The sequence below is a fragment of the Colletotrichum jinshuiense genome, chromosome 11 (genome assembly GCF_051148585.1).
Source record: "Colletotrichum jinshuiense chromosome 11, complete sequence".
In the NCBI taxonomy this organism is placed as follows: Eukaryota; Fungi; Ascomycota; class Sordariomycetes; order Glomerellales; family Glomerellaceae; genus Colletotrichum; species Colletotrichum jinshuiense.
The window spans coordinates 674,925-780,125 of NC_139304.1; the positions used below are offsets into that span (position 1 = coordinate 674,925).

The 105,201-nt window shown below is 47.4% G+C and overlaps 14 protein-coding genes across 14 annotated transcripts; 9 read left to right on the forward strand and 5 right to left on the reverse strand.

The window, feature by feature from the left end:
• Positions 1 to 5,917: 5,917 nt before the first annotated feature.
• Positions 5,918 to 6,502, forward strand: EsH8_XI_000120 (uncharacterized protein; the record flags this gene model as incomplete). The annotated part of the gene is made up of 1 exon (XM_083274028.1): positions 5,918 to 6,502. The coding sequence occupies one exon, from the start codon at positions 5,918 to 5,920 to the stop codon at positions 6,500 to 6,502; it is 585 nt and encodes a 194-aa protein (XP_083120364.1).
• An 8,070-nt stretch (positions 6,503 to 14,572) lies between these two features.
• On the forward strand, positions 14,573 to 16,882 carry EsH8_XI_000121 (uncharacterized protein; the record flags this gene model as incomplete). The annotated part of the gene is made up of 2 exons (XM_083274029.1): positions 14,573 to 15,197; positions 15,894 to 16,882. 2 exons carry the CDS (start codon positions 14,573 to 14,575, stop codon positions 16,880 to 16,882), a joined length of 1,614 nt encoding a protein of 537 aa, XP_083120365.1.
• Positions 16,883 to 17,714: 832 nt separating this feature from the next.
• EsH8_XI_000122 (HET domain-containing protein kinase) lies at positions 17,715 to 23,658 on the reverse strand (the record flags this gene model as incomplete). The annotated part of the gene is made up of 7 exons (XM_083274030.1): positions 17,715 to 18,441; positions 18,518 to 19,295; positions 19,350 to 19,707; positions 19,914 to 21,134; positions 21,204 to 22,599; positions 22,692 to 23,325; positions 23,391 to 23,658. The coding sequence occupies 7 exons, from the start codon at positions 23,656 to 23,658 to the stop codon at positions 17,715 to 17,717; spliced, it is 5,382 nt and encodes a 1,793-aa protein (XP_083120366.1).
• A 722-nt stretch (positions 23,659 to 24,380) lies between these two features.
• Positions 24,381 to 27,693, forward strand: EsH8_XI_000123 (S8/S53 family peptidase; the record flags this gene model as incomplete). Its single annotated transcript, XM_083274031.1, has 4 exons — positions 24,381 to 25,357; positions 25,412 to 26,425; positions 26,489 to 26,867; positions 26,992 to 27,693. The coding sequence occupies 4 exons, from the start codon at positions 24,381 to 24,383 to the stop codon at positions 27,691 to 27,693; spliced, it is 3,072 nt and encodes a 1,023-aa protein (XP_083120367.1).
• Positions 27,694 to 28,127: 434 nt separating this feature from the next.
• Positions 28,128 to 29,179, forward strand: EsH8_XI_000124 (uncharacterized protein; the record flags this gene model as incomplete). The annotated part of the gene is made up of 2 exons (XM_083274032.1): positions 28,128 to 28,161; positions 28,320 to 29,179. The coding sequence occupies 2 exons, from the start codon at positions 28,128 to 28,130 to the stop codon at positions 29,177 to 29,179; spliced, it is 894 nt and encodes a 297-aa protein (XP_083120368.1).
• Positions 29,180 to 31,962: 2,783 nt separating this feature from the next.
• On the forward strand, positions 31,963 to 32,922 carry EsH8_XI_000125 (uncharacterized protein; the record flags this gene model as incomplete). Its single annotated transcript, XM_083274033.1, has 2 exons — positions 31,963 to 32,083; positions 32,144 to 32,922. The coding sequence occupies 2 exons, from the start codon at positions 31,963 to 31,965 to the stop codon at positions 32,920 to 32,922; spliced, it is 900 nt and encodes a 299-aa protein (XP_083120369.1).
• Positions 32,923 to 34,517: 1,595 nt separating this feature from the next.
• On the forward strand, positions 34,518 to 37,854 carry EsH8_XI_000126 (WD40 repeat domain-containing protein; the record flags this gene model as incomplete). Its single annotated transcript, XM_083274034.1, has 2 exons — positions 34,518 to 37,550; positions 37,723 to 37,854. The coding sequence occupies 2 exons, from the start codon at positions 34,518 to 34,520 to the stop codon at positions 37,852 to 37,854; spliced, it is 3,165 nt and encodes a 1,054-aa protein (XP_083120370.1).
• Positions 37,855 to 49,251: 11,397 nt separating this feature from the next.
• EsH8_XI_000127 (type I polyketide synthase) lies at positions 49,252 to 57,104 on the reverse strand (the record flags this gene model as incomplete). Its single annotated transcript, XM_083274035.1, has 6 exons — positions 49,252 to 50,103; positions 50,204 to 56,084; positions 56,154 to 56,487; positions 56,588 to 56,645; positions 56,744 to 56,830; positions 56,904 to 57,104. 6 exons carry the CDS (start codon positions 57,102 to 57,104, stop codon positions 49,252 to 49,254), a joined length of 7,413 nt encoding a protein of 2,470 aa, XP_083120371.1.
• Positions 57,105 to 58,099: 995 nt separating this feature from the next.
• Positions 58,100 to 59,491, reverse strand: EsH8_XI_000128 (uncharacterized protein; the record flags this gene model as incomplete). The annotated part of the gene is made up of 1 exon (XM_083274036.1): positions 58,100 to 59,491. The coding sequence occupies one exon, from the start codon at positions 59,489 to 59,491 to the stop codon at positions 58,100 to 58,102; it is 1,392 nt and encodes a 463-aa protein (XP_083120372.1).
• Positions 59,492 to 61,877: 2,386 nt separating this feature from the next.
• Positions 61,878 to 63,632, forward strand: EsH8_XI_000129 (fungal specific transcription factor domain-containing protein; the record flags this gene model as incomplete). Its single annotated transcript, XM_083274037.1, has 4 exons — positions 61,878 to 62,041; positions 62,147 to 62,663; positions 62,760 to 63,269; positions 63,372 to 63,632. The coding sequence occupies 4 exons, from the start codon at positions 61,878 to 61,880 to the stop codon at positions 63,630 to 63,632; spliced, it is 1,452 nt and encodes a 483-aa protein (XP_083120373.1).
• A 2,046-nt stretch (positions 63,633 to 65,678) lies between these two features.
• On the forward strand, positions 65,679 to 73,865 carry EsH8_XI_000130 (uncharacterized protein; the record flags this gene model as incomplete). Its single annotated transcript, XM_083274038.1, has 2 exons — positions 65,679 to 71,735; positions 71,796 to 73,865. The coding sequence occupies 2 exons, from the start codon at positions 65,679 to 65,681 to the stop codon at positions 73,863 to 73,865; spliced, it is 8,127 nt and encodes a 2,708-aa protein (XP_083120374.1).
• A 4,187-nt stretch (positions 73,866 to 78,052) lies between these two features.
• On the reverse strand, positions 78,053 to 78,445 carry EsH8_XI_000131 (uncharacterized protein; the record flags this gene model as incomplete). Its single annotated transcript, XM_083274039.1, has 2 exons — positions 78,053 to 78,155; positions 78,309 to 78,445. 2 exons carry the CDS (start codon positions 78,443 to 78,445, stop codon positions 78,053 to 78,055), a joined length of 240 nt encoding a protein of 79 aa, XP_083120375.1.
• Positions 78,446 to 81,018: 2,573 nt separating this feature from the next.
• On the reverse strand, positions 81,019 to 82,038 carry EsH8_XI_000132 (uncharacterized protein; the record flags this gene model as incomplete). The annotated part of the gene is made up of 2 exons (XM_083274040.1): positions 81,019 to 81,691; positions 81,815 to 82,038. 2 exons carry the CDS (start codon positions 82,036 to 82,038, stop codon positions 81,019 to 81,021), a joined length of 897 nt encoding a protein of 298 aa, XP_083120376.1.
• Positions 82,039 to 99,081: 17,043 nt separating this feature from the next.
• EsH8_XI_000133 (RHS repeat-associated core domain-containing protein) lies at positions 99,082 to 104,853 on the forward strand (the record flags this gene model as incomplete). Its single annotated transcript, XM_083274041.1, has 6 exons — positions 99,082 to 99,203; positions 99,491 to 99,524; positions 99,840 to 100,303; positions 101,093 to 101,793; positions 102,202 to 103,375; positions 103,569 to 104,853. 6 exons carry the CDS (start codon positions 99,082 to 99,084, stop codon positions 104,851 to 104,853), a joined length of 3,780 nt encoding a protein of 1,259 aa, XP_083120377.1.
• Positions 104,854 to 105,201: the final 348 nt, after the last annotated feature.

The following is a 105,201-nucleotide window of genomic DNA, read 5'->3' on the forward strand; positions in this document are numbered from 1 at the left end:
GAAATATATCTATTTATATTAATATATTATTAGTGTAGTTTTATATCTTACTTGCTTATCTATCTTACTTACTTGTAATTTACGTTAGATTAATTAATTAATTAATTAATTAATAAAAGGGCTGCTATAGCTAATTAATCTAGCCTAATACAGCTGTTAGTATAGTAGTTAATAAGCTGGTTAAATAGATAAATAGTAGATAGGTAATAAAGCCTAAGTAAGTATAAAAATAAGATAATAGCCTATAATTATAGGTTTTTTCTCTAAATAAATAGTCTAACTAGTTAGATTAGCCTTAAAGAAAGATTAAATTAATCTTAGTTGTCTCTTTTAAACTAGTCCTTATATAGGCTGGTGCCTGCTAGGCCCTTTTAAATAAAGTAGAGTAGAATAGTTACTAGAAGACTATTATATATCTTACCTTTACTTAGCTTCTAAATAGTAACCCCTTAACAACCTTATTATTCTCTTTTTCTTTTACCTGTTTGCCTTTTCAGCCTAAAAATAGGTTGATATACAGCCTTTATATATAAAGGCTGTTTACTTCTAGATAGTAAAGCTATTATTTTCCTACCTTAAAGCTGTATTTAGCCTTATTATTAGCTGTTATTCTATTTATTAGGTTTATTTAGCAGCCTAGCTGCTACTATAAGGAGGCTGCTTATATATATATACGTCTCTTAAGCCCCTTTTAGGCCCTGCTTTATCTCCTATTATCTTAACACTAGCTAGGCTTAAGGCTAAAGGGGTATACCTTTTATAGCTATAAAACGCTTTAAAGCCTAACCCTCCTCTTATTAGCTTTAGATAGGCCTAGTGGGATCTAGTAGGGCTTAGTAGGGGTAGGGCTAGGTATAAGCTACTAGCTGCTCCACCTTTAAGACTAGGCTTTTTCTTTCCTCCTACCTTTTCTCCTTTTTTCTCTTTCTTTTACCCTCTCTTTAACCTATCTACTACTAGTTAACTAACTAACTAACTAGCTGCTAGCTTCTATAACTATAAAGAGGCCTACCTACAGCCAGCTGTCTACCGTCTAACTACAGCTGTTAGCTTCTATAACTATAAAGGGTCCCCTTAAGAGCTAGGCCTACTTATACCTTATATTTCTAACGTTTTAACAACCTATATTTTTACTAAACGGTTTAATCTCTTAACTTATACTTTATACCTTACTCTACCTTTAAACCTAACGTTTTAACTAGACGTCCTTACTAACACCTATCGCTAGGTATTATAGTAAGCTAGCTTTATACCTTACTACTACTAGTAACCTCTTCTTTTATACCTATAACCGCTAATATACCAGCCCTACTATAACGATAGGACTATAGCGATATAGATGTTCTAGCTGTAGCTACTAACTATTACGATATTAAGGGTATTATCTACTTAGTCTCTACCTTTAGTATTATCTTTTATACTACTTATACTACTGCTATTAACCTACAGCCTTACCTATTAGTAAACTACCTTTATAACTGCTTCCTTAATATTAATATCTCCCGCTTTATTAATATAATCTAGTATATATTTAACTATATCCCTATAGCTGCTGCTAACTATAAGAAGATACAGCTAGTATAGCTTATATTACAGCCTTCTACTTCTACCTACTTCACCCTACTACTCTTTCTATCTATATATTATAACGGCTTTAGCTGTTTTACTTACATCTATATAATGTAAAACGTAAAGACCTTTTATAAGTACCTCTATAAGAGGTATTCTACCTACATCTAGGCTATTACCAGCCTTACCGTTTAAAGCTTTCTAGTAGGTATTAGCTTCTACTAGTTTTATATTAAGGCTTTACCTGCTAGCAACCTAGACCTAAAGGCAGTTAGCAGCATGCCTACCCTTTATAATTATATAGGAGGCCTCCCTAACGCGCTACTTATACTTACTAACCTTTTATATAGCATCTACTATAACCTTTACAACTGCTTGCTAAACTAGACTATCTAGTTAGGCATACTAATAAAGTCTAACCTATTTATAGAGACTATAGGCTTTACTTACACCTTTAGCAGCTGCTATACTAGGGCTTAGGTTATTACTACCTTCCTTAAGGATAGGCTATACGCCGTTACGCCTTATATTAAAAGCCTATACTATATCGCTACTATATTATTATCCTACCTATAAGGCCTATACGGTTAGCTGCTACTTAAAAAGCTTAACTACTACTCTTAAAGCAAGGCGCTTAAATACCTATTTAACTACCAGCTAGAGGACTATACTATTACTAACTACGCTACTACCTAGTGTTACATCTTCCTCTTTATTATAAACTTCCTCCCCCTCTTTAAGGTAAGTAAGTATATCTTCTACCCCGCCAGCCTACCTGCCCCCTTTATAGTGCTGCCTGCTAACGTCGTTAACGCCTTTATATATATATTCTATTATAACCCTTTGCTGCCTGCTGTTAATCTAACGCCTGCTGCCGCCTTAACGCCGCTATTATTAACGCTATCTTCTTGCTTACCAACTAGGCCTTTATTAGTAGCCCCTTTAAGTTGCCTTTTATCTTAACTATAGCCTTTATATCTATCTATAGCAAGATCTAGTATTATACCTATAGTAAGTATAATAAGCATGTTAGTAGCGTTATTAAGATAGCCTTTATTACTATACTAGAGTATATATACTATAACTACTACCTAGCTATATAAAGCTATAGCCCTACTAACTAAAGCCTTACACCCGTCCTTATTAACTTGCTTATTACTATTATAGAGTAGACTATCTATACTAAGGAGCCCTACTACTTCCTAACGCCGCTTATATAGCTCTTTAATAGGTAGAGTAAGCTTATTAAGCTCTACCGTTAAAGTAACGCTACTAGTAAGGACTATATTATTTAGTTACACCACCTAGAGATATAGAAGCCTGTTATAACCTTCTATAATATACATCTAGAAGAGTTAGATATATATAACTTCGCTTTAGCCCTTATTAACGCTATAAAGCAGGCGTTAATTCTACTGCTTATACTTAACGACGTTGTTAGTATTAACAACCTGTCTACCCTTACCGTCCTCTCTAAGCTGCCGCCGCTTAATAACGTTACAGACAACCTTAGTAAGCTCCTTATTGGCTACAGCTTCCTTAACTATAAGGCTAACAAGCTGTAGGTCTTTATCGGTAAGGGCTTCGTTAAGATGTACTTTAAGGCGGCTGTAGGCCCCTTTAGCTACTTTGTTGTTACTAGCAGCCCTAACCTCTTGGGTATCTACTAGTACTAGTATGCTGCTAACGCCTTCCTACGCTTGAGTCTTGCTGCTATTTACGTTACCTACAGCCAGCCTATATACACCCTTAAGCTTATCTTCATCTGTATTAAGAATAGCCTCTATAGCGGCCTCTATAACGTCTTTATATACAGCAGGCTTATATCTATCTTTACTATCTACTATAAAGGCTATAGGCTAACTAAGGAGTATAAGCTTATCTACTACTTCCTGCTGTTACACCTTAGCTGCCTCTTCGCCTGGTACCTCTAGCTTCATGCTCTGTCTAGTTTTAATATAACTAAGCGGGCTAGAGTTAGTTATGTGTTGGCAAAGCCCAGCAGGTGATACCCCTACATGTCTTTCAGCTAGTGTTCAACCAGAACCAATATTTTAGAAAAAAGCCCCGCACTTTTCTAAATCAAGAGAGCAACCGTGGCTATGTTATATAGCAAAGGAAAGTGCAAGGAAAAGTATAAAAACATAACAAAAACGTACAACACCAGGTATTCGCTGGTCGTCACCGACCCAACTACTAATCCGGCCCTCACTGGCTTATCTATGGGAGAGCGGACGGGATCCCGAGTTCTCCAGTGGGTATGGTCGTACGTACCACACTGAGTCCATAAAGTTTCTTAAGAAGGGCTGATTGTGACCAGGCGCACTGAGGCAGACTTCCAACGCGAGATACATCGCTTTTTTGGCGACAACAGCATTTTACTCGACAAAGCGGCTATTGATGCCGACATATGTTCATGCGTCCCGACAGCACTTGGAATATTTTTCTTCGTGGCAGAAAACATCCCTCAAGGTGTCCTAGAACTAATCTGCAAGAGGATTGGGAATGGAGCCCGTGGAATGTAAGTTTTAGCTCAGGTATTAAATTGGAGACCAGCGCCTGTCTAACTGTCTCTCTAGGTTCTGCTGGGCAACATGCTAGCTTGCGTATCTTGCCGAATGTCCCCATCCCGAGGCCATCGAAGTAGTTCCGCAGAGTTTGCTACCAAACATGGATACAGCATCGCCGGGCGGGCAATGGGGCGGGCCAGTGGGCGGGCAAAGGGTCACTCTCTCTTGTTATTTCTCCATCGTCACCATGTGTGCCTTTTCCGCCGCCAACCGAGCTGTGACTGACGATGGCGGATTGAGAAAGTGACATGCTGAGCATGGAGGCTGCAGTTTGTTGCAATACTGTTCGGGAACAGGAGGGTGATCTCCATATTAGCTTTTGGGGGAAGGGAAGGGTCAGTCTTCAAAGTGCGTGAGACAAGACGAGACGAGTCTTCACGGTCCATGTAAGTTGATTGGTTGCGCTGGGCTGGCCCCATCCGTCACTCACCGGATTAGATAATCCACAAAGCAGGCAGCCTAAGTTTGGAGGGCCAGAGGACGTTACCTCCTTCATGTAACCGGCCAAGTGGTGTTGCTGACCCCCATTGGCCCCTTGGGTTTCTCTGACGCGTTTTTCACATACAAAAACTGGTCGGATCACGGGAAAATAGCCCTTCAGTACCTTGCAGCGGCTTGGGAACTCAACACCATCCGTTCCAGCTGGAGGTAGCGATTGTGCTGAACTGAGCCGGCCGTGTTCGAATTGCATCCATCATCCATCGAGGAGATTGATCTCGGTTGACAGACCGAGGCGCTTGATTGGTTTGTCCAAGTAATCAATCAACAACCCTAATTACGGAGCATAAATCCTGATAACCCCGTGTCCAAATGGTGATTGGGCAATGGAAACAGCAGACGCGATGATGCGATGATGCGATTGATGTATTGGGAGGTGAGATGACGGCCGACTGCAATTGACATGGCCAACAACTGGTTTATGCAAGGGCCGGTGCGCACTCGAAATTCCAAGCTTAAGCCGATGGAGTGGATGGTGGAATGATGATCCGGAATCTGGGGTATTGCTGAGTATGCTTGCATCACGTCATTAACCATGGATGAAGCTCCCGACCGTTGGACACCCCTCCACTGTGACTGCATAGCATGGCATGACAATTCTCCGGCTCTTCGCTAACCCAAACTAGACATTCACTTGACCAATCGGGTAATCACTCGAGTTACCCGAGAACGACTGCCATGCTCAACGTCCATGTCAGATCCTCTTGTGTAAACGGAAAGACCCTACGATCTCATTCTTTCCCTCCCCGTCTGCTATCTCCAAGGTACCTACGTACCTTTTGTTGCCCTGCCACGCCTTACCTTTGAAACCTGGATAAAGCCACCGATCAAGTGCTACGTAGGCACCCACCTTCCCTTGCCTTCAACTACCTTACCTACCTACTTTTCAACACCAACGCACATCCATCTCGGGCTCACGAATCCACAGGTACAAAGCCCTCCGTGATTTCGTCATCGAAGCACACTAACCACGAGTTTGTTCGCTAAAAATGGAATGCCTCGTGACAGAGTTGCTCTTCGAGGTGCTCTCGTACTTGTCCGTTGTCGACCTTGCCTCCGTCGCGCTGGTTAATCGCAAATGCCACGCCGCCGCAATGGCATCGCTGTTCCCTGGAGCTGTTCTCCAAGATGAAGCCCTACACACAAGCCCCGATCACTGGAATGTTTGCCTTCCCATCGACAAAAAGGCCCCTCTCCCGTATATCTTATGAGTTGTACAGTCCGGAAGACTCGACCATCTGCGCCGTCTCGTCGCGGCCGACGCCCATCTCGATCATTTCATGGTGCCCGCCTGTAAGCACACTGTCTGGGAAGGACTCGACTGCCTCGATCCCCGTCTTTCTTCGCTAAGTACTCCCCTCCATGCAGCCGCAGCCGCCGACGACATCCACATGGTCTGCTATCTCATTTCTCAGAACGCAGTCGCCGTTGACGCCATGGCCTTCATGGGCTGTCTCTGTCTTTCCCCCCACATCCGCATGCTCACCGAACCCATCTGCCACGGGCTTCGGTCCGCCTACGAGATGCCTTCTGCAACGCCTCTGCACGCTGCTCTCGCTCACGGTGCAAGCGACGACACCATACTCCTTCTCCTCAACAGCGGCGCCGTATGGGACCTTCCCCTAGCCCAGTGCTACGGCATCACGGCACTTCACATCATGGCTGCAAACGGCTGCACCAGCCTTCTTAGTAAAATGGTAGATCTCGGCTTTAAAGGATCTGACTGGCTGGACCACCAGGGCTACTGCGCACTGCACTATGTCGCATGCTTCCTTTCTACAGGAGATAACGAAGATACAGCGGCGGCCCTCGTTAAGGCGCTCCTCTATATAGGCGCTACACTAGACCGGCCTTCCTCCGGCTAGCAACATTACTATGCTCCGGCGCGGCGTCTGGTTCGCAATTTCGAGCGGAGCGCAGCTGCCAAGAGGGCAACTAAACCCCATTCTTGTTCAAGCGGTTTCGCTTCTAGTGCATGGCTGTCTACAGACTGGAAGTTGCCAAGTGGAGCATGTGTAGATATTGACAAGGAGGTGTTTGATGATATACCACCGCCACCGGAGCTCTGGGAGCACGCAGTTTTGATGAAAAAGGAGGCGCTGGCGAAGGCGCTATGGCCGCTCCGACCAGTGTGATTGTTCATTTTGGGAAGTGACAGAAGGACTGGCGCGCAACCCAATTGCAACCGGCTGATCGCTGTCACGATTGGATGACGACGGATTTCTGATGATAGTGTTAGGCATCTTCGTTGATCCTTTTGCGGGCAGTACCGCCGTCTGAACGAATGTGTGTGACTTCGGTTTCCTCCCGTGGCTTCACTATCAGAACCACTGGCACAGATTGAGCTGACCGTTTTCGATGCAGACAGGTTGGTGGCCAACTGGCCGAGGACTATCAGGGGATTAGCGTTTCAGTGGGTGTCATTTAGAGACGTTTAGTGCCGAAAGGCAGAAGAAATTAATCAAGATGCAAAAAATGAGGTTTCATCGGTTTTGTTTGTGGGATCCAGCTTTCATTAGTTTCTCACGATAGGTGGTCAAGGGCTTTTCTCAACCTTATTAGAAGCACTCGTCAGTTAGAACCCACCCCAAGAGTTTGGTCCAATAAGACACCATCTGATGAAAACAAACAGCACGGTGCTCGCAAGGCAACATGGTTGAATTATTACAACATCCGTGTCATAGTCGATCCGGGTCGTCCGTCAATACTTTGCGGGTGTCATGCCAACCTTGGGGATCCTTTCCGATTACAACATCAACGGCAAGACCACCATCCTCGAGTTTGAGTCGTCGCGTCAAGTCCAAGATCCAGGAAAAGAACGGCATCTTCCGTCCGTCCGTCGACTACGACCAGAAGAACAAGCTAGAGTACTGCGTCTACCCAACTTCAACCACATCGCCCGCCCCCAGCGGCAAACCGCCGCGAGGAGATTGCCCAGATTCAGCAAAGACTTGGTGGGTACATCAGATACTTGGGTCGAGGACTGCGTCACGTGTCGGCTGAAGAACTGGAGGAGATTTCTCGGCGTGCGCCTGGCTGGCTGGGGGCCCAGTCAGGGTTGGAAGAAGACGAGGAGGGTGACGAGTAAATTTGCGGCGTCGTGGTTTTGTCTGTTTTATATTCTTTAAACGATACCTGCTTGCTAGAGAGGGTGAAGTGGCTGCAATACGAATATGGCCGGGATCGGTCGGTTTGCCCCTGGATTCAACAATCACCTGGGCCGCCGCGTGTGTCACATTTCGGACCTGAGAAATGAATGTCATGGTTCTGCTGCCCCCCCCCCCGCACTCGGCGTTTGATTGCTGATAAACTGACCATTCCAAGGCTACTTCGTCGAGAATGACGCAAACGTCACAGTCATCCAAAGCCCGTGGGAGAGGGAGCATGATCTTCAAGCCCACTTACGCGTGGGACGACATGTTGGATCAAGATGTACCCTCGCGAAAGGGGATGAGAATCCGGCGGGGCGATGCGACGACACAAGTCGGAGGGAATGATATCGGTGGTGCGGAGGTGGTGATGGTAATAGAAATAGCAGAAGTGAAGATGTGAGGCGTCAAGTTGAAGTTGGGAGATGTGAAGTTGAAGGTTGGAGGTTGGAAGTACGAATACCTGTGGCAGTGAGTGCAGTGCAGGCGCCTAGCCAGGCCCGTGGCTGAAATAGTGTTATTCAATTGGGTGCGCACATTCCAACATCCACAGGAGGTTGGTAACGTAATTACTCCCTTGCCTTGGCCGCCCTTTCGACCGTGGCGCGCCACATGCCACCATCATTTGTGTGCAATTCTGCTACCGTGCCGACTGTCTCTAATCGAAGGGCATTGTCCATGTCCGATTCTTTCTTGATGCATCGCGAGCTATCTGTCGGGTGACTGCATGCATGCATGGGAAATCAACGAACGGGTCCCAATGGGTGGCGATTCCATCGCGGAACACGGCCCGGGTGCCGTATCGCAGACCTCGGTGAAACCGAGTTGGCATGTAGATAGCCAAGTCGACTATGATATGTTGAAGACAGCGGCGTACCTGGGTGATTCTACATCGCTAGTGCATAGGGCGGAGGATAAATGGCTGCAGCGCGGTAGTAAATCAGGTGTAAGGGCTGCTGATGATTCTCTTCTGGCCAGACGGATTTATTACAGTTGCCGGACGGAAAATCCTAAGGAGGCAACCATACTAGAATTGACCTGACCGGTCTGTCTGGCTGGGAGGTGTCGTCTGAGAGGGCCGCGCTATCATGTCAATATGGCAGAAGTGTGTCGTAAAGGTGCTGCCAGCTGCCATGTAGAGTTTGCATATAGCAAACTTTTACGTGACAGCTGTGAGACCCTGAGTGTAAATTGGCGGCCACGCAGGCATGTGCTGCGTACCGGCGCTACTACTGACTTAGTAGTATTAGTAGTACTGAGACGTCAAGAGGTGGCAGGTTCGCTTGCTTGCTGTTACTGGCAGTAATTGCAGGTTACTAGCCGCTGGAGGCTTTGTGTGTTTTGCGCCAGCTACAGTAGTGGGTCAAAAGTCTTGCACCACTTTTATCGTGCACGCGTCTCGACGCGTCTCCTACAAACACCAACTTTTCTTCCAACTACTACAACTTCAGCAAATGGAGGCCGATTTACGTACTTTTTGCTCTATACTTCTAGGGGATCGAAGCCCTGACGATGAGCTCACTGAGATGCAGCGGGTAGCTATCACAGCCCTCATGCTGGCTGGCAGAAGTCACCGCGAGGTTGTAGAGCTCTTTAACTGCTCCTATACTACGGTTACCCGAACACTTTAACGGTACCGTACCAACTACACTTTTAAGTTACAACCCCGAAAAGGAAGGCTAGAGAAACTGTTAAAGGTATAGAAACGGGCTATACTTCGTTCTACCCGAATTAATTACCGGTACACATACCAACAGCTCTTACAAGATATAGGGTCTCTTGTAAGCACTAGTACTCTCAAACAGACTTTAAGAAAGGCCAACTTCCGTAAGTGGCGTGCTATAAAAAGGCCGTTTATTACTAAGGAAGCTGTATTTACAAGGCTTGCTTTTACAAAAGAGTGGCTGCTAAAAGTTAAAGAATTAATAACGGTATCCTTATATTAAAACAGACTATTATATCAAGCCATACAACTAATTTCTTCTCTTATAGACCTAATTCTCTAACGAGTCTTTCTGCCAGAATAGTACCTCTTCACCTACTGCCTGGGTATTCCGATTACCTTACGAACGATAGGATAAGCAATTCATCAACTTATATAGCTACGTAAAGGTAAATATCTTGATTATGGTGTAGGGGATGGTGTAGAAGGAAGATTAAAGCAAGCTGGTGTTTCTTACAAGAGATAACACATCTACCCGGCAAGGTTATACCTCTAATAGCTATATTTCCTACTTGGAAGAAGGGTATCTCCCTACTCAAGATGATACACGGCATTTTATACATAACAACGCACCTATTCACTCGTCAAGCCGGACGGTTGACTAGATGCTTAATTAGGGAATTTCCTGGCTTAACTAGCCCCCTTACTCGCTAGATCTCAACCCAATTAAGCACTGCTGGCGTATAATGAAAGCCAACCTACAAAAGCTATACCCTAAGGCATTCAACTTAAAGAAGAATAAGTTAGATATCGAGAAGTTCAAAGAGCAGCTAACGTTAGCGTAGGAGGCTATCCCACAAGCTAAGATTCAGAGTCTAATTAAGTCTCTACCGCAGCGCCTTGAAGCAGTAATTCGTACACAGGGTTGGTATACACGATATTAAAGAGGGAACTCTAGGCTTTAATTTAATAGTACTTTTATCATACTATTCGAAAAATTGACAGTTTTGTGGTTAGTTGAAGTGATGCAGTGGAAATGCTGGTGGCTGGAAATTATGGGGTGGTGCAAGACTTTTGACCCCTCACTGTAGTCCACTTAGACAGCTCTGCACTCCAGCTGTGAGGTACTTGTGCCACCGCCTGAGGTACTACAGGTCGGCATGCAGCCCCATACGGCACTGCCGAACGACCGGGGAAACTTCGGCTAACCCCCTAAATGTCCCTTTCTCGAGAAATCTGTGCTGCCACAGAACCTAGGGCAATTTCCTGCGGGTAGAGTGACATGTAAGGTTGGCTATGGCTCATCGCAACTCAACCAGCGACACCATGTAAACATGTATATACTCCTTTATTCTTCCCGCTTTAAGGGTGTATAAAGCCTGGGATAATTCCTGACACAAGGCGGACGCAGCGGGTGGATCTCGGCTCCAAAGGCCGAGCTCTCCCCCGTAAGCCGCTTAAGAACGGCCCCACGGGGCTGGCCGCTGGAATCGCAATCAGCCCGCCCTACCCGCATTATATGCTTCACGTGATTGATAAATTAGACTTATTCAGTAGATGGACCTATTATGGCGATGGTGAAAACTATCGTCTTTTTGTCAGCGGGAAGGCAAAGCAGTAGAAACAAAAAAAAACCTCCCCACCCTCAATATCATATATGCCACACTAACAACCTAGTTGTGCATACGTATTCCCCTATTCCTTATGGCCCCGTAGCCAGTGAAAGGCTAAGATCATCTCTGTCATTTGGAAAATAGAATCAACTCGACATTGTAGCTTATTGATCTGGTCTCCTTCTACTGGAAACGTCATGTTGACTCAGTCCTCAAGGTTCGTTGCAATATATAAAGCAGTGCGAGAATGTGGAAAGATGGTCTTACTTGCCCAGCAATTATTCAATGGTTGTCGGGTAGCGTAGTTGCGGAGAGGACGAGGGAGGCAAAAAAAACATCAACATTGGCCAAGATCGTGAGTTGCCGTTAGTGGTAAACCCCATAGATATATCACCATTCCATTCTGCCACATCTTTACCTCGGCAATTCACTGGCGATACATGGCTGGGGGCCACTTAGAAAATCACCGATTGTGACAGAGAGTTCGTCAACCTCGCATCTATTATCGCTTGCAAGCCGGTCTCTGTTTCTATCTTTTAAGACGATTTACAACGAAATCTGCGCAACTAGCAAACGATAACGAGCAATGATACAATTCAAAATTTCCAACAGTTTCTCAAGAAGTCCGATATTATCAGCCAACAAATGGGATATCACAAAATGGTATAGACACAAAAGCACGATGGCCCAACTCCAGAATGCGGTCGGTTATCAGCCTACTTACTGCAGAGGCGCAGTCTTCCGGCCCACGGAAGAACACCCCCATTGGGAAACCCCGGAACGTCAGATAGATCATTATTTTTGTGCCTTTTAGGCTGTTGTTTTAAGATCAGTGCAGGGCTATATTATTAATGTTTAAAAGTATACCTCAAACAATTTCCCAGCACAGGAGTCGTTGCCTAATACAGTCAGTCTATGCCTAAATCCGTTGCAATCGACTCGGAATTTATTTGCCGGGGCAGCTACAGCCCTTCTTGGAAGAGATGGAACAGCAGTCAGCATTCTAAGTTGGATATTAGCAAAGACACTTCTGGCTACACTCGTTTGTAGGGGATTTCTTATACAGGAAGACTAAAGAACACTGTCATCAGGGTAGAGCTTGATGTAGGGGTAAGTAAGATAGTTTTTAAGGAAGTTAAATGCCTGCTAGGTGTAGGCACTACAGGTAGAAAGGCAGCAGTTGTTTAACGGAATACACTATTCATGTAAATTAGTTGTAAATAATTAAATTTAGGTTTACCTAAATCACCTACCTTATTAATAACACTACAAGCGGTAATCGCCTTAAGAGAAGTAGCTTTTAAGTTTAAATATCGTCAATTGGTCACTTGAGCTCACCAGGTGCATTGCCATACTATACCACGTCGGCTGATTGAAGTCGCAGTTGCCAGGTGTTGGCTCACAAATACTACCTTAGGACGGTGCGGCTGACTCGTTATTAGGTGAACTTCATTGAAACAGTCCTCCGGCCCCTACACAAGATCCTACGCTGCGCTGTACGGAACTCAACGTTGCCACCATCCTAGCAGTAGAACAGGAAAACCGCGATGATTCGCCTCCAAAGCAGTCAGGTGGTTGATTTGATCCAGGCAGCGACCCTCCTGCATGATATGAAGGGCGAGGTTGGCTACCCCGCATTTTACATCTGCCGCGCAGAGGCTGGTACGATTCGTATCCGCCAGACCTTCAGCTCCGATTGCTAGTCCTACACGCTAATTTTCACCTGTTGTTCCCTTGCCATGATGGCCACGACAGACAAGAGTCAGCTTCTTGAGCAATCAGTGATAAGCGAAGCGCGTTCGCGGCGGCAGTACGCACCGATTTTATCGTATCACCATCTTCAACGACGCTGGAGTGGCCTGAGACTTATCCACGAAGGTGTCTTCAATGACTTTGCCATCGAAAGCAACGGCCCGCGTTTCAGCCCTGGCTCTGACACCTTGCTCGTTGGGATTTGTCGGTCTTTTGCTGATCCGTCTGAAGCCTCGACATAGCAGGCCTGGCAGGACCAACAGCTCGGATGGATTATTGCAGGGACACGCCGGCGTTAACGAAAGGCTCGGCATCGGGATCAGTGATGGGATGAGTCGCTGTGTTGCTGCCGAGAATATTGATTGTGTCGCTGGCTGAGAGGTAGGTGGGTCCTGCAGGGCAGAAGCAGAGTCAAGACTCGTCGGCGTTGTGCTTTGGGCAGATGGCTTAGGGCAGGATCGGTTGGGGACAAAAAGGGTGTCTCTGGGTCTCCTTTTTGTGCCTGAGAGGGACGTGGACATGTGCGTGTGCCATCGCGATACAAGAGGCCTGTGGGAAGGGGAGGTGTTGGTGAAAAGGTCCGACGAGAGGGCCAGAAGCATTCAAGGCGAATAGAACTAGCAGGTGGGATCTTACCGGGTCACGAGCGCGGGCGCCACGGTGGGAGAGTCTTGTGTAAAGAGTGCGTCATGCAGCCTTCTCGTGGAAGGGGTGTAATTTTGAGCGACAGAGCGGTCTACCGCAGAAGCATCCTAGCCCTCTCGGTTGACTGAAGCTGGGATTGTGGAGGTGGTGATGGTGTGAGGCCGAAGATCGCGGCCACGATCGTCGACGCGCTCTCGGTCGCCTTGGCGCCACATTTTGGATGCAGCTTGGAGGCTGTCGTGTTTTGAGGAGAACTGCGAACAGGCCGAAGTGGAGGAAGCAAGAGATGTGGTGATGTAAAAAAGTAGGACGACGACTTCAGGGGAAACAAGCAATGATAGAAGCGGCTGAGACCAATCACGACCGACGCGATGAGTTGAAACGGAAAGTGCTGCGAATTCTTGCCGCAGCGCCATATCCACTCCACACGTCAGTCCGGGGGGTACCTAGGTACCTTAGATACCTGATGGCGGGGACGGGGCGGGCTGGGGAGGGGCGGAGCGGAGCGGCCCCTTCTTCATAAGGTGATGTAGTAGGTACCTTATACTTCACAAGTTCCAACAAGCTACTGACCAGAATACTTTTCTGGTCAGGCAAAGATTGATGCTTGGCCAGTTCCCGATACCCCCATGCCTTCCATTTGTGATTCCTGACTATATTGCCTCTTTCCTCCCTTAGCAAATAGACTTACTCCTTCACCCTCCGTTAACAACATCGTATCGTCATGATGCCTTTCCCTCGTTTTTGACAGGCGACAACTTTACTTTACTCGTTGATATCTTGCCGTTCACCTCCGAATTCGTTCCAATCCTCATGCCGACACCAGGGCCCCGGTCGCACTCAGATCCCCTAGTTTGCGCCACCAGCCGCCCTTCCAGACGCACACACGGCTGACATCAAACAACCTCGCGCTGGTGAGCGTCTTCTCTTCGGCCTTTTCGCTTGAACCCCCCCCCCCCCCCCCTTTTCTTTCGTTCGCTAACACTCTTCTCCAGCACAGCCACTTACTCTCGGACGTTGCTCCAATTATTCGACAATCACCTCTACCTATCCTCCAATGCGATGCAGTCAGTTTTGGGCCAATACGAACCGCAGACCGCCCCAAAAATCAACATGCAGCTTGTTGCCGATGGCTCGAAGTTTCGAAGCGTCAGAAAAGTCACGATGGTTGATCTAGTCCGCGAGCAGAGGCGCGCAGCCCACAAACTACGGGTCTCGGCGAGACGGAAACACCGTACTGAGGGCATATCAAAGTACCACGACGAGCTCGACAAGCTGTACGACGGCCGTGTCTGGCTCCCTGCTGGTGTTGACATCGATTCCATCTCATACGTGAACGTCCTTAACTTACGCAAGATCATCAACCATGTCAAAGCGGCCGGTCGCCATCCGTCTTCACTGTGGCAAGAGGGCGGGGAGCTCATAGGTGTACGGTACACTGACAAGTCGTTGGCCAACGCTTGCAGGCGGCTCTCAAAGCCGCTGGTAGCGCCAGAGGATGAACATCAGGGCGACGACATCCAGAATGAAATCCAGGTGAACGACCAGGCTAGCCAGTTTCAGGATCATCGTGGCAGCGCTTCGAGCAATAGTCCTTCCAGCGCACACGAAAACGTCGAGAATTTTGGCATCAGTAGCCCAGAGATACGAGGTTGGGCGAGAAGCCCTCTGTCTTTGTTAGCTTCAGATGCCAACCTGGGTCTCAATGGTGACACCTTAGATGGCGACATTGGCTTTGGTAACCTGGGAGACGACTAGGATGAGTCGCCCTCGCCTCCTGCCATTTCGCCCCTCACTCCGACGGAACACGTCGCGATCCGCACTTCGCCCGAATTTCAAAGCATGGAAACTCCACTGGCCTCGTCTAAGGCTCTAGCTCCTCCGTCCAAGATGGCTGCACCAGGTTCCGCGATGCGAACGTCATCGTCACTTCCACTCATCAACTGTCTAAAAGGCTCCAGCCGCCAACCCCGTGTCCGGGCTGAAGAGCAATCTCGTGCCACCGCCTCGACCAAACAACGCCCCAGCCCCAGTCCTGAGACCGACAACGCCGCCTCCAAGAAACCGGCTCCCTCAGCGATAACCATCTCACCGAGCCTTCATCGCGCTTCCCTTCTCCACGCTGCAGCAGTTGTTGAACCACCTCGGCATTTTGACACCGACACGCTCGCCGCCGACCGCTATGTTGACGATGGAGTCATTCTACACATGTTGTGATGCCGCAACCCATCCGGGCAGCCTTGCGCAGCCTGCCGTAGAGACCCACTTATCCGGGCCGACCAATACGCCCCACAGCGATGGTCCCAGGCGAAGTACAAATAGACCTTCGCCCCCAATCCATAGTTGATAAGACAAGCCGTCTATTTCACACTATTCTGCCGCGTAGTACAAGTAACCTCGGGCATGCGACAACACGTCTTGACTTTTCTCGCAGCCTTGTGCCCGCTGTCAATCCAAGTTGTCGACTCGCTTGATTTACAGGAGGAGAAGGAGCTTCCCAATAGGCTGCAGAACCGTCTTCAGGCGAACCCCAACGCGCTTATCCTGGCCCCAGTCAATCTTACGCGTGCTGGCAAGCACTGGGCCCTTGCTGTAGTTTCGGGCAAGACAGTTCATATCCTCAACTCCATCTCTGGTTACCCCACCAACGAGCTCAAGGCCCGGCTGCAAGGCATGGTGACGTTTCTAGAGCGGCGACCTGGCCGAGAACCCGGGTTTCGCCTCCAGTTCCGTCACAAGACCTGCCTGATTCAGGTTGACGGCGTCTCTAGCGGCGTGGCTGTCATGGTGAAGGCCTTTTACGTTGTTGCCGGTCGTGATCCCCCAGGCGTGGTGCACGACTACAATGTTTGGCTTCGCATACTCTCCGCCTTCGTAATCGGTGGTTCCCTCCCACCCGACGCGCTCTCAAACACTGCCAATGATATGATCATACCATCCACGAACATCGCAGCTACGGCGCCGTTCCCTCCACCCAACAATATCACCAAAGAGGCATTCAAGCCCTGGATGAAACGCTGCCACGAATACGAGACCGAGATTTTAAAGGCTGCGCGCAAAGAATCCGCTGCCAGGGCTCTTGTTAAGGAGACCGTCTTCGCCGCCGCCGAACTTTACAGGGACCTCCGTTTTGTTGGCAGACGTTCCTGGGCCCCGTTGTTGCAGAGTAGGCCCACATCCACCAACTCCATCAGGAATATTGAGGCCGACTATCCCAGCTACTCCTCCGCTCTATGCAGCATTCGAGCCACCAAGGTTGTGGATCTCGACGCCGTGAAGCTGCAGGAAAGGATGGATCAGCAGCGTATGTTGCAGGCTCGAGCAACGTTTGTCATGCAGAGCGTTGTGAAAATGGCAGAGTCTTTGAGAATCCACGTCGAGCAATGGCCGGAGGAGCATTTGCGGGAGTGGGATGATGAATAACCACGAGACAATGCATTAAGGGGAACTGAACTTGCGCAACCGCACACCAGAGCAGACATTTCATTAATTATATATAGATGCCCGTGTAGAGTTCCGCCGGGTTGCATATGCATAGGCCACATTTGCTAGTGCTTCATTCTGAGATTTGTGAAAATATAGGCGATGCGCGAAAGTCTTCGGTCGCACTCGGCTGCGTGTTGACGTAGCTCGGGTCTACCTAATGAATGCACCACGCCGCCAGCCACATCGCTAGCCACATTGAAGTTCAACAACAACGGCAAGCCGCGCATTCTTGGAAACTCGCCACCTAACGCAGGGGGGTGGGGGGTGCCAACACTCGCCATGGACTGCTTGGGGGCATGAGGCGAAGTTGAACTTGGGAAAACTGGTCTGAGGCCAAAGATATAGATAACAAGGGGGATGGTCTTGCTGTGGTGCAGCAGATGTATTATAGGCGAGAAATGGGGTTGGTCCAAGCTTTCCGGTCAGGTGGCTGGAGGAGCCCAGCTTAACCAGCTCTAGGGCGGTTAGTGTCAGATACCACCTCAATCACTCACTATGAAAAGCTCCGAAGGCTGGCTCAGCTCGAGAGATAGATCTTCATGTCGTCCAGGACGTCCTGAGCGCAAAAGCCCAGAGTTTCTACGCTTACTGCCATGCGCCCGGCCAGCCCAACCAGCTAAAAGTATCTACACTTGCTGCCGTGGGCCTGACCAAACGTGGATATCTATACTTACTCATGTAGCTTTGTTTAATAACTTTTACGAAAGTGATATTAAGCCAAGCCTCTACAGTTAAAGAGCTAACTGCCCGGCGTCTACTTAAAAAGTTTTTAACAGATCAAAATCAGCACCTTGTCATCAGATAGATGTAGTACATCGTTATCCTCGACAAGTCCAACTCCCAATCTCTTCCAATGCCTCTCATCTTCATTCTCGCCTATAACAAGTATATAAAGTGCTCGAGACTTTTCCGGTTTGATTGGGCCCTTGTTTGCGTCGGCACCTATGACAACGTATTTCAGTCGGCGGTGGAGTGATTTGGACTCGGCTTGATCCCAAATAATAGTTGTATTTTTCAGGTGCTCAATGTCGTTCTCGGGAAAGTCTTTCCCCCAAGCATACAATACTGTCTTTTTTCCATCTGCAGCGGATAGCCGGATGAGCTCTGGAGAGTTTTGAATGGATGGGAATGGTGACAGAAGAGGCTCCCAATTAATGCTTCCATATGGAAGATCCAAATACTGAATAGGTCCTGACCAAGCCATCCAGGACCAACTTGGTTCGCTCGTGTCCGGGATTGGTAAAAGAGTTTCGCCGATGCGTGGGCGCCAAAGCAAGCTACGGCCTAGGTAACGTTCCACAATACCGTGGCCTCCCATAGTTTTCATAGACCGAAGGAGTCGGGATTCCAGCGCCAAAATAGCTGGGCCGCGGTCTCTTGCATTGCTTAGCTCAAGCCGTGTGTACCTTTCGTACATGGACTGGAAGATTGGGGCCTTGTAACTGTTGAGAAAACGCGCGGGAAATTCTGGATCACCGATAATGTCTAGTCCAGGGCTGTACAACCTGATTAGTTTCACTCAACTTGGAAGACAATGGCAATCTATTCCAGTAGCATAGGGGAAAAACTCACCTGCTCATTTTGGTCAGAGTTTCGCAACGGACCCCGTCACCACAGTGGAAGTACATCTGAGTTGGTGTGAAGAAGATTGCTCGCCGCGATAAAGCCCGTTCTTGGAAATTCCAGCCCTGCGAGCAGAGGGGCGACTTTTCAACGTGGTTGTGGAAGTCGTCAATCATCTCGCAGACTGACATACGAGTTCCATCGGGTTGCGTCACATGTACCACGGCTCGCGGCGGTCTTTCGCCCAGAAATCCGCTGTCGACGGTGGCCGCATGGGTGGCTGCAATCATACAATAAGAATTCGCAAGTATTGTTTCCAAATTCGATATTTCGCTTGCTTTGTCTTCGGGGTTGTCCTGCAGGATGCAGAGGGCATCTATCCAGATATACTTCACGCCCAGGTTCTGTGTAACAATGACGGCGTCCTGGTAGCTCCGAGGAAGCTTGCGGAAGTCCACACCATCTGCAAAATACCCCTCGTTCTCAAGGCATAACTCTAATGCGCCAGAAATTTCCGACCCTCGAATGTATGAAAACGTCGTGTATGGGGTAAGCGGGTTCATCCGTATTGTATCCTGGATACTCACGGTTGGGGTGAGACCATTTTCAATAACCAGCAGTCTTTTGGGTAACCGTGGACTTGAGTTTGACGAGACACAGGTGTGTTCTTCGTCACAAAAGCCAAGCCATTCATTCAAAAGCACAAATGATGCCTTGCTTTTGAACGGCGGAAGAACCGCGCGGCTTGTGTAAAATTTAGATGGTCTTCCAAACGAACATTCGGAGTCTGGTTGCATTCATATTAGCAAAAGCCATTAGAACCCGGCCGGTTCAAACATACATGGATCCGTGCAGAGAGAAAGCAAAGGTGGGCCGCCAGCGTATGACCTAATTGTTGAATCTTCGCGCATCAACGTCATGGTTGAGCCCAAGACTGGATGTCTTGCATCCAATGGCAGGGTTGTCCTGTATAACAAGGGGCAAAGTTCGCAGCGACCGTCATTGATATTCTTTTGCAGGTATTGAATTTCATATCGGCAGAAAAACTCTCGGGACTGCATATCAGCTGTAGCCTGCCTACATATGTCACAGAGGAGCGCCAGTCTGGGATTTGGTGGAATTGGCACGCCCGAGGAGTTCTCAAGAGAATCAAGAACGCGCTGGGCAAACTTTTCATCCGACAAAAAGCGCCATAGATTCTGAAACCGATTAGAATATTTCGACCAAGACCAATTGAACACCGATGCCAGTAGCTATTGGGGGGAGAGAAGGTGAAACCAACAAGACGAGTGGCCTAGACACTTTCCCGATTTCGACGTGATATACTCAATTGTAACGGAAAGCATGGGGGAAGATGAATGGAAACACACTTCAGATAACAATGAAAAAACCGCGGGTAACGTACATCGATCCCTGTTGGTGCTGTGTATTCTAGGTCTTGTGCAGGATCCTGTGGCAGAGACTGGTTTCCTTTTTCAGTCTCACCAACCCCTGGGGTTTTTAGACTTTCGATGGCATATTCTTCTCTGGGTATTCGTACAGACTGCCGTATTTCTAGTGAATTCCTATCCGGTATTGTGTCAAGCCCTTTGGTGGGATATGTTTCCAGCCCGGCGCGTTCAGGAAATAGATAATTCGGGTCTTCTTCTGCCTTTACGCAAATTTCAGCAATACGACGTCTCATTGAATCAGAGTCTCCTCTCTCCTCTTCCAGGATATCGGAATTATCGTTGACTTTGATAATGGGCTGCTTTGTGTTAGCTGTGGTTGCCATGACCTGTGACGGCAAGGAGATAGTCTGTGGAGGCAAGGCGACAACAAGGAGCTTCTTCTGCACGAGGTCAGCCAAATCCCCGAGACAAGACTCATCTACCGGCCAAGCGACATCGCTCAAAAGGTTATCCAGCCAGCGTCGTACAACAGGATGAACAGTTGCTGTTTTATCGGTTCCCTGGCCGCCCCGAACACAATAGAACGCATCGGTGAAATTATCGTCGGCTTGGAGATCTTGATTGAATCTCCGTAGACCATCGGGGCCCATTCGTATCCAAATGAGAAACTCCAGAACAATACAGCCCATAGACCATACGTCATATCTCCTGGATCTTGGTCCGTATGAGGAAGTGAGTGTTTCAGGGGCTTCGTATCTCAGGGTGCCCATTCTGGTTTGTGTTCCTTTGTCACGAAGTTCTGTCGACTGCCTATGACGCTTGGCGAGACCCATGTCGGCAAGCTTTAGTATACCGATGGTGGAGTCGTTGTTCTTGAATCTGAGGATGTTTTCAGGCTTCAAGTCTCCATGTCTCCAATTTTCCTCGTGAAGCTCATAAAGAGCGAAAGAAAGATTCACTAGCTGTGTCAAAAATTCTCTGATCACAGACTCTGTCAACTGAACAGGATTGTCGTCCCAGAAGTCCCGCAGGTTTCCACCATCAGCCCAAGGAAATATGAAGAAGCGCTTTTCGCCACGCAAAATTGTCGCAGCTGCAGAGACTATGTGGTCGTTATTTAAAGCTCTAAGGTCTCCTAAAACCTTTGTTTCATGCTTGTAAATTTCTTCGACTTCAAAAATGTCGGTGTCCGCCCACATTTCTTTGAGGGCAACCCTGGGCTCTTCATTCCCGACCTGGGCATGCGGTCAACTAGTCAGCCCAGCTTCTTGGCCTGTCGCGCTGAATCGATGGGATATTCATACCTTGGGGAACATATTCTGATGGTCTGGGTGTATTTTTATCTCGTAGACGGTGCTGAAGAACCCTGTTCTGCGATCTTGACCAACAAAAGTGAATGGTAGAATTGTGCGAGGTGGTAGATCGAAGGCAAATCTGCTTGTTGTGAAATCGGGGGCCAGAAAAGCCCACTGCTCCTCATAAAATTGCCTCAGAGCAAAACGAGTCCAGGGTTTGTAGTGAAAGGCTTCTAGGGCCTTGTCATGCTTACATTCCCTCACAGAATCCGACAACCGGCAATGGTCTCGGCTAGACTCCCGGGAAATTGGCAAGAACTTATCCGAGAGACTAAACTTCTGCAAGCTTTGCAAACCGCCAATCATGTCGATATCGGCCAGTACCATAACGGCAAAAAATACCTTTGCTTCAGTACATATGAAGTTTATGGACTCGTCTGTTTTGATATCGTTTGGGGCATTCAACGAATTCAGAATAGTCCGTACCATTTTGGGGTTGATCAGCCGTTCGAGACTTTGACTGGGCATGAAACTATGCCCGCTGTCCAGTTGACTCGGACATAAATATGATAGCATCGCGTCTCTTAGCCGCTCAATAACATCTTCCTCGTCATAGTCAAAGTCTAGAGTGACCTCTGGCTGTTGTGCCGTGGTTGGTCTAGTTTCCTGATTTCCAGGAGCAAGATTAAGTTTGGAGCTTAGAGACTTGGGAGTGGTCGAGATCTGGGCCTCCAATGAGCCTTCTTGCATGGCAATTTGATCTTCGCTTTCGGTCTCTTCATCCTTGATGTGTGCGTGTTCCTCTTCTGGGCCTGTTTCCTCGTTGAAGTCGCGCACTGACAGTAGCGCCAAGCTCCTCAGGTGTTTAGCAATATGCATGGCGACAATCACCTTATCGCAGGCTCTTTCTGCCGAAAACCCCGAAATAGGCGCATCCTCCGCACCCTGAGTGATAGTAGAGTGCTTTTGATGGTTCTTATGGTTAAGTGGCTGCGGTGTCATATTCTTCTCCGTATGCTCTACTTCTTCCGCGGTCGCAGGAGCCAGCATACCGTGGTAGCAAAACGGACAAACGTCTTCCTCCACAGGCGCGATGGATACGTTGCTTTTAACCATGGAGCTCAACTGCGCTGCAGAAACCCTTTCGTGTACAATCCTAACATGTCGCTCAAGCTCAATAACGCTGGCAAACCTTTCTTGTTCGGCAACTTCGGCGGGATCTGTGCTTTCATGAGGAATGTCGCAATGCCAGAAAGTTAGGTGCTGTAGTTCCAGGGCCCAGTCATCTCCATGAACTGTTTCCATGTGTTCATGCCAGCTTTTGAATGTTGGAAATGACATTGGGTAGTCCGCAGAACAACCAGACAGGCAAAAGTACGGTTCGAAATCGATGAGGAGATGTTCTCTGATTCCAGTTAGCACAGGTTCTTATTAGAACTAGGCCAAAGAAAACAAAAGGCTGGGACGGCTCTGTGAGGGAATTTGTAGAAAACATACTGCCAAGCTTTTGCATCTTCGGTACCGTGTATAATTACTTTAGCAAAACACCAACGACAATGACAAGATGTTGTGGCTTCATTGATGTTCGGCGGCTGTATCAGCTTCTTCTCAAACTGATGAGGGGACCAGAAGTCCTCTCTCAATATCTCAGACAGGTAGTGGGGGTCATCTGCTTCTGCATTTCTGTCCTTAAGCGTGTTAGCTTGAGATACCTCCTCGGAATTCGAGTTACTGCGATTTTCCACTACTGCTTGTGGTTGGCCAAGCTCCTCTGCTTGAGACGCAAGTCTGCGAGACAGCAGTCGCTCTCTTCTATTCCTGAATGACATCTGGAGTCTAGCTCTAAGAGCATCCCCTAGTCTTGGGAAGCGACTCTTTAGAATACCCATGAGAAATAGCGAAATCGGACCATCCTCGAGTTCCCCATGCCTTGATGTGCGGGCGTTGCTGGGTACATCATGATTGACTGGCGAACGAATGGCGACGGCAAGAGCCAAATCCTGAAGCCTTTCTATCGAACCTTGGACAGAATTCAGCCGTGCCTCGGATAGTGGCTTAAGCGCAATATCGGGTAGCGATGACTGATTGGATTTGCTACTGCCTGTAATGACGGTTGACTCGGCATTTACGACTACTCTTTTTGTTAGAATTATGTTCATTGGATCTTGGAAGGAAAAGTGTTTCTCAAAGTCTCACCATGTTCTAGATTCGACTTGATGCTCCTTAGGAGTTGGGTGGACAGAATGCGAACCTTCTGCCCTTCTTTCTCCTTCTCGATGAGGGTATCCCGGGGATTATTGTCTGATTTTTCAAGGTGCCTAGACCAGGCATTGAATCGTTGAGAATTGTCCAAAAAGGCTGAATGATCACGACTGCGAAGTTTGAATAACTCTAACAGTCTTGAGAATAAATCCTTGCAGTCTCCTGCTAAGCGCGCAACCTCGTCTGCCTGCGCAGCATCCATAATCGCAGCTCAGCTTAGTGAAGTAGACTGCCTCGCCACGGCAAGAGCATGCGCATCTGTAAGGAAACACTTAATGCAGCGGAAACTGGGCAGGATTTCGTACCATCGGGCCTTATTTTCAGCGGCTTCTTAGGAGTATGGTATGTTCAATGAAATTTCCCGGCTTTTCTTTTTGTCGAGCGCTCTCACACATATTGTCGTGCATAAGACGCGTGGTGTCGGGGAGCAAACCAACCACCGAGGGGGTCGAGGTTGCATGCGCCTTTATGCAGCATTTTAATGGCCGACCAATCAGTTTCTGCCACAAAATCGACCTGCAAAATCATGTCTTGCACTGACATACACGATTCGTCAAATCCACATGATGGTGCGGGGGCATAGGATCAGTTATCAGCAAACGAGCAGGCTGCCGCTGAAGTTCAGGATAACCCGGAAGCTCCTTTCTCCCTTGGCATGCAAGTCAGCACGCCATTTGGCTGATCTGAGCCGCTTTGAGTCCACCGTGTCTGCCCAATTCCTCGTCTGCTCTGCCCCATCTTTCAGCCAGAACATGCATAGATTTTCATTCTCCGCGAACCACGCCCAATATTCCAGCCAGCGCCAGAGAGGTTTTCCAGTGCATGAGTGTTTCCATTGCTACCTCGGCCACATCTTTCTGCTTAGCATGAGTTCCAATACCCAGCAACGTCTTGGCTATTCCCATCGCATATTGAAGTCATTCAATGTCGGATATACTGGATCACGTCACAGAATGGCGCATTCTCGACAATATCCTTCCATTGTTTGTGCCGGAGTGTAAGGGAAATTGGCGTCTTCACAAAAATGACCATGAGCTTCTGAATGATGAGAGTGCCGAGGCCGCTTTCAAATTTGAAAGCGAAAGTGAAAAGTTTATGTTCGACATGCAACTCATTCATGAATCAAAGTCAGATAAAGGGCTTTCCAAACCCGCCATGGATTCTTGCTTAGAAGCGATGTCAAGTCTACTCGACTTTCTCGAAAAAACGGTGGTTCTGGACCGTATCCTGGATGTCGAAACCTCTCAATCTGAGCAGTCAATTCCTGGCGCAAGTTCCCCATCGAGGCTGGAAAACCAACAAGATACGACGACAGTCATCGATCTTGTGTATCGGTGGTTTGATACACCGGTAGGTCGGGTTATTGCAAACACGATCTTTCGGGGCTCGTTTTCCTTTGGATCGACGACCGATCACTCCCAGCCATCTGCGCAACCAGTAAAAGTTGTAGCGAGCAAGCCAACCGAGCCAAAAGATGCCTTCAGAAAAGTCATCGCTTTGGGGACACTCATTCAAAACACCAAAGCTTTCGGTTTCGACGCCATCCTGGAGGCATGCAAAGACGTAGTGGAGTGGGAACATGACCTCCAAAATATCCAAACAGCGGTCGATAAGGCGAATCACACCAAGAAGGTTTTCCTCTCGACACAAAACGTCCCGCAAAGGAGATCAATCCATGCAGCCAACTATGACTCGTCGCGACCATGGGAGATATCAAGCCATCTTTACCGCCTTCTTAGTCGCAAAACATGTCGTGGACACCAGGCTAAGCTCCAACTAAATGGGTTTTCAATCGACCCCGTTGACAGGTCGGAACAAGTCAAACTCAATGTTTTTATATCATCGTGCCCGCCCCCTGTCATCTCATATTGGCAGGAAGGTCATTTCAAGCTCGTTGAAAGGTAAGTCTCATCATGCGAGTCTTGATACCCGACCTAAACCAACATCATTCGCAGGACCGACCGCACTGAACTCCCTATTCCCGACCTTTGTGCGTACACCCGCAGAACGTCGGTCCAAAACACACCAAGGCGTCTGAAGGTTAATTTTAGCGAGACCGACATATACGAAACGCCGATAAATCTGAAATACTCGTATCGCTCCGCAGCACCTACCATGTCTTTTGCCAACCTTCTTGACCAAGGAGTCTTTCGCGATCCGACATCCAGAGGTGGGCTGTTTACAGCAAGCGACAAGAGTGTTCTGGCTCTTTCTCTGGGTCGTTGCTTACTTCACCTCTTTTACGGTTCTTGGATACAGCAAGAGTGGACTGCGGAGGCCATTCATTTTCTGCATGGGTCAACAAGCACGTCGGATGAGATTTTTGAGATCCACAAACCCTTTGTAACCTGCTCCCTCTTCAAAGACATGGATGCAGACCGATCGAGACTAGTTGGTGCAGATTACCATCCTTTTCTATGGTCTTTTGCGAAGCTACTCATCGAAATCAGCGCGGGCGACCGTTTCCCTGCGAACCCATCAGATAAAGCTTTTATTGACAAGGTGTACGATTGGATTGATGGGCACAACGGCGCAGGAAGCAGGTCGTACAACGAAGCCATTTCCGGGTGTCTCGAGGCGACAAAGGCACTCGAAAGGCGCCGAGTCACGTCAGGACAGGAGAGCAGGTGGGGACAGGTCTGCGTTGAAGAGCTTCAGCAGGTACGTTCGATAATATACAAGAAGGTTGTTGGCCCTTTGGAGGTATATGTCGACGGGTTTGAAAACATCCTTCAAGAACTCCAGTACAGAAGCCTTTCACTTCCCGCACTCCGCAAGGCCAGCACCGCGCCTCAAAGCTCTGCAAGCAGTCTGGTGTTTTCTCGCAACTCTAGAATCTCTGCAGCGTCTTGCGCTACTTCAATAAGTGCAGATGGCGTAACAATGGAGACACGAAGTCTTTATTTAGCCGAGCAACCCTCATCCGGCGTAATTATATTCGACGACGTGGGACACCCAGTGGAGAAAACGTGAGTCTTCCCCGAACTTTATCAATTCAGAACCTCCATTAAATCTTACGGATACCTGTTTAGAACAATATTCAATGCTACGGCTTTTTTTCGTTCCTTTGAAGAGTTCCAGAGAAGGTTCATTATGCCGAAAGGGGCGAACAAACGAGCCGGTCGTCCTCGAATTCGAATCGCCCTTCTAGACACTGGTGTAAACGAAAGCGACAACTATTTGCTGGGGAGTAAAACGACGGCAAAAGAGTATAGAAACAAGCAGGGCTTTCTATTCCAGGATGCACAACCTATCAAAGAATATTGGCCAAGTAGAAATGATGCCAGAGACACGTGCGGCCACGGTACTAATTTAGCATACCTTCTTCTCAAATTTGCACCCGAGGCGGACTTATATATCGCAAAGGTCTCTTCAGACACGCTCTCCGTCGATCCGGTGAATGTACTTGGTGTAAGTTGCAACTTGTTGGTGTTGGGAAATTGATGAGATTTTATTACATCACTTCACTTCCTTTGATCTATTCCACTTAGGATATATGATTGTGGGAATCGAACTAATTGCATGACTTTAATAGGCCGTCTCTTGGGCATTGGAAAAGAATGTTGACATTATTAGCATGTCATTCGGCTGCAACTATTACGACGGTGACATTGCAAAGGCCGTCAGTTTGTGCTTGAAACCAAGAGACATTCCCCCACCGCTTCTCTTTGCCGCGGCAGGAAATTACGGGCTGAACAATAGACGCGCCTTTCCCTCTAGTGAGAGAAATGTCATTTGTGTGTACGCGCTCGATGGCAAGGGCGGGCCAAATACGATCAATCCTCCTAGACATAACGAGCCCAACTTCGCTACTTTGGGTTGCGGCATCGAGTTGAACTGGGGAAGTTCGGCTACGCATAAATCAGGCACCTCGTACGCTACTCCAATTATGGCGGCTATCGTGGCCAATTACCTAGACTGGCTTGGCTTCTACAAGGGCAAAGAGGATGGGTTCAGCCTAGAGGAGTACGACCAATTGAGGTCGGAGGGTCAAGTGCGCCATGTACTCGAAAAGTACATGACCGCTTATGAGCCGGAAGACAAGTTGCATTTCATTGCTCCTTGGTGGCTCTTTGATCCTAAAGAAATTCATGAGACGATAAAACAAAAACGTGATGAGAAAGAGAAGGAAGTTGATAACAAGACAGACCGAGATATCATAGGAAAGATTCGGCCAAGGGGCGGTGCTAAGCCTGCAACAATTGCGATGCATAGCCAAAGACTAGGTAGCGATTAAACATCTCGTAATTTCTCGATTAGGCACTCATGGCGAACTAATAATACCATCTGTCATGTTTACTTACATTCAGTCTTCCGACGACGATGACTTGTATGCCATGTCCTGTGACACTCATGACGCCTTCTTCGCCCAAAATGATGCAGAAATCCTACGGATGTAACCAAGGAACCGTGATTTCAATTCGTTTGTTTCGAATCGAGGTGGACGAGTCGGATTCACCGGCATCCAACTGAGCACGAAACATATAGACCGAGTTTTCGGCAAGCGACTAAGAGCTGGGCATTCCCCTACATGAGTGGCTTGCTTATTGTTGATTTCTAAGTCGCATGCATAAGCTGTGCGCGGCTTGGGTGCGCCAATCCCCACTTCTGCAGTCATTAGGAACCGCCCATCTTGTGGAATTGTGTTGCAACGCTCTGCCATAAATAGCGATGGGCTATCCAAGGCACCTACAAGAATCCGTTCGTCACTAAAGTGTCCCAAAACAAACACACTCAGACTTCTACATCAATTTGACTGTGCGTTTGGGGACCCTCCAACACACCTTTAACGACACCTCGTCCCATAGCCTGCTATATACATCCTGGCCAACAACAATCTTGTACCTCGGCTCTGAATCATAGTCAAGACATACGTCATCGCCCCAAACTTCTCCATCGCCCCGCCCCCTCAGATCAAGGCTGATGTTTTGCCAACTCCTCTCCCCCGGGTGCAGCTCGGTGACATACTTGTCGACCCCTTCGGACCAGAGCTGGTGGCCATAAACCGGGACGCCCGCGTGGCACCGGAGACGAAGCACATTGAAGAGGTCGACCGGAAGGGTCGCTTCACCGCAACCCGCAAGAGCCTTCTCGAGGGCCGTTTTGGCGTCGTAGCCAGCTTATTGGCAGCCCTTGGCATCGGTGCAGTCGTGGACATTGACTTTTTTGTGCAGCGCAACTCGTCGGAAAAGCTGAGCATCGATTCACTGGAGACGCACGAGCTTCGCGTGACGGACGACTACGTCAAGAAGGTCCTGGCCTCTGTGCCCGTTAGCAACTATACCAAGCAATTCCCAAAGTCCCAGCTCTACATCGTCTCTGGTTTGAAGATTGCAAAAGGCGTCTCATCTCAGAGCGACGCCGAATTAGAGACCGGCGTAGACATCGGCGGCGGCGGGCCTTCCAAGGCCGCCAACATCAAGCTGCTAAAGTTCCTGTGGAAACGATCCCAGGGCCAGTCGTTCGAGACGTCGACGGATTTCGTTCTTGCCCTGCAGCTGAGGCGCATCAAGTACAAGGCGGGGGAATTGCAGCACGAGCTGAGCCTTGAAAAGGTGTCGCTTTCGGATGGCACAGCCGTTCCCGCCGAGGTTGTGCGACATTACGAGGGGACCGACGACGACATCTCCGCTGCAGAAGCCATCGCTGATGGAGAGATCCTGAAGATAGATGGTGAGGAGGGGTTGGAAGTTTTCGATCTTGTTGATCTTTTTATTGACTGAACAGGTCACGTATGTGAAATGGGCTTCTGGAAAGCCGGGTCTCTCATGTACTCCAATTGGGGTGATATTCAAGGCAATTCTTCTACACCAAACCTCACAAATTCACCTTATCCCTTGTATGACTCGTGGCTCTGGTTTTGATCAGTTTGATTTGTTCCTCGGAAGCGCTTTAGCATAGTTGCAGCAGCGGATTTCATGCCCAACTGCCCGATATTAATAGTACCGTAGCCATTCGAATTTACAGACCAGAACAGTTCTTTACAGCAATTCAAGATAAAGTACGCTGCCAGTTATATCAGTAGCGCGGCATCCCCCTTCTATCGTAAGGATATTCTCAATTCGACCAGGTATCTTTGAGAGTCAACGTCATGATACATGGTGGTGATGCGACGAGAGGATACGGGACTAGGATACGGGATTGCTGAGGTCCAGCCATCGGTGGTGCACCAAAACGACGTCCACCAAAGCCACGCTATCACGTGATTACGTGTCAGGGTTTAAACGCAATAAGATGAGCCATCAGCCATTAGCCCATCGTTCGTTCGCTCCTCCCTTTGCCATTGCGATGATGCGAGCGCAGCTCGTGGCCGCGACACCCAGCGAGGCCTCATACGGGCCCAGCCCGTTACAAAAAGACACTTATTAGGGAAGGTAGAGAGGCTTTATAATAATATTTTAGAGAATTAGTCCTTCTCCTTGTGTACTGACACTTATACTTCAAAATAGGATACTGACTAAAGTCCTGACCTTGGTATACAACAAATGATAATTATCTTGGTTTAATAGAACTACCCATGAAACACAACTACCCCATTTTGATGTCCCGTTCGTGTGAAGTTGCCATACATCCCCCAATTAATCCATCCACCGTCACATCTCGTGTGATCCACTGTGCCAGATTTGAAGATCCACACACCATAATTCAGTGTGAACCCACGTTTTGTCACTGACCACGTCCTATGAAATACTTGCCCCTCTAATGAGATGGTGGTGTGTTTCTCCTGCGCCATATTCAGGATGAGGATATTGTGATGCCCTTTGTATCTGGTTGATAACTCCCTGAATCTGTCCAGAGCGGCTTTCATAATAATTTCCGGGTGCTCAGGGAGGCTACTTAGTTGTTCTATGAGCTTATAGGATAATTTAGTTACGGGGAAATCGGGAAGGAAACTGGCGGAGATGCAAACCTGGCTAATCTCGGTGTCTGAAATCATTGTAGAAGTCGATATTCGTGAGTAGACTCGGTGCCAGATGGTTTAGAGAGGGAAAGTATAGAACCACTCGAATTATTACTGCTGGAGTGTGAAGTCCCTTTGCCTAAGGCACCTGAATCAGCTGAGTGTAAAGACAAGTGTTAAACCAATGTAATTATCCATACGGTAAATTATAAACAATCACCCATTCGAGGTCCATGAGCTAAATAGCTTTTAAAATGATACTAGTAGTAGACTAAAGGGAGTATTAGAAAACACGTCAGAAACTCAAGAACGAAGTGGCACAGAAGTGGCCCTGGCTAGTTCTGACCTTGGTCAGGAATCCTAGGGAGTTCCAGCCATTTCTAACCAATAGCAATACTTGGATTTCGCCATACTTTCACAATGAAACCCAAGGGAGTTCGTGTACTACGAACCTCCTCCCTTCTTACTTCGTTAAGTAACTGGGAATCAGACCATTTGACCCGATCGAGTATCCCTTATAATACCAATAGGTATGTAGTCTAATAATAGAGAATTTTGTCTCTAAATAGTTTATTAGTCTAGGCTAGATAGGCAGTAGTGTAGATAGGTCAAACAGCGCCTCAAACATTTTAATCCTTGTCTTAAACTAAAATATGTGGCTGGAGCTAGTATTTCAGCTGCCATTTCAGCTTTCACGTATATTAGCCTATTACACCTCAGCTTGAAATTTGAAATGAAAAATAAAGAGGATATTATGAAGGTGGCGCTGGAATGTGTCGTATTATCTAACAGATCAAGCATGGTCCGACTATAGTTTCACCAGTCATATAGTTAGTTCCGTAGGTAGTTAAGAAAATACTTTGTCTCAATAATTGATTCATCTGACTATACAGTTAGCGTAAATAGCTCGTATAATGCATTAAACATTTTAAGCCTTATTTTGACTTAGCCTTTGGCTGGAACTGGTATCTTAGCTGACCCACATATATCCCTCCACGTATACTGACCCCTTACAAGACTGGATTTGAAATGTTAAGCGAAACGCGAGATAGAGGTGACATGGGTGGCGCAGCCCTGTGTTTCTGACAGATGACGCTTAGAAAAGATGTTAGATGCAGTAGCAACTAGTCAGATTGAGCATGCCCCCTCCCCTAGCCCTACTAGTCTAGGTGTTTAAGTTCTGTTAGTGAAGTACGGTATGTATCTATGGACTTGTGTAGCTAGTCTCTGTCGCCTAGTAACACAGGGAGCTAATGAAAAGAGAAACACACCGGAATTGCGCATTTACGTCTCTTGAACCAATAATCAAATTCTCAGAAGCTCGAATGTTCTATTTTTTGATAATATTGTAGCCTTTTCACAGTTCTTAATGAGTGGAACATTCCTTGATACTTCGATTTGCTGGATCAACTTGGCTCCATACTTCGCGCATTACGGAATACATACAAATACTCGATACCCATTAATTCCTCGCACCGTCTTGAATAGAGATCTGTTGGTCACAAAATTAATACGTCTTTAGCTGTCGGAGCCAGCTATCCTTCACGCTAGACGGAGGCACAGACGACATTGTCCTCATAGAACTTCCCAGAAATGGAAACTTCAATGGCCGGAGGTCGACGAGCCCTTTGGGACCGCGCATACAAAACTCTCAAAGAAAGGGAAGAGCCTCTCGTCGTCGAGTACGAGGCTGTCTTACAGAAACAAGAACCGAATTGCTCCAACTGTATGTCACATGCGACCGCATTGAATTCTCAAGCTTGACTCCTTATAGCGACCCATTCAGATGGTAACGCAACCTACTGGACCCATGAGGATCTGAGCGAAATAATTAAGAAGGGCCTGGAGCAGCAACTGGTTGACAAGACAGAATATACTGTCTTTGGCCATAAATATTCCTTCAAGAATCAGTCTCAAGTCACAGTGGAATTCATTCAGCGTATCAAAACCCTGATTGATGACGCTGTCAAGGTGTCACCCGAAGCATCTTTGGCTTGGGCTGGAGTCTGTGTCGTTCTACCTATTCTCACCAATCACTTCGATGCCAAAAAGGACAACTCAACTGGCTTCGTCTACGTTACGTCTCGAATGTCGGTTTATGTGCAGCTGTGGGACGTACTTCAGACCAAAGACTTTGGCGGACTGAGAGAGACCCTCGAAGATCAGCTCATCACCATTTACTGGCATATCATCCGCTTTCTGCTTGCCACCGTAGTGAGAGTCTTTCAGAGTACATTGAAGAGACTCGCCAGAGACATATACAACGCCAGTTTCTGGAAAGATTCATTGTCTGAGATCAAACAACTTGAAGAGACCTTTGACCGTGACTTTCGAAATCTCGATGGTGGTTTCTTTGTCAGCAAAATCAAAGAACTTAAGGCGGCATCAGATGACGAGATCAAAGAGATTATATCTGCTCCAATTGTCGATTCTAGTGTAACCCAGAATCATTCTGGGTCCGGGGATAATTACAACATCAATGGAGACTATAACCGTGCTGAACATGGTGGTGCTATCTTGCACGGCGCAGAGTTTAAAGGCCAGGTCACCTTTGGAAGCAAGTAGTTAATGTAGTGTTGACTTAATGTTATTTTCTGTAGGATTTGCGCAGTAAGTTATCAATCATCAGCTGTTAGTTTACTTAACGCAACGTACTTCAAGAACCTTGAAGTTGGCTTAAAAGCTCACATGCGGTAACTATGGATGTCACTTTGAATGATAATTAGGTGTCTTGGAGCTTTCTTTCACATTATAGACACTATTCTACTTTTATGCTACTTGAGGCCGCGTACACGTGAACGCTTGATTATGACATTATGTAAGGTCTAGGCATATGGCTTACAATAGGTTTTACAAGCAAATTGCGCCTTAGACATAAAACATGCCTAAAGTACTTCTTTTATAGAGATAATAACCTGAAGGTATATGGAGCCCTCCTATGGTGGGATTGCGTGAAGTCAAGGAAATGTGATAAATAGCAATCAAAAAGGTTTCTGTTGAAACAATACGTCAGAAACTCAAGAACCAAGTGGCACAGAAGTTGCCCTGGCTAGTTCTGGCCTTAGTTAGGAATCCTAGGGAGTTCCCAGCCATTTCTAGCCAATAGTAATATAGGGATTTCGCCATACTTTCACAGTGAAACCCAAGGGAGTTCGTGTACTACGAACCTCCTCCCTTACTTGGTTAAGTAACTGGGAATCAGACCATTTGACCCGATCGGGTATCCCTTGTGATACCGACAGTTTCATTCTCCTTAACTTAATTGTAGACACATAGTAGTCAAAAGAGCACTCACATAGACTTGGAATATTTAGGAGTCAAGTAGTGTAGATATATTGCGATAGAGGAAAAGCATATATATAGATGCTAGATGGGTAATAAGAAGGCTGTAACTATGAAACAAAGTCTGTTGAGGGCGCTAGAGGTCTGGTATTACGATCAATATGATAAGAAGTCTGTCAGCCACCTATTTCAGCTGGCATTAATTTGAGACCTGATTGTCTATAAATCGCCTAACAGAAACCGGCTAATGTTCCTTTATTCGGCTTGTATTTGAATTCCGGTGCACCATATTAAGAGCAACACTGCTCCTTCTGTCGCCACAATAAGTGTGAGTCGTTGTTCATCCTGCTCCAGAGGGCTCAAGACGCCTGAAGCATCCTCACTTATTATCTATCAAAGACCAGACTAAATTCAGCAATTCACGGTGTAGCTCCTAGCTACGGGAAAGCAGCTTCCTTAAGTCTTCCGCCTGGGCTATAACAAATGGCCAACCTTACATCAACCTACAGAGGCCCAGGGACCCTGTATTCAGCTGGTCATAATGTCAATATTGTACTTGGATCTGGCCCCATACTTACTGAATCAACCTTTAATGGAACTGTCAATTTTAACAATTACGGTAATGAAAAAGGTGTGGAAATCATCTGACATCTTTGAATTTATACACGCTGACGCGTTGACGCAAAGAGAAAATATTCATAGGAAAGCTTCGTGTCACCTACCCAACAGTAGACAAGGGGCGGATTGAGGATACAAAAGGCGGCCTTTTTGAAGAGGCTTGTTTTTGGTTGCTTGAACGTCAAGAATTCCAGCGGTGGCGTGACAAAGAGGGAAACCAGCTGCTCTGGATCAAAGGCGATCCTGGTAAAGGAAAGACAATGATGATGTGCGGTGTCATTAACTACCTAGACGCGTACTTCAAAAGTCATCAAGCAGCGTGTGTAGAAGGCAGAAGATTAGTCTATTTCTTTTGCGAGGCTGACAACCCGAACACGAGTACCGCAGAGACTGTGTTACGTGGCCTCATCTGGTCCCTTCTCGATCAAGACTCTTCGCTCATGTCACATGTCAAGCCTCACCACTACTCTGCTGGGGAAGGGTCTTTTACGGACAAAAACGCTTGGTTTGTCCTTTCAGACTTACTGACAAATCTCCTGGAAGATCCGAGGTTAAATGGCACGGTTATCATCATCGATGCCCTTGACGAATGCATCGGCAACCGACACAAACTCATCGACTTCATTATCAAATCGTGCAATCAGACTTGCGTCAAGTGGGCTGTGTCTAGTCGTAACTGGCCACTAATTGAGCATCAGCTTGATAAAGTGGAACAGAAGGTCGATATTCAACTTGAACTGAATGAGGACACTATCTCTAAAGTCGTCGATGCGTATATCCAACACAGAGTAAATCGCCTGGCTGAGAGCCACCCATCTATCAACAAAGAAATCTGGCGCGAGGTTGAGGTCCGTCTCAAGTCCCGCGCGGACGGAACTTTTCTCTGGGTATCTTTAGTTTGCCACGAACTTGGACGTTACGGTACCCGTGGAGGGAATGTACTGACTTTATTGGACTCGTATCCCTCTGGACTCGACCTTCTATATGGCCGAATGTTAAAAGAAGCCCCTGGATCGGATCACGATGAAAAAATCTGCAAAGAAATTCTCGCCACTGCTGCAATTCTCTACCGGCCTGTCAACTCGGACGAGATGAAAGCTGTCATTGAGCTGGATGAACACCTTAGCCCGGAAGAATGGGCCGGAATATTGCGTTCATGTGGGTCGTTTTTGACGATTCGAGAGGGTATAATTCGGTTTATACATCAGTCGGCAAGGGAATACATTCTCGACAGAAAAAAGGGATTTGACTGTGTCTTTCCCAAGGGGGATGAAAGCTTGCACCACCAGCATGAGCTCATCTTCTCCCGATCACTTGGCACACTCTCCCAAACGTTGGAGCTCGCCCGCAGAACAAAGCACGAAGGGTCTGCTGCAGGTCAAGCAGTCCAACCGAATGATATCATACCAGGATCCATTTCATATTTCTGCTTATTCTGGGTTGATCATCTACAAGAAAGTGGACAATGGTCAAACGACACGAACAAGGATTCGGTTTGCAGTTTTCTTGTCGAACACCTTCTCCACTGGCTAGAAGTACTTGGTCATCTTGGAGAAATAACGAAAGGCGCATTGGCTATCAAGTGTCTCCAGTCAATATCTCTCTCGCTCGACTCTTACATGGCAAAGTTTCTGGTTGATGCAGAAAGACTTCTCTCATCTTTCGGATCAATAATAGATATCGATCCGAAGCAGACTTACGGCACGGCTTTGGCCTTCTGTCCAACGGGCAACAGCGTCAGGGAGAAGTTTTGGTGTGATCGTCTGCCATTCATCAAGGACATTCGAGGTATCCCAGAGAGGGAACTCCTGCTACAAGTCCTCGAGGGTCACTGCGAATATGTTTCAGCTGTGGCCTTCTCACCAAACAGCAAGACCTTTGCGTCCTGTTCAAAAAACACCATTACACTTTGGGACACTGCCACCGGGGTACTCCAAAAATCTCTTGATGCTCACGAAATGTCCGTGACGGCGATTGTTTTCTCGCCTGACGGAAAAGTACTTGCATCAGGCTCAATTGATGGGACCATTCGTCTCTGGGATGTCAAGTTGGGTATCTTGAAACAAGAAGTCAAGAATTTTGGGGCAATCAAAGCTCTGGGTTTCCTACACGAGGGCAAGCAACTGGTCCTAGCCTCGGACGAGACGAACACGTTGCGCCACAGCATCAACCTTGTGGATACCCAGACGAGAAACTGCAAACTTGTGCGTGAGGGTTCCGGCAATCGACTACGCAATGCTGCTTTCTCCCCCAATGGGAGATGGGCTGCATTGATTTTTGATGACGACACCTCCACGAATAGTTCGATCTGGCTACTGAACATAAAGTCCCCGCATGACTATAAGGAGATATTGTCGGACTACAAAGGCTCCATCGACAACTTGGCCTTTTCGTCCGATGGGAACACTTTCGCGGCAACTTCTTACGAGCAATGCCCTGGAATAACATGGATTTGGCTCTGGTCTACCGAAAAAAGGAATCTTATTCGGATGTTCAAGGGCAAAAATCCCATCGACGCAATAGCCTTCTCGCCAGTAGGAAACACTCTAGCGTCAGGATCAACCAATCACAGTGTTGAACTTTGGGACACTGAGACAGGCAAAATGAATGGTTTTCTACCTGGCAATGGCGATTTGGTGAGTGCTGTGGCCTTTTCCACGCACGGCGACATTGTTGCCGCGGGGTCAGGAGACAGAAAGGTGCGGTTCTGGGACGCGCCCTCGGCCCCCATAGAGCTGCAGCAACATCGTGTCAACTCTGTGGCCTTTTCGCCCGACGGAGGAACCGTGGCATCGGCGTCCATAGACACTGCCATCCGGATCTGGGACGTCACAAATGGCGACTGTGAGAAAACCTGCAAAGGCCACACAGGTGGAGTAATGTCGGCCATCTTTTCACCAGATGGCAATCTTATCGCATCAGCATCTTCTGACAAAACTATACGAATCTGGGATAGGGTGACAGGAACCTGTCGACGGCAGCTCGCGGAACATACCGATATCGTTCACGCTGTTGCCTTTTCGCCTGATGGCAAGGCCATTGCATCAGCCTCAAAGGACCACACCGTCAAGTTCTGGACTACAAAAAAAGACTGGAAAGCGGCGTTTCTTAGTCCTTTGAACCGAAGCAAGAAAAGCTCGAAAACCTTCAAGGGCCATTCAAAGTCTGTAAACGCAGTTTCATTCTCTTCTGATGGCAGAGTTATTGCATCGGCATCAGATGATAGTAGTGTTCGACTCTGGAGTGTAGAGAAGGGATGGATCTGTACCCTCACGGCTAAAAGGGCCCTGTTCGTGGCTGTTGCGTTCTCGCCTGATGGGAAGGAAGTTATAAGCGTGACCGCAGACAGGAAGATTTGGTGTTGGGACATTGAAACTGGCAAATCGGAATCGAAGGATGCCCCTGGCCGACGCCACACTGCCCAAGGCATGATACAGAGTGAAGCAGAATACTACATCAACGCAGTCGGGTGTTTTCATCGATCTGACGCTCGAGACATTTGGACCTTTCCGTGTGAGGGAAATGACACGGATTGGATTATACGAGACGAGAGAGCGATACTTAAACCTCCAGAAGTATATCGAGCAACATGTCTAGCGACCTATGGCAACACGCTAGCTCAAGGTCATCGGACTGGGAAGGTCACGTTTTTAGAATTCGCTTAACATAGTGTCTATAATAAATTATAATAAAGTTTATTAAAAAGACTGGTTAAACTAAAGTAGAGTTATTGTTAGAATAGGGTTAGATTTTGTAACAGCTGCTGACAGTGACCAACTGTAGTAATAACCTAAAAGGTTTGTTAGTGCAAGCAACCATGCTTACGCTGCTGTCAACACTGCTTATAAAGGACCACCAGGTTGCGCTTTACGACTTATGCTACATATCTAGACTTGTTTTGTAATAGATTTACTATCTAGAGCTTATTTTTTAAGTAGCTTCTTCTATTTAATATACTATTTATAATAAACTAACGTAGCTAATAAGCAAGTCGATTACGTAACTGTAATTATACTATCTTTCTACTTTTAATATACATCTATATAGTCTAGGTGTTATTTCCTAGTAATTAGGACCTAATTACGTACGGTTTTAGCAGGGGGCGTTTAGACTAGGTGGTGATTTTTAGGATAAGATTATCTAGAATAAAGCCGCTGTGGTGATTAGTTGGTTCTTTATTAAAAAAAATTAACTTTAGGGTTTTAACTCCTAGGGTTCTCTAACAACCTTAAAAATAAAAAAGGGGGAGGGTTACTTTAGGGTTTATAGTTAGAAACTATATTATAGTTAGATATCTAATAGTAGGGTTTATATTAATAGGTGTTAAGGTTAATACTAAAAGGGTTAGTTATATATACTATAAGTTTTTATACTAGATTTAGGCTTTAGAGGGTATAGTTGGGATTAGATTAGGGTTTAATTAACTATGTAAAGCTTATTCGCTAGGCTTGATGAGACGGGAGCCGGCGCGCCCCGCCCTACCCGCGCGCCCGGCTCCACTTTTCCCGTCCCACGACCGTGAAAGGGCGGGGGGGGGAACCGACGCGCGCCTGCGACGGCGACCGGTAGAGAGAGCGGTCCTTTACGGCCGTGAAAGCCGTCGGCGCCTTATCTCCATCCTATGACCGTGAAGGGTCGCCCCCCCACATCCCCATCTCATGACCGTGAAGGGTCGCCCCCCTTATCCCTATCTTATGGCCGTGAAGGGTTAACCTCTGTATCTCCATCTCTATCTCCATCCTTATTCTATCTCTATCTCTATCTCTATCTCTATCTCTATCTCTATCTCTATCTCCATCTCTATCTCCTAGCTGTAAAGGGTTAACCTCTCTATCTTATAGCCGTTAAGGGTTAATCTCTTTATCTACATCTGCATCTCTATCCCCATCTCATGACTATAAAGCGTTAACCTCTCTATTTTTATCCCTATCTACATCTTATAACTATAAAGCGTTAACCTCTACATCCCTATCTTTATCTCCATCCCTATCTCTATCTTTATTTTATAGCTGTAAAGGGTCAACCTCTACATCCCTATCCCTATTTCTATCTTATAGCTGTAAAGGGTTAATCTCTAAATCCTTATTCCTATCTTATAACTATAAAGGGTTAACTTCTATATCTCCATCTTTATCTCTATCCCCATCCTTATTTATATCTTATAATTATAAAGCGTCAACCTCTATATCCCCATCTTTATCTTTATCTCCATCTCTATCTCATCCCCATCTCTATCTCTATCTTATAGCTGTAAAGGGTTAACCTCTACATCCTTACCCCTACATCCCTACCTTAATCCCTATCTTATAATTGTAAAAGGTTAACCTCTATATCCCTATCTCTATCTTTATCTCTATCTTTATCCTTATTCTTATCTTATAGCTGTAAAGAGTTAAACTCTATATCCCCATCTTATTACTATAAAGGATCAACCTTAATATCTTTATTTTTATCTTTATCTTTATCCCTATCTTTATCTTTATCTCTATCCTTATCTCTATCTTTATCTCTATTTTATAGCTGTAAAAGGCTAACCTCTTTATCTTATAGCCGTTAAGGGTTAATCTCTTTATCTACATCTACATATCTATCCCTATCTCATGACTATAAAGCGTCAACCTCTCTATCCCCATCTTTATCTCTATCTTATAACCGTAAAGGGTTAACCTCCTTATCCCTATCTTTATCTCTATCTTATAACTGTAAAGCGTTAACCTCTTTATCTTTATCTCTATCTACATCTTATAGCTGTAAAGCGTCTACCTCTCTATCTTTATTCCTATCTTTATCCTTATCTCTATCTCTATCTTATAACTATAAAGCGTTAACCTCTTTATCTCTACCTCTATCTTTATCTTATAACTGCAAAGCGTTAACCTCTTTATCTTTATCTCTATCTCCATCCCTATCTTATAACCGTAAAGCGTTAACCTCTTTAACCTTATTACCATCCCTATCTTATAGCTGTAAAGGGTTAACCTTAGCATCCCTACCTCTACATCTCTACCTTTATCCCCATCTTATAATCGTAAAGGGTTAACCTCTACATCTCTATCTCTATCCCCATCTTATAACCGTAAAGGGTTAACCTCTATATCTTTATCCCCATCTCTATCCCCTATCTCTATCTCTATCTTTATCTCTATCCCTATCTCTATCCCTATCTCTATCTCTATCTCTATCTCCATCTTATAACCGTAAAGGGTTAACCTCTACATCTTTATCCCCATCCTTATCTCTATTTTATAACTATCTAGATAAGGCGCCAACTAACTATAGTTAGTATAAAAGTAATAAGGGGGTAATCTTATAATAAGAGACGTTAAGCCTTAATCTATTTTAATCTATTAATCTACAGCTAATAGACGTTATACTATAAATAACGCTAGAATGTTACTAACCGCTAGGCAGCTAAGCTACTTAATCTCTATATCCTCTTATACGCTATCCTAGTCATCCTCTTCTTTAATCTAGATCTTATTATCTACTAGCAGTAGGTCGACAACGTTAATACCTAGGTAGCCTGTTAACAGCTTGTCGTTAATATCCTCTACCTTCCTATAGATGTCGTCCTACGTTATATACAACTAGTACTTATTACGTCAGCCATGCTCTGCTTAACCAGCTGCAGCTTTTCTATATCTATGCCCCATGCCAACCCCTAAATAATACGACTGGCTGCTTTCTTCTAAGCAAGGATGCATCCTAAAGTCATGGAGCATGGCAGAAGCTTAGTTTATAGTTGAGTGATGAATACATCTTATATGCTACAGCATAATACAAGCAGACGATTTTAGGGGTGGATACAGCTGAATTAGCAGATATAGGCTTTATATGCGGGCAACGAAACGGCAATCAAGCAAAATCCACCAAGCTATTGCCCTTTATCACACTGAATCTCTCGACCTTATCTATAATGTCCAACGATTTAATGGTGGCGATGCCTTAAAATCTAGTACTAGCCTGAACCAGATGAAGTCAGATTTAAGATGCCTTGGAGTGTAGTTTACGGAGCGTCCCATCACAAGTTTGAACAACTAGTTCGTGCTGCAAACCAGGACGAGTTGCCCTCATCCGTCCGACTTTAGCGACCAGAGAGCCGCGCAAAATATACACCAACGTCGCAAAAAGTAATTCTCTTGTCATTCGTTATAGGGGTTCATAGAGCCGACAGGATCAACCCCCCTAGATTCCTTGCCTCGTGGGCCCGTTGCAGAGTATACCAGAAATCTCTTTCGTGTCAACATGCACCTACGAAGCAAGACACCGCACTGGAGAGCGGCGGTCACTGATTTACCGCTTGAATGATAAAACATGAGCTCCGGGTAGGCATTGGTCCTTGGCCAACTTGGGTTGAACTTAGGTTAGAATTAGTTGAGGAGTGTGCTTCCGGGAAAAAAACGAAGCACGATTAGCCGAGGTAATCTGCCACTATGTGGCTACTCAATAGTGGCCCTGTTATCTACATGCTATATCCTGGGCTGTCTATCATCTAATCCTCGCCCAAGTCATCAGTATAGTGGCCTTCACGGTTACTACTGCCGTAGCATTGTCGTATCCTATTAAACAAACCATTCTCCCAATGTCGTCCAGTGGGCACTGTGACACCATGGCCTTTCCGCAGCAGAGGTCAACCTCAGAGCCAACACGGGTAACTTGACAGCACCAATACGTGAGAATCTGGGATTTGAAATACGTGCTTGCTTGGCCAGGTGAAGGCTTACCTCTCAAGAGGGTCGTATCCTAATCCGGCTGTCATTGGTGTGATTCAGCGTTGTAGTTGTACCCATGTAAATGTCGTCATGCAATCTCTAACGATGGACCATGGCCATCTGGCAACGGTCCAGGTGTGGAAGCCTGAGATTGAGGTCTTCCGGCAGCGGGCTGCCACAAAGTGTGCACCGGTCCTTGGTCTTGTCGTTCAGCTCGTCATGTGGGCGGTTGAGCACGGGTGGTTGGTCCGAAGGGGCCGGCGAGACCCACTTGTTTGCCCCTTTTGAGAAAACCGGCACCGGAGGGCGTGAGCGGAGCATGAGATTAGGTGCGACTTGGGGGTTTGAACACAAGAGTCTAGTCAAAATGATATGTCAAAGAAAAATGACAGACAGCTGATGACTGGGGATCTAGAGTGCAATCGCATGGCGCATGTTCTCGTTTTAACGTCGGTCAGCCAAAGCCCAAGAATCAAAAAATAGTTTCAGCCCTCCTCTGACTAGATGCGCTCTCAGCTGTAAGGTCTCTATAACTGGATCATCATTTCAAGTAGGCGTTGCTTCGTGTTTCGAGCATTGCTGAGTTCCAGGTACCTTGCGAGTCCGAGGCATCTTGGCGAGTCAGTGATTGGTTGCCCTCAGAGGAGGGGGATGTTGACTGAAGGCACTGCACAGGATGTTTGCTCAATATTCTGCACGGTCGCCGGGTGCGTGCATGTAAATGCGCCTTCGAGGTTCAGACGGTGTGAGAGGACGTATCGTATTGGCTCACATGATCTTGACTCGGTCGGGAAGATACAGTAGGCGTTCAATCGCTTGGGAGAATCCCCCAATCAACGCGGGGACAGGCATCCCTGTCCAGCCGCTCTTTTTTTGAATGCCACATCCTTCAGCAAGTAAATAAAGCCAAGACATGCATGGGACAGTCCGGTGAGCGTAGGCACCCGGATGTATGTCTGTCTGCCCACGGTGTTAAAGCCACATCCTAGGCCTTTGCCAGCGGAGAAGCGGCAACGACAACCTCGCCTTCCCCTTTCAGTATAACCTCCGCTTCGGCACCAAACATTGTAGTCTGCTGCTATCGGGTACAGCGGGCACAGCACCGCTTGCATTCCTGCAAGTCATGAATACGTCTGCCCCGTCTCCCCCGCCTCCAACGCTCTAGTGGCGTATGTGTGTTTGCTCTTAGTGGACGGGGCGGTGCGTCGGCACTATGAGTGAGAAGATCTAGCGGACGAATGCAAGCCGTATTGGATGAGATATTTGTTCGTTGGGTGGGGAAGCTTCATCCTCGACAGGTTAATGTTTGTCAGACTTTACCATAATCAGTTTAACTCACGGATAGCCGCGCAACCTGGATGCATATGTCCCCAGGGGCGGTCCGCATTGGACGCCGCGAAATGTTGACGAGCATGTCTTATCCATGGCCTGTGCACCGGAAGTGCGAAGCGGAGGTTGCTGGGGGCCCGATGGCATGGTGCGGGAGCGGGAGCGGGGGTAGGCTTTGGAAAAGATAGGTAGAGGAGTGGTAAGAAACCTAATTATCGATAATAGAACTGAGAGAAAAAGCACAAACTGAAAGGAGGCGTCAAAGTCGGATGGGGGCGAGCGGGGAGGAGATGGGCGGGCGGTAGAACCTACCATGGTTCAGCCGTCTGCATATGCAGACTCACAGATATTTCTGAGGACGTATCAATGTCGCTGTTCTATTTAACTCGGAGCAGAGGAAGACGCCAGCAAACTGAGACACATAAGTACTACAGTCATGGTTGCATGGACCGACAGAGTCAGACGAGAAGCGTAACGGTGACCGCAGAGCATGAAGTTGAATTAACGTTATTATCTTGTGAAAGAGATGGACGACGAGGAATTTTTTCAGAGCGAAATACGCCTGGCGGCATCGGCCGCTTCAGTCTCCATCGTTGAATCAGGGACACGCGGGCTCAAAAACCTTGGTCGAACGAGCCCTTACTGTAACCCTTCTCACTCATGCCGAGCCAGGTCCTCATAGACCAGAACTGGCTCATATAAGTGAATGACTGGCCAAGACGGGGATGAGATGCTCAGGATGAGTCAGCTCAGGCAGACCGTCGCCACTCTTTCCTGGCCGGTGCCACCGCCAGGTGCTACCGAGAGAACGGGTTCTTGCCTCACTTGGAGAAGAAGTTTATAACATAATCACCCCGTCCCGTGGACTAGCGTCTCCGCTCGTGTTATTCAGCGGCTGCCCCAAAAGCTCCCATCTCCCATTTCTATTCCAAATCCTTCCCCAGGCGCGCCCGAGCCGCCATCGCAAGCAAACACAAGGCCGTTGTGTCTGTGTCGGCATAAAAACCAGCAAGAGAGAGGTATTTCTCTTTTTCCACTCGAGGTATGTCGCCCATTCTTGTTGCCATCATCGTCCTTACGCTGGCCTGGATGGATCGGCGTCCTTACTTTTTCATTGTCACTTCCGCCATCACTACCCGCCATATGCAAGAGAGAAGCAGAAACTTTTACTTGTGCTGACTTGCATTGGTTTCTTTGCCGTGTCTAGACCCCCCACGCCGACAGTATTCCAGCGGATGCTTGTAATGAGCACTGGTTGAGACGGTGACGGACGCCCTTCGCCAGCGAGAGGGAGGATTTCAGTTGGGAGGATCTCGATTAAGAGGTATGCCCAATGAAGGGCCCAGCAACAAAGAGCCGATCGAAACGTTCGACCAATAACACAAACAACAGCGAACCGATTGACGCGCATGGTGATAACGAGTCAAGGAGTAACTCCAACAACAAGACGACCAACAATGCCGTTGATAGCAAGCCCAACGACGACGAGTGCAATGACAACGAACATCACGTGGATGGCATCTCCAAACACCGTGTCGACGGCGAAATCGTCGAGTTATTGGCAAACAAGGGCGTCAAGTGGCGCTACAATGAGCCCATGTGACTGTCGGAGTACGATGTGGCCACTTGCAGAACAAATGACTGATGTAATCGGGGGAGAACGTAAGGGGAAAGATGCTGTGGCTCCATCGCCAGGACGGACCTTTCGCTGTCTACCGGGTTTTTTGATAGAGGGAGTTTTCGAAGCCGGGCTGCAAGGGGAAAGAGACGAAATACCTAACAGAGTTCGTGGGGTATGCGGGGTCCTCATGAGAGCCCGCCAATTACCTCTCTGCGCACATGATCTACGATTGGAAGAATGATTCATTGGAAAGAAATCGGGTTTGATGGATGCGCTGCTGTGCCATTGCGGTGCAAGAGGGTCATGTGTTGGCGTATTCTTTGTGTTTCTGTTCGGGCAATGTCATTTTACTTTGCCGGACGCCGCTCCATCATCTGTGATCGTGTCTAGCAGTCTTAATGTTATCACGCACTACCTGTACATGGATAAATACCAGCCATCAGGAGTTTCTGTTCAGCAAGTGGCCGCACGATGGTTGGCTCGTAGAGCGTGGCAGGACAACAAAAGCAGTTGCTTGGCTGACGGAGCGTGATGCTGATGGCTTTGGTTTGGTGTCGTTGAGTCGAGAGGTTTCAAGCGTGTGTGGTTGTGCCTTTTTCGCATTTTGGTGTTCGCTCTTGGGAGTCAGAGGGATGTGTTCATTAGGTCACGGGTCAACTGCCTCCCATGCGTCAACAATATTCCCGAGTGGCAGCCATCGCTTTGTTCGCCGTCACCAGGGGGCGGCGTGTGGTGGAGTCGTAGATGCAGACAATTCAATACCCCCGCGGGGCCGACCGGCGTTGCTCATCAGCCCATTGACCAACTCAGCAGAGGGGAGACGCACATTACCAGCAACGCCTTATACCGTGCTGCCCATAATTTCGGATGCAAAAAATTACCAAGGTGAAGAAGATAGGAAAGAGGACCATGCCACCATGAAATCTGTGTCTGTTCTCTGAACGGATTCTTAAGGCTGAGAATTCGGTCGTTGATATCGGCGGCAGCAAATTAGTCTGGGTGCGTTCTCTGGCAGCAGGACTCGGCCAGCTGCCGGTGAATGGTCCAAACTCGGCCGCGGCTTTGCACGTGGTGGAGTGGCGTTGGTTGTCGGGGCACAGCGGGATTGAGTCGCAAAGAACAGGGGCCGCCGGGAAATGGCCAATGCGCGACTGCAGCTCGCTGGATTGCGGCGGCCTCGGGGGTTGTTGTCGCTGCGCTGCGTGCATCGGCTGGAAATGGGGTCGCGAGGGTTTTGTCTTGGTTCCTGGGCAGAGATGCATGTCAAGCAGGTATGTGTCGTAGATGGTGAGTCGCTATTGAAAGACGGCGGGTTGTTGTTCGCCAAGAATGACTCGGACCCTTTACTGCAGATACTTTATTGAGCCTAAAATTAATCACCTTAGCCTCTAATTCCCCGATCGGTCTAGCACATGACTCTTGTAACTTAGACCCACATTACAATGTCTGATCTACACCTTCAATCCCCAGCTTCTGTTAGCAGACGCTACTATAGGACAGCTGACCATAACATTAGAACTCACCTTCTCATGAGAACTCACCTCTCTTATTAGAATTCACTTTCTTTAGAATCTGCCTTCTCGCTATTAATATGATATTTCGAGTTGTGGATCCTTGCGTTTAAGATACCTATGTTCTATTGAAGTATCAAGTAAACGACAGTATCCCTAGATTCAGTTCTGATTCATACAGTGGGGGTCTTAGCTAAGGTATACAATTCGAGCTTCCAGCACTGCCGGTCAGGGGATCGGCTCCTAGTTCTGGATTTTTCAGGTTCCAAGAACTAACTTATTATACTTCAATTCAGTTGAACTTTCTACAACACCGCGTACTCCACCTCTAATATATTTGAATCTATACAAGGTTTATTATGACTCGTAGTTGACATCAGCTAGAACTGCAATTACGGCGGCTCTATTTACAACAATAGACAGCCGCAAGATGTAAGACTATTTAAATGAGTGATAATGTCTCGTCATCTCTATAGAGGAACCTCATTCACACACCACACTTAACATATCGCCTCCAGTCAACCACGATACATCCTAGACAATGCTTTCTCACACTCTTATTTGCTTAGCCGCTACTATAGCTGCTATGACCCAGTCTGCACTAGGGTTGCCTACTGAGCAGCTTGAAGCCCGGCAGACTGTATGTTCGCTAAACGAGCATACTTGGACAGCTACCATGACTGGGACGTGCTCCATTAGTGGAGGCCCTGCCATGACTTGTGATATGAGAACCGATCTCAAGAATCTCGTCGTACAGAGAAATACAATGCTAAGCGCCACAGGCCTAGGCAACAACAAATTCGAATGCAAAGGATACCAGCAAGTAAGTACAGATGTCGCCCTTGTTTCACGTCGTCGGCTTACATAGCTACCTAGTGGCAATGCTGCTCTTCTTAGAGTATAGCACTCAGCCTGAACACAAGCTTGGAGATATTATATTAGATCTTTAGTTGATAGTCGCTGGTTTATATAGGTCGAAGTTGAAGATCGACTTCACAGAGCGGTGAGAAGAGGATCATCATGCACTAGGAGGTCAAGACATCATCATTATATATCTAGTCTGATGGAGTTGATTGAATATTCTTGCCAACGACAAATGTTTAGTTTAGAGAAAGCGTCTTTAGAGCAGACATGTTGCAGGAGGCCGTCATGAATGGGGCTGCAGTAGACAGAAGACAAGGGATAGAACAATGCAACATACTCAGTAGACAGCGCGGAAAACACCTGACGTACAGTTGAAGTTGCTGCATTAGCCTCCTCCTGATGAGGAAAAACAACACCCTGTTGTTACAAAAGAATAAAATAATCTCTCCACCTGTAAATCCCGCTATCCTACTTGAGTAATCTCCATCGGAACGCGTCGAGATACGGCTGTCTGTATACAACCATTGGCTGAACCCATTCATCGTCCCACTCTATGGCCCCCCTGCCTGACTGGGAAATCTCAACGCATTCCCTAGACCTCCAATTAGCTGACAATATTAGATACACCCTACTTACTACTTTAGTGTCTCCATCTTTAAATGGAATCTTAATGCATTCTAAAACCTCTTCTTCTAATTGTATATTGCCCTATAAAGGAAAGCAAAGTTAATAACTTTCACTATAATAAGCTGTTTTTAATCTTTTTAACTAAGAATATTAACTATATACTACTTCTATATAGCTATATAGCTCTTTTATCTCTCCTTCTATTCCAGCTTATAGAGCTTCTAAGCTGCAGCTGGGGTCGCCAGTGTTCTCCTCATAGCTTCCAATAATAACAACCAACACCTGTAATCAACACCACCACTACGGCGTTACATTTCAGGGGTCTCTCTTTAGCCTCGAGTCAGCTTGGCATTGAAACGGAAAAGCGATGTAGCATCCATTCATAGCACAACCGCAACAGAAGTCGAGACATCATCCTTTCAACATAAGCAGCATTACTTTTGCCTGTACAGAACTGTCTTGCGCGCACCTATATCGGCTGCCACGGTAAATAAATGGCGTTGACTCCAAGGGATGCATTAAGGTCATTAGTCATGCTATGCTCTCCTCTGTGCGCCACCATGTGGACAGACTAGGCGTGTGGAAAGAAAACGTCATGTTTTTGCCCAGCTCTGATCCGTCAAAATCAGATGTACCGGGGACGAATGGACTCAAGTATAACGAGAAGACGCACACGCTTTACTTCACAACCTCATCGCAACTCCTTTCGGGAGGATACGTGTCGATCCGATACCCTCCAACATCAGCGAACCGGAAGTAGTAACGGATCGCTGGATGCAGGCTGATGATTTTATTTTGGATGTTGAGGCTAATGTGGCATTTATTACTACACATCGGCAAAATTTGATTGAACCTGTCGACTTGTCGTCTGGTGTAAACGACACTGTGGCTGGCAACCCAATTGACATGAACATGATTAGACCTACTTCAAGAGCATGGAATCGCGATCGTGGAAAGGAAGGTAGGGTTGCCTACTTTGTTACAGATGGAGGAATTAAGAATCCTGTAGATGGGACTGTGCGAGAGGCTAAGGTGTTGCAGCTAAACTTCCCTTAAGGATGTAATTAGACATTTAAGGTAGCTTAAGTGCTAGTAATTAGTGCCTGGGAGGGATATCTAGTGTGTATAATTTAGCTACAGATTTATCTATAGAAATTATATTATATGTATCTATCATAACTAAAAAGCCTAAGGAATTAAACAAATATTAAAAGATGTAGTACTAAAACTAAACTTCTATATATTTAGTGTAAGTTTAAATAATATTATATAAAAGAGTCTTTAGTATAGAATTTACTACCGCGAAAAAAACCAAGCCTATCTAAGAAACTTATGTCGCAAACAAGTTGGCGCTGACATGTGTGCTCTTTGCTGCAACATCGGCTGCGAGGTCGGCCAGTGATGCGCTTTGCATGATGCCAAAGATGGACACTTCTGCAGCAGCTTTTTGAACAAGCATGTTGCGCAACTCCACGGCGACGAGCGAGTCGATTCCATACTGCGCAGGTCGATTTGTCAATTCAATGTCGTCGACAGGAATCATGAAGATCTCGGACAGTTTCTCCGCAATCGCCACGGCAACGAACTCGGTTGCTTCTTCGGACGACTTGGCCGTGGCTAATCTACTTGCCAGCGATGACGAGTCGCCAGTCGCTGTTCCTGAACCGGATTTTCTGTGTATCTGATCAATCTCACGAGCACGCAGGGCAGAAAACCGAGCATCGCGGCCCAGCTGGGACTCGCCGGTGCGATCCCAGTGGTTGCCAGGTCCAGAGTTGAGCCCGACGACAACCTGCGGCTCGTACGGAGCAAGAATAGCGCTTCCCAGCACGCCGAGCACTTGTTCCTCGCTCAGGGGCATGTGGCCGGTTCTCTGCAGACGACCCAAGACACCAGGGGTCTCAGCGGCCACGCCGATGGCCTTGACAGCACCGAGATCCACGGACACGGCTGGAAGACCGCGAGAGACGCGCCATCGAGCGAGCGCGTCCTGATAAGACCCGGCGGCCGAATAGTTGGACTGGCTGGCGTTTCCCGCCACGCCAACGACGGAGGAGAGAATGACGAAAAAGTCCAAAGAGTCGGCCTTGTCGAACTGCTTGTGCAGATTCAACGTGCCGTGGACCTTGGGGCGAATGGCCCTGGCATAGTTTTCAAGCGACATTTGTTCCAAAATGGTATCCTAAAGGAGAAGAAGAAAGAGTCAGTAAGAGAGCCAAGGCAGGTGGGCTTTTTCCTTTGGGTGGGATAAAATATCTGGGCATTTGATGGGATACACTTACTTGAAGAACCATTGCTGCTTGAATCACGCCCCGGATCGGCGGCAGCCCATCCTCTTTACAAGTCTGCAGTGCTTGCGCAAGCTGGGATTCGTCGGACACATCGCAACTCACAGACTTGACTCTGCAACCGGCCTGCTCGAGTTCTTTCCGGAACTTGGAAGATGCATCCGACCGACCAGCGCTGCGCGACAAGAAGATCAGGTTCTTGGCTCCGTGAGCTACCATCCAATGTGCGATAGCACGCCCAATTCCACCCATGCCGCCCACGAGGAGGTAGGATGCATCTGGAGAGAGTCTGGAAGTGGGCGATGGTCGACGGACCGGGACAAGATCCCGTGGGCCCATGGTCAGAACCACTTTACCCATGTGTTTGCCTGTCTGCAGCAAACGGAAGGCCTTTGAGGTTTCGGCGATCGGGTATGCTGTGACGGGATGGACTGGAGCAATGATTTTGGCCTCGACAAGTCGCGATATCTCGTTCAAGACGTCATGAATCCGTCGTGGCTTATGCTGCATGAGGGCAAGGAGGTAGAAGGCCGAGAAGGACGCCTGCCGACTAAAGGGTCGCATCTCCAGATGGCTGTTGATCTCCAAATCACGCTTGCCGATCTCGATGAAATGACCAAAGGGGGCAAGAATATTGAAACTCTCCTGCAAAAGGGGTCCGGCCAGCGAGTTGAGGACCACATCAACCCCGCGGCCGTTGGTGGCGGCGAGAATACCAGAAGCAAAGGACGCGTCTCGACTGCTGAAGATACGGTCAGCCGGAATGCCGTACTTGCTCATGACGAGTTGGCGCTTTTCAGGAGTGCCAACGGTGACGAATATGTCTGCGCCGAGGTGACGAGCCATCATTATCGCAGCCTGCCCCACTCCGCCGGCCGCAGCATGGATGAGAATGGTATCGCCAGGCGAGAGGCGAGCCAGGTCGATCAGGCCGATGTATGCGGTGCAGAATATGACGGGTAGCGAAGCGGCCTCTTCGAAATTGAGTTCCGCGGGCATGTGTGAGACGTTGGTCCATTCGACGCGAGCGCGGCTACCAAAGGGTCCGCGCAGCAGACAGAAGACCTTATCACCAACCGAATATCCTTGTTTGACTGCTTCGCTTCCGACACCGGTGATGATGCCGGCGCACTCGAGTCCCATGATTCGCTCGTGTAGTTGACCCATGGCAACCATGACGTCCCGGAAGTTGACGCCGTAGGCCCTGGGCGCGATTTCGATCAACTCGGGCGCGATAAGCCCATCATCTGCCGAGATGGACTGGTCGTCGTCAAATGCTATGGTATCCAACAACCCAGGCATCCCGACGTGCATGGACAGTGGACGATCGGGTTGGTGAAGCGGTCCCACGGTGACCTTGTCGAGATCGGCGGCGTGGTCGGCATCGGGCGACACCATCGAGTTTCGCGGTGCGTCCTTGATGATTCTCGGGATCTTGATGATGCCTTCTCGAACAGCATACTCGAGGTCACTCGGCGCCGATTCGGTGATGCCTGCGGACGTTGGAAATCCCGTCTTGACGATCCGGGCGATGGCAGCAACCATATCATCTGACCAGAGCGGAGCGCTGTGATCCAGGTCGAGCGTCAGATACGGCCGGCCGAGGTATTCGTTCCGCAGAGATCGAAGGAAGCCTGGGGCGAGGGCGGGGTCGGGATTCTCACACTCGACAGCGCCGCCGCGCGTGATCCAGAGCAGCCCTTTACAGCTGATCGCCATGGCTTTGATGGCCTCGAGCGTCTCGGCGTCCAGGTCTCGAAGTACAGGGCGCTCTAACTCGCCGAGAAACACGCAGACTCTCCCGGTGCAGGCTGTCAAGGTATTAGTTGCTGTTGAGGAGTCGAGACGGTGGGTGGCAGGTTTGCGTCCGTTACTGGATAGGGCATGCTGTAACGATTCGAGCCAAGCAGACTCAGCATCACCAGCTTCCCCACTGGTGATGAGCGTCAAGGTATCTGAAGCTAGGATACTCGGTAGGTCGGTTGGTGGTGGTAGTGGCATGGTCATCACAATGGTGGTGGTGCCATTGCGATGGTTGATGTGGTCGCCACTGAATCCCGTTTGCTCAAGTATTCGGTCCCAAGAAGAAGCCTCTTCTGAAGTAGCTTGATGAGTGATGAATGCCCTGCCGCCGGGCTTGAGGAGGCTGTACACGTTGGCTAGCGCCTGGGTGGGTGATGACACGAGACCCAAGTCCTGGTTCACAAGCACGACGTCGTAACTGCCGAGGTCGAACCCTTGAAGGGACACGTCGGCGTCGATGTTGAGCGTATCAAAGACGAGAATCTCGTTCCACCGAGAAAGCTCTTGCTGTGCCGCATCAAAGTCGTCGTCCGTGACGCCGGTGAAGTGATAGAGCGCAGCGAGCGGTCCTCCGGTCTCCACGGTGCCCAGCACCTGTAGTAAAACATGGCCTGCGCCTTGGATACTGGCTCCAATGTCGAGAATTCGTGCGCGGGGATTTTTGTGGACGACGCGCTTGAGAAGCGTGTTTGATTCATCAGGCAGCAACCTCGTGGCTTGAGGCGAGATATGGTCGTGTTCGTGGTTGGAGGTCCCAAGGGTAGTTCCATTCGATGCAAGCTCGTTCAGGTCTGGGTCAACGTCCCACACTATCTTCCTGCAGAGGTCGCTCTCCCAACGCCTGGTGTTGGCGTCAGATACCGTTCGGCCGAGCGACGAAAACACGAGTCCCTGGATCTTGAGCAGAGGCTTCACCACGCCGCCTGATCCCGGCTCAGCCAACATAATGTCAGCTTCGATGCCTTGAGCATCAGCGTGCTTGAGCGACGTGTAGCATTGGAAGATGTGGCCCGCCTCGTGGCTTATATCGCTCGATACCCAAAGCTTCTCGATAGACTGGAACACCCTCGGGCTATCTTGGCGGGATTCCACGCCGGGGAGAGCAGTGTAGGTTGCTTGGGCCGCTGCGTCGAGCAAGCTAGGATGGATGACATGATGCCGAGGCAGGTCCTTGGGCACCGACGTGTCCGCTATGGTGATGGTGCTTGTCGATCGAAGCTCTTTGCCCGACTGGACGATGTTGCTAATGTTTCTGAACGTCGGCCCATACTGAATACCAAGCGAGCTCAAGACGTTCCACATGTCGACGGGATCGATTGGTCGCGCATAGCCTGACGCGGGGTCCAAAGCCTTGTACTTGCTGTCGTCGTACTCGTCAACTCTCGTCGTGCTGGACTCCTCAAACTCGACGGCAATTAGACCCTGAGAATGCTGAGCCCAGTGGATGTCTGCCGTCACGGAGTAGACCTCGAACTTCTTCCACCCACGTACACCAATATGCTTTTCGTCTGCGGGACGCAACACGGTCTGAATCTCGATGCCCTCGGGCGTGTCCGGGATGACGAGGGCCTGTAAGACATTGACGTCTCGCACTTGATAGCCGGAAATCTTTCTCAATTCCTGGCTCTGGGTGCCCGCCACCATCAACAACTGTTGCCCGACAGCTTCGATGGCCAGGCTGACGAACCCACAGCCGGGGTATAGCATGTTGGACTGGATGACGTGGTCCCTCACCCAGGGCGATTCGCTGGTGCGCAGCGTGTGTCGCCACGACGGCGCCCCTGGGTTTGTTCCGGGTACAAGCGAGCCGAGCAGATCGTGAGGGGGCTGGTCCCTTTCTCGGAGCCCTGTGTTGAATCGAGGCTCGATCCAGTGGCGAGTCTGGTGGTTCCAAGGATACGAGGGTAGGTTCGTGAGGACTCGCACGTTGTTCCGGCCTCGCCCGCCGGGGAAGTTGACCGCGTCTAGATCGACGGGGAAGCCCTCTCGCAACAAGTTCGCGGCGAGGGTCTGCAAGCTTTCCACTGCGTTGTTATTGCGTACCAGACAGCCGTAGTAGGGCAGCTGAATCCCGTCAAACTCGGGCAGCTCAAGAATCTGTTGGATAGGGCCACCGAGAGCAGTGTGAGGACCAACCTCGACCACCATGTCCACGCTAGAGACGGGATGATCCGAGCCGCTGTTGTCCAGATCTCCTAGAATCATCTCGGTCAAGGCCTCGACAAATTGAACAGGCTGCAACAAGCTCCCGACCCAATGGTCGGGATGCGCAATCTTTTCGGCGCTTGACATCCTATATCCTGTGACTGGGGAAGCATACACGATTGAACCAAGCTTGCTGTCGTGTGTGGGTGTATCATGCTGCTGCGGCAGGCTGTTCAAGGCCTCACGATAATGGCTAGCAATAGGCTTCATGTGATGAGAGTGGTAAGCGGTATCGACTCGGAGGCGACGAGCGAAGACGCTCTCTGCTTGGAGCAAAGTCTCGAGTTCCTCAATGGCGGCAACATCACCAGCCACCGTGGTGCTGGAAGGACTGTTGACACAGGCTACCACGGCCTTGGCGTCAGTCGTAAGTCGATCCAGAAAGTCCTGAGAGTCTCGATGCCCGAGTCCAACAGCCAGCATGCCGCCTCGGATGGGTCCTTGACTAGTCATGTCGGCAGCCAGCCTGCTGCGATGGTAGGCGATGCCCATAGCCGATCGGAAGCTTATGGCACCAACAGTATAGGCCGCGGCAATCTCTCCGCTCGAATGGCTGGTTACGGCGGCCGGTGTCACGCCCCAGGTGTGTAGAAGGCGAACCAAGGAGATTTGCAAGGCAACGCAGATGGGAATGCTGAAGCCTGTCCCGTTGACTCTGGTCGTTTTGGCATCCCGATGCAGCTCGGCCATCAAGGACCAATCTGCCCCGAGCTCTCTCACAAAGGCATCGGCCTCCTCGAGCGAGTCCTTGAACGCTGGGTACGTTGTGATCAATTCTCTCCCCATGGCGTACCACTGCGCTCCCTGTCCGGTGAAGACCATGCCTATGCGAGGCTGTCGTGTTGTGCGTGTTGGTCGGAACTTGGGCGTGTCCAGGGCTTTGATCACTTCGCCGACGCCTTGATTGAACGGAATTGGGTGCGCAGCAACCCAAGGAAACAGGGTACGGCGTTGACCTAGGGTGTACACCAAGTTGTCCAGGAGTGTGCTCAGGGCTTGCCCCCTTTCTGTGTAGTCTGGGTTCTCGAGGTAACCTTTGATGTTGGAAACCATCTGTCGGCAAGCCTGCTCATCCTTTGCGCTGAGGAGCAACAGCTTGGTTTCGTCGTAGGATGAAGACACGTGCCCGTTGACACTGTTGGCATAACCGTTTGGGGTACCATTTGTGCCGTTGCCATAATTTCCGTTGCCAGTAACTTTGCCGTGAGTCTGGAGTGAGGATGCATCGTGATGATCAACGATGACATGTGCATTGCTACCACCATAGCCAAAGTTGTTGATCGAGGCTCGCATAAGGCCACCAGGGGCATTGGGCCAGTCCTCCAACTCGGTAGCCACCTTGATTCGCCATTCTTCCAACACCAGTTTGGGATTGGGTGTTTTAAAGTTGATTGTCGGCGGGATCTTACCCCGTTCCATGGCCAGAACCACCTTGATCACGCTGGCCAGTCCGCTCGTCGCTTCCGTGTGTCCGATGTTTGTCTTGATCGAGCCGACACGTAAGGCCCCTTGGGCCGTTCTACGGTGGCCCTGGAAGACGGCAGCAATGGCTCCGGCCTCGATCGGGTCACCCGTCGCAGTGCCGGTTCCGTGGGCTTCAAAGTACTGCGTGCTAAGAGGGTCGATGCCAGCCTTGGAGTAGCATTCCCGCATGAGCTCTTCTTGCGCCGCTTGGCTTGGTGATGTGAGAGTTTCCGTCTTTCCGTCTTGGTTCAAGAGCGTCTCGCGGATGACGGCCCGAATTGGGTCTCCGGCCGCAATGGCATCTTTAAGTCTCTTGATGACAATGGTAGCCACGCCTTCGCCACGCCCGTAGCCGTTGGCGCGAGAGTCAAAGGCAAAGCACTTACCATCGGGTGACAAAAAGCTGGCCATGTATGTCAGTCGCTTCTTTCGCTGGACCAAGGTGGGCGGGAACAGAAGCAGGTAGACTTACCCCAGTGATCCCATCGTTTTGAAATTGTCAGGGTTTAGCAAGAGGTTCGAGCCACCCACAATGCTCATGTCACACTCTCCGCTTCGTAGACTCTGAACAGCTTGATGAAGAGCTACCAGAGTCGTTGAGCAACCGGTATCGATCGTCATGCTGGCCCCTTTGAAGTCGAAGAAATGTGATATGCGGTTGGAGGCCATAGCAGAGCCAACACCCGTGAGAAAGAACCTTGGAATGTTGTCTTCATCACGAATCAATCCATCTCGGTAATCGTGTACAAATGTGCCAGCAAACACGGACGTCTTGGAGCCCGCAACCTGATCCAGAGGAAGTCCAGCTGAAGACGACCAGAGTCTTTTGTCAGCGATATGAAATTCTAGCAGCTAGAGAGCTATAAGAAAAGAAAAGAAAAAAAAGTAGACGGTTAGATTACGAACCATTCTCTAGTGCTTCATAGACTGACTCTAGCTGGAGCCGAAACTGGGGATCCAATGTCTACCGACGAATATTGATTAGCACATATTTATTCTCAGGGAAAATATTGATAAAGTCTGGAAAAAAGAAAAAAGAAAAAAAAAATAAGCATCGCTTACCGCTGCGGTTTCCGTAGGAAACTTGAAGAAAGCCGCATCAAAAAGTCCCACATCCTCGTCCAAAAAGTGCGCGCCACGGACATGTACCTAGTGAAGATAATCCGTCAGTTTTCCTAGCTCAACAATACACTTGTTAACAGAGTTTCTTTCGTCTTCTTACTGTGCTCAGCTTTTCATGGTTTGGATGGTAAGTGCCCTTGGGGTTGAACCGGGAGGCTGGAATCTCGCTCCATGCACTTCGTCCTTCGGAGAGTAGTTTCCACAACCCATCTGCATTCGACGCATCGCCTGCAAACTTACAGCTCAAGCCAACGATTGCAATGGGCTCGGTCACCCACGGCGAGTCTTGAGTATCTCCCATCTTTGATGCTTACGATGGAAGGGTTGATTGTTTTCCTCAATTCGAGCTGTTCATGAGAACACAGGCAGGTGCTTGAGTCTATAATTCAACGTTATTTCTGCGAGTTTGAAATTGGGGAGAGCTGGCAAGAGATCAACGGCTACATGGCAATGAAGACGGCCCCGTCAGTTGGTTGGCTTTCACGTCAACCTTACGATGCCTGAATCTGCATGATATTTGCAGATAAGAGGATCGATTTGAGAAATAATTCCAAATGGGGAAGGTATTCAGATACGGACTTTTTCCAAGTCCGCTATCCAAAAACTTCCATCGTAGTCGGACTATCTTGAACGAGTATGGATATGGTTTGAAGACTGAGCCGCACAGCTGCGGCCAGGGTGGATCCATTGTCAGCGTCTCACGCATCCACGGATTGGCGGATGGGGCTTGCATCCGGGCATGTGCCATTCTAGTGTCAACATTGGATATCTCGGTCTTGTATCGGACGATACTTAGTAATGAGACAGTCTAAGCCACAGAGTTCCGCTCTCTGAGGCACCAGGGGCCGGTGGTGGCGGAAGTTGGGACCCAAGATACTCCCCGTCTGACTTGAGAGTCCACAGCACAAGCTTAGACGTCACGGCTCTCTCCTTTGGTACCAAGGTTCTAATGGAGAAAGATTATGAGAATCTACGTCCGCTTGTGATCTTACCGTCGATCTCGCGTATTGATTTATCTTGACTCTGTGACCGCAGCAACACGCCCTTGATGGGATGAACAGCATGACATGGCTGCTGAGTGACACTATCAAGCCCAAATCTGGGTTCGTTGCAGATTTTTTACTTTTCATACAGCATCATGACTTTGGTTTCCCATCCATATTTTACCAACTATTGCCGTCCATCTATATTTACAAAATTCGCACATGGCGGTTATGCTAATAAAATCAGAATTGGAGAATGACATGTGAGTTTGGATTATCAAATCCTTGCCACTTTCCCAGATTCAAGCCTTAATCAACCAATAACCCTGGGCAGAAGAGTTTCAGTAAAGTTCCACAACAGGGCTGCATGGTTGCCAACAAAAGCAGAGCCGGTATACCACGTGTTCCTGTGACCCTGAAGCCCTTCGAGTTCCCTGTAGAAGCCATCTGCAATGGCATTAGAAGGCACGGCCAGTTGGAAAGGTGTATGGCTGCTGTAGTCGACGAAGCTGACTTTCCCCTTGCTCGACCCCTCGGCCGTCTTCCGCAGGCGCTTGACTGTGGCCGTGATGTCCTTCTTCACCTTATCTTGTGACAGAGGCTCGGTGCCTCCGTACCAGACAGAGTAGATGCCTTCGACGGCGGTGGGATTGACGTTGTATAGTCCGGGGAGAGGGGGAATGCTGAACGTGGCTTTGCTCGTGGGCCGGACGTTCTGGAAGCTGTAGCCCTTGGGAAGTCCCGTGTCCGCGATGAGATGGCAGTAGAAGGAGCTGCTGGTGAACTGACCGAACAGAGACTCTTCCCTGTCGTCCAAGCCCAACGCACCCAGGTTCGAGACGGTTGGTGGAGCGCTAACGAGCACTTTGGAGACGATGATGAGCTTTGTACCGTTTGGCGTCTTGACCACCAGCTTCGTCTTCTCGCCAACCCCCTCGGCAGGACGCTGTGCCGCGATTACAGTGCTCGACACCAGAGCATCTGAACCCAGCTCCTGTTGAGCCTTGTCAAAGATTTCTTGGTTGTCGCGCCGAGTACTGGTGACGCCACCCTCTACGAGCGTGTTGAGAAATGCCTCGTCGATGGCCTTGAGCATGTAAATGGTCGGTTGCTTGAGGGCATCGCCAGCACCCCAAGAGTTGGACCAAATGATCCAGGCAAGGTCCCCGAGGTCGTGCTTTGCCAAGAACTCTCCAAACGGCAGCAGAAGATCTTCTGGTACCGGGTCGGGCAGATCATAGGAGTCGGTAATGTAGGGGTACTTGGCCAGTTGGGCGGCGTACGCGGCAAAGTCCAGACTGGGCGTGAAGTCGGGGAATGCCTCGCCGGTCTTGAAGTCGGCGTAGATGGGAGCCGCGGGCGAGAGCGAGTATAGCGAGAGGGGGACGTCGAAGCGAGCGAAAAAGTCTCGCACGACGGTGTAGTTGAACCAAGTTTGCACTCCAAAATCGATCTTGGTCCCCGTGGTAGGATCCGTGTACGTGTCGACGTGACCACCCAGCTGAGCCTGCTTCTCGACCACTACAACGCTCTGGCCGAGGTCTGTGAGCCTGATGGCGGCATAGGTACCGCTGTTTCCTCCACCAATGACAGCCACGTCGCGAGTGATGACATCTTTGGCCGCATAGCTGTTGGAGCTGAATTGGTCTGCACATGTGGCAACCGGCAGCACAGCAGACAACCAGAAAATGGACGGGTATCTCATGTTTTTTTGATTGAATGAACGGATAGATGACGAATGAAGTGAGATCGGAGTGTGCAGATGAAACGGGTATCAGGCAGCCTGATGGGGCGGGGGGGGGTTACAATGAGCGAAGATGACACAACTGTTTATACTTACGGTCCCCCTTTAGAACTGGCCGATATCAGCACCTCACCCTCGATATCTTGGATCAGCAGATTCATTGTTACCTTGGCCTTTGTGAGTGGCTTGAGTCCTGGATGCCTCGCGAGAGCAAAAAATAAGAACCCTGTCGAATTCGGGAGCCGGAGAGGAGCATGCATACAAGCGTGTCTGCTGAAGATGAGCGTGGAAAGGCCACTGACTCTGCGGAACGTACAGAGTACGTAAGCTCACGGGGCTGGGTAGTCTGATGGCATATCCCTTATCGTATGCGATGCGGTTCGCTCCGTCAAGGGCGGCGTTGCACATCCTTGTCTAGGGGGAGCGGGAGGGGCTGATCATTACTCTATATCCGCTCGCCGGGCTCGTCGGCTTTTGAGTTACTTTGAATGGATAACGAGCTGCGCCTCTGCGAGAGTAAGGTAGCGATCCTGTGACCGTACCGTGGATTTCCATCCAATCAGCCATCAGAAGCTTGCATCTGCCAGGCGGGGATGAAGGGATGACGGTTCATGTCTTCTCAATTAGGAAACCCACAAGGCCGAGGGCCGATCCGGCCACTTGGACCAGACTCGGCGACGATCCGGACATGGGATACGGACATGGGCTGACGTGGAACCCAGGGCAACTTTTGACTCAAAACCATCTTTTGACTCAAAAGGTCAACTCTGCTGCCTTGGAAAAAAACCAGACCTACACTAGGACTGTGCCCCATTGTGCCACCCGTGCCGCTGGGGCACAGCATATTCCTTGACAGGTGCGAGATGGCGCCATCCCACTTTTATCCCGCTTTTACTCCTCAGTACATCTATCTCCTAAAACAGACTACTAGGGCTGTTGGGGCTTTGCAGCTATAAAGGCCCTTAGAGGCTCTATATGCGTTTAAAAGGCTTGCAGCTAGTGGTTATTCACAGAAGTGACATTGGTCTGATATCATTGGTAGCACCTCACCCCTTATTAGCTGCTACTCCGCTCTTTGCAAAGCTGTCGCCATCTCGCGCCTGAGGGGAGAGCCTCCTCTTCCCAGATCGTATTACGCAAGTTCCAGGAGCCTGTGGAGAAATAGTTGTAATCGCACCTGGAAACGTTCTTGGCCGCATATCGAGGCTCAGCCTCTCTAACCCCACACACAACAGCACAAATGCGACTGGGACCGTACCCAGAGGAAACGAATACTACGACGGCGGCGGTTGTTCCAAAATGTGGTGCCATTCGGGCCTTTCCTTTTTTTTTTTTTTTTTTTTTTTTTGCCACGAGCAACGGGTTCACGCTCAGGATAATCGCTGTCAAAAAGGGTGATCAGCTTGACCTTTGGTCCTGGTCTCTCTAACATGGGGTGGGGGTAAACAGGGCAGTGTGGGGACTGGAACCCCGGGGGAGAGGAGGGCGGGGTCCCGGGGGGCACAGGACATGGGTGGGATGGGGGGGCTTTGGCCAACCAACGCCCAACACAACAGCCCATAGCCCACTTTACCTCCAGGGTAGCCGTTACCCTAATTACACCTAATAACAACATCACCAGCAATATATCACCACTTCCACGAGTAACTATTGCCGCAACCAATACCCCGTCTACGAGCCCCGTGAATGCAACACAAGTTCAATGGCAACCAAGACTCGTCAGCAGCCAGGGCTTGCCTGTGAAGAGTGTCGACGGCGCAAGGCTCGATGTGATCGCGTCCGACCGCAATGTGCTACATGCGCCGAGTCTGGCACGACATGTGTCTTGATTGCAAAACGACCTCCCAGAGGACCCAAGAAGGGACAAATCAAGGCTTTGCGGAATCGTGTTGGTGCGTATTTTAGGAACTCACTTCACTTCACCTTCACCTTGTTGCCGGGTTGATTGGTTCCTTCTTCCTCCAAGACATCTTTTCCCGGCAGTACATGCAAGCAGCAAACAGTTCCAGCTCCATCCGTCTTGATCTGGCAGAAATAACAAGCAACATATTCATGTAGCAGGCTACATTGTGGACTAATACGGGCATGTGGAACAGCTTCGTTAGAGTGGCAGCTCCACAGCCAGCTGGGTAGGATCGAATGCGAGGCAGCAGATCGTGTCTCGGATGCCGCAGCAGCAGCAGCAGCTGGCACTGTTGCAACGCCCGAGTCTCCGAGCAATGTCCAATCGTACGAGACAGATGAAGGCTTCCTCGGAACAGACACATCGTGGGTCCTCTCGGATACCGTATTGACCACGACCGAACCCTTGCTCGATGACCTACCGGAACTCGCACATCTTGCTCCCATGTCACTATCCCCATACTCGGACCTCAACCGTTCGGGTCACGCATCCAACAATCTCTTGATGACGCCAGTGTCGAGTACTGCTACAGCAAGCAGGCTGTATACGCCGAACCCCGCACCAACCACCAAAGAACTGAACATATCCGAACGAATCCGGGCAAATTTGTGAGTTCCGCAGCTGTGTTTCGTCAATGGAACCAGGCCCACAGCTGCGAAGAAGAAGAAAAAAAAGACGCTAACATTGTCGCGTTGACACTTGACACTTGATAGAGACCAGATATACTTCGATCATGTGCACACGATAATGCCCATCATCAATGAGAGGCACTACTTCTCCTGGGCGGGTCAAGACCGTCTCGAGCCGGCGAGAGGGTGTCTCCGATCGGCCATGCACACCATGGCAGCCGCCATGTCTTCTTCCTTCAGCAGCCTCAGCGAGGCACTGTATGCCCAGACGCGACAGTCGCTCAGCGACTTGGATGCCCTAGATACGGCCGCAGTGCAGCTCGAGCATATCCAGGCCGGCCTCTTCGTTGCCCACTACGAATGCCTTCGCGTGTGCGAGCACCGGGCTATGCTCACAGCCGGCCGAACGTTCCGGCTCGTACAAATGTCTCGGTTGTACGACATGGACGCTGCGTTGTGTTTCTCTCCCACGTCTATGCCGGTGCCGGACATGACCTTCTCCGAGGCCGAGGAGAGGCGCCGGACCGTCTGGTTGGCCTTTGCGTTTGATCGATTCCTCAGCACGCGCGATGAGTGGCCGTTGACGCTACACGAAGAGATGGTGAGTTTGTCGCTAAATCGATCTAAAACGATGATGGTTGTCGTCGGTTCATGAGTTCTGACTTTGTCTGTCTTCTTTTTTCCCCTCTCTTTTCAGATGTGCATACGCCTCCCTGCTCCCGAGACAAACTTCCAGAACAATCAACCCATCCAGATGGATTACCTACCAGAGGCTGTGGTCAACAGTGGTGGTGGCAGTGCCTTATCGCCTTTTGCCGAATGCATCGTGCTCGCTGCCCTCTATGGCCGGTGCATGAACCATCGACGCCTCGTCCACGCAGCCGTTGCATCTGGAATCGGCCCCGGCAGCACGTGGAAGCGACTCGAGTGGCTCTCTGCCAATTTGGACCAGCGAATCCAGCGGCTCACCCAAACCTCGCCTGCCGGCGTTGCTTCCCTCGTCGAGCGCGATCCCATGATTACTCTCGTCCATATGCTCACCCACGCCAGAATCATTCACCTTTACCATACAGCCCAGGCGGTACCGTTTAAACTCGGCGATCATTCGTGGCAACTCATGGCTCTCAACTACGAGCAGAAGGCATATCGTTCGGCTAGTCATATAGCTCAACTAGCCGAAGCGGTACCCCGACTGGATTATTTCAAGGTAAGTGATTGTTCACCCTCGTCGACGGAATTGATTCCCGAGATACCACGGGGTTGATATGGGGCAAGTCACTTACCTGTTGGCCATGGTTCCATTATACAGGTCCATCCATTTTCTCCCAACGCACTATCCAGTGCCGCAACATTTTTAATGTCTCGTGTCCGCCTTCCCGGGTTCTCAAGTCCATATCAGGAAACCTGCCACGAGGTAGAGCAGCTTTTCAACGCGTTGCGAAGCCTGAAGGATGCCAACCTCCTAGCTCGAGATCTACTATGCATCCCCGAGGCTGATCGATGGGCCCGGTATGGCCTGGGGGGATGGGGGCGGGAGAAGAATCCAAGTCTTATGAATTACGGAGCCTAGCAGCAAGAAGCATCAGACTTGGAAATGATTTGAAGTATAAAAGAAAGCTATTCTTCTTTTTCAAAAAAGTTTTTGGGGTTAGGATTGTATAGTAGTAGTGACTGGCCTTAGATCAGAAAGAAAATTCTGTCAGTATTTTAGTAGAAGCAAAATTCGTAGTAGACGTTAAGATGAAAAGAGGAGACGGCGCTTCACACTAGATTAGGTGCTGACGACAGTTAGATATAGTCATTTCAACTGTGATGACAAAAATGGATCCACAATTACGAATATGCAATTGCAACCCATATATCTGTACCCGTCACAACATAAACTATGGGAGCGATTTCATTCATTCCCTTGTATCATCCAACACTGTTTTGTTTTCCTTTTTTTCAGTCCGACCATCCGTCAAGTCTGAAAAAGGCAATTGTCCTGAGACCAAAGCTCCCGTCTCAAATGCTACAACCAGCACGTCGGCCACTACTGCGGCCACATCGCCGGTTTTGATTGGTACTCTATGGTCACCGTCCCATTCAACCAGTCTGGCGGTACTGGCGTCGCAGCAATGGTGCAGAAGATCCCTGTGCAACAAGATTCCCGCATCATTCAGGCCGTGCACGTGAACTGTTGGTAGCGCAAGCATGTCCAGGTGGAGATCAGATGAACTCGCGTCCAGGGATAGCAACGGGGCCCGTCCAGCCAGTAGAACGGCAAAGCGTAAATCCGTCAGCCTCGGGCAACCATCTCTGCTGCTGCTGCTGCTGCTGCTTCTGCTCGCATAACGACGTTCCATTTGCTGACGCTGACACCGTAAAAGCAAGCTGCCTGCAACCTTGGCCCCCTGGCTAAACCCTAGCAACCCGACTAATTTCCCGGTAGCCCCCAGCCTGTCATCATCTCGTATAGCGCTCACGAGACAAGCATCAAGGCTACTGATGGCATGCTCGTCCAACGTAACACGCGTTGTCGCGTGCATGGGGAACCAGGAGTGGAACGGGCCCCAATCCGAACCTCCGTATACCGACGTCACGTCGGGGCCGGCGGGGCTCGGGAAGGGCGCGTCTGCGAAGACGAGGCGGAAATGGAATCCCAACTGCCGACGTAGCACGCGACATTGGGCGCTGAAAATCCGGGCATTGGTGCCTCCTCCGTGCAGGCAAAGGATGCGCGGGAAAGTCAAGTCCGATCCGGACGGTGAAGATGAGTCCAGTGCTATGACCGGGGCCAATTATACTAGGCGAGGCAAAAAGAAAAAAAAAAAGGGGGGGGGGGGGTTAATAATATGACAGGACTCTCTGAAGCGCTATAGATAATGCTCATACAATGGGGGAAGTGCAGGATCGGACTTTTTTTTCTTTGGTCCAGTCAAGAACTGCATTAACTACCCGACATCCTCATCCCACTTCCGTCGTAGTGCTTACTCCCACTCATGACCCAAGATACTCCGTCGCCCGATTCGTTATCTCTGATCATGTGATGCTGGGTGGGGCATGAATCCTACGGAGTTTCTTTTATTTCCTCTTTCTCTTCTTGATACGGCACAATAGACCACTTGGATAAGTGAGAATGAGCGTTATGTCCTAAAGGAGTAATTATCGTCTAGATAGCGGAGAGTGGATGGTTCCAAGGACTCTTGGTCTGATACATTGGAGTTCTAATACACCGCATGGTAAATGATTGGACTGTCATTCGCGAATTCAATGCCTATCCCTATTCTTGAACCCCCGCCCCCATAAGACAGATCCCAGCAAGATGTGGATTTTCAAAATCTTGAGTGTGAGCATCCACCTAACCCAACACTCTCACATTTTTTCAACACCAACCTAGCGGATACAAGATCTCGGCAAGTTGTGGATCTTGAGCGTAGAGCATCCCCCAAACCAAACACTCTCACCTTGTTTCAACACCAACCCAGCAGATAAATCTTTTGGTGAGCATTTCATCAACTCGAAAACGGTAAGCTGTTATGGCAGTATGAATTGTGTCATTAGCCCTACCTGAATCATTGGGCTTCTTGAACCATCGAGTCAACTAACACCATCTGTAGCTCCTTTGAACAACACAATGGGTGAGTTGCAATACTCCTCGTGCAGCGATAGGGAGGCCGCAATTCTATTGTTCGGGTCGCAAGTCGAATCTTTCACAAATGAGTCACTTGTGGCTATTCAAAAGACCCTTCAAGACGGCCCATCCCGTCAGTGGATTTTAGACACACTAGATGGGTTGCCTCCTTACTTGGACGCCCTATCCGACAAGGTCCCCGACATCACAGACGCAATCATAACCAGTGGCAAGCGGCTACTGTCGAATCTCGTCGCCGGGCTCAGACATGCTCTGGAAAACGGAACAGATGACTTGGCTCTTGGGTCCGCATCCTTACCTAGCATCCTACTGTCGCCCCTCGTCGTTCTTACCCAGATTGTGCAGTACCGACAGTATCTCACGCTGCTTCAGCAACAACTTGGAAAGGGCGAGGACCCGCAGGCGGCCCTTGTGGCTCAGAAGAAGTCTTCAACGCTGGGCTTCTGCATGGGCTTGTTGGGAGCGTACGCTGTAGCAAGTTCCGGTAATCGAACGGAGCTTGACAAGTACGGCGCGGTCGCGGTGCGTCTGGCCTTGGTTGGCGGAGCCCTGATCGATGCTCAGCAGCAACGCAACCCATCCAAGTCGTATGCGACGGCGTGGATCAACAAGAAACAGAGAAACGACATGCAGCGTGTTGTTGACGGCCTCTATCCTGAAGCGTACATCTCGGTGCTCTACGACGAGGCCCGGGCGACAATCACGACATCGGAGCGCGCGGCGGCCAAGTTGCTGCGGCAGCTCCGCGCAGCAGGCATCACTACGGCCGAAGTTGGCGTTCGAGGCGACATCCACAGCCCCAGACCAGAGTCGCGAGACCACGTGGAAGCCCTGATCGCCTTTTGCAACGAGGACCCGTACCTTCAGTTTCCCGACGCTTCGTCCCTCACCCTGCCGAGCTACACCAACGCGGGCGATGGCGAGCCCATCGCCGCCGAAGCCGGCCTCATGCACGAGATTGCTCTACGGACCGTCTTCTCGAAGCAGTGCGATTGGTACGGCACCTCGGCTGCTGTTGTCAAGGCGGCTCATTTGCATCAAAACAAGACGGATTTGATGGTTTCTTTTGGTCCGGATCGATGCGTGCCCCCAACGTTGCTGCGTCAACTGGGCTCTCGGCTCCTTCATTTCGCAGACGTCGACCTTGACGCGGAGAACTCTGTATCCGAAGATCAGCGAGACCAAAAAGAGCCAGCATCACAGGCGCGCAAAGAAGAAAAGCACAATGGTCGTCAGGAGGATACGGATACGATCCCCCCCTCCACAGGCCCCTACACAGGCGAAGAGACTATCGCCGTAGTTGGAATGTCCATCAAAGTCGCTGGCGCCGACGACGTGGACGAGTTTTCCGCCATGCTTCGAACCGGCACGTCTCAGCACCAGGTCATTCCTCCAGAGCGCATGGTGTTCGACTCCTCACCCTTCCGCGAACAGGACCCGTCACGCACGTGGTACGCCAACCTTATGCGCGACGTCGATGCCTTCGACCACAAGTTCTTCAAGCGCAGCCCTCGAGAGTCGGCCGCCATGGACCCCCAACAGCGCTTGTTGCTGCAGGCCGCCTACCAGGCCGTAGAGCAAGCCGGTTACTTCACCGACGAGATTCGGAACCCTCAAGCGGGAGAGGAAAGGAAAAGGCAGCACGTCGGCGTGTACATTGGGGCCCCCGCGGTAGACTACGAGCACAACGTGGCTGGTCACACGGCCAACGCGTTCACAGCCACGGGCAACCTGCAGAGCTTCCTCGCGGGCCGCGTAGCCCATCAGTTTGGGTGGACAGGGCCGGCCATGACGCTGGATACGGCTTGTTCGTCATCGGCCGTCGCCATCCATACGGCGTGTCGTAATCTGGTGACTGGCGAGTGCAACGCGGCCCTTGCCGGAGGTGTTGCTCTGTTCATCAACCCGCTTTGGTTCCAGAACCTGGCGGCAGCCAACTTCCTCAGCCCCACGGGACAGTGCAAGCCCTTTGACCAGGACGCCGACGGCTTCTGTCGCGCCGAGGGCATCGCCTGCGTCTTCCTCAAGAGGATGACCGACGCCGTTGCCGATGGCAACCCAATCCTGGGCTGCATCGCGAGCTCCGCCGTCTACCAGAACCAGAACTCGACGCCGTTGTTCGTACCCAACTCGCCTTCCCTTTCGCAGCTGTTCAAAGACGTTGTTCGACAGGCCAACGTGAGCCCCAGCGACGTCTCGCTGGTGGAGGCTCACGGCGCAGGAACACCCGTGGGCGACCCGGCCGAGTATGACGCCATCCAGTCGGCGCTCGGCGGGGCTCAAGTTCGATCCAAGCCCATGCCTTTGGGCTTGGCCAAGGGTCACGTTGGCCATACCGAGGGGGCTTCTGGTGTTGTGTCGCTAATCAAGGTCCTGACAATGATGCGAGGGAACTATATCCCGCCACAGGCCAGCTTCACCAAGATGAATCCGCTCATCAGGTCCTCGCCATCAGACAAGATTGAAGTCGTCACCTCTCTTCGGCCGTGGAGTCTGCCCGGCGATGAAGAAGCAAGGAACAAGGTGGCTCTGATTAACAACTACGGTGCTGGAGGATCGAATGCGGCCATGGTGGTGAGCCAGTTGCCCATCCATAATGCGAGCTTTGCGGCACCGAGTATTCGCAACAAGTCGGGTCGACAAGATGCTCGTCTTCCATTCTTCATCTCGGGTTTCGACGCACGAAGCATCAAAGCGTACGCTGCCAAGCTCAACTCCTTCTTACAGTCTGCATCATCCAAGACCGAGTCGAGACTCCCCTTGTCGCTGGCAGACGTGTCGTTTGCCCTCAACCGACACTCGAATCCCAACCTCGGCCAACGCCTCGTCTTCAGCGCACGATCCATAGAGGAGCTGCAAGGCAAACTGTCCGATATCACTTCTTCGCCCTCGGAGCTCGGCATCGAGAAGACCAAGCCTGAGCGTCCCGTCATTCTCTGCTTCGGCGGCCAGGTCTCGACGTTTGTCGGCCTCGACCGCGAGCTATACGACGACGTGGCCATCTTTCGACGCCATCTGGACGAGTGCGACGCGCTAATACAGTCTCTCCCGCTCGGGCTGGATAGCATGTTCCCGGACATCTTTTCGCGCACACCCTTCAAGGACCCGGTGCGACTGCAGATCATGCTCTTCTCCCTGCAATACTCGAGCGCCAAGAGCTGGATAGACTCTGGGCTCTCTGGCAAGGTCGCTGCTACGGTGGGCCACAGCTTCGGCGAGCTCACGGCACTGTGCATCTCGGGAGTTTTGAGCCTGGGGGATGCCATCGAATTGGTCGCCAGCCGAGCTCGATTAGTGCGTGACGCCTGGGGTTCGGACAGCGGAGCCATGATGGCCGTCGAGGCGGATGAGTCTCTCCTGCGGGAGCTCATCGCGCAGTCCGGGAAGCATCTCGAGAACGGCCACCATTCCGCTTCCATCGCCTGCGTCAACGGCCCACGGAGCTTCACTCTCGCGGGCTCTAGCAAGGCCATTGACGCCATCGCCGAGACCCTAGCCAAGGACAGCAAGTTCTCTGCTGTCAGGCACAAGAAGCTCAACGTCACCAACGCCTTTCACTCGCCGCTCGTCGATCCCCTTGTTGGTAAACTAGGGCAAATCGGTAAAGATTTGGCCTTCCAGGAACCGTCCATTCCGTTCGAGTCGGCTACCGAGACCAGATTGTCCGGTCCTCTTACTTCCGACTTCGTTCCAGACCATATGCGGAAGCCCGTTTTCTTCCGTCATGCAATCCAACGCCTGGCCAACGAACATCCGTCGGCCGTCTTCCTGGAAGCAGGTTCCAACTCGACCGTGACCATCATGGCGAGCCGTGCTCTTACGGGACAGACGACTCCGCCTGGCGGCAGCCCGCACGTATTCCAGGCCGTCAACATTTCCAACGGTGGGGGTATGGATGGTTTGACTGATGCCACAGTCTCGCTCCAGAAGCAAGGCGTACGTGTGTCTTTGTGGGCACATCATGCGACGCAGACGAGCGATTATGCCCCTCTACTTCTGCCGCCGTACCAGTTTGAGAAGACGCGCCACTGGTTAGAGCTCAAGTCCACGACCGAGGCAGTAGCAAAGGCAGCAGCGCGACTCGCAGGAACAGTTCGGCCAAGATATCAGGAGGATGAAGTCGATGAAAGACATCTTGGACTGTTCACCTTTGTCGGCTATCGAGACAAGCAAGACAAGACCAGTCGTCCGCGCTTCCGCATCAACACGGGATCCGACAAGTACAAGAAACTGATTTCCGGTCACCTCATTGCGCAGACTGCACCCGTGTGCCCTGGTACTCTCCAGATGGACATGGCCATCGAGGCCCTCTTCAGTGTTCGGCCCGACTGGAAGTCGCGCGGCCTACAACCTGTGCTCCATGACATGGTCAATCACGCTCCGCTCTGCGTGGACCCAACGCGGACGGTCTGGCTGGACTTGGAGTCCGCCAATGCAGAGGAGACGCAATGGGGGTGGAACATCTCGAGCGCCCCTCTCGAAGGCGTCTCTGCAAACAAGGATGCTCAGCTGCACGTCGACGGCCGATTCCACGTGCGCTCATCGAAAGACGAAGCGTTTACTGCCGAGTTTTCACGCTTTGAGCGCCTAGTCAACTACTCTTCATGTGCGGCTTTGTTGGCAACAGCCGGTCGGGATGGAGACGGTGTCGAGGCCGACGTGCTGCAGGGCCGCAACGTCTATCGTGCCTTTTCTGAGTTTGTCGACTACTCCGAGGTGTACCACGGCGTCAAGTCTGTCGTGGGCCGCCCTGACGAGTGCGCTGGTCGTATTCATCGTCACCATTCCGGAGACACTTGGCTCGACGTGCTGTTGGAAGACTGCTTCGGTCAGGTATCCGGTCTATGGGTCAACTGCATGACGGATATCGACTCCGGTGATATGTACATCGCGACAGGGTGCGAGATGTTGATGCGCTCGCCGCGCAAGGTGTTGGACGCCGATCAAACCCAAGATATCTGGCATGTATACGCTCGGAGCACGCGGCGGTCTGACACGGCCTATGTGACCGACGTCTTCGTCTTCAACGCGGCCAGTGGTCAACTCGCCGAGGTACTGCTGGGGATCCAGTATACCAAAGTACCAAAAGCGGCGATGCGCAAGATGCTGTTGAAACTCACCAAAGACACGTCCGTAGTAGTCACCAACAAGGACGACGTCCCGGCGGCTAGCCAGGATGCTGCTGTCGCCGGCCGACTACTACCACAACAGAGCGGGAAGACGTCTTTCGCCAGGATAGAGGGCCACCCGAGTATGAATAAGAAGAAGCAGACAAGGAAACAGAAGCCAAACACTCCCCCCGACATGTCCACGCCCAAGGAACCAAACACCGCTAGGGAGGTCAGGAGGATTATGGCTACCGTCGCAGGCATGCAAGTCGGAGACATCATCTTGGAAACCCAACTGGCTGATGTTGGCATCGACTCCCTGATGGGCATGGAGCTGCGTCGCGAGATTGACCTCGTCTTCAAGGTTGCCATAGACCAAGCGGACCTGCTTCAAGCTACCAGCGTCGGCCAGCTCGTCGACCTCGTTTTCCGCTCGACACGAGGAACTAGCCAAATGGAGGAGGAGGATGGCGATAGGAATCAATCGTCGTCCGATCAAGACAACTGGTCCAGCGCGAACCGAGACGACGCCCCCGCCACTCCTGTATCTCCTCCCGGCACGGGTAGCAGCACCCCTTTGGAGACGAGCAAGACAGCTTTTCGGCGAGTTGATGCCGCCCATGACATTCTCGAATGCTTCGGCGAGGTCAAATTGCAGACAGACAGACAACTCGTGGACCTTTATCTCGACAACATTGACCGCGTCATCATTGCGGCCACGAGCCGACTGACCGCTGCCCTCATCACCGAGGCCTTCGAACAACTCGGCTGTTCTCTCCGCACTATTTCTGCGGGGGCTAATGTCGAGCGCGTGCCATATCTCCCTCAATATGAGCGGTTGATGGGATGGGCGTACAGCTTCCTCGAGACGGACGCGCGATTGGTGGACATGGACACCGCCAGCGGGCGGCTAACGAGGACTGCGGTGGCGGTACCCTCCCACCCGAGCGAAGCCATCCTGGAAGACATTTTGAAGGAACACCCGGACTAGGCGGTGGCTTCAAGGCTCATATACCACGCTGGAAAGCCCTTGGCTCAAGTGCTGTCGGGCGAGACGGACGGAATCCGTATTCTCTTCGGCTCCCCCGAGGGTCGAGATCTTGTTGCGGGACTGTACCGAGACCACCCGTTCAACATTATGCTCGCGGGTCAGATGCGAGACCTCATCCATCGTCTCTCGAAGCGTGTCCAGGGCGACGGGCCCCTAAGGATTCTAGAGATGGGCGCCGGGACCGGAGGCACGACTGTGGTGCTGGCTCCGTTCCTCGCTTCTCTCGATATCCCCGTTGAATACACCTTTACGGACCTTTCACCTTCCATGATGGCTGCCGCACGTCGCAAATTCGGCAAGCAGTATCCCTGGATGAGGTTTGCAGTCCACGACATTGAGAAGCCGCCGGCGATGGACCTGCGGGGCCAGCACATCGTCATCGCCAGCAATGCCGTCCACGCCACACGCGACCTTGTCGTTTCAGCTACCAATGTGCACCAGGCTCTGCGACCCGATGGATTCCTCATGCTGCTCGAGCAGACAGAGTGTATGCCCTTCTCTAACCTGATCTTTGGTCTGCTCGAGGGCTGGTGGCTCTTCGACGATGGTCGGACGCATGCCATCGTCTCTACCGAGCATTGGGAACGTGACTTGCAGGCTTCTGGGTTTGGTCACGTCGACTGGACCGACGGACATCTCCCCGAGAACAACATCCAGCGTGTTATCGTGGCGCTGGCCAGTGGCCCAACCCGCGAACGGTTGCCTATACCGGCTCACCCACCACGAGAGCACCAGGATGCCACGACGAAACTTGCGACACGAGATGTTGCGATTCGAGAGGCCGAGGCGGAGAGATATGTGTCCGAGTACACGGCAGGATGGGAATCAAGATTGCTATCATCCAACGGTTCCGGCGCAGGGCAACAGCGGCCAAAAGCGAACGTCAACGATGCGGTTGTCGCCGTCACGGGTGCTACCGGAAGTCTCGGTTCGCATTTAGTGGCCGCTTTCGCAGAGAACCCCAACGTCAAGACGGTTGTCTGCATCAACAGGCCCAGCAGCTCGGGTGCCGATGCGCGCCAGGAGGATGCCTTGTCGAAACGCGGCATCTCGCTCTCTCCTGACGGCCACTCCAAGCTAAGCGTCTTCGAGACAGATACCTCACGTCCTTTCCTGGGACTGGAACGGTCCGACTACGACTGGCTGGTACGGCACGTCACTCACATCGTGCACAACGCGTGGCCCATGAGCGGCACACGTCCCATCACCGCGTTTGAATCGCAATTCCAAGCAATGCGCAACCTTCTGGACCTGGCACGCGACATAGCTGTTGGCGGCGACAACCATGATAACCAACATGCTGTTGTTGGCTTCCAGCTAGTCACATCCATTGGCGTGGTTGCCAAGGCAGGCATACCGCAAGTGCTAGAGGGTCGGGTTCCCATGGCGTCCGTCTTACCGACGGGATACTGCGAGGGTAAATGGGTCTGCGAGCGCATGCTAGACCAAACGCTGCACCGGTATCCCGCCCTTTTCAGGCCCATGGTCGTTCGTCCTGGACAGATTGCCGGTTCCACCAAGAGCGGCTTCTGGAACCCCGTCGAACACTTTGCCTTTATCGTCAAATCGGCCCAGTCACTCGGTGCTTGGCCAGACTTGAACGGTAGAATGCAGTGGGTGCCCGTCGATCAGTCCGCGGCCGCGATGGCGGAGTTGCTGTACGTTGGCAGCGAGACTGCTGCTCCGGAGCCTTATTCTCCCGTCTATCACATCGACAACCCCGTCGGCCAATCGTGGAAAGACATGTCGCCAGTGCTCGCTGATGCACTCGGTGTGCCGCCAGAGGGTATCGTGCCGTTCCGCGACTGGCTTCGACGAGTCTCTCGCTCGCCACTATCCGAAAGGGAAAACCCAGCGGCTCGGATCATCGACTTTCTAGACCGCAACTTTAAGCGCATGTCGTGTGGTGGGCTCATTCTCGATACTACTAAGGCACAGGAGCATTCTAAGACCATGGCTGGATTAGGGCCTGTTAGTTCTAAGGTGGCGAGGGGTTATATTAGAGCATAGAAGGATATAGGGTTTCTAGCTGTTTAAGGCTCTCTAGACCTTAATTAACCTAAAGTAGGGCGTAATTAAAAACATATATAACTTTTAGATTACTAGTTAAAGAATGCAACTTAGATAAGATAAAAACTCTAAAACTGGATATATACTACGCTAGGCCTTTTTAAGATAGATTTTCTAAACCCTAAGTTTACTAGAACAGGGTGATATAGTCTATAACATCATATAGATAAAGAGACACAGGGACCCACTAGGTTTTTCAATTTTTAGATCTGTTTATATATAATAAATAGAGATGGTCTAGCTAGCGGCAGTAGATATTGTCATCTGCAGGCGGCAACTTTAATTCTATAGTATCTTTGCTTTTAAAATCACTCTTTTAAACCCTTTCTGCTTAATTGTAATCTAATTCGTCTTATTTAAACTGTTTAAATCTAAGAATTTAAGCCTCTATCTTTTAATGTATTAAACACTACTAGATGCATGTATTGAAGTATTACTTACTTTTGCTTCCTACTCTACTAAACAACTGAAATAGCGCTGCGCGTTGATATACGGTTTAGTATGTAATGTTGTTTAAGTAGGTGCTACTTTTACGTATATAGCCTATTCTATTACCTTTATATAAAATTAAAGCTATACTGTATTTATTTTATACTTAAATAAATTAATATTTTTCTATCTTTAAAGAGTTTATAATTCCCTTTTTATATTTGTTAACTATAAGGATTTATACTATTAGTAAATTAGGATTTATTATTTATTTATATTATAAGCTTAATAAAACTATTTTTTTATATAAGCCTACTAATTTATACTTTTTATTATAAAAGAAGATAACAACTTTTTTTATAAATTAATATATAAGATATTATATCTATAATATATAAGACTATTTTTATACTTAGTTAATACTTATACTAAACTCCTAAATTTATTCTTTATAAAAAAGTTAAACACTACCTTATTTAACTACTTTACTAACTTTGTTATTTTTATTATTTTTATTATTAAATTATTTAGTGGTAGTTAATATTCTAGCCCCCTATAAGCGGTCTAGTATAGTTCACCCTCTACGGAAGCAAACTATAGTACGTATTACCCTATAATATAGCATTACTAGCCTATACTAAATCTTAATAGTTTAATTCAGTTGAAAACAGTCGATAGTATAGAACAGCCGCCGGTTTAGACCTTACTTCAACCATTGCCAACAAGAGCCTCAGACGCCACCTAGTAATAGCTTTATTAAACCTACCACCAAGGTCGTTAAACCTTGTAGCGTAAGTTATACGGAGAGTGCTTTTATCTAAGGTAATCTAAAACCTTAAGGAAAAGCTTGATGTAAACAAGTATATACAAGAGCCTGATTCCTATAGGCCTGCCTGCCAACCCGTTCTTTATCATCTAAAAAACCAACAATCTTATTCTTTACGATGTCATTAAGAAGCACTCCCTCTAACCCGTAAGGTCTACTGCAGCCTAAGGATTACTACGCCCCGCATGCCGCCTGTAGAGATCCGCTATAAACAGGCGTAATTGCCGAACATCTCAGCCTTTAGGCTGTCAACAAGGAGACTTTATTTCTTAAGCTTTTAAATAATCTAAAGCTTAGCATAGCTATCTTCAGCCTTAAACTCCTAGCTAAAGATAACGATAGGAAAACAAAGAAGATAATTACAGCCTGTATTTCCAAGCTTATAGATATACGTAATAATCTTAATAGCTTTAATAAAGCTAGTGTCTTTAAGTACTTTAAGGACGTTATAGACGCTGCCGCCTAGGCTATTAAGGGGATAGATGCTATAAAGTTAGTTCTCTTATAAGGGTAGGTTGCGTTAAATCGTGCTGTAACACATCGAGGTCTTTTACTAACTAGGAGAGAATTACAGTAATAGAATCAGATTAGCAGGAGGTTTATTCTATAACAACGGCCGGATTCATCTTAAAAGTAGATAGTAAAGGTGTACTTAATAACTAAGGTATAAGAGTTACGTAGCTAAATAGCTGTTAGCCGACATGGTGGCAAGTTAAGATGAAAATCTTTGTAAACAACAGTTCTGCAAACATGATACTAGGCTATAGGCCCTATTATTAAATTATTAAGATTATTAAATTATAATTTTTATATTTCTAATATTCTTTTTAACTACTATAGTAGATATACTCTTATACTACTACTACTACTATTCCTATTGCTACTATTACTACTATTACTATCTTAATTAGTAATAATAATAATTAATAGTAACGTAGTTAATAAGCAAGCTACTAAGACGAGGCAAGGATTTAGGTATATATTGCCTAGCAGCTGTATTACAGCTATAGTGGCTGTAAGTCATGTGACTATTACAAGGGATAAAAGGGGGCTACAGCCAGCTAGACCGTAACAGCTAGAATCAATTAATCAATCTAGGCCTTTTATCTCGTTAGGTGCAGCCAACTATAATTTATTCTATTTGTTTACTATAGGGTAGATAGATGTATTAGGTTATATACATCCATCTATCTATATACCCTATATTCCACTTTACTACTTTCGTAAGCAACTGCCCGCCTTAATAGAATATAACTAAGCTGTATGTAAAATTTTATTACGAAATTACTAGGAACTCCTACTATTTTCTAAATAGAATTTTACGTGTAGTATACCTAGATTTTATTAAGGTAAGTAGCTTGCTTATATAGGTAGCTCGCCTTTTAACTACGTTACTCACTTTATTAATAAAACTATATTTTTTACTTTACTAGTTTACTATTGTAACTTTATAATAATAATATAAGTAAAAAAGAAAACGTAATTAATATTACAATTAATTAAGAGGAGAAATAAACTCTGTTATTATAGAGTAAGTAGTAACTAACATTCTTAATATTAAGGCTTATAGTAACGCTTTATATAATTATACTTTTACTTAATAGGAATTACTAAGTAATAAGTACTAATTATCTTAGTTACCGCTAAGCAGCCGGTCTAAGCCGGCTGATGACTCCTATCTCCGTAGTACCTATTGGGACGGTGCAGGGTTCAACCCACGCAGCCCGCACGCATGTAAGCAGCAGGGCTACTTTAGCCCTTGACTACATCACCCATCCTATCATCTCCTTAGTCATCAGCATATATCTAGGCCTGAGCAGAGCTGCCTGGACTTATCCAGAGGGCATTGGGGACACACATCACTGATAGTCCTTTCTTTTGCTCGTCAGCCAAGGCCATTCATCAACATTCTGTTCGTACGTCTGCAGCGGAGGTGACCACTGAGCAATAAGGCAAAACTCTCGACCCTACCCGTACAGCTCAGAAAGTGCGATTGTATCGATGGTATAGGCCTGATCAGGCTTATTTCAATCAGACAATTGATACTCCTATTGCTCTGCGGACGGGAAGTCACTCTATGGTAGGCGGAACCTAGGGTGCGTGGCGGTATTGGGTGTTTTGTGGGGTTTTGCATCCATCCATCCCTACTGTTTCACTTTACTATGTGTGTACACAACCTCCAATTTGACGCAATACACTCAATTAAACGACCCCATCGCTTTTTACAATTGGTTTGATAGATTGGCTTTGGCGGCAGCGCTGCAATCCTGTAGACCCCGCTTCACTGGTCCCGTGACTAGCTGCGGCGGAGTTGAGTGGAGTCTGCATGCCTCGGACATGGCGGATCTAATTATTGCCTAAACAGGCTAAGGACATCCCCGAGCAACTCACTGATGCACCACATACGGCCACGGGAAATGATGCTCGGGACATGATGATGCATATGAATGAGCTGTTTTGGGTATTGACCATATCGACGGGACTTTTTTGAAGTTCGAAAGCTCAGTATAAAGAAGCCGCTTGTAAGTCTCAGTAACCCGCCTGTCCTTGTCAGGTACTGAGTCCCGCTTCTACGCCTACATTATTTAGGGTTAGGGTTAGGGTTAGGGTTAGGGTTAGGGTTAGGGTTAGGGTTAGGGTTAGGGTTAGGGTTAGGGTTAGGGTTAGGGTTAGGGTTAGGGTTAGGGTTAGGGTTAGGTTAGGGTTAGTGTTCTACTTGATCTACCTTTTATAGGGGTGTAGTGTTGAGTAGAGTTCCTAACTAACAAGATATATAGGTGTTACATTCTTAGTGGTGGGTAGTAGTAGGTAGATAGGTGTAGTAGGTGTAGTAGGTAGGTAATTATAGTAGGTAGGTTAGTTGCTTATAGCACTATAGGCCCTCGGCCGCGGCCTCGGGTTTCAGACCGAAAAGCACAACAAGGAAAACGCCGTCGTTGTCGTCCTTCTCGTCCTTCTCCAGCGAACTCGCCTCTCTAGCGGCATCGGGCTTGTTGATTAGGAGGATGCGGCGGTCCTACAGGCCGGGGGGATGAAGAAGTCGCGCGGCGACCTCGGTGCAGTGGTGCGCCGCGCACAGCGCCATGCGATAGGCCTCGGGCGTGGTGTCATAGAGCTGGATGGATCACTTGGGTCGGTTGGAAGCGTCCGGCGGCGTCTGGGTGTCGGGGTCCGTTTCCGTCATCTCCCAGGCCGCGCAGTAGGGCCTGCCATCGTGGCTTGGGGCCTCTTCGACGAAGGTGCGGGGGTTCACCCTTCTTCCCATGATGAATGCTTTTCAAATGATGGCTTTGTGGTTCAGTGACATGTGAGACGGTGATTGAGAAAGTCGGGATGTCGCTCGGTCGAGGACAAATGACAGGACATATGTGCTTGGGGCGAAGGAAGGGGCACAGTTTAGTAGGCTGACTAAAGCTTGCAGAATTGGGTTGGGTCATATTGGCTCAACACAAAGCACAAGATGCCGAATTACAAGAGACTTCGATGTGAGTCCAACCCTCCAAGACAAATCCTATCGTGGTTGGAACGTTTCAATGACAGCTCCATCATGAAACCTTTGTTTCTCAGCGTACACTTCCGCGGCTAGCCCGTGAAAAAGGCCGCAAAGCGCTAACTCGTCCGTGTCTGTAGCTGATAGCGTTCCGAGGGTATGGTTGAATAAACTGGCGGCAACTCCCGACCTTGGTTTGGTTATGAGCTACGGGTTAGGGTTAGTTACCGCAGTCTTTAGATGGTCAGGGTTTCTCCGGGTCATGGGAGGCCGGTTTGAGCACACGAGCCCGCGACAACGGCTTGATAGGTCAAGAGGTGATCTGGGAACACTGTTCCATTAAGAACGAACCTTTCTGGCGTCAAATTCTACTCAATTTGCTTTAGATAATGCCAGCTAAGTAAATCTATCTACAAAAATCCTTTCGCAAATGTTGAGTACCTGCTAAAATGTGTGGTTCTTGTTGTTATTGTAGTTATATTGCGCTAAAGTTAACTACTATAAGGGCTGGTGAGCCAGGGCGCCTCTGGCGGGGTAATTGCAGGTAGCGTCGGCAATTGCCACCGATTAGCCCGAGACCTGTCGGGTCCGGATTTATTCGGACGAAGTCCGTCATTATGCCGGTTTCGATTCCAACAGTGACACACTCTATTTAAGGGCATTGAAGGCCGCCATCATTGTTGGTCAAGCATGAGTCTTGTCAAAAATGTCAGCATCTAGGCAATTATTGCAGTAGCATGCCTGCTGGTCCTACTTACCGAGATCGATAGAAGTGGGTTTCTTAGTGCCCGTGCTGTCAGTGCATTGACAATTGAGTACGCTACGGTCAGCCGCAAGACCACAGTCGCAGAACTTGAACGAAGGACTGAGAAACATTATTGTCAGTAAATTCTTCATCTTGTCTGGGACATGTTCATACCTGGATGGTCGGCACTGAAACTAGGGTATTAGTGTACGAACTAGACGCAACTTGAATAGGGAACAGGGCCACCTACCACAAGTCTCCCGCCAACATTTGCTAGACATCCAGTCAAGTCGATACTGGTACCATCAGAGTCACCAAAGCTGTCGTCGCAACTAGCGCTTATGGATGTTGTTTGATATGAAATGTTACTGCAAGACTTAGAGAAGTCACCAGCGTAAGCTAGGGAAATGACGGCGCCGAGGGCGCACAGAATGGTAAACCGATGCATGTTGATAACCGAATCAGTGAATTTTACTTCTTAGGTATGTGATGTGGAAGGTGTAGGCAGCCACACTCACTTCCGGATGAACTCCATTGCTTTATATATCTTCCTTGCGAAAGTGAGAAAACATTACAACATTTGGCAGGCCCAGCATTCCCCCATTCATCAGTCATATTCTCAGACAAGGCAATCTAACTTAGTTGTTCTCCTGAATCTGTCTTGATAAGCCGGGTCAGGCCGAGACAGCAGGCTGTTCTACGCTTGATCTTAATGGGCCGTAACTAACGGGCTGAGTCATTGGTGAAGTCTGCCTCGTTTTCACGAAGCTTAACTAGCAGTTACTGTCTGCTGTACTCTGTATCCGTAATACCCGGATAAATGCCATGGAGTCTAAAGTTTAATTACTCCGTACAATAATCTGTTCTACTTTTCTCAACAAGATGCTGCTGTAATGACCCTGTTGGAAATGAGCAGGTTTTAGGGGAACTCAAATCCAATGCTAACGCTGCTTCTTGAGTCAGTGATGGTTGTGTGTGGTTTAATCTTTTTTGCGGGCAGCGAAATGCGACTCATTAAACTCTACTGTCAAATTCCCGACACAACCGGCCCTTAATTGTCACTCAACTAGCAGGAGACTCATAGATAGATAGCTCTTCAATGCAAGCTCTCTTTATTAGGCAGGGGCTTGTGTGTGATGAGACGGGAGCCCGCGGCGCCCCGCCCCACCCGTGGCCCGGTCCCACTTTTCCCTCCCCCCCTCCCACAACCGTGAAAGGGGGACCGACGCACGCCCGCGCCTGCAACCGGTAAAGAGCGGTCCTTCACGGCTGTAAAAGCCGTCGGTGCCCCATCTCCATCCTCTTTTTCTCTCTTCTCTATAAGACCTAGGGTTGGGCTGAGGCATCTCATCGACAAAAAGACCTATCGGCGTCATGTGTCACGTGCCACTCAAGATCGCATCGGTTACTGCCGCCGTGAAATGAGTGTCTTATCATCAAATGTCAGAAGGCGTCTCAGGGCTGGCAGCGACCCGGCTCCCAGCACCCGGCCCGGCAAGAGCACGATGTAATTCCTCTCACCCCTTCCCGGACCCGCCCTCTCAGGCCTGCAGCAAATGCCGCGAGACCCGATCCCCGAAAATAAGAGTCCCGAGTGAGAGCCTCATTTGCCGCTCTTTTCCTTCTTTCCGCCCTTGCTGGCACCGCTGTTCTTCGGCTTCGCGGCGGTTGAACCGCCGGTCCCCTTCTTCGTGCCCCCGGCGGCGCCCGAGGGGGTGGGAGTGGCGGCCCCGCCCCCAACTTCGAACTTTGTGCAGTCGTCCTGCGCGCCGCGCTGCGCGACGGGCATCGTGACAGGCTGGTGGTTGGCCGCCGCGATCATGGTGCACACGCGGTAAGTCCCCGCCGGCAGCCCGCCTTCGACCTTTGCCTGCAGCAGGCCCTTGCCGTTGCCGGCGTCGTCGATGCCCTTGAAGAAGGCGAACTTGCTCGGGTCTGGCGGGGTCGTTGAGCTCATGGAGCCGATCTCCTGGATCGTCACGTGGCAGTGACCAATGATGTCGCCCGCGCTGTCGAGGTCCTGCGGCGCGGTGTAGTAGTTGGTCGTCGGGTTGACGAAGACGCCGGCTTTCAAGTGGGTGGTCTGCACCGAGACATTGAAGGTGGTGCTGGCCTGCAGCTTGGTGCCCGGCTGCGGGTTGGTGATGATGGCGGAGATCATGTTCTTCTGGGCCGGGATCTTGCCCATGGGGATGGGGTTGCAGGACCCGTCTGTTATTTGCTGGCCATTGGTGATAGTCTGGCCCTCGCAGAAGTTGATGAAGTTGCTCTTGTCACTGGCATGGTTTGTGTGTTAGACAACTGTTTGGCGACTGTGTACGCCGTCCTCTTTTTTTCTTTCTTTTTCTTTCTTTTTTCTTTTTAGGGGGGGAGAGGACGGGAGTAGGAATGTTACATACGTCTCTGATTTGGCTTGTCCTGCCTTGATCCCGCTGGTCCCAGCTTCCTGACCGGTGAGGGCGCTGGCGCTCTGGATGAGGTTTGACTGGAGGCACGTCGACTTTGATTGTTGCCTGGCTAGAATTCCCAACCCGGAGTGAACGAAAGAGGAAGAACCGGGCAGGGCAACGCCATGAGCGAAGGTGGCCGAGAGGATCGCGGTGATAATGAACGGATAGAGCATCTTGATAACGAAGCAGGGATACTGCTGGGAACTGGATACTATGGGCGTCTTTTTTTTCAAATAGACTACGTGTTGAACACAGCTTGCACAGCAATCTGACTAAATAATGAATGAAACGAATGAATTAGAAACAATTGATCAATATAAAGATCAGAATACAATCGTAGGCCCTTGGCGGCGCCCTACGGCGACTTATATATGGGGGGAGGGGGAGACGAACAAGCTTTGTAGCCTCGAGATAAGCTTGCCGAACATCCAGCGTTCTCATGCCTACTCCACTGGCGTCCTTGGGGAGTTTGTCGACCTAAGAAGCTTTTGTGAGACACCACGTAATGTACTAGTGGTTTGCGAAATCGCCAACGAGTCTCCGCCCACAAAGTGACCGAAAGATTGCTAGATGATCCGTAATCATGGTCCGCAGGACCCTAGACAGGGCGCAGTTGGGACGCGCTAGCGGTTAGTTGAGACGAGTGGACTCTTCATGAAACCATATGCATCGTTGATTGGGGGGGAAGGGGGGTATTATGGGTTTAGAGTCAGAAGGGGACCTTGATACCATACGCGATGTTTGGGGGGTGCCCAAAGAGGAAATCCTGATATCCTCATCGTCGGTGGCAGCCGAAGTGTGGCAGGGATGACCAAGGGAGCAGGATCTGATGTGACATGTTGATCCGAGCGTCGTGCTTATCCAAAGGCCGCTTTTCCGTAGGCACTGTTCGGTATTCGGCCCTGGCGCGCTTCAGTCGCAGGATAGTGGGAACTCAACTCGGTCGCATACAGGGATCGCGAGTCTCAACAAGACATGGTTGGTTAGCTGTCAGTTGCGCCTCGGCCGACGATACCATAGGGTATATAGTCGCCCTGCCGTCTTTGCCGCAGAGGTTAGGTTTCGCCTCGCGCTGTGTTCGATCACATCAATTCGCGTATAGTCAGGAGAAGAGTCGATCAAGACGTGATTGGTTCTACTCTTCATGTTTACCAGGGCACTTTTTCACTCGGTGCCGTAGTCCTATCTAAACCGGCATCACTATCTGTTGGAAGCACAGGGGATTCGATACACCGTATACGGTAACGTGGGGTGACGAAGGGATAATAATTATCTGTCTGTACACCGTTGTCGGTGCCTTCCTTGCCTATGGATGCATCTTTGCTACCTATTTTGCTTGTTATGTTGCTCCGCAATTAAGCGAGCTGCAGCAGGCAACTTACTTAGGCTTATCATGCGTTTTAGCGACAAAAGTAGTTTAACAAGTTATTTTCTAATTAAAACAAAAAGGCAACAGGTAGAAGTAATTCTTGTATTAAGGTCTTTTAATAGATCAACTTAACTACTCCTTTTACCTATCTATCTTCTGTTTTTCTATATACGCTAAAGAATGAATCTAAAGTATGACAGCTAGGCTTAAAAATATACCTAAAGGAATATAGTAAAGTGTATTATATAAGTTTTATAGCTTATCTAAAGTACTTCTAGTAAAATCATTATAGATAATAGTATAAAGGTGTATAACAACCTCTAATAGGTAAAAAAGTTAGATTTATATTAAAACTAAAGTTTAATAAACTAATAATAAGTAGGTATAGTAATAGTTAAAACTAAAAACATGTAAAAGCACCTATAGTCTAGATTAATATTAAGTATTAAGACTTTAGTATTACCTTATTAATTAGTATACTATTTAGGTCTTTAGGTATATAATATTCTTTATAAAAATATATTCTATTATAACAGCTTACTTTAGTTACTACTTAAAGCTGATCTCTTTAATAACTAGATATTAATATAGGTAAGTTTTAGTATTAGATATAAAAGAGGTTAAAAAGATATTACTAAAACGTTAAAATAGCTATAATATAGCTAATAAATAAGTCAATTAGATAAGTAAGTTGATTACCTAACTATAATTATATTATAAACCTAAAAAGATATTAATATTAACGCTACTTAGAATCCTCTTCTTTAGTTGTTTCTATATTAAACTAATATATTTATATATTATATTCTATACTTTTATATATATTATACCGTTATTAACCTGATTTAGTCTTTAGCTTATAACTACTACTTTAATACGTTTTCTTATAAACCTATACTATTACATCCTTTTATAGCTATATATTCTTTATATTAGCTATAGTAAGACATCCTTCTTACTTAAAATATATTTTTTTAGCTTTCTAACGTTAGCTTAATATATTATTTTCTTTTTAAAGATTTTTATTTTCTACCTTTAAAAATATATTCTTATATATTATTTCTAGTATTTTTTTAAAAATATAGTTAATATTATTATTAATAAGTATTAGAAAGCTATTCTAATAATAGGTAATTTAATCTTTAATTAGTATTAACTAAAAAGTTGCTTCTATTAGGTTCTTTAACATCTTAAAAACCTAAAGTAGTAGTATTATTAAAAGTAATTCTAGAGGTGTTAAAGTATATAACTTAACGTCTAGCTTTAATAATATACTTTTTATATTTAAAGAGATAAATCTAAAGCCTTTAAAACCTCTTTAGATATTTTTTTCTATAAGTATTTATATAAAGGCCTTATAAAACACTAGAAAGAAGTCTTTTTTATAATATAAGTTATACTTTATTATATTTTATCTTTAATTTATTAACTATATATTATTTTAAAAGACTTAAAATATTTTATATCTAAAGGCTAAAGTAGATAAAATAAATAAGGTAGTATATAAAGTATAATAATATTACTTTCTTAATAATATAGCTTAAAACCTATAAAGTAATAGCTTTTATACTTATTAATAATAAAGAGGTAATAAAGACCTTTTATATATAGCTTTAAATAATAATTAAAGTATTTAACCTAATTTAAGCTTATTTTATTTATTATTTATTTATTTTTAAATATTATAATTACTTAGTTATATAAAAGATTTAATTTAGTATATTAAATTAAAAGATAATATTAGCTTATAATAATAATATATAATAAGATATTATAGCTTAATAAACTTATAGCTAAAATAACTATAACCTATTTTTAATTATTAAGCTATATTATCTTTATATTTAATTACCTTTTAATATTTATTATAACTATTTTAAATATAATCTAGCTTAATATAACGTTAATAATAAACTATAGTAGAGTTTATTAAAACAACTAGCTAAATTAAAGTAGAGACCTTAAAGATAAAAGGTAGAGTTTATTAAAAAAAGAAGGAAATAAAGGTTTAAAATTAAAGAAAAAATATCTATAATAAACTATAATATATTAAATTAATAGATATAATATTTAGTTTACCTTTTAGGCTATTTAAAATAACTAATAAAGTGGAATAGTAGGGATAGATGGATGTAAAACACTACAACACACCTAGCAACTACTATATACTCTAGGTTCCACCTACTATAGAGTAACTTCCCGTCTGTAGAGCAACAGAAGTATTAATTATCTATTAGAGATAGGCCTAATTAGGCTTATTCTAAACAGATAATTATACTTTCTAGACTATATAGGGAGGGTTGAGAGTTTACCTTGTTGCTTAGTAGTCACCTCTACTATAGTTGTATATACGTATAAGTGAATTTATAGATGATTTCCAGATTACGTAAAGAAAGGAGTATTTATATAATAGTATATACTAATATCTAATTAGGCTCCATCTACTCTAATTAGGTCTAAATACCTACTAATAACTAAGGAAAAGACAGGATGGTGATATAGTTAGAGGTAAAGTAGCCCTGCTGTCTATATATCTATATAGGCTGTATAGGTTAAACCCCACCTTATTTTAATCGTCCCCTAATTTGTTTTCCTAAACGCCTAAAACAATTACTAAATAACTAAAGAAACTAATCCTGCTATATCTAATTAGACCCAATTTAACGTTAGTATAGAGAATACCGGCTAGTAGGCTGCTCCTGCTGTACTCTATATTCCTCCTCGCATTAAAGCCGGTCTATATAATTATTTTATTTAAAACCTTCCTCTTATTCCAGCTTAAGGTATTCCTTTCTTCCAGCATACATCCTGGTATTACTGCTAGGTTCTAGTTTCTCTAGCTGAGCGGAGGAGTAGAGGCGGTAGCAAAATCCTCTATATACTTGTCTTATTACGGGAAGTAGGAACTAAAATCTCTTATACTTCTAAGGTTAATAAAACCTACTAGAATATATAGCCTTATAGTTCTAGAGGTTAGGATAATACTAATTAGGTCTTTATTATACTTGAAATTAAGATGAGAATATACCTAAAAGAGGCTACCTAGAAGTAATAGATTAATAGTTACTTAATTATTAGTAATAAAAAGCGTTATAGAGATCTTATATTTACTAACCTAAACCTATCTATATATTATACTATTAAAGTTAGATCTCCTAGTAGTAGTAGGAGTAAACGTCTATATTCCTATTATTATAGGCGTTGTTAATAGGTTATACTTAGTAGTATATAATCGGCTAAGGATGTTAGCTTCTACTCCTATATCTAGAATAGCCTAAATCTTTATATTCTAATTAAGTATATCTCCTTCTATAGAAACCTTAAGGACTAGATATAGTATTATAAAGTTTAGCGAAAGTTTATTAATTAGTTTAAAGTTAATAGTATATATTACTTTAACCTATATAGTATTTTAGTTAAATATATAACGTTCTTCCTTATACTTATATATAATAGCTTTAGCAGCCTTTTTATTAGACGGTTTTACTATACTTAAAAGCCTATCTAGCGCCTTTAGGAAGATATCCTAATATCTATTATCGTTAAGTAACTACCTAATAGAGGCTAGTATATATTACTTAAAAGCCGGCTATATAGAAAAAGCAACTTTAAAGAGTATAGTTACTAATCCTGTTAATTTCTAGGTAATAGTAAGTATAACAGCTAAATTCTTATTAAGTCTAACCTAATTAGACTACCTTATATTTAGAAGGTTTATTATTTCTATAGATGTTTTATAAGTAGGCTATAAGATTATTTTAACTTCTAGAGAATTAGGCCTACTTAGTATATACTTATATAACCGGTTGGTGTTACTGTTTTACTTTAGTATCTATTTTAACTTTTTAACTCTCCCTACTAAAGGGGATTTCAGGATTCTAGTTTAATTAGGCTTATTCTATTATACTTAAGACCTTATTACTATATTAATTTTAGTATATAAAGTTGTAAGTATGCTAGTATATATTTATAAAGGCTAAAGGTATACCTTAACTACTTAGATACTAATAGTAGGCAACTTAAAGGCTATAGATTTTATAGTAATAGATATTAGTTGCTTAACGTTATTATTTAAGATAGTTCTTACTATAGTTAATAATCTTAAGTATCTTATATTATTAGTAATATAGGCTAGTATAACAAGGCGGTCTAGTTGGAAGCTATATCTTATATTTTAAATTATAGAATTAAAGACTTCTATTATATTTAGAGATAATAATCTAATTAGGCTATATTTATAATAGTTATCCTAATAAATAATTAGACTAATACTTTTATCCTTAAGGAGCTATAGGTACCTCTAGAAAGTTTAGAAGTTACACCTATTATACTAGTATTTATCTAGGTGGCTGGATATAAATCTAGGCTTTCTAAAACTATTTAGACTAGCATCTCCTTAAAATCCCTTATAGTTAGCTTTACTATACGTTGTAATACTAGTAGTATATACTTTAACTAGTAGAAGACCTAATATTTAGAGAGCTAAAGTTAGAGCTTATATCTAAGCTACTAGGTGATTAAGGGATAGATTCTCTAGTAGAGTAACGTTGTTTTATTTTAATACCGTTTTCAGGCTAATCTTACCTTAATTAGGCCTAGATACCGTTTTCCTAGTTGTCGTTAAGGTGGGTAGGGCGGCTGTTTCCTCTTAAGTATTACTAAATACACCTTTATATCTAGCCTTTCTACTAATCTAGAAAAGTATCACCAGCTTAAAGGAGCTTAACTATCCTTCTTTAAATAGGTCTCTAGGCTTTATACCTAGTTGCTAGGCTACTTATATAAAGGTATTCTCTATAAACCTCTTAGCAACCAACTTAATAAGCTTAAGGTTAGAGATTATAGACTTACCTCTTGCTTTTACTTTAGTCTTAATACTATTAATCTTTTAGAATAGCGTTACAGCTGTTATTAGATTATTATTTAGAATTAAAGGTCCTCTAATTAGGTCTTTAAGCTGTTTGTTAGGCTTAAGGATAAGTTCTTTATTAAGTAGTCTATATATATTAATTATAAAAGTCTTAACTACCTCTTAATTGCTAGTTACAACTACGTTCTTTATAGTTGCTTTATATTCTTCTAGTAAATACTAAGGGAATATAGTAGCTATATCTTTATTAAAGTAATAGGATAGTCTAGTAAGTACTTTAAACTTTTTTATAAATTCTAATATATTATAGCTATTAAATATAGGTGCTTTAGTAGTTCTAAAGGCTGGTATTTTAATACTAGAGGTAGACCTTCTACCTCCCCTCTTAATAGTATCTTTAAGTATCTAGATAAATTAAGCTATTATTATAGCTATTCCAGCCTAATTAAACCTAATAGGTGTTAATACTATTACTAGTATTATTATAGGTTTTATAAGTAGTAGAGTTTTTAGTATTTCATCTAGGTTGTTGCTTCCTTTATTAGGAATTTAAGGCTTAGGTTTCTTTTAACTAGTAAATAAGTATAAGCTGCCTAGTTTAGTAGGCGCTACGCTTAAAGAAGCCGTTATTACTACTATAGCCTAATTAAAAATAAGTAATACGTTATTACCTATCTTTTAGCTATAAAGGTAATCCTAGTATTATATAAAGTAATCTTATTATTATTACTATTTATAATATTTTAAATAGTTTCCTCTTTTTTAGATAGTAGTTTTAATAATTCCTTTTATAGTTTTTATAAAGACGGTTACCTCTATTAGAATTAACCTAATTAGGCTTATTTTAATGTTTTCTACCTATTTTAAAGTTAATTAAAGTAAGGCGGTTATAATATTTTAATACTAGGGAATATAGATAAGTCTAAAACCTAACTTTACTATAGTCTATTAATACTTAATTATTACTACCTTACTCCGCCTTCTTATATTTTTACTTAATATTAATATCTTACCTTTAATTAAGCTAATATTTATTTAAATCTAAAGTCTAAATATAATTTAGCCGTCCCCTATAAAACTAATACGGTTTAGCTTATATCCTATAATATCTAAAAGGCTAAATAATATTAGTATATTAATTATTTTTATTTAGTAGTTAACTTAACTTTCTTATAACCTTACTTTAATATATAGATTAATAGGGGCTAAAGAAAAGTTAGTTAACTAAATTAATTAGTTAATTAATTAGTATCGTTTTAAGGTTAAATATCTTCTCCTAAAGTAGTTATATATATCAGTTTTCCTTTAATTAGATTAGATTTATCTTATTGTTAAAGAATTCGTTTTATTATTATAGTATAAGAGGTTATTAACCTCTTACTTATAATAAGAAGATTAGCAGTTTAATTCTACTATAAGGCACTATTAAAGTAGAATAGTAGGGATAAATAGATGTAAAACACTATAATACACCTAGTAACTACTATATACTTTAGGTTCCGCCTACTATAAAGTAACTTCCTGTCTATAAAGCAATAGAAGTATTAATTATCTATTAGAGATAGGCCTAATTAGGCCTATTTTAAATAGATAATTATACTTTCTAGGCTGTATAGGGAGGGTTAAGAGTTTGCCTTGTTGCTTAGTGGTTACCTCTACTACAGTTGTATATACGTATAAGTGAATTTATAGAAGATTTCTAGATTACGTAAAGAAAGGAGTATTTATATAATGGTATATACTAATATCTAATCAGGCTCCATCTGCTCTAATTAGGTCTAAATACCTGCTGATGACTAAGGAAAAGACAGGATGGTGATGTAGTTAGGGGTAAAGTGGCCCTGCTGTCTATATATCTATATAGGCTGTGTGGGTTAAACCCCGCCCTATTCTACTAAAAACTAAATATATAAATAGCAGCTAAAATCTACTTAGTTAGATATAATATACTAATTTATTAACTAAAGGAAATATAATTATAATATAATATTATATTAAACTTATAGAATTTAATACTACTAAAAGAGGAGAAGCTAGTTAAATATATTTTTAACTTAAATACCTAAATATTTTCTTTTTAAATTAATAGTATTAAAGAAATTTCTATATTATTAACTGTTTTCAACTAAATTAAACTATTAAGATTTAGTATAGGCTAGAGATGCTATATTATAGGGTAATATATACTATAGTTTGCTTCTATAGAGGGTAAACTATACTAGACCGCTTATAGGGGGCTAGAATATTAACTACCACTAAATACTAATTAGCTGAAATTATAATATAAGACGCTGATTAGCTAGAGGCAAGCTACAGCTAAAAAGCATCAATTTTTACTTATAGGGGGGATTAAGGTATAAGGCTTTTTTTTTCCCTTACGGATGGAGAAGTTAACCTTTCCTAACGGAAGGCAAGAGTAAAGGCAAGCCTGCTTTTCAGCTTGCTAGGGTCCTTCCAACCAAGGTGACAAGAATAGAGATAAGACTAACCAAGTGCAGGTTTAATGTAGAGCCAAGAAAGGCTAAGGACAGATTTAATTTAAGCGCTAAACCAATATTACAGTCTTTTGTAGGCTGGGATTAGCCTAAACCCCAACACTGGAATCAAATATTGCAATAGCGACTAGGTAGAGACTGACTGTGGTAATAAATCAAAAGACCCGTCAGTGCAGGCAAACATACCTGGGCTGCTGTCTGTCAACATTGCTTGTAATGAGCACCCAGGCTGCGCTCCGCGACAGTCGCCAATTGTCTAAACTTGTCCTGTAACACGACGCCAAAACCGACGAGGGCGGCGACTGACCGACTACGTGACTGTGATTAATTGATGCCGTGATGTAGCAAACGATGGATGAACCTATCGACCGAGTTGCGTCACTACGTGAAACGAATGCAAGGATTGATGGGTTGGATGGAAGGAAGGAAGGAAAAGAAAGAGAAAGAAGACAGAGAAAGAAAGAAAGAAAGAAAGAAAGAAAGAAAAAAAGGCAACTAACCTACTAACCGGGACCGACCGCGTAGCCAACGAACGCCCCACGCCGTAGCGCCCGCCCGCCCCGACCCGAAACCAACGACCGACCTTACGAACTCAGCCCTCCGCCCGCTGTAGGTCAGCTGCTACCGACACCGCCGGAGCCGGCCGCACCACCACAACCGTGCGATGCACGCCGGCTAGCGAACATCCGACCGACGAGGGACCCACCAGGAGACCGGCCGCTGCCAGCCTGAGAAGCAGGCAAAAAAGAGCAGATAAGAAACAGGCAAAGCCTATTCCAACGTCACGTAGTGATCGAGTGCAGCTAAGCAAAAGCGCAGTTCCTTTTCATTCTTCATGATCGCATGCACCACTAACCACAGCACAGGTAATGCATGCATCCACGTAAACGTAGAACCCATTCTGGCTTGTTCCCTCTATCAAACAACAAGGATACAACTGGGGCGGGTTCATCTTTCATTGAAGTAAAAGGACTAAGAAAAGGCTTGCTATAAGCTTATATAGTGGGTGTAGTGTATTAGGCTACGGAAATAGGTCTTGCGACCAAGCTCACCCAATACATACAGTTTCTCGATACATTGACCAAGTAAGACCAGGCTGCTGGGAACCTTTCCAGGAATAAACCCAGGCCCTGGTGTGTGTAAAACCCCTATTACGTGAAAGGCTAGTAACAGTAAGGAGCGGCGTCTAATTGCGACTGGCAGCATTTAAGCCGAGTACTGCCAGGGCATTTGTCACGTCCGTTATCGTATTTACATAGGCCGTGCGGACCCAGTGGATACCAATCTGAACACTGGTTTGTCTTAGTAGCTATAACGGGAGCCAGATTAAAAAGGCTGACCTTAAGCTCGCGGCAGTCGCCTGGAGGTGGTTTACAATACTGCGCCCAGACAGTTGGTGATAACAATAGAAATACGAGATGAAGCTTCATTGTGAAGAGGTCCTAATTATGAAACGTAGTTAGGACTTTGAAGAAAAAGACAAGATACTTGGTTCAGTAAAGATACGAACTTCAGTTATGTACTTAACAAATGCAAGCTTCACTTTCCGCGTTGATGGTCTTAAGTAAAGCAGCTGGTGAGGAAGGATAGCGAGCGTGCTTGCAGGACCTAGGCGGACCACAGGGCGGATAATAAGAAAAATGATCAGAATAGCGATAGCCTGCTGGCACCAAAGAAATAAATTGCACAATGCGGCATCTAGTATTTATATTCTTGGCTGGCCAAACACACTTTCAATATTGACTGCAAACACGCATCTTAAGTTATGGGCCTTCGATTGAAAAGTGGATGCCTTGTACTGAACAAGTATTTGGAACACGTGCCATTGACTTAGTTAATTTATCATTGACGTGGAGCATTCTTCAAGCTGATGGACTCACAATGATTTTATATATAACGAGCATCCGACTGTAATAGAGTTAATTAGCGGCCGGTTTAACAAATTCATTCTGGGAATGCCCCTGGAGGAATTGATGTCAACTATGCGTACTCGTCATGATCTTGCGGTTACATGAGTGCTTTGATTGATCCTTATCTCCCTTCTGCTGCCTGTGCAGTGGCTGTGCGAATTACTTTGGAAAGATAGTGGTGCGTCGTGGCTGTGACTCAAAATGCACTTCCGATTGATTCTCTGCTTGACAGTGCTGCGTCCTATTGAAGAAGACTGGAATTTTGGCCTAGTATTGTATCTTTCGCTACAATAACAGAGTATACCGGAGCATAAATGCTGCCATAGTGAGGTTGCGGCGCTCCTCGATGGAAGATAGCAAAAGAGTTGGGATTAGTCTCAAGGGACCTACACAGCTTATCTGTCTAGCAAAGCTTGCCGGGTGTGAGGGAGGCCAATATTTGCCAGGTAATGTATTTGCTACTGAAAGTGTGTAGAGTGACCAGGACTTTAGCGGTGAGGTGCAGTACAGTGCGGTGCGGTGCGCATAAACACACACAGACACAACCACCACTTGTGGTTAGTTGCTACAAGGCTACATTTTAAGCTGTTACAGCCGTCTTCAAGAATTGTAAATACCGAATTCGCTTCGGTTTCGGCTGTGGTGGTATACGCGGATAATCATGGATTGGAAAAATGACTAGTCAATAAATTAAATTGTCCTAGTTGATTGCTTTAAGGGGCCCAGGCTCCCGCGGAGTGCCGAGGTGGCAGAGTGTATCTAAGAAGATTTGACAGAATATTACTGTTGGAATATTTTCGCCCGAAATGAGTGGGCGACTAGCCGGGGTGCCGCGGAACCCGCTGTCGCGAGCAGGTCAGGACAACCAACTGCGACACAAAGCAAAAGCTTCAGTAATGATGCGCCTTCATCATTATCCTCTGTTCTGCATCATGTAGTCACGTATCCGATCGGGTCGTAACACCTACCGCTAAGACCTGCTGGCGACATCTTCACCGCTGCACTATTCCCACCTTTTCAAACTTCCGCTTCTGCATATGTAATGAAACCACCAGCTTATTAAATATACTGAGACATTCTGTGTTCCTTTCAATTCCACCTTGGAGACTTCTTTTTCAAAAATCCAGCAAATCTCGCTCACATTATTATTTATATAGTCATTTTCTGCCAATCAGGTCAACGCTCTCACTGCCCTATAGTCATAGCCTATGAACGAAAGTCGGGCAAAAGCCAGCGATAATTTGTATGGTCCTAGCGAAGGTCTTAATGATCTAATCAAACCACAACCAATGTGTCCTCAGATAACAATTCACAGAGCTATAAGTGATTTGCATCTAAAGAACAAGGTGCATCTTCTATATGCCAGAATGGCCGTGCCGTGCTGTGCTATAGGTGCTGACTGTATATTTCTCTGTGGTGAACAACTCTGTTTTCGATTTGAGGCGCACTCTGTGTCTATACCTTGTTCCGTCTTCTCTTGCGCCCTGGAACCGACCTCAACTGCTAATCGCCCTTACTTATCAACCGCTTATTTAGAATGATACGACATCCGCCTCGCTTGCTAAGAGTCGTTGGAGTATATCCATCCCCCACCTTAGAGCGTTCAGCTAACTGTCAACGACAACAGGGTGGCGGTCAGCAGGGCGTGTGACTATTAATTGGAATTGAGTATATTCGTACTACTCAGGAGGTAAAAGGAGCAATGTGGCCACTGTCTCGGCCAGCTAAATACGCATCTATCTAAGCGTGGTCACATTGACTCATTGCAAGTAGGCAGGATATTAGGCCTACCCCTGCATGGGTCAAATGGTGTGCTGTTTACAGCAATGTATGTGGATCTATCTCCGACAGCGGGCACTTTGTGCCGCATGCCAAGTGTCGAGGACACTTCGTGCCTCTAATATTCAACAGTTCTCCTGCCTACAACTGCGCTTCACTGGTTACCCGTACAATCTAACAGCTGCAGTGTAGCAATAGTCCTGAATTTGTCTGCCATTGCTAGCAACGGCGCATTTTCCATTCCTGCATCCTATAAACTAATCGCATTTGCGCGCTTCGTCTCTCTAGCTGAAGAATTTCTCTGTTGTATTAGAGGATTGATCGTTTGGTTTCATTCCGGATACTGTTTTGCTCTGCCTTCCCGAGACAGACAAGTTCTGAGGGGGCCTTTTATGTTGCAACGCTTGTGGCTATGGTTGCAATTTTTTTGGTTGAAAGGATGACTAACTTCGCATCAGGTCTAATTATACCGGTCCGCTATGTCTTGACTTGGACTCCAAGAGTTGTATTTATTAAGCAAGGCTAAATTTCAAAATAAGGGTGAGCAGAAGCGAACTGATGGAAACTATCCGTTCGGCCCAACCCCTATGGATCGCCGAAAAAACGTGCGATTACCATCGTTATGCGACGGGGCTCCGCGGAGAGCGTATAAGGTAGCCATCCGGGTCGGTTTAAGCTGCGGTTCCCGCGGCGCCCCGAACGAAGTGAAGAGAATATAAACCGAAAATCCACAACATATACTAGAATAAAAGTCTAATATTAAGTTTGACAGGGATCAAACATAATTCTTGACAAATTTGATTACAGGTAGTAAAAGCAAGCCTCAAGATCTCAAGTCACGCGGAGTCTCGGATTTTACAGACGGTGTATTTAAATGACCTACATACTGCTTAGTGATAAGGTCATAGAAATGGCCTACTTGGTAGAGTACAACTTACCTAATAATGGGAAACTTCAAGCTGGATTTGTTAATAGGCGAGACTTGTCCTGCTTTACCCCTATTGCTAGGTTAGTGGGATGGCCAGGGTTATCACTTTCAGAACTGCACAGAGGTGGTAATTAAGGTATATCCCCAGATGGAACACAGGCAATATAGCAGGGCTAATAATACTTATATAATCCTTTTAATATAAATGAAGGTTAATAAGGGCAAGCTTTAAGAGGCTGCATATACTAAGGACCTCGGATGTTGCGGAACTCTCAGGTACACCTAAAGAAAAATTGCTTTAGTTACTATTGTGACTGGGGCTGTTGTGACCTCTAAGTGGTGCCTTAGCTATTGTTTGTACGCCTTCTGTTAGATTTAAGCTAATTAGGTCAAGCCTGGGGGATGTTTAGTTAAATTAACGTAGTGTTACTATATTAGAATTAAAATAAATTGGAATATCCGGGCGTTCCGGTTCGTATTCTGTAATACACATGGTAATTCTTAGTTAGATAGAATACATAACTATATATATCTTCCTCTGCCCTCTTTCTTAAAAACTGGCTATTAGCTACCTAAAATACTACTCACAAGTCCTAAGACACACTTCTCTTACAATGAAACTCCTTGGGATTACTCCTATTTTCTTTGCTCTTGCTTATGCAGAGACGAGGAATTATTGCAATTATGGTTGGGGAGGTAATGGGGGCTGCGAGGCGAACGGCCTGCATACCTATTGCGTAAGTTTTCAAACCATCGAGAGTTTTTAATATTCTCATTTGTCAATAGTGTTCCTTCTCTGAAAGCAACTTCTACCCGGTTAGAAGAGACGTTACAGTTGTATCTCGAGACTCTAATGGCAATACCGAATGCAGGCCCAGCCCTCAAGCTGAGTGGGGCAAGGTCTCATGTGCTTAATATTGTGTCACGGCGCTGGTGGAACGCACGGGGGGGTTGTCAAAGATATTCCGCTGTACCATGTACACACAAAAGTGAAGATCTCCACACTTGTATGTGTGGTACTTTGGGTTATACCTGATGTCTGACAGGGGTCCACTGGATGAGGCTGACTTTGAGGTCACGTGACGAGACACGTGACTTGAGACCGTTTGTTGCCGCCCACAAAGGGACGGACAGCCAGCCCAGCTCCGCTGTAGAGAATTTTCCCTTCTTCACCTTCAAGTCTTCGCAAATAGGTCAATACAGCAGTGTGCCAACCTGCCCAGATTTCGCCTCGTGACAACTGTATATAGAGGCAGTGTAGATGATAAGCAACTAAGCTATTAAAGTTCATTACCATCCTGTAGCATGTAAACAGTAAGGCAACTTTAACCCTATCTACACCAACCAACCTGATACTAGTAAGCAGGGCTTATATTTTTGGCCTGATTACGGCAATTTGAGACAAGGCAGAAGGATGCATTATCAGACAAATATAATCAGATTGACAGACCTTACATCAACCCTTTATGTTAGGGCTCTTGCGTACTAAGTGAAGAGGTCGATTGATTACATAGAGTCTAGTGGTGACTGTCATTTGAATCTGTCTCCTTTCATCCTCTAGTGCCCTGCAGGCGCTCCTTTTGCCCTACACCCCAGACTAACTATACTCCGTCTTCTACGTTGGCGCTAGTAGGGCGCTAGTTCCCCCTGGTGCCCCCCTAACAGCCCCGTCCTAGTTTTGTAACTCTAATATAATCCCCCTCTCTATAGGTCCTGTCCTTAAGACCTAGCGCTGTTAACCCTTGGGATATAGTTACTTGCACCCTGCTACCTTGCAGCTGTTCCCCTGTAGCTCTGTATCTAAGGAGAAGCCTAGAGGACTTCTTCTCAGCTATACAAGTAGCGGAATTAGTAGTATTTCTCAAACTCCCGGTTTGCGGGAACAAATTCAAGACAGAATCAAGAGGCTAGTAGATGGAATGTTAGTATCATTCAAGTAGAAACGGGTCGAACTTTACACTTGCTTTGCAACCTTCAGGTTTCTTTTGGCGCATCTCTATCTGGAATCGCTCGAAGATAAAACTTCAGCAACGGAATTACGAGCCGCTATGGACGCATTTAATCGACTGCACGATAATCAACTCGAAGGAGCCGAAATAGAACACACATTACATCAGGCATATGATGGAGTAATGACAAGGATTATAGATCTGTCGCCCGGCTTCCGTGATCTCGGCCTGAGAACTCTAACATGGATCGTTCATGCAGAGAGGCCTCTTTCTACATTGGAGCTTCAACACGCCCCTATCAAAGAGAATGATATCGAGTTTAATGAAGATAACCTGCGAAAAATTGAGGTAATCCTGTCAGTTTGTGCAGGGTTAATCACCGTCGACTAAGAGAGCGATATAGTCCGGCTGATTCACTTCACAACACAAGAATACTTCAAAGCCGACTGTACGCGAGCAAAGTACTTCCCAGATGCACATTCGTATATCTCGGATGCATGCGTTTCTTATCTCGCGCTCGAAGAACTCTAGGATCTTAAAAACACGCAGTCATACAGAAAATTCTTTCGAAACTATATGGAATATTTCCACCTGTTTCAATATGCTGCCGGTACATTGGGACATCACGCCCGCATAGCGGCAGTGGTAAGCCCGGCCATTTTGAAATTCTTGGCCAAAGATGCAAACGTGAGTGCATCAAGCGCGGTACTTGAGTTTCCCCCAAAAACGTTTGATACCTATGAGCCAACAACCCCCCCAAAATGGACAGCAATGCAAGTTGCCGTATTTTTTTATCTTCAAGTGGTTACAGAAGCGCTGATTAAAAATGGACGGAGTCCCAACTCAGAGGGAGACTTTATTTCTACCCCACTGCTCATTGCATCATGCAAAGGCCATGAGAATCTTGTTCGTGTCCTGATTGAAGGAGGGGCGGAACTGGACTGCGGCAGAGACTATTGGGACCGGACGCCACTATGCATTGCATCTGAATTTGGCCATGAGAGAATTGTAAAACTATTGCTTATGGCAGGCGCCAACGTCGACCTGAGAGACAGATGGGGCGTCTCACCTTTACATGCAGTTTGCAAGACTGGAAATACTGCTATCTGCAAGGTACTCATCGAATGGGGAGCCAATATCGAGGCTCAAGATGAGAATGGACGAACGCCGCTACATTCCGCCTCGCTCTGGGGGCATCAAGTTGTTTGCCAGTTGCTACTGGAAGCGGGAGGCAATCTGGAGGTTAAAGACTACTCAGGATTAACCCCGTCTTTTCTAGGAGGTTGTCGGAGCCAAAGGGGAATCTCAGGTCTATTTAAGATGAGAGAACGCGATGTCAAGGTCCAATGCTTAGATGGCTGGATACCGTTGTGGCTGGCTTTGGGGCGAAAGAGCAACATGGCTACCGTTGAGTTTTTAATCGAAAGAGGAGCAAGGGTTGACTTAGTAGACGGTCTTGGACAGACAACTCTACTGCACGCCGTGCATTTAGGAAACGATGATGGCGTCCGCCTACTGCTTGGGATGGGAGCTTCTATTGAATTGAACTCAAGAGATAGCAAGGGTCGCTCACCCCTTTGTTTCGTGACCTCCCCGACACTTATACGGGAAAGCTATTGGCCATTAACGGAGTTTGAAGAGATACCAGAGGCGACTGAAGAGAGCTTTGCAAATATTGCTAGAATGTTGCTTGGATTGGCGCAACAGAGCTATGGCCGGGGACCGGCGTGTATATTATGCAGTTCTCCTGCTGTCCTGGGTTGAGAGCAATAGGCGTTCACGACCCTGTATCCTTAATTGTGATAATGACATTTAAACTCAATTGGGAAATGATCTCCAAGAGGGTATTTACCCGGGGACTCGAATTGAAGAACCAACGTAGAGAAACCGGCTTCCCCGAACCACTCGGCCAAGACATGTTAAGACTAGAAGCTAGTGCGGCTTCGGGAAAGGAGCCAACCAAGCCCAAGTTTGCCTATCGCTGCTCTACAAAACTCAGTAATGCAGAAGATGTAGAAGAGTCCCCAACGACGGAGCAGTACGTATATCACCGGACCCTAGTTTCTTTAGCTTTGTGCCCCTCGACTTGCGTCGAAAGTGAGTTTGTTACCTTTGACAAAGGCGCTTCATATCCGCGGTGCTTTAAAGTGCATCCGGCAGAAAGAAGAGACCGTGTCCCGTCAGCAGGGCACGGGTGTTGAAGACGTTGCCTGTAGTTTTATTCGATATGATACGGCCTGTGCTTTGGCTTGCGGCTATTTGCTGAGTGGTGCTCAGTTGCATTTGACTCAAGTTGCCTGTAGTTTTGTAGAGGTTTGAATTCAGAGCCGCTGAAACTGGGTGGGAGGCCTTCTATGAGGTAGGTTGGTAAACCTGTAGTGGCCGAAGCCGTCGGGAAATGAAGTAGCGTTGGGTGGTATTGAAGGCTTCCGAGACCATTCATTCTGTCGGTAGTGCTAGCAGTGTTGTTCCCGAAGGAGAACTCGGAGAGCTTAGCGATTTACTGAGAAGCCGGACCTTGGCGGGGTATGAAGTACCTTTTTCCCTCCAAGCAGGCAATGGCTGGAGCAAGAAGCAGATCCTGCATGAATTCCCGAGCGTTGATCAGCTTAGCAGTGTGTCGACACTGGATCTGTTCGGCAAAGGCACGTCATGCTTGTGTTGGACTGGTAAGGTGCCAGGGTCAGTTTCCTTACAGACGCTCTACTACGTAGACCTGGCCCCTGGACCAAAGCCGAATTGCCTCGCCAGCTATCAGAATGGGGCTGGCTCACGTGTGGAAGTCTCTTACAAGTCGTCCAACTGGTTTTACCTCCGCGATCAGAAATCCAACGTGCCCTGGGCCACCAAGATTGGGTTCCCGGTGCAGTGCGTCAGACAGGTCACGATCTCGGATGACGTGGTCGAGCGGGTGACGACTAGGACTCTGACATATCATGATGGATACTATGATGCTGCTGATAAGGAGTTTCGAGGGTTCGGCATGGTCGAGGTCCTCGAGTCTGACACGTTCAATGTCGGCACCCCAGCCCAGTTCTCGCAGCCAGGAACCCTCACCAAGACGTGGTACCATACAGGAGCAATGTCCCCTATTGACAGGGCTCTGCCTCGGGCCAGCTCTGCCGCCCTGTTCGAGTCGTATGCATCCGTCGATCCGACAGATATAGCCAGCACTCATGAGTTCTGCCGATCACTCAAGGGGGTAGAGCTCCGACGGGAAATCCTGGACGACGATGATAGCCCTGTGGCCGCGAAACCCTTTATAGTCACGGACACGGCGCATCAAGTCTTTCAACTGTCACCAAGAACAGACGATCTTCATCCAGGGACATACCGCTGCGTAATTCGAGAGGTTCTCTCCGCCCAGAGCGACCGACAGCCAGCTTCGATACCGATATACAGCCACCAGCTTATCCTCGAGACAAACTCTTACAATGACACTCTCAAGTCTATGACTATCTCCTACGGGAGAGCCAGCACTTCGCAGAATGTGTCTCATGCTGAGCCAGCGGACGCGTTACTGACATACTCCGAGCACATGCTATCCGAACCGATCAATGATGAGTCGGGGGGTTGTTTTCGGAAACCTATGCCTTGCATTTCGCGCAACTACCGGATCATTGGTATCTCTTGCACATCCCAAGATATTCCGATGGCATTTGCAAAGTTTTCAAGAAATACCTGCGAGACGCTACAGGATCTCCCAGAGATCCCTTACACCGGGCAATTGTTATTGCCTTCAACTCTCCCAGCATCTCGGATCAAGACCGAAGAGACAAAGACCTACTACAGAGATCAGGGACTGGCTCAAGAGGAGCCACTTCCACTCGGACAATGTCAGCCCTATTCGGTCATTCATAGTACCCATGAACTTGTTGGTAGTAATGAGTGGCTGGAGGCAGCCGTGACCAAGGGCACCATTCCCAGGGGCTCGAGCTTTGAGACTATGATGAGGGATTACGGATACATCAAGAGTCATAGCAATGAAGTTGCTGGATCATGGTGGCGACCCAGTGGACAAACCTTCTTCAGTCCTGATCAAAGCCAGGAGCTCATATCTGCCCGGAAGTCCTTCTATACACCCACCATTTCCCAAGACCCTTTCTTGAACCGCACAACGGTCCAGATGGATGATTATAACATCCTTATACGACGTTCTACTGACGCCATGGGAAACACTGTCGAGGTTTACATGGACTATTGGTGCATGTCACTATCCCGCGTAGTCGACGCAAATGGCAACCGGGTCTTCTACGCACACGATGCCTTGAGCAGGCTGGTAGCATCAGCACGATCAAGGAAACGGGAGGAGGACCTTGGTGACAACCTGGTAACCACCGTCACTACACCCTCGGAATCCCAGAAAGAGGCATTCTTCTCATCCCCAACCCAAGAGAATGCTCTACAGTTGATAGGAGGTGCCACCGCCTATCGCTTTTATCGTGACGTTCCAGCTAGAGCTACCTCCGATACCTCTACAACTTGTCACCAGCTGGAATTCTTTGACATCACACGAAGGGTTCATTACGTGGATGGTGCCACAGCTGCCGATCTATCCATCGATATTACCTATCTCGATGGCAACCTCATCGAAATGCAGACAGCTTCTCTGACAGACACAGCTTCCAGTAAGCTGATGTGGAACATGGGCCGATGGTCCTTGAAGAATAGTAGAGGCTTGCCAGTCAGGATCTTCCAACCATCTCTAGCAAATTCCCACGAGTTTGTTCCCCCCTCGTCTAACAAACACGTGGGGGCCGAGACCCTTCTTTATGATCCCCTGTCTCGACTAATCGGCACTATCTACGCGGATCGTGCATTCTCAAAAGTAAAATTTGAAGGATACAAAGACACTTTCTACGACAGAGGAGACAATGTGCTAGTGGCAGACCCATCGGAAGATGAGGACATTGGACGATATATTGCCCCCCTCCCGAGAGAGGATTATTTCCCCAGCTGGCAAACATCAGCTCTACTGAGTAATGATACTCAAACCAAGACTGTAGCCACGAAGTCGGAAATGTACTATGAAACAGCAGACGAGACACACTACGATGCTGAGCAACGACCAGTTCTTCAGATCAAAGATCGCCTTGCGGCCAAATCCAAGACACGACTTGTGTACAATGTAGCGGGACACTTGGCAGAGACACTTGACAGCAAAGGCCGTCTTGTAGAGGCACTTACGACTGATCTATTGGGTCGGGTACTGTTCCGCGTGGGCATGGACACAGGAGCAGCATTCTCATTCTTCGACTGTATGAATCGACCTGTTCTCGCAGTCGATACCCGCAACTGGAGGCGGCGGACAACGTATGACTGCATAGGCAGAGAGACAGACCTTCTGCTCTCGCAGGATGGTGGGACCGAGATTCTGGCTCAGTCCATCAGGTATGGAGACAAGTTGGAAGATGCGGAGCGTCTGAACCTGCGTGGGGAAGTCGTGACGATTTGTGATCAGTCTGGAGTCCGTGAGAACAAGAGTTTCGATTTCAAAGGGAACTGTCTGGCTCACAGAACCCAATTCGCGGCTGACTTCAAGGGGATCCTTGACTGGAACAAGGATCCAGGCTTGGAATCAGCAGTTCATACAAGACGTGAGACCTTTGACGCATCGGACAGGCTCGTGCTTTCCGAGAACGAAGATGGCGGGCTCACGAGACGCTACTACGGCATCTCCGGTCAACTCCAGAAAGTGGCTTGGAAAAGATCCAATGGACACGAAGGCACAAACTGGGTTGACTACATGTCCAACGTGATATACGAGGCAGACGGGCGGACCAAACAGATACTCTATGGCAATGGTGTCTTGGCTACCTTCGAGTACGATGCCCTCAGCAGGGCCTTGATTCGGAAGAAGCTTGTGCGTCGAGCCGACCAGAGAGTGCTGGAGGATACAAGCTACTCGTACGACATTATGCTGCGAGTCATCCGTTCCAACGATGCCGCCCAAAGAACTCTCTACTTCAACAACACTGTCGTTAACGCAACAAGCTCGTTTACATACGACTCTATTGGTCGCCTTGTAGCCGCGGAGGGCCGTGAGAACGCCGATGCAGATGGTGCTGGCAAGGGCAGCTTTGGAATTCCTAATTCCAAGGCGAGAGTTTGCAGATACTTGGAAGAGTATAGCTACGACGAAGCTGACAATATCCGTCAAGTGACACACCACGCGGGGCCAATGGGGCAGCATTGGACACGCAAGTACGAGTATGAGGAGAAGAGCCTGGCCAGGGAGAATGAGGGCAGTAACAGGCTCAGCTACCCAGAGCGGCAAGACAGAGCACTGGAGCTATGGCGATGAAGACAAGGTCGGGTCTGCTAGGCAAGGGCAAGCCACAGCTATTGGAGGGATGCACTCGATGGCCTGGGATCCGTTCAACCATCTGAAGTCGTGCTCAAGGCAGGTGAAGAAAAAGGGAGTGCCAGAGACTACCTGGTATGTGTACAACAGAGACGGGAAGAGGGTGCGAAAAGTAACAGAGCGAGCTTCTTCGGGGTCAGAAGTCCCGAGGAAGCTCAAAGACACCCTGTACCTGACCGACCTACACATTTACACCTGCAAGGACGACCAGTCCAACTACCACAAGGCCAGGCGCTATCACCTCATCCACGGTGTTGATCAGAAAGTCGTGGGCATTGCAGAAGAAGACATGACCAAACCGGGAGAAAACCATCTGTTGTTCAGGTACCAAGCATCTGACAAGCTGGAGTTGGACGATTCGGGACTCATCGTCCATTACGAGGAATACCACCCCTTCGGATCAAGCGCTTTTTCTCTCCGGCGCTCACAACGAGAAGCTGCTCGTAAATACAGATTCGCGGCGTACGAAAGGGACAAAGAAACGGGACTCTACTACTGCAATGCCAGGTACTATGCGCCGTGGCTCGCACGGTGGATATCCCCAGATCCAATCGGGACGATTGACGGCCTGAATCTGTTTTGCTACTGTGGCAATGACCCGGTCAACTATACCGATCCAGCTGGCACGATGAAGAAAAAGCCAGAAGACAACTTGAAAACGTCACCATACAATCAGAAAGTGCTGAGAAACCTTCCTTTCACCCATGGCCAGCAGCAACAAAACATTCCGCAACAGCAGAACGTCGGGCAAGGCCAGGTTGTCGAACCGCCAGAGCAGATTCCCTACACGCCGCCTATCAATACTCATATTATGAAAGACCGCAGTAGAGAGGCAACACGGACCAAAAAACAGCTAATTGATGGGAAAAAGATCCTGTACAAACTAGAGCTTGACAACACCGGGATCCGCGGGAAGTTGAATGACGCTATGGACGGCTTTAATAAATCAGAGAATAGCCAACTGATGGCGCATTTTCGCGATACCCCGAACATCAAGCTGTTCTCGGACAATAAAAAAGAGGATCACATGAGAGATAGGAACAAAGAGATCAGGACCGGCGTCAATGAGCTGCAGGGTCTACAAAAGGATATCAACCGCGTTATCACAAATAACGAGTGCACAAAGTTCCCGGGTTCGACTAGCAATGACTTCTTGCGGGCATTGGACAGGTTCTGCCTGGAAGACCTGCAGAAGGCTTCTGGTATTGCTGGAGAGAGTCTTGCGATGCTTACTGATGGAAATACGCTCGATCTCTTCGACGACACGAGGATGCAGATCTCCGGGGATGATTACGAGGAACTTTACAAAATCGATAACTGGTGAGAATTGGTCATTTGTAACGTTATACTTCCCTGTCTAGAGTAGTAATATAATGTATCTTACCCTAAGGAATACCCTAGCCTCTGGCCTTCTTCTTAGTAACTAGGATCTTATCTATTCTACTGTCCATTTGGTAAGTGCTAGAAGCTCTAACTTGTTGCTTCTAGTGGACCTAGAAAAACTAAACGGAAGCAAAAAGGCTATCTAGAAAGACGAAGTAGATTGCAGCTAGAAATTAGGCAATAATGGAGCGACAGTTAAGCTATTTTTATAGTATATATTAGGCTCCTTTAGCATGTTCTATAATGGTACCAGCAGCAGGCTTTAAAGCAAAAGGAGAGGGAAGGGATC